Below are 123433 nucleotides of genomic sequence, written 5' to 3' on the forward strand. Positions count from 1 at the left end.
GGATGTTTGGGGGCAGTTCACACGTGTCAGCACACATTCTGTGCCACCAGAGCAATCTCATAATACTCACCCGTGCTGTGCACTCTACGTGCGCTTTCAATTATATGTTATTAACTTAATTTTGGTCAGATTTTGTTTTACGTGCTGTGTGTGGGTGCACTGTGGTCCAGAGGTTCATTGTTTCATTTGGTTGTATATATATACAGTCAAATGACAATCGTCATATGCGGACTTCAAGGACCAGACCATGACCACAATAGACTTGAATTTGAACAAAGCAGAACACAACAAGTAACAAAAGAACAACAGCAAAGCAAGCCCTATTCCTCCCTCCCACCCAGCCCTCTAACTCCAAGACAGGCCATGGTCAGCCCCCCTCCAGCATCCAGTGGATCCAGACTTGGACTCACATACATTGGGCCTTTCATTCCTCCAGCACACTTGCAGAGATTTGCAGGCTTGAGCTCTGGCCAATGACTTTCGGCGTTCCGATCTGATCCCGTAGACTCGATCCTCAGCGTCAACTCCAGGAGCTGATGATCACCAAACACTAGACCTCAATCTCTGGACTTGCCGATGATGGGCCCTTGAACATTAGACCTTGAAATCCGGTCACACAAATTCACAAACCCAGTGGATCATTGGGCCTTGTCCCTCTGCCTGCACAGAACTCTGTCTATGGAGCATGCTGACAACATACACAAGGGATGCACAATCAACATCACCAACACAGCCAAGATTAAGAGATTGAAAGTCAAGGTGAAGTCTATTGCTTCTTAAAGCAAAACTGCTGCCTTAACATTGGTGAATTGCCACGAACTTTCAATTATCAATCTCTTGAACCAGTGAGGATAACTTCACTCACACCATCACTGAACTGTTCCCACAACGCATGGACTCACTTTCAAGCACACTTCATCTCATGTTCTCAATATTTATCACTTATTTATTTATTTATTATTATTATTATTTCTTTTTTTCTCTTTTGTGTTTGTCTTTTGCACATTGGTTGTTTGTCTGACCTATTGTGTGCGGTTTTCCATTGATTCTATCATGTTTACTATATTTACAGTGAATGCCTGCAAGAAAATGAATCTCAGAGTTGTATATGGTGACACAAATGCACTTTGATAATAAAATTACTTTGAACTTTGAGCTTTGCACTTAACGGATTATATCATGTTGCTTCACTTGTAAGTTTCGTTTTACTGTGCTGAAGACCCACTGCCCAGAACAAACAGATGTGTCTGAACATAGAAACTACAGCTCAGTACAGTCCCTTCCTTTGATCCACTCTGCTCTGCCGACCCTTAGCTACTCCAAGATCCACATAACCCTTCGCTCTACATAGTCCTCCATTTTTATATCATTCATGTGCCTGTCTAAGAGTTTCTTAATTGTCACTAATGTATCTGCCTTTATCACCATCCCTGACAGGGCGTTCCATGCACACTCCACTCTCTATAAAAATCTTACCTTTGACATCCCACTATACTTTCCTCTAATCACCTTAAAATTATGCCTCTTCGTATTAGCCATTTCCACTCTCAGAAAAAAAACTGTCTATCCACTACATCAATGTTTCTTATTATCTGATACACCTCCATCGATTCACTCTTCATCATCCCTCACTTTAAAGAGAAAAACCCTGGCTTACTCATCCCATCCTCATAAGACATGCTCTCTCATCCAGGCAGCATTGTGGTAAATCTCCTCTGCACCCTCTCTACTCCAGGCAGCATCCTGGTAAATCTCCTCTGCACTCTCTCTCATCCAGGCAGCATCCCAGTAAATCTGCTCTGCACCCTCTCTAATCCAGACAGCATCCCAGTAAATCTCCTCTGCACCCTCTCTAATCCAGGCAGCATCCTGGTAACTCTCCTCTGCACCCTCTCTAATCCATGCAACATCCTGGTAAATCTCCTCTGCACCCTCTCTAATCCAGGCAGCATCCTGGTAAATCTCCTCTGCACCCTCTCTAATCCATGCAGCATCCTGGTAAATCTCCTCTGCACTCTTATAAAGCTTCCGCATCATTCCTATAATGAGGCATCCACAACTGAAAATAATACTCTCAGTGGGGTCTAACCAGGGTTTTATAGAGCTACAACATTCCCTCGGGGCTCTTGATCTCAATCCACCGGTTAATGAAGACCAACACACCATATGCCTTCTTAAACACCCTATCAACTTGCATGGGAACTTTGGGAGATTAATGGATGTGGACCCCAAGATCCCTCTGTTCCTCCACACGGCTATGAATCCTGCCATTAACCTGTATTCTGCCTTCAAATTCAACTCTCCAAAGTGAATCACTTCACACTTTTCTGGATTGAACTCCATCTGCCTCTGCCTGGCCCAGCTGTGCATCCTGTCAATGTCCCATTGTAACTTACAACAACGCTCTATGCTACACACAACTCCGACAGTCTTCGTATCATCTGCAAACTTACTAACCCACCTTCCGCTTCCTCATTCAAGTCATTTATAAAAATCACAGAGAGGGCCCCAGCACAGCCCTCCAGGCAGATTACACTCCATCTGCAACCACCCACATTTTTGATTAAAGAATAGTTTTATTTGTGACATGTACATCGAAACATACAATGCGCTGTTTGCGTCAAATCACAGTGAAGATTGCGCAGGGCAGCACGCTAGTGTTGCCAAACTTCCAGAGCCAACATAGCACGCCCACAACTTACTCACCCAACCTTATGTCTTTGTAATATGGGAGGAAACACCATAAGACCTTGAGACCAAAAGATATAGCAGCAGAATTTAGGCCATTCGGCCCATTGAGTCTGCTCTGCCATTCCATCATGGTCGATTTATTATCCCTCTCAACCCCATTCACCTGCCTTTGCCCCTTAACTTTTGATGCTCTGACTAATCAAGAACCTATCACCCAATGTCTTGGTCTCCATAGCCGGCTGTGGCAATGAATTCTACAGATTCACCGCCCTCTGGCTAAAGGAATACTCACTGTTATAAAGGGATGCCCTCTAAGGGATGTCTTGCAATGCTCTATAGTATGAGTACAGGTCAGGCTTGCCATCTGATATTTTTATGAATGTAGAACTTAGAACAGTACAGCACAGGAACAATGTTGTACCCAACCAATTAAATTAGTCATCACCAAATGAGCGACTAAACTAATCCCCTCTGCCTACACAATGTCCATATCCTTCCACTTCTTTCACATTCACGTGCCTATCTAAACGTATCTTGAATGTCTCTAATGTATCTGCCTCTACCACCACCCCAGACAGCATATTCCAGGCACCCACCACTCTCCGTGTAAAAACCTGACCCTCACATCTCTTCTGAAATTATTCTCCTCACCATAAATGCATGTCCTCTGGTATTAGACATTTCGACCCTGGGAAAAAGTCACTTCCTGTCTATTGTATCTATGCCTCTCAGAATTTATTTATTTTTATTTTTATTTAGAGATACACCACAGAACAGGACTTTCCAACCTAAAGAGCTGCATTGTCCAGCACACCACCAATTTAACCTTAGCCTAATCACAGGACAATTTACAATGACCATTTAACCTGTTAACTTGTACAACTTTGGACTGTGGGAGGAAACTCATGCACTCATGGTGAGAACGTACAAACTCCTTACAGACAGCGCTGGAACTGAACTCTGAGTTCAGGAAGCCCCAATCTGTAATATCATTACGTTAACCACGATGTTACCACGGTGCCCAAAAATCTTATAAACCTCTATCACACTCCCCAAAGCACTCTCGAAATATGGACATGTAAGAGTGTGGGAATAAAGCTGTATAAATATTTGCTCAACTAATTCAGCAATAAATTTATGTTGTTACATCTTCCTCAATACTCAACGCCCAAGATGAGCTTCAGTTCACTCATTAAAGTTCATGGGCTTTTAAAGTCGTGAATCCTGGTGCTGTTAGTGTCTGCAATTGTAATGGACAGATGAATTGCCCTGAAAGTTTTCCTTGTAGAATGTAGTGGATCAGAAGTCTCTTGTTTATTTTGGCAGAGTATAGACTTTTCCATAACCAGAAAAGTTTGGATTCTTGTTAAAAGAATAACTTCTGCAATAACATCAGGAACATCTGCGCGGGCTAATGCTGAGCAGGCGGGCTGTTTGGAGGCGATTGAAGTGTTGTCTGGCCATGTCAGTAGTCTAGTTATTTGATGTGATTTTTGGATACATGGTCTTCACTGCAAACTGGCTGTCATATCTGACTCTGGGTCAACAGAAAACTGTAGAGAGCAGAGGACACAGCTGTGCACACACAAACTGTCAGCGATTACAACAGCCTCTTCAGAAATCTAAGTAAAATTGCCGAATTCATTTTTAGTCCACCAAAAGAGAAATAAACACAAGAAAATCTGCAGAGTTGGAAATTCAGAGCATCACACACAAAATGCTGGAGGAAATCGGCAGGTCAGGCAGCTATGGAAGTGAATAAACAGTCGCCGTTCTGGACGAGAACCTCTTCAGGACTGAGAAGGAAGGGGAAAGAAGCCAGAATGAAAAAAGAGGGGGAGGGGAAGGAAGACAGATAGAAAATGATGGTAGGTGAAGCCAGGTGGGTAGGAAAAGTAAAGGGCTGGAGAGGAAGGAACCTGATAGGAGAGGAGAGTGGACCACAGAGGAAAAGGAAGGAGGATGGGGCCCAGGTGAGAACAGGTGAGAGGCTAGAGTGGGGAATAGAAGAAAAGTAGAGGGGTGAGAGAAAAATGTTTTTACCTGGAAGAGAAATTGATGTTCATGCCATTATGTTGGAAGCTACCCAGTTGGAATATAAGCTGCTGCTCCTCCATTCTAAGGGTGGCCTCATCATGGCACAAGAGGAGGCCATGGACCATCATGTTGGAAAGGGAATGGCACTCAGAATTAAAATGTTTGGCCACTGGGAAGTGCTTTATTTACAGTTCAACACATCACGGGAATCAGCCTCCCCTCTGTGGACTCTGTCTACACTTCTCACTGCCTCATTAAATAATACAGCCTCTGTTGGTCTGGGTCAACCATGGATGTTCTGTCCTAGCTGCTGTCTACCTTTTGATAGAAAGGGAAGTTCAAGGGGGATATTAAAGGAAGGTTTTTCACTCAGAGAGTGGTTGGTGTGTGGAATGCACTGCCTGAGTCAGTGGTGGAGGCAGATACACTAGTGAAGTTTAAGAGACTACTAGACAGGTATATGGAGGAATTTAAGGTGGGGGCTTATATGGGAGGCAGGGTTTGAGGGTCGGCACAACATTGAGGGCCAAAGGGCCTGTACTGGGCTGTACTGTTCTATGTTCTATATTCTATGATACGCAAGCCAGGGCAGTACGATATGGAGAGCAAACTGTTGCCCATGCAGCAGGCTCCTCCTCTCCACACAGCTGACAAACCCAAAGGAACGGCAGAGACCGATACAGTTTGGCAGGAGTTGCTAGTCAGTGTTGAACTCAACGTAGGATTGCCTTAGGGGACTCCAGATTTTTACTCCAGGATTTACTCCAGAAGCCTTCCCTATGAGTGCGTAGAGCTGCAAGGCAGCGGAGGTCTGAGATCAGAGTTTTCCTTCTCTTAGATAAGCTGCCAACTACCTCAGGAGCCCATCTGTCTCAGGAAAGCAGCCAGCATAATCAAAGACTCCACCCAACCCAGGCATTCTTGCTTCTCCCGTTTTCCATCAAGCAGAAGATACAAAAGCCTGAAAGCATGTATCACCAGACATAAGAGCAACTTCTTTCCTACTGTTGAATGGCTTGCCAGTATGATACGACGAACTGTTGATCTCATAATTGACCTCGTTAAGATCTGATAACTTACTCTATCCCAGCACTGCGCTTTCTCTGTATCCATTACACTTCCTTTTGCATTCTCTTATTGTTTTACATCTGTAAGATTGCTGATGATGCAACCATTCAAGGCAGAATCTCAGATGGTGACAAGAGAGCGAACAGGAGCGAGATATACCAGCTAGTTGAATGGTGTTGTAGCAACAACCTTACACTCAACGTTAGCAAGACCAAAGAGCTGATTGTGGTCTTCAGAAAGGGTGAGACAAGGGAACACAAACCAGTCCTCGTAGAGGGATCGGAAGTGGAAAGAGTGAGCAATTCCAAGTTCCTGGGTGTCAATATCTCTATGGACCCAACCTGGTCCCAACAGATCGATGCAGCTATAAAGAAGCAAGACCATTGCTATATTTCATCAGGAGTTTGAGGAGATTTGGTTTGTCATCTAAAACACTCAAAATCTTCTACAGATATACCGTGGAGAGCATTCTGACAAGCTGCATCACTGCCTGGTATGGGGGGGGACGTGAGGGTGGGCTACTACACAGCATTGAAGTGAGTTGCAGAAAGTTGTAAAATTACTTTGCTCCATCATGGATAGTAATCTCCATAGTATCCAAGACATCTTAAGAAGACAGCGTCCATCATTAAGGGCCCGCACTACCCAGGACATGCCCTTTTCTCATTGTTGTCATCAGGAAGGAAGTACAGGAGCCTGAAGGCACACACTCAGTGACTCAGGAACAGCTTCTTCTCCTCTGCCATCCGATTTCTAAATGGACATTGAACCCTTGAACACTACCTCAATAATTTTTTTATTTCTGTTTTTGCACTACTTATTTAACAATTTAATATACACATATATAATTACTGTAATTCAGTTTTTTAAATATTTATCATGTATTGCATTGTACTGCTGCCACAAAGTTAACAAATTTCACAACATATGCTGGTGATATTAAACCTGATTCTGATTCTAGTTCAGTGCATTGTGTAATGAACAGTATGCAAGACAAGCTTTTCACTACACCTCAGTGCATGTGACAATAATCCAATTCCAATTCACAATGCACCTTAAGTTTGCAACCAGCCAGGAATTTCTGACATGTGGACAAAGATCACAGTTGCATATCTTAACATAAAGTCTGTCATAATGATGGGGCTGCATAGTTTTCAATGTTTGTTGAGGGATAGGTATTGTTAAATCTCTGGCAAAGAACTTCCCTGCTCTCCAATGAAACAGTACTACGGGATTTTTAACCCCCTATGAGACATTTGGACAGGTACATGGATAAGTGTGGTTTTGAGCGATGTGGGCCAAATACAGACAAATGGAACCAGCACTATGGTTAGCTAGAATGAGTTGGGCCAAAGAATCTGTTACCATTCTATAACCTACCTCATTGACCATCGCCCAGGAACTCTTACTGTGATGAAGTGCTTTGCGAAATCAGTGATGAAGTATATCAACTCCTGCCTAAGAAGTGACTCAGATTCGTTCCAATCACAAACAAGAGAAAATCTATAGATGCTGGAAATCCAGAGCAACACACACACAGTGCTGGAGGAACTCAGCAGGCCAGGCTGCATCTATGGAAATGAGTAAACAGTCAACGTTTCGGGCCAAGACCTTTCATCAGAACTGGAGAAAAGAGATGAGAAGTGAGAGTAAGAGTCCGTTCCATTCTGCCTCAAGTAAAATAAAACTTTATTGTCATTGCTCAAGACAACAAGGTTGTGGTGCTACTCCAGTCTGTATAAAACAGATATTTACAATGCATGTGGTATGGCTTAATTTTTTAAAAATCTCATATCTATCTGCAACAAACCTTAATACTTAAAGGTTCTTGGCAAGCTGGGGTGTAGCATTGATCATCTGTACCACAGCCCTTGGGAGGAGGCTGTTTTTCAGTCTAACTCTCTTGGCTAAGATCTTTCTGTATCTTGATCAGATAGTGATTGGTCGTTAACAATGCTACGAGTGCACCATTGGCATGGAGAGCGGCACAAAGTAGATGCCATTTCATTGGCTCATTACCCAGCTCTGGAATCTTGAACATAGAGCAGAGAACAGTACCGCACAGTACAGGCCCTTCAGCCCATAATGTTGTGCTGACTTTTTAACTCCCACATAGCTCAGCAGGTCAGGCAGCATCTATGAAAATGAATAAACAGCTGACATTTTGGGCCAAGACCCTTCATCAGGACTTGGAAAGAAAGATGAAAGAACTCAGAATAAGAGACGGAGGGAAGGGGAAGGAGTACAAGCTGGCAGGTGATAGGTAAGACTAGGTGAGTGGGAAATCAGTTGGGGGAGGGTGAAGTAAAAAGATGGGAGGTGATAGTGGGAAAGGCTGAAGAAGTACGAATCTGACAGGAGAGGAGAATGGGACCTTGGAAGAAAGGGAAGGAGGAGGGGCAATGGAGAGAGGTGATGGGTAGGCGAGGAGAAGTAAAGGGGTAAGAGCGGAGCTAAAATGGGGAATGGAAAAAGAGAGAAGGAAGAGGGGGAGAAATTACTGGAAGTTAGAGAATTCAATGTCCATGCCATCAGAGTAGGACGCTACCCAAACAGAAAAGGTGAGAAAGGCAAATGTGACATTAACATTTATTTCAAGAGGACTAGAATATAAAGAATATAATGTTGAGACTTTATAAATCACTGGTGAGGTCTCATTTGGAGAAATGTGAGCAGTTTTGGGCCTTTTATCTAAGAAAGGATGTGCTGACATTGGAGAGAGTACAAAGGAGGTTCACAAAAATGATTCCAGGACTGAATGGCTTGTCATATGAAGAGTGTTTGATGGCTCTGGGCCTATATTCACTGGAATTCAGAAGAATGAGGCGTGACCTCATTGAAACATATCAAATGGTGAAAGGCCTTGATAGAGTGGATGTGGATGTCCATGTCCTTCCACTTTCCTCACATTCATGTGCCTATCTAAACATTTCTTAAAAATCTAATGTATCTGCCTCTACCACCATCCCAGGGAGCACATTCCAGGTACGAGCCACACTCTGTAAAAACTTGCCCCTCACATCTCCTTTGAAATTATCCCCCTCTCCATAAGTACATGCCCTCTAGCATCAGACATTTCAAACCAAGGGAAAAGATAATGTCTGTCTACTTTACCTATGCCTCTCATAATCATATAAACCTCTTTCAGATCTCCCCTCAGCCTCTGACGCGCCACACAGAATACAGTCTAACAGCTATAGAGAGAGTGCAGCGCAGGTCGACAGTAAAGTGCAAGATCGGAATGAGGTCAAGAGTCCAGCTTAATGTACTAGGGAGCCATTCAATAGTCATATAACACTGGAATAGAGGTTGTCGTTGAGCCCAGGCTATTGGACTTTCAGGCTATTGGACTTCTACCCTGTAGGAGGGGAAGAAGAGAGATTATCTGGAGTGGGTGGGGTCTTCAATTATGAGGCAGTGAGAAGTGTAGACAGAGTCCTTAGAGGGGAGCAACACACATCAAAGTTGCTGGTGAATGCAGCAGGCCAGGCAGCATCTCTAGGAAGAGATACAGTCGATGTTTCGGGCCGAGATCCTTCGACAGGACTAACTGAAAGAAGAGCTAGTAAGAGATTTGAAAGAGATTTCAAATTTCAAAGAGGTCGACTGTACCTCTTCCTAGAGATGCTGCTTGGCCTGTTGCGTTCAGCAGCAACTTTGATGTGTGTTGCTTGAAATTCCAGCATCTGCAGATTTCCTCATGTTTGCCCTAGAGGGAAGGCTGGTGTTTGTGATGTACTGAGCTGTGTCCACAAATCTTTGCAGTTTCCTGCAATCACATGCGGAGCAATTGTCATACCAAGCTGTGATGCACTCAGGCAGAATGCTTTCTATGGTGCATTGACAAAAATTGGTAAGGGCCAACAGAGACATGAATCATATTTTTAACTCCTGAGAAAGTGGAGACGCCGGTGAGCTTTCTTGCTTGTGGCTTCTACATGGTTAGACCAGGACAGGCTGTTATTGATGTTCGTAGCTAGGAATCTGAAGCCTTTCTTAACCACAACACCATTGACATAGACAGGAACATGTGTACTGCATCCTGTTGGAAGCCAATAACCAGCTCTCCTGTTGAAGCTGAGGGAAAGGTTGTTGTCTTGACGCCAGGCTCCCTGCCTCCTGCCCATACACCAAATCATTGTTATCTGAGATGCAGCCCACTATGGTGGTGTAACACTTGGCTCGATCAAATCACGTTCGTCCAGGGGAAGCTGTCATCTGCCCGCCAAACTGTGTCTCACATTTGCGTAGACGCTGTGTAATGCACCCCGGTACAAACCCACAATGTAAAACAGCATACAGTATGCAATATGCGATTAAATAATTACACTTTATAACTCTTATTTGGTGATGTGGTTAGTAGAGAAGCAAAATAGTAAAGAAGAAAGCGCCACTGTAGTTAACTTTAATCAGTCTGTGCACAAGTAAATTCATTGTAGCTCACGGAACTAGGTCTCCTTTCCACCAATCAATCTTCTCCGAACTCCATCGACTCTCGGCTGGGACCACACCCGGTGGTCTACCAGAGCGCTCCACACGCGTCCTTCCTCTTCTCTTCTCTCCTCGATGAAAAGCCCGCGCACTAACTCCAGTTCCCATAGATACAAGATAGAACAACATGACTTCCATTGGTTAGTTCCCCGTTATCTGTAGTTATAACCCAAACATTGCAGCTACAGAGAAACATTACCTCATCAGTTAACGTTACAGAGAAGCCATTTCATTATAACACTACAGAGAAGCCATGTTATTATCAGTTAACGTTACTGAGAACCCCCCCCCACCGAATTTAGTCATGCCCTCCTGACACTCAGATAATTTGCCAGCCCTTCCTGCAAACCACAGAGCCCAACCCAAGTGCAGAAAGCAGTGACATAGCTCCCCAAAACAGTAGAGATCACACCCTGTTCCCCAGGCGCTACATAAGCCAACCTATCTGGGGGGGTTCCTAATCTTCTGTACCTCCTCTTCTAACTCAGACATTACTGGAGACACTTTGGGGCTACCTGGCGAAACCTCCAGCAATCTGTCACTCAAACACCTCTGCAACTCGGAACCCCCTGTCCCCTATCTTGGGTTCAGACTCCACCTCCTCCCCTTCAGAGTCCTGCTGTACTCCAGGCTGCCCACCAATAGCCCCCTTCACCTCCCCTGATGCAGTGGGAGAAAGGTCAGGAGTCCCTTCCTCCATCATGGGGGAGTTAGCGAACGGCAGCACGTACCACTCATCCGAATCTTCATCCTCCAAGTCAGTATCCCTCACAGGGGCTGGGCCAGGCCCAGTCTCCTCCGGGTTGGGCTCTTCCATCACCCCATGTGTTCGCTGAGTCCTTGTACTAGGTGCAGATTCCAAGTCTGGCTCTAGGTCTACCTGCACCTCTTGTCCCAGGGGCAACAGGTGGTTCTGATGGAGAATCTTGACAGGCCTGTTCCCCTCCTCAGGCCTCACCCGGAAAACTGGTAGATTTGGCATTTGACTCTCCACCACATAGGGCGTGGCCACCCAGAGGTCAGCCAACTTGTGTTTTCCAGGTAGTCCCAAGTTCCTTATGAGGACTCGGTCTCCCTGCAGGAGTTGGGAGAACTTCACTTTCTGGTCATACCTCCTCTTATTTCCCTGATTCTGCTCGGCGGCTGCCACTCCAGCCAACTCGTAAGCCCTTTTCAGCTTTCTCCTCATATCAGACACATACTTCAGATAATGCTTCGGTGGTAGGTCACCCGCGTCAGTCCCAAAACAGAGGTTAATGGACAACCTTGCCTCGCGCCCGAACATCAGATAATAGAGTGAGTATCCAGTAGCATCATTGTGTGTACAGTTGTAACAGTGAACCAGATGCCCAATATGTTGACTCCACTTGCTCTTCTTACTGATCTCCAGAGTCCCAAGCATGTCTAGCAAGGTCCGATTAAACCTCTCAGGCTGGGGATTGCCTTGCGGATGATAGGGCGTGGTCCTCGATTTCTCAACTCCCAGCATGCCCAGCAACTCATGGATGGGCCTACTCTCAAAGTCCCGTCCCTGGTCACTATGTATCCACCAGGGAAGGCCATAATGCACAAAATACTTCTCCCATAACACTTTTGCCACTGTAGTCGCCCTCTAGTCCTTGGTAGGAAAAGCCTGAGCATATCTTGTGTTGTGGTCCGTGATAACTAAGACATTCACTGTGTTGCTGGTATCGGGTTCAATGGACAGAAAATCCATATCCACCAAGTCCATTATGGCCTTCCCCAGTGGATACATAGTGACCAGCCTCTTCAACCTCTCTCTAAACGGGATGTCCTCAGTCACCTGGATGGTGTGGTGAGTGCTCTTGGAACAACCCACATCAAACTCGCCAAGGGAAAAAAAATCTTCCAGCTTCCAATATCTTCTCCACCAGACTTCGTTTCCAGCCCAGCGGCACAGGAGAGTCCCCAAAGTTAAAGGCCTCAGCAGTCAGCTTTTCCCTGTTTTCCAATAGCTCTCCCCCCACCCCCCAGCAGGCTTCACAGGGGCGCTAGACATTACCGTCACCGGGAACAAATGTACCAGGGGCATCCCTCTCTTAAAGGTGATTTCTCTCTTCGTGGTGTTCCTCACAATCACCGCCATCCTGCTCGCCCGTACCACCAAGGGCCTCTGTACTTCGGACCTCACCAGCACCCCAGCCGGAAATCGCGACTCCCCCTCGAGGTCTTCCTGGGGCATCCACTAAAAGGGCCTTGCCATCAGGCACTCCAGGAAATCTGGGGGTTCCCATCACTCTCGCTACTTCCCCGGGCCTTACTACCTTAGGCTTCAACTGGGTGCACCACACAGTCCCTCGTTTAAATTCAGTATCCGGCCCAGTGCAGCCACACACTTCCTCAAAAGCAGCTTGAAACACTGGGTGCACAGCCAGGGTCCCCAAAAAGTTCTCACCCGCCCTTTCCTGGCAGGCCCCCATGAGCCTCCGCACCAAAGGGGTGTTAGCCCCCACCAGGATCGAAGCACCACCGTCTCAAACCGGACAAACCAGCACTAACGTCTCCAGAACTTCAGACACTCCCACCTCAGCTTCTGAAAACTCCAGTCTCACTGACAAATACCCATCATACGGATAATCACCAGCACTGATGCCCCAAACCCCTAGCGCACTGAATGGAGTCAAGGGCAAATGCTTTAAATACTGGTTCTGCGGTTAAATGTCACTGCATTCGAATTTCCACTCATCACATTTGAAGGGAGATGATTGCAAATTTCCTGGAACAGTTTCTACAGTGAGGTCAAGTGAAGATCACTGGCTGTCACTTACTGACATTAGAAAACCCATTCACCGCCCCAGCGAAGAAAAGAGCTGAAAAAGTTACTGTTTACTGCATCCACCCTAGCAGTCTCCTTTTCACCAAATTGCCATCAGGGGGATACTGCAAGTCCATCAACATCGGGACTAGATGTCACCTCCAAAACTTCTTCCCTGGAGCTATCCAGCTTCTCAACAACACTCACTCTGGTGTAGTACCCTAGCCGTCCCTTCACAATATTTGTTAATGATCTTTGCTGCTCTCCTTGTTTTTTTGATAATTACTGAGTCTGTTTATATGTTCTCATTTATTTAAGTTTGATTTTTAATATCTGTGCATGTCACCAATCTGCTAATTGTTGGTCGCTTAAACACGAGGAATTCTGCAGATGCTGGAAATTCAAGCAACACACATCAAAGTTGCTAGTGAACGCAGCAGGCCAGGCAGCATCTCTAGGAAGAGGTACAGTCGTTTACCTCCTCCCTCACCTCCATTCAGGGCCCCAAACAGTCCTTCTAGGTGAGGCAACACTTGGTGAGAAAATGTTCCCCTCCCCTTCCTCCCCCCTCTTCTTCTATTCCCTCTCCGGCCTCTTACCTGGTTATCACCTCTCCATGGGTCACCTCCTCCCTCCTTTTCTTCAATGGTCCACTCTCTTCTCCTGTCAGATTCCTTCCTCTCCAGCCCTTTATCTTTCCAACCCACCTGGCTGCTCCTATGACCTTCTAGGTTGTCCTCCTTCCCCTCCCTCACCCCGATCTTTTTATTCTGGCATCTTATCCCTTCCTTTCCTGTCCTGAAGAAGGGTCTCAGCCTGAAATGCTGACTGTTTATTCTTTTCCACAGATGCTGCCTCCAGCATTTTGTGTGCATTTCAGTATGAAAAACCTATTCATATTACATAGAAACCTACAGCACATTACAGGCCATTCAGCCCACAATGTTGTGCCGACCATGTAACCTTGTTGGTCAGAAGAAACTTCAGTCTGATCAAGGACAGGGGAAGCAGACCAGTCAGTTGTCTTTGTTTCCTCCCATTTTGTGGACTCTGAACTGATTCTAATCAGAGCAACTGAACATGGACACAGGAAGCTTCAGGTAATGATCTGTTAAACGTGAGACCATTCTCAAACAAGAAGCTATTTGTTATGTGAAAGAGCATAGACTCTGAACTGATCCTTGACTCTGGGACAATCTAATCAGAGCAATAAACCTGAGACCATTCTCAGAGGAGTAGCTACTTGTTATGTAAAATGCCAGACCTGCAGTCGGTAATCTCGTTAGACTCTGTCTGGGTTGCCTCATTTAACTGGCTTGGACCAGTCAGAGTGTAAAGACACAAATACCCAAGGCTGGGGTGGGCAGAGCCACGAAACGATGTTGGCTGTAGCCCTGTACAATGACCAGTAAGAAGGTGACCCAGGTAGGTCAGGTCACCTTGAGCCAATAGGATGAAGTATAAAACTCAGGAGCTCCAAATACACAGGGGCGATAACTCTCCAGCAGTCAGAGACCAACCATCGCGGATAAGGAGGACCCCACGGACATGTGGAGATCGGAACCATGAGAAATGCCTGGCCAGCATTGACTCCTTTCCCAGGTAATACCTTTTCTCTTCATTGACTGTTCATGGAGTGTCAGGGTTCTAGTAAGGAGCACACAGGAAAATAGAGTGTGAACCCACACGCTTTTTAGTTGAAATAACAAGTCACTTGTCATTAAATACAGATTCTCTGTGCCTCACTGATCATTATTACAAGGGGTGATTCTTGTAACAGAATTACTCTAGAAACCGCCTAGAGTTACTCTACCTCATAGCCCTCTTTTTTTCTAAAAAAATCAGAAGCCCATTGTACTAGTGTTGTACATTTCCTGAGTACATCTGTTCCCAATTTATGCTCTCAAATTCCTGCCTAATAGCATCATAATTCACCCTCTCCCAAATAAATACTTCCTCGTCCTGTCTGCTCCCATCCTTCTATGGGGCTATGGTAAAGGCAGGGGCCATGGTGACTGCCTCTGAAATGCTCTCCCATCGAGAGATCTGACACCTGACCAGGTTCACTGGTTAAGTAAAGCTTTGGGAGGGGGGGTGTGCAGGAATGATGTTGTATTTCTGAATTAGTACCAGAGTGAAAGGCTGGATTGACATTGTCTATACGCGTGAAGGCAGCCGCTGTTTTTAGTCCAAACACTTGTTAGTTACAATCATTTATTAAGTGTGTAAGAACGAAGAATGAAACAAAGAAATAGCAAAAGATAAAATCGTCTTGGTTGTCTTATACTAAAAACTAGCTCAGGTTAAAAGATAATAAGACCTCCATGATAACAAATAGCAGATCAAATAGCCAGAATCGTGGTGTGGTACCTGTCACGCATGTAGACCCTGAGTTCTCACTATCACACCTCTAAAAGACTCCCACTTGTCTGAGGTCTGCTTGTGCACAAGCAACCTGCTCCATTCAATCTTTGCAAGCTCCTGTCTCATACTGTTAAAGTTGCAACCTCCATCAGACATCTGTAGAGGTTTGTTAAAGCTTTAGATGTTATACCGAATCATCACGGATTCCTAACGAAGTACAGGCGCTGCAGTGCTTTCCTCGTAATTGCACTTGCGTGCTGGGCCCAGCACTGATCCCCTGAACTGAAAACTCTGAGGAATTTCAATTTGCTGACCCTCTCCACCTCTGATCCTCCAATGAGGACTGGCTCATGGACCTCTGGTTCCCTTCTCCTGAAGTCAATCATCATCTCCTTGGCCTTGCTGACATTGGTTATTGTTGTGGCACCACTCTGCCAGATTTTCAATCTCCCTCCTATATGCCAATTCATCACTTCCTTTGATTCACAGTCATGAGTGTAAAACGAGTAGAGCGGGAGCTAACCACACAGCCCTACTATGCTGAGGGAGATTGAGGAGGAGATGTTGTTAATCCGAACTGGCTGGGCTCTTCAAGTGAAGAAATCGAGGACCCAATTGCAGGCCAAGGCCCTGAAGCTTATTGATTAGTTTTGAATAGTACAAAACACAGAAAAACATCCAGTGAGTGGTCTCTCTCTGGCTATCCATCCCATAGGATGATGATGGTTCCTTTCAGTCAGTTAGTGGGGTTCGATATGTGCGTCCTGGAGTGGCTGTACAGGCCGATCCTTGACAGGCGCCGCTTGCCACATACTTGGCAGGTGCGCTGTCTTCGAAACATCTTAAATATCAACTGGGAAGATAGAAGAACCAACGTCAGCATGTTAAATGAAGCAAAAACAACAAGCATTGAAGCCTACGTCATCAAGAACCAACTAAGAGGGAGTGGTCATGTTGTTCAGATGAAAGACGAACGTCTGTGGAAACAAATCTTCTACTCCCAGCTTAAAGAAGACAAACATAAAAGAGGCAGACAACAGAAGAGATTCAAAGACGTCTTAAAAGCCAACATGAAGAAATGTAACATCAACATCAACAATTGGGAAACCAATGCCAAGGACTGGAAACTCTGGCAAGCCATCATCCGAGAAGGAACAGCAACTTTCGAAGCCAACAGATGTGCAGAATTAGAAGAAAAGAGAAGAAAATGGAAAGAGAGGCAGCAACAACCGAAGCTCGATCTGCCATCTGGAACTACCTATCCTGAATGTGGAAGAACTTTCAAAGCCAAGATTGGACTCATAATCCACTTGAGAGCCCATAAGTAGATCAACAGAACGAAGACCATCATCCTCAATCTTGAGGGATAGCCATGACGACAACTTGGCAGGTGAGGCCTGGAGGGGTAGCAGGGGCAGAAGCTCTGTTGTGGCGTTTCCTGTGTCTTTCCTCTGTTGCCTCATTGAGCTTGTTCTCAGCAGCGTCCACACCTTTTCTGATGGCGTCCCTCCACTGTGAGCGATCTTGAGCCAGATCCTCCCATGTTGATGGGGCAATGTCAGCTTTCCTGAGGCTCCTGTGCAGAACATCCTTGTACCGTAGTCGCTGGCCTCCTCGTTTTCGGGTACCACTGGACAGTTGGCCGTACAAGATGTCCTTGGGCAGTCTTCCGTCAGGCATTCTGACAACATGTCCTGCCCAGCGCAGTTGGGCTGACATCACCAAGGTTGAAACTGCTGGCATTCCGACTCGAGAGAGGACCTCAGTATTGGAGACTTTGTCTTGCCAGGTGATTTTCATCAGAGAACGTAGGTGACACTGCTGTAGTTGGTCAAATTGGCGTAAGTGTCTCTGATATAGGCACCGTGTCTCACATCCGTATAACAAAGTTGATATGACCACAGCCCTGTATACCTTGTACTTGGTGGCCAACCTGATGTGCTGTGACCAAACTCTATCTTTCAGCTGACCAAAGGCAAAGCAGGCTTTTCTGGTTCTTGACTCAATCTCTACATCCAGAGAAACTGAGGATGTTATTATGCTGCCCAGGTAGCAAAACCTGTTGACAGCTTTGAGACGAGTGTCATCAATGAGGACAGTTGGTTCTTCGTAGCTTGAGCCAGGAGCCGGTTGGTACAAAACTTCTGTCTTTTTCAGGCTGATTGTCAGTCCGAAGCTTTTGGCTGCACTGGCAAAGTGACTGGTGATCTCCTGTAAGTCCTCGAGAGAGTGGGCAACCAGTGCACAGTCATCAGCAAACTGTAGCTCATGCGCCACAATGTCCCTGACTTTTGTTTTTGCTCTCAATCTCGCGAGGTTGAGGAACCCGCCATCAGCCCTCGTTTGTAGGAAGACCCCTGACTCCAGGTCTGATGTGGCATCCTGAAGAACAGCAGCAAAGACTAGTCCAATCAGAGTAGCAGCCAGAACACAACCCTGTTTTATGCCGTTGCTGTTGGAAAATGGGTCTGACACTCACCACACACGTTGATGCGGCCTTCCATGCCTTCGTGGAACTGACAGATGATGTTGGTTAGGCGTGCGGGGGGGGGGGGGGGCAACCGAATTTTAGTTGGAGCTTCCACAGGCCATCTCTACCAATAGTGTCAAACACTCTTGGTTAGATCAACAAATGTGACATGGAGACTTCTCTGCTGCTCAACATATTTCTCTTGGAGCTGCCTCAGTGAAAAGATCATGTCCACTGTACTACACCCTGTTCGAAAACCACACTGGCTTTCTGGAAGGATGTTATCACTGAAGTTGGACACCAAGCGTCTAAGGATGATCTTTGCGAAGCATTTTGCCCCAACTGACAGAAGAGAGATGCCACGGTAGTTGTTGCAGTCTCTCTTGTCTCCCTTGTTCTTGTAGATGTCACAATTGATGCATCTTTGAAGTATTGTGGTAGTTCTGCAGCTCCCCACAACTTTGTGAACAGCTGGTGCAGGCATGATGTCAGTGTATGACCACCATACTGGTAGATCTCGGCTGCGATACCGTCAGGCCCTGGTGCTTTGTTGGGTTTTAGCCGTTTGATGGCTTTGATGACCTTGTGAAGAGTAGGGGGAGCATCTAGCTCGAACAGTATGGGTCGAGGGTGTACTCTGCCCAGTGCTTCATCGATGATGGTTCCTGGTCTGTTCAGCAGCTCGTGGAAGTGTTCTTGCTATCTTTTTATGTGCTCTGACTTCTCAATGAAGATGGATGTACTGTCCTTGCTCAGGAGTTGCGAGGTTCCTTGTTTTGATGGACCATACATGACCTTGATTGCTTCATAGAAGCTTCTTGAGTCACTACAGTCAGTGAAAGCTTGTAACTCCTTGGCCTTGTTCGTCCATCTCTGGTCCTTCATAGCTCTGAGCTGCCTCTGCAAGGTTGATTTTGCACTCAAAAAGGCACATTTTTTGGAACTTGAGTTTGAGTGTCGAAGAAGAGCCTGGTGTGCAGCTGCCTTAGCTCTTAGAAGGTCTTGCACAGATTGATTTCTCATCAAACCAGTCCTGATGCTCGCGCTTGACTTCTCCCAAGGTGTCCTGGGCAGCGCTGTTGACCGCTTCTTTGAAGACATTCCGGTGCTCAGTAATATCGTCTGGCGGATTCGCAACCAGTCTGCTTAGAGCAGTTTCCATAGAGGATTTCAGGGCATCAGCACACTCGCTATGTTTCAGTTTGGTGGTGTTCAGCTTTTTGGGTGGTTTGGCAGCATTCAGTCTGCGTGGAGGTTTGATCGATAGACATAGATCCGACCACACCATTTGATGATCAGTTGAGCACTCAGCTCCACACAGACTCTGGTGACACGAACGTCAGAGATGTCTCGTTGTCGGGTGATGACATAGTCAATGAGGTGCCAGCTTTTAGATCGTGGATGCATCCATGTGCGTTTGAGCTTGTCTGGCAATCCGAACAGTTAGTCATGCACAGTTTGAATTCTGTGCACATCGAGAGGAGCAGTAGACCATTACCGTTACTGTTGCCAATCCCTTGGTGTCCTATCACACCAGGCCACACAGTGGACTCCTTGCCAATCCGAGCATTAAAGTCTCCCAGCAACAGCAGCTTATTGGAAGTTGCCACGCTACTGATGGTGGTTTTCAGCTCACTGTAGAATGCCTCCTTGACTTCACTGGGATTAGTCAGAGTTGGGGCGTAAACGTTGACTGTGGCGAGGTGGTGTTTTCCTTGCAAAGATGTACGCAAGGTCTAGATTCAGTCATTTACAGCAACAGGCAGGGTTGGTAGCTTTGCTGCGAGGCAGTTCTTGATAGCCAAGCACACACCAGATTCTCTACATTCTTCTTCGGGCCTGCCAGACCAGAAGGAATGTGTAACCTCCTTACTCTTCACAAAGCGTGCCCTCTCCGGTGAGTCAGGACTCCTGGAGAGCCGCAATGTCCACCCTGTAGCCCTTGAGCACACGAGCAACAAGTGCAGTGCGTCTCTCCGGGCGATCTGGGTTAGCATTGTCCAACAGATTTCGTATGTTCCATGAGGCAACGATCAGATTCTGCTTGTGATTCTTACTGCTAGAGTTGGACGACCCGCCAGCCACAGCAGACTGGCCAGGTTGGTGCGAGTGGGCTTTGTTTGAGCCACCTTTTCTAGGCCCTTCCCTAATTATAGGGTGAGCAGTGCCTCCCTGAACAGGGCTGCTCAGACGCAGAGGGTGCTGCCTCACCGGATCTCTGCTGTGTAATCCATGTGCGACTACTTTCCCCTGCTGCCTGCATGCAGACCTGTGACTACGGCTTCCAGCTGGTCAGGCCTTCCGCTTCGCCACTTGTACAGGACTTGGGTGTGTTGAGGATACCCCACTCCTCAGAAAGGAACAGCGTGTGCGTGAGTGGACTTTATGTGAGTAGGAGGTTGCACAGGTCCAGACCCACCCTCTCGACATCCCCTCCTGGCTCCAGCGGCATGGTGGGGTCCAAGACGGCTGGGGGAAGTTCTGTTGCAGTGAATGGTCAGACCAAGCTTCGATGCAAGGGGTGCCCTTTTCGCACTTCACGGCACGTGTTTGCTAGATGGCAGTTGACCCTACGAGAGGGTTCATCCGCCCTTTGACAGGTCTTGTTTTCCATCTTGCAGGGTGTCTAGCCACCCTCCTAACCAGGCAATCCTGGTGGGGGACCGTGTGACGGGTAGTACTGGGTTACATCATACCAGTAGCACTCAGACGAGTGACCTGGTGAGTGGTAGTTCTGTGGGTAAAAACGCCTTGTTAATGAGAGAGGTCAGTGGAGAATGGACAGACTGGTTCAAGCTAACAGGAAGGCGGCAGTAACTCAAAAAACCACGTGTTACCATCATGCTGTGCAGAAGAGCATTTCTGAACGCACAACACATTGGAACTTGAAGTGGATGGGCTACAGAAGAGAATGACCATCAGGGTATAAGGTACAGGAGCAGAATTAGGCCATTTGGCCCATCGATTCTGCACTGCCATTTCATTATGGCTGATCCAAATTCCCTCTCTACTCCAATTTCCTACCTTCTCCCCATATCCCTTCATGCCCTGACCAATCAAGAATGTATCAACCTCTGCCTTAAATAGACATAAAGACTTGGCCTCCACAGCCGCCTGTGACAAAGAATTTCACAGATTCTTCACTCTCTGGCTGAAGAAATTTATCCTCATGTCTTTTGCACCTCAATTTTTTGTATTTTCTCCCCATTTAGAAAATAGTCAACTCCTTCATTTCTTTTACCAAAGAGCATGAGCATACTGTATTCCATCTGCCATTTCTTTGCTCACTTTCCTAATCTGTCTATGTTCTTCTGTAGCCTCTCTACTTCCTGAAAACTACCTGCCCCTCTAGCTGTCTTCATATCATTTACAAACTAGTCACCGGCAGCCATCTGGTCCAGGTGACTTACCTACCTTCAGACTTTTCAGTTTCCTAAGAACCTTCTCTCTAGTTATGGTAATTTCATATACTTCATGCTCCCGACACCTGGAACTTTCACCATACTGCTACACCATACATAGACCCTGAAGTTGGGTCATACATTAATGAAAACAGTTCAGCAAAGTAAGAGGATGTTAACTGATTCCAGAAGAGCCATTTTATAATGTAGAGTGGGTTCTGAGCAGTAATTATGGTATTTCATTTAAAAACAAAATCTCATGTTGGTTGATTCCCTCTGCGAATTTGATGAGGATAAAACAAAGAAGCATTGATTCAATTGAATTGAAGCTGAAGAGGGAAGTAACAAAGTCTTGCTGTGCAGGCCACGTCATTGGGTATTTTCCAGGTCGAGGGTGTTTCCTACAGTGGGGAGTGTAGGACCAGAGGGCTCAGCTACTGGACCTGGAGACAATCTAAATGCTTATGGTGCACTGGTAACCCATCCTATCCCAGACACTGTCTGTTCAATCTCCCACCTTTGGTAATAGGTACAGAAACATCTTAGCCAAGAGAGTTAGACTGAAAAACAGCTTCTTCCTGAGGGCTGTTGTGCAGCTGAACAATGCTACACCAATGGCTTTTCAATGACCTTTGAGTGTTATGGACTCTCAAAGTCACTTGTTGCAGGTAAATTTGGGATTTTTAAAATTAAGCCATATTGCATACATTGTAGATATCTATTTTGCATGGACTGGAGTAGCACCGCAATCTTTGTCTTGAACAATGACAATAAAGGTCTATTTTATTCTATTCTAGGGGAATGTCCATTTGGAAAGGCGATGAGGAGGAATTTCTTTTGCTAGAGGGTAGTGAATCTGTGGAATTTACTTCCGTAGATGGCTGTGGAGGCCAAGTCATTGGGTATATTTAAAGTGGAGATTAATAGGCTCTTGATTAGTAAGGGTGTCAATTGGTACAGGAAGTGGGCAGGAGAATGGCATTGAGAAGGATAATAATAGATAGATAGATATACTTTATTAATCCCGAGGGAAATTGGGTTTCGTTACAGCTGCACCAACCAAGAATAGAGTGTAAATATAGCAATACAAAAAACCCCAACAATCAAACACCAAAATGCGAACTATGCCAGATGGAAAATAAGTCCAGGAGCAGTCTATTGGCTCAAGGTGTCTGACCCTCCACGGGAGGACCTTCACGTTCGATGGCCACAGGCAGGAACGATCTCCCATGCCGCCAAGTGTTGTATCACGGTGGAATGGGGCCGAAATCCAACAGTAAAAAGTTCAATATCCAGTCTGCAAGCACGTTCCTCGATCGTAATATACCCTGGATTGCACCATCCGTTGTTAACCAGATCAGTAAGCACCCAATTCCTTTACACTTACCGCTCTCAGTGTACTTCCGGTCAGCCGGAATGGTATTACCCACTGAACTCCTCTTCTCCAAAAGTCTCTGTTGTCTCGACCCGGTCCTCTTTCCTCAGCTTTGTGATCCCCCTCTGTGAGTTTTCCTCCGGATTTCAGCCAGGGTGGCCGCCGCTCTGTTCGCTAAGCTGGCCGGTGTTTGCTGGTCCGTGAAATACACAATGCGACCTTGCTTCTGTCCCGTGTGTTGCGATGTAACCATTTCCAGCGCTAAAGAAAACCCAAATAAAACTCTCTCTACCAGCATGTTAGAGAGGGTGCTGCTTCGATGTGTTACCGTGAGAAAAAAAATACAAAAAATAATGTAAATTAAAAAGTAAGAAGAAGAAAGTAAGAATAGATCGGAACGGCTGTACCAGGCTGCATGCACAACCGGTGCACGCGCACTTCAGCCATGATGGAATGTTGGAGCAGGCTGGATGGGCTGAATGGCCTAATTCTGCTCCTATCTCTTATGGTCTTATTTCTCTCATTCTTTAGGATGTTTTTTGGAATAAAAAATATTTTTCCGCAGGGTCCCGCACCACCGGGTTCAGGAACAGTTCAAAATGTGGTTAGACCTTACTTGGAGTATTGTGTTCAGTTCTGAATGTCTCATTATAGGAAGAATGTGGAGGCTCTAGAGAGGGTGCAGAGGAGATTTAGAAGTAAGCTTATTCCTCAGTGATGGGTGAGCCCATCAACATGCAGCGCTGTTGCAGGAAAGCAGCATCCATCATCAAAGATTCCCACCACCCAGGACATGCTCACTTTCCACTGCTGCCATCAGAAAGGAGGTACAGGAGCCTCAGAACCCAGAGCAACAGGCTCAGGAACAGTCATTGTCCCTCAACCATCAGGCTCTTGAACTAGAGGGGATAAATTCAGTTGAGTGTATAAATATGTTGGGGCATTTAAGGTTAAAGATGAAGAAGCGTTGGGCCTCCTAATGACTATTAAGGTAGATAAATCCCCATGACCTGATAGGATTTATTCCGGGTTATTGAAAGAGGCAAGAGACAAGAATGCTGGGTCCTTAACCAGTATCTTCATGTCCTCTCTGGGTACAGGCAAGGTCTTGGAGGACTGGTGAGTGGCTAATGTTGTAGCCAAGGGAAGGGAACAAAGGAAAATCCTGGGAATTATAGATTGACGAAGGGAACAAAGGAAAATCCTGGGAATTATAGATTGACGAGTCTCACGTCAGTTATGGGGAATTTGCTGGAGAAAATTCTTAGGAAAACGATATCTGAGCATTTGGAAACCCTTAGCCTAATTAGGGAGAGCCAGCATGGCTTTGTGCGTGGCAGATCGTGCTTTGCCAACTTGATTGAGTTTTTTGACAAGGTGATGAGAGGGATTGATGAGGGTAGGGCAGTGGATATTGAGCACATGGATTTTGACAAGACATTTGACAAAGTCCCACATGAGAGGCTAATTCAGAAGACTAAGATGCATGGGGCCCATGGCAAATTGGCTGTTTGGATTCAGAACTGGTTTGCGCATAGAAGACAGAGAATAGTGGTTGAGGGGACCTATTCGAGCTGGATGTCTGTAATTTGTGGTGTTCCACAGGGATCTGTGCTGGGACCTCTGCTGTTTGTGGTGTATTTAAACGATCTGGATAAAAATGTAGATGGGTGGATTAGCAAGTTTGTGGATGATACTAAGATTGGTGGAATTGTGGATAGTCTAGGAGACTGGAAAAGCATACAGCACAATATAGATCAGTTACAGATATGGGCAGAGAAATGGCAGATAAAGCTTAACCCAAATAAATGTGAAGTGTTGTAACCTTGGTAGGGCAAATGCAAGTAGACAGTACACTGTTAAAGGCAAGATAGCAGTGTTGCTAAGCAGAGAGACCTTGCTCAATATAAAGTGGTACATAGAAAATTACAGCACAGTATGAGCCTACAATGTTGTGCCGACCTTTGAACCGACTCTAAGATCAATCTAACTCCTCCCTCCCACATTTTTCTATCATCCATGTGCCAATCTAAGAATCTCTTAAGTATTCCTAATATATCTGCCCTCTCCCACCACCTCTGGCAGGACATTTCTGTGCAAACAAATCTGACATCCCCCCTATACTTTCTTTGAAATCACCTTAAAATTATATCCCTCATATTAGCCATTTCTGTCCTGGGGAAAAAGGCATTGCTATCCACTCTATTTATGCAAATGCATATCAACTTGTGTATCATATATGCAATTGTCAAAAAACACCAGATGAATTAGAAATTGTCTTAAACCATAGAAACCATAGAAACTACAGTACAGAAACAGGCCCTTTGGCCCTTCTTGGCTGTGCTGAACCATTTTCTGCCTAGTCCCACTGACCTGCACACTGACCTCCATACACCTCCCATCCATGTATCTGTCCAATTTATTCTTAAATATTAAAAAAGAACCCGCATTTACCATCTCGTCTGGCAGCAAATTCCATACTCCCACCACTCTCTGTGTGAAGAAGCCCCCCCTAATGTTCCCTTTAAACTTTTCTCCCCTCACCCTTAACCCATGTCCTCTGGCTTTTTTCTCCCCTTGCCTCAGTGGAAAAAGCCTGCTTGCATTCACTCTATCTATACCCATCATAATTTTATATACCTCTATCAAATCTCCCCTCATTCTTCTACGCTCCAGGGAATAAAGTCCTAACCAATTCAACCTTTCTCTGTAACTCAGTTTCTCAAGTCCCGGCAACATCCTTGTAAACCTTCTCTGCACTCTTTCAACCTTATTAATATCCTTCCTGTAATTTGGTGACCAAAACTGAACACAATACTCCGGATTCGGCCTCACCAATGCCTTATACAACCTCATCATAACATTCCAGCTCTTATACTCAATACTTTGATTAATAAAGGCCAATATACCAAAAGCTCTCTTTACGACCCTACCTACCTGTTACGCCACTTTTAGGGAATTTTGTATCTGTATTCCCAGATCCCTCTGTTCCACTGCACTCCTCAGTGCCTTACCATTAACCCTGTATGTTCTACCTTGGTTTGTCCTTCCAACATGCAATACCTCACACTTGTCTGTATTAAACTCCATCTGCCATTTTTCAGCCCATTTTTCCAGCTGGTCCAAGTCCCTCTGCAGGCTCTGAGAACCTTCCTCACTGTCTACTACACCTCCAATCTTTGTATCATCAGCAAACTTGCTGATCCAGTTTACCACATTATCATCCAGATCATTGATATAGATGACAAATAACAATGGACCCTGCACTGATCCCTGTGGCACACCACTAGTCACAGGCCTCCACTCAGAGGAGCAATTCTCTAATACCACTCTTTGGCTTCTTCCATTGAGCCAATGTCTAATCCATTTTACCACCTTTCCATGTATACCTAGCGACTGAATTTTCCTAACTAACCTCCCATGCGGGACCTTGTCAAAGGCCTTACCGAAGTCCATGTAGACAATATCCACTGCCTTCCCTTCATCCACTTTCCTGGTAACCTCGTCGAAAAACTCCAATAGATTGGTCAAACATGACCTACCATGCACAAAGCCATGTTGACTCTCCCTAATAAGTCCCTGTCTATCCAAATGCTTGTAGATTCTGCCTCTTAGTACTCCCTCCAATAACTTAGCTACTACCGACGTTAAACTTACTGGCCTATAATTTCCCGGATTACTTTTCGATCCTTTTTTAAACAACGGAACAACATGAGCCACTCTCCAATCCTCTGGCACCTCACCTGTAGACAGCGACATTTTAAATATTTCTGCCAGGGCCCCTGCAATTTCAACACTAGTCTCCTTCAAGGTCTGAGGGAACACCCTGTCAGGTCCCGGGGATTTATCTACTTTAATTTTTCTCAAGACAGCAAGGACCTCCTCCTTTTCGATCTGTACAGTTTCCATGATCTCACTACTTCATTCCCTCAATTCCATAGACTTCATGCCAGTTTCCTTCGTAAATACAGACGCAAAAAACCTATTTAAGATCTCCACCATTTCCTTTGGTTCCGCACATAGCCAACCACTCTGATCTTCAAGAGGACCAATTTTATCCCTTACAATCCTTTTGCTCTTAATATACCTGTAAAAGCTCTTTGGATTAGCCTTCACTTTGACTGCAAGGCAACCTCATGTCTTCTTTTAGCCCTCCTGATTTCTTTCTTAAGTATTTTCTTGCACTTCTTATACTCCTCAAGCACCTTATTTACTCTCTGCTTCCTATACATGTCATACAACTCCCTCTTCTTTATCAGAGTTGCAATATCCCTTGAGAACCAGGGTTCCTTATTCCTATTCACTTTGCCTTTAATCCTGACAGGAACGTACAAACTCTGCACTCTCAAAATTTCTCCTTTGAAGGCTTCCCACCTTCTGATCACATCCTTGCCAGAGAACAACCTGTCCCAGTCCACGCTTTTTAGATCCTTTCTCATTTCTTCAAATTTGGCCTTCTTCCAGTTAAGAATCTCAACCCTAGGACCAGATCTATCCTTGTCCATGATCAAGTTGAAACTAATGGTGTTATGATCACGGGAACCAAAGTGCTCCCCTACACAGACTTCCGTCACTTGTCCTAACTCGTTTCCTAACAGGAGATCCAAAATTGCATCCCCTCTAGTTGGTCCCTCTATATATTGATTTAGAAAACTTTCCTGAACACATTTTACAAACTCTAAACCATCTAGACTCCTAACAGTATGGGAGACCCGATCAATATATGGAAAATTAAAATCCCCTACCACCACAACTTTATGTTTCCTGCAGTTACCTGCTATCTCTCTGCAGATTTGCTCTTCCAATTCTCGTTGACTGTTGGGTGGTCTGTAATACAATCCCACCAATGTGGCCATACCTTTCCTGTTTCTCAGCTCCACCCATAAGGACTCAGTAGACAAGCCCTCTAATCTGTCCTGCCTGAGCACTGCTGTAATATTTTCCCTAACAAGCAATGCTACTCCCCCACCTTTCATTCCTCTGCCTCGATCACATCTGAAACATCGGAACCCTGGAATATTAAGCTGCCAGTCCTGCCCCTCCTGTAGCCAAGTTTCACTAATTGCTATAACGTCATAATTCCACATGTCAATCCATGCCCTCAACCCATCCGCCTTCCCCGCAATACTCCTAGCATTGAAATATATACACCTCAGAAGATTTTTACCACCACTCACAACCTTTCTATTAGTGGATTTGCTTGAACTTTTAACATCATTTATTTTCACCCCAGCCACACTGTCAGCTCTGGCACTCTGGTTCCCATCCCCCTGCAAATCTAGTTTAAAGCCTCCCCAATAGCACTAACAAACCTCTCTGAAAGGATATTGGTCCCCCTGTGGTTCAAGTGTAACCTGTCTCTCTTGTACAGGTCCCACCTGCCCCAGAAGAGGTCCCAATGATCCTGAAATCTGAAACCTTGCTCCCAACACCAGTTCTTCAGCCACTTGTTCATCCTCCAGAGCATCCTATTCCTACCCTCACTGACATGTAGCACAGGTAGCAATCCTGAGATTACCACCCTCGAGGTCCTGCTTTTCAACTTCCTACCAAGCTCTCTATACTCACTCTCCAGGACCTCCTCACTCTTCCTAGCTATGTCATTGGTACCGATGTGCACCACGACATCTGGCTGATCACCCTCCCACTTCAGAATGTCATGCAATCGATCAGAGACATCCTTGACCCTGGCACCCGGGAGGCAACAAACCATCCTGGATTCTCTGTCACGACTATTTACTTTTTTTAATCACTTTTTTCCCCAATATTACAAATTTTCCAAGATTTAAGATTCAAGATTGTTTAATGTTATTCATTACCAGTAAAGGAGAATGAAGTAATTGTTACTCTGGATCTGATGCAGCCCAAAAAAAAGCACAATAAAAAAAAACTCAATATGAAAAATAACACAATAAATATAAATTCATAAGATAGCTTATATACGCAGATTAATTGTATGCCCATAAAGACCATAAGACATAGGAGTATAATTAGGTCTTTCAGCCCATTGAGTCTGCTCCCCCATTCCATCATGGCTGATCCCGGATCCCACTCAAACCCATGCACCAGCCTTCTTTCCATATCCTTTGATGCTCTGACCGATCAGGAAACTATCAACTTCTGCCTTAAATATATGCACAGACTTGGCCTCCACCACAGTCTGTGGCACAGCGTTCCACAGATTCACTACTCTCTACCTAAAAAAATTTCTCCTTACATCTGTTCTAAAGGGTGACCCCTCAGTTTTGAGGCTGTGCCTTCTAGTTCTGGATACCCCACCCGAGGAAACATCCTCTCCACATCCATCCTATTTAGTCCTTTCAATATTTGGTAGGCTTCAATGAGATCCCCCTGCATTCTTCTAAATTCCAGTGAGAACAGGCCCAAAGCTGCCAAACACTCCTCATATATTAACCCCTTCATTCCTGGAATCATCCTCATGAACCTCCTCTGGACTCTCTCCATTGACAACACATCCTTTCTGAGATATGGGGCCCAAAACTGTTGACAATACTCTAGGTGCCAGAGAAAGCAGGATCTCCCAGTGGCCACACATTTTAATTCTACATCCCATTCCCATTCTGACATGTCTATCCACGGCCTTCTCTACTGTCAAGATGAAGCCACACTCAGGTTGGAGGAACAATGCCTTATATTCCGTCTGGGTAGCCTCCAACCTGATGGCATGAACATTGACTTCTCTAACTTCCGTTAATGCCCCACCTCCCCTTCTTATCCCATCTCTTATTTATTTATTTATTTCCCCTTTTTCTCTCTCTCTCTTTTTTCTCCCTCTGTCCCTCTGACTATAACTCCTTGCCTGCTCTCCATCTTCCTTTGGGCTCCCCTCCTCCTTTCTTTCTCCCTAGGCCTCCCATCCCATGATCCTGTCCCTTATCCAGCCTTGTATCCCTTTTGCCAATTAACTTTCCAGTCTTGGCTCCACCCTCCCCCCTCTAGTCTTCTCCTATCATTTTGGATCTCACCCTCCCTCTCTCACTTCCAAATCTCTTACTATTTCTTCTTTCAGTTAGTCCTGATGAAGGGTCTCGGCCCAAAACGTCGACTGTACATCTTCTAATATATGTTGCCTGGCCCGCTGCGTTCCATCAGCATTTTGGGTGTGTTGCTTGAATTTCCAGCATCTGCAGATTTCCTTGTGTTATCACTTTCGTGAACCTGCTTTGAACCCTCTGTAGTGTCAGCACATCCTTTCTAAGATAAGGGGCCCAATACTGCTCACAATGTCAAGTGAGGCCTCATCAGTGCTTTATAAAGTCTTAACATTATAACTTTGCTTTTATATTCTAGTCCTCTTGAAATGAATGATAACTCTGCAAAATTGTATGTTTTCATGTACATGTGACAAATAAAGCTATCTTTAAATCTTTCTCTGAGACTCTGTGGAAATATTCTTGTTGCCAACTGCCCTCTGCTGGTGATCCCTGGTTAGGTAATAACAGTACACTGGACAATCTGTATACTCGAGCCTTCAAAGATTTCAGCATTGGATATTCCTTTCATAATGTTGGGATATTTTAAAGTCAGGCAGAGTAAATTATTTATTCCAATGTAATTACATGAAATAACCAAAAAAAAAAAGCCAATGTACATACAAGGATATCAGGAACTGGTTCAACTGCTTTCCTGGTATTGGTTGAGTGAGGTAGATTAGATTAGCTTTATCTATTGCATGTACATAATTTCAACGACCAACACAGTTCCGAGGGTGTGCTGGGGGCAGCCCACCAGTGACACTGTGCTTCCACACTTTTACCACCCTCTAGCTAAAGAAATTCCTCCCCCTCATCACAACAGAGACTAATGGAGAAGAGGAGTTTGGTGGGTAATACCATTCCGGCTGACCGGAAGTGCACTGAGAGCGGTAAGCGTAAAGGAGTTGGGTGCTTACTGATCTGGTTAACAACAGATGGTGCAATCCGGGGTATATTACGATCGAGGAACGTGTTTGTAGACCGGATATTGAACTTTTTACTGTTGGACTTCGGCCATATTCCACCTTGATACAACACTGGGCGGCACGGGAGGTGGTTCCTGCCTGTGGCCATCCAATGTGCAGCTCCTCCCGTGGAGGGTCAGACACCCTGAGCCAATAGACTGGTCCTGGACTTATTTTCCATCTGGCATAGTCTTCAGTTTGTTGTTTGATTGTTTGTGGTTTTTGTATTGCTATATTTATGCTCTATTCTTGGTTGGTGCGGCTGTAACTAAACCAAATTTCCCTCGGGATTAATAAAGTATATCTATCTATCTATCTACCTCTGCTCTAAAGGGACTTCCTTCCATTCTGGGGCTGTGCTCTCTGGTGCTAAGACTCTCCCACATCCACCCTACGGAGCAGAAAGCAGCTCATTGTAGGGAAGGAGGCGGCTGGGTTTGCTAGACAGATCATTGAAAAACTTACAATTTCTGCTTATGGTAAGATTGACGGGTGATCCACATGAAGCGTATAAAGAGCACAGAGGATTTCATTGGGTAGAGTCCATGAAACCTTCGTCGGATTTCAGGAGAAACCTGGATGTCACAGTAGTGCAGTGGATATTAATAAATCTTTCTCCAACTGGGCAGAAACTGAGGTCATACGTTCTCCCCATGATTGCAAGGGCTTCCTCCAGGTGCTCTGGTTTCCTCCCACATTCCAACACCAATGCCCTTGAATGGAAAATCCTGCAAAAAGTACAAGAAGTCCAACATGGGCAATGCCCTCCCCACCAAAGTTCAGAGTTCAAAGTAAAACTTATTATCAGAGCACATACATGACACCACATACAACCCTGAGAATTCTTTTCCTGCGGGCATACTTAGCCAATCTATTGAACAATAACTGTAAACAGGATCAATGGACAACAAACTGCAAATACAGCTATAAACAAATAGCAATAAATAACAAGCATGAAGTAACAAGATAAAGAGTTCTTAAAGTGAGACCATTGGTTGTGGGAACACCAGAAATAGAATGAGTGTAGTTAGACCATAAAACAAAGTAGGCCATTCGGCCCATCGAGTCTGCTCCACCATTTTATCATGAGCTGATCCATTCTCCTATTTAGTCCCACTATCCCACCTTCTCACCATAACCTTTGATGCCCTGGCTACTCAGATACCTATCAATCTCTGCCTTAAATACACCCAATGACTTGGCCTCCACTGCTGCCCGTGGCAACAAATTCCATAGATTCACCACCCTCTGGCTAAAAAAATTTCTTCGCATTTCTGTTCTGAAAGGGCACCCTTCAATCCTTAAGTCATGCCCTCTCGTACTAGACTCCCCCATCATGGGAGACAACTTTGCAACATCCACTCTGTCCATGCCTTTCAACATTAGTTATCCCCTTTTATTCAAGAGCTTGATGGTTGAGAGGTAGTAACTGTTCTTGAACCTGGTGAAGTGAGTCCTGAGGCACCTGCACCTTCTGCCTGATGGCAGCAGTGAGAAAAGTGCTGGCTGGTGAGGATCTCTGATGATGGTGGCTGATTTTCTATGGCAATGATTCACGTAGATGTGCTCAATGGTTGGGAGGGTTTTACCTGTGATGTACTGGGCCAAATCCACTACCTTTTGTAGAATTTTCCGCTCAAAGGCATTGGTGTTCCCATACCAGGCCATAATGCAGTCAGTCGGTACACCTTCCACCACACATCTATAAACGTTTGCCAAGGCTTTTGATGACGTGCCAATGCTCCGCAGACTCCTATTTATATGATGGGTCCAGGACAGGTCCTCTGAGATAATGATTCCCAGGAATTTGAAGTTACTGACCCTCTCCACCTCTGATCCTCTGATGGTCGCTGGCTCATGGACCTCAGGTTTCCCTCTCCTGAAGTCTGCAATCAGTACCTTGGTCACTATTCAGACAGGAGCTGATATGCTTCAACACCAACCTCTCAAACACTTCATCACTGTGAATGTAAATGCCAATGGGCAATAGTCATGGGACTTGGGCACTTGATATGATTGAAGCCAGTTTGAAGCATAAGACCATAAGACATAGGAGCAGAATTAGGCCATCTGGCTCATCGAGTCTGCTCTGCCATTCAATCATGGCTGATCCTTTTTTTTCCTCTTCTTCAACCCCATTTCCTGGCCTTCTCCCTGTAACCTTTGATGCCATGTCCAATCAAGAACCTATCAATCTCTGCCTTTAATACACCCAACAACCTGGCCTCCACAGCTGCATGTGGCAACAAATTCCACACATTCACCACCCTTTGGCTAAAGAAATTTCTCCACCTCTCTGTTTTGAAAGGGTGCCATTCTATTCTGAGGTTTTGCTATCTTGTCCTAGACTCTCCCACCAAGGGAAACATCCTTTCCACATCTACTCTGTCTAGGCCTTTCAACATTCGAAAGGTTTCAATGAGATCCCTCCTCATCCTTCTGAATTCCAGTGACTACAGACCCAGAGCCATCAAACATTCCTCATATGATAACCTTTTCATTCCTGGAATCATCCTTGTGAACCTCCTCTGGACCCTCTCCAATTCCAGCACATCTTTTCCAAAATGAGGGGCCCAAAACTGTTCACAATACTCAAGCTGAGGCCTCACCAGTGCCTTATAAAGCCTCAGCATCACATCCCTGCTCTTGTATTCTAGACCTCTTGAAATGAATGCTAACATGGCATTTGCCTTCCTCACCACCGACTCAACTTGCAAGTTAACATTTAGGGTGTTCTGCACAAAGACTCCCTCTGCATCTCAGATTCCTGGATTTTCTCCCCGTTAAGAAAATAGTCCACACATTTATTTCTACTACCAAAGTGCATGACCATGCATTTTCCAACATTGTATTTCATTTGTCACTTTCTTGCCCATTCTCCTAATCTGACTAAGCCCTACTGCATCCTACCCGTTTCCTCAACACTACCTCCCCCTCCACCAATCTTCATATCATCTGCAATCCTGGCAGCAAAGCCATCTATTCCATCATCTGAATCATTTATATACAGCATAAAAAGGAGTGGTCCCAAGACCAACCTCTGTGGAACACCGCTAGTCACTGGCAGCCGACCAGAAAAGGATCCTTTTATTCCCACTCGCTGCCTCCTACCAATCAGCCAATGCTCTAACCATGTTAGTAACTTTCTTGTAATACCATGGGCTCTTAACTTGGTAAGCAGCCTCACATGTGGCACCTTGTCAAAGGCCTTCTGAAAGTCCAAATATACAACATCCACAGCATCCCTTTTATCTATCCTACTTGTAATCTCCTCAAAGAATTGCAAAGGGTTCGGCAGGCAGGATTTTCCCTGACGGAAGCCATGCTGACTTTGTACTATCTTGTCCTGTGTCACCAAGCACTCCATCACCTCATCCTTAACAATTGACTCCAACATCTTCCCAACCACTGAGGTCAGGCTAATTGGTCTACAATTTCCTTTCTGCTGCCTTCCTCCTTTCTTAAAGAGTGGAGTGACATTAGCAATTTTCCAGTCCACTGGCACTATGCCAGAGTCCAATCATTTTTGAAAGATCATTTCTAACACTACCTCTTTCAGAACCCTAGGGTGCAGTTCTTCTGGTCTGGGTGACTTAATGTACCTTTAGGTCTTTCAGCTTTTTGAGCACCTTCTCTCTTGTAATAGTAACTGCACCCACTTCTCTTCCTTCACACAACATCAGGCATATTGCTAGTGTCTTCCACAGTGAAGATTGACACAAAATACTCATTTAGGTCATCAGCCATCTCCTTGTCCCCCATTATTATTTCTCCTGCCTCATTTTCTAGTGGTCCTATTTTCACTCTCATTTCTCTTTTATTTTTAACATACTTGAAAAAACTTTTACTATCCACTTTGATATTATTTGCTAGCTTGCTTTCATATTTCATCTTTTCCCTTCTAATGATTTTTTAGTTGCTCTCTGTAGGTTTTTAAAAACTTCTCAATCCTCTATCTTCACACTAATTTTTGCTTTGTTGTATGCCCTTTCTTTTGCTTTTACAATAGCTTTGACTTCCCTTGTCAGCCATGGTTGTACTATTTTAGCATTTGAGTATTTCTTCATTTTTGGAATACATATATCCTGCACCTTCCTCATTTTTCCCAGAAACGCAAGCCATTGCTGCTCTGCTGACATCCCTGGCAACAGCTCCTTCCAATTTATTTTGGCCAACTCCTCTCTCATACACTGTAATTTCCTTTATTCCACTGAAATACTGCTACATCAGACTTTACTTTCTCCCTATCAAATTTCAAGTTGAACTCACTCATATTCTGATCACTGTTCCAAAGGGTTCTTTTACTTTAAGCTCCCGAATTGCCTCCAGTTCATTACACAACACCCAATCCAGTATAGCTGATCTCCAATTAGACTCAATGACAAACTGCTCTAAAAAGATATCTCTTAGACATTCAACAAACTCACTCACTCACTCTCTTGAGATCCATTACCCACCTGAATTTTCCCAATCGACCTGCATGTTAAAATCTCACATGACTACCATAACATTGCCGTTTTGGCTTGCCTTTTCTATTTCCTGTTGTAATCTGTGGTCCACCTCCCAGTCAGTCTAGGGAGGCCTGTATAAAACTGCCATCAATGTCTTTTTAACCTTGCAGTTTCTTAACTTAACCCACAAGGATTTAATATCTTCCAATCCTATGTCACATCTTTCTACTGATTTGATGCCATTCTTTACCAGTTGGATACATGGCCAAGTGGTTAAGGTGTTCGTCTAGTGACCTGAAGGTTGCTAGTTTGAGCCTCAGCTGTGGCAGCGTGTTTGTGTCCTTGAGCAAGGCACTTAACCACACATTACTCTAGTGTCTGTGCAAGGAGTGGCGCCCCACACAGACTTCCAATCTGCCCTTGGTAAGGCTTGAAAATGCCCAATGCAGGCCTCTCATGGTCTGAGTCAACATTCCCCTCTTTACCATTACAGCCACACCATCCCCTCTGCCTACCTTTCTATCCCTCTGATATAATGTGTAACCTTGGACATTCAGCTCCCAACTACAACCATCCTTCAGCCACGATTCAGTGATGGCCACAACACCATACCTGGCAATCTGTAATAGTGCAATAAGATCATCCACCTTATTTCTTATAATACGCACATTTACATACAACACCTTGAGTACCGTATTTACTGTCCTTTCTGATTCTGCATCCCTAATGATTTGATACTCAGCCTGTTGGCTGCAACTAAGTGCAATCACCTGCCTGCCCTTCCTGACAGTCTGACTGCATGCTATCTTTACTTTCTTGCCATCTGTCCTTTCCTGAGTACCTTCACTTTGGTTTAAACCCTCCCCAACATCTCTAACAAACCTGCCCATGAGAATATTGATCTCCCTTGGGTTCAGGTACAACCCGTCACCTTTAAACAGGTCATACCTCCCCCAGAAGAGATCCTAATGATCCAAGAACCTGAAGCCCTGTCCCATGCACCAGCTTCTCAGCCACGCATTAATCTGCCAAATCATCATGTTTCTACCCTCACTGGCATGTGGCACAGGCAGCAATCCAGAAACTACTACTCAGGAGGCCCTGCTTCTCAGCTTTCTACCAGGGTCACTAAATTCGTTTTTCAGGACCTCATTGCTTTTCCATCGTATGTCACTGGTACCAATATGTACCAAGACATCTGGCTGCTCCCAATCCCACTCCAAAATGTTGTGGATGCGATCTGAGACATCCCTGACCCTGGCACCTGGGAGGAAGCATACCATCCAGGCGTTCCATTCACGTCTACAGAATCTCCTGTCTGGTCCCCTGACTATTCAGTCCCCTATCATTAGTGCTCCCTTCTTCTCCCTTTCCCTTCTGCACCACGGACGTGGGCACAGCTTTTCAGTACTCAGCCAGGTACTCCATCCGGACTGGATGCTTTCCTTGGATTCACTTTCTTGAAGGCAGCTCGCATGTCATCTTCAGATACTGAGACCAAAGGATCCATCAGGAGACATGGGGGCACACAATGGTTCCCCCCTGTTCTGGCGGTCAAAGAGAGTATAGAAGACATTGAGCTTATCTGGAAGTGAAGCTCCGCTGTCCCCTATGTCACAAGATTTAATTTTGTAGGAGGTTATGGCATTCAAACCCTGCCACAGCTGTCGAGCATTCCTTGATTCCAGTTTAGTCTGGAATCTCCACTTCACCGGTGAGATGGCTTTCTCGAGATCATACCTGCACCTTTTGTAGCATTCTTAATCCCCAGACTTGAATACTTCTGATCTGGCTCTCAACAGGTTCTGGATTTCATTGCTCATCCAGGGCTTCTGATTGGGACACACTCTATAATCTACACAGAGCACTGTCACAGAAAGCAGCATCAATATCAGGGACCCCGCCATCAATGCCATGCTCTTTTCTCACTGTTTCCATCAGAACTCACACCACCAGGTTCAGGAACAGTTATTGTCCCTCAACCGTCATGCTTTTGAAGCAGAAGGGATAACTTCATTCAACTCGATTTCACTGCTTAAGATAATTTTGGATAGGTTCTTGGTTGGAGGGCTATGGTCTGAGTGCAGATTGATGGTAGTAGGCAGTTTAAATGGTTTGGCATGCACTAGATGGACTAAAGGGCCTGTTTTCTGTGCTGTACTTGTCTATGACTTTTAACTTCATTCACCCCAACACGGCACTGTTCCCACAACCTATGGATTTACTTTCAATGACTCTTCACCTCATGTTCTCAATATTTATTGCTTATTTAATTATTATTACTTTTTCTTTTTATATTTGCAGTTTGTTGTCTTGTGCATATTGGTTCTCAGTTTTGCAAGCAGTCTTTCATTGATTCTATTGTGTTTCTTTGTACTTACTGTGAATACTTGCAAGAAAATTAATCTCAGAATCATATATGGTGACATATCTGTACAAGCCATGGTGTTGCCTGTTTGCAGCCATCGAGGAGAGTCAGTGTGGCACAGCGTCCAGGCTGGCATCGGTGCTGCCCTTCAGTGTTCCCTCGGCAGAAGAAAAGCTGTATAGTGTTTGACTGCACGTTTACTGCCATCTTTCATATGCCTTGTGTTATGTATGACTGTTGGTACTGTGTTTGGCACCTTGGTACTGGAGTAACGTTGTTTTGTTTGGCTGTATTCATGTATGGTTGAATGACCACTAAACTTGAACTTGAAATTTGATAATAAATTTACTTTGAACTTTGAAGATGTATAGGCTCATTGGGCTGGAAGGACCTGTCACTGTGCTGATGGAAGTCCTGGGAGACATTGGCCCTAGAAGGAGAGGCAGTCACACACACTGTAGCTGCTGATTCTAACTATACATCATCTCTTTGCTCTTCCTAGGGTACAAAAAATAGAGGGCAGGAGATGAAAAATATAATAAAACTAATTATAAAAAGCTGGAGATTCTGCAGACGCTGGAAATCCAAAGCAACATACACAAAATGCTGGAGGAACTCAGCAGGTCAGGCAGCTTCTATGGAAATGAATAAACAGTCACCATTTCAGTTGAGACCCTTCATCAGGGGTGATAATAATAATGAAAATAATTACATTTTATTGTAATGTGCATATTATAATAGAAGAGAAAATAAAAATAAAATCATTAGTAATTTATTTTGTTTCTGTTTAATGGATCAATTTACATAAGGTAAGTTCATTTATGCTTCTGAAATAAAAGTAATACTGATAAATTCTGATTGAAGTTTAGATCTTATATAATTATGTTATAAAAATCTCTGGTACAAGCAATATTCTGTGTTGCTAAATAATTGGCAAGGATATGGTAGATTTTTTTCACTTATACATTGGCTAATGTTACTTTTGAATGCATGTCCTTACTTTGTGTTGCTGAGGACATTACAACAGTCGTCACTACCATTCGGGGCCCCAAACAGCCCTTCCAGGTGAGCAGCACCTCACCTCTGAGTCTGTTGGGGTCATACACTGTGTCCGGTGCTCCTGGTGTGGCCACCTGTATATCGGTGAATCCCGACATAGATTGGGAGACCGCTTCGCTGAGCACCTACACTCCATCCATCAGAAAAAGGCATGGGGTGCGGCAGCATTATTTATTTATTTATTTAGTTTGGGCGGCCGGGTGGAGATAAGTTTCTATCAAAGGAGGTGTAAGGTGCTCCTTTGCTCCACTAGTCTGTAATTCACCCATGGACAAGGTGTAGCACCTGCTTGGTTCCCCCACAACCCCCCAGATCAGGGTCACATGAAGCCATGGGGGTAGGTGATGGATGGTGTGTATCACAAGTCCTGGTTATGTGACCTCTGAAGCCACGTAGACAAGCTCTGAAGAGTATTGATAATGGCTGGGGTCACCAGTCTTGTAAAGGAGAACCACCCAGAAGAAGACAATGGCAAACCACTTCTGTAGAAAAATTTGCCAAGAACAATCATGGAAAGACTATGATCAAATATGCCATATGATTGCCTATGGCACATAATGAACAAACACATTAGACAGGTATATGGAGGAATCTAAGGTAGAGGCTTATATGGGAGCCAGGGTTTGAGGGTTGGCACAACATTGTGGGCCGAAGGGCCTGTACTGTGCTGTACTATTCTATATTCTATGTTCTATTTAGCAACACAGTGTGGAACCTTCCAGCTCTTTGAGCAGTCCTGCCCCAGCATCCCTCAACAAACCCCAATTTAACTCTAACCTAATCATGGCACAATTTACAATGACCAATTAACCTATCTGGTATGTCTTTAGACTGTGGGAGCAGGAGGCCAGAGCACCCGGGGAAATGCATTCCATGGAGAGGATGTACAGAATCCTTACAGGTGACATTGGAACTGAACTCCAAACTTGGCTGTAATAGCATCGTGCTAATATATGGGAAATTCAACACTACTAGTTGTTATATTACAATTAACCACTACTTTTAGCTTAGAATTAAAAGTGTGAGAGCAGCTTACTGACCACTATTCTAATCCCAAACTCCCAAGCCCAGCTGTGAAAGGAGGAGGAGGGTTGGACATGGCTTTAGCAACACAAACCCATAAAAACCCAGAGCTACAGAAATGCCAATGGACTTCATCCCTGGGCAAGCAAGGATCTTCACCTGGAAGACCTGTAGATAGGCTACACCTGGACTTGAAAGACTGGCCCAGCTGGGGTGATGGGATTAAGGAGGAGACATGCATCTCCATTCACGAATAATGTAATATATGCTAGTGCTCTCTAGCAATCTGCTGTGATGACAAAAACAAAATTGAGATATAAACTTCTTAAATCTATTTTATGCTCAATTCCTGGGGACTTCCAAGACCAATTGGTTATAATCCAGATTTCTAATTCTTATTTGAAACGTGTGCTTTGAAAAAGTCTACTGCTCAACAAAGAACCAGGGCTGTCAAAGAAAAATTCAGGGCATTCCAAGAGAAAATTCCACCCTCAAAAATCAATGTTTAAAAATATATACATATACATGACATTCCTAAAATTAATTTCCACTTGGGAGTTTCTCACATTTTGGGAATAACCAAATTTTTGACTAAACTACCATCAGTGAATGTTGCCAGGAATTCTACCCTTTGAGTTTTCACATCAAGTAGATGCAACAAAGGTGCCTGCAACCCAAAAACCAAAACTGTTATGGTATCGGACCACGTCACCAGGTTCAGGAACAGTCCGGCTCTTCAACCAGAGGGGTACCTTCACTCACCCCATCACTGAACTGTTCCACAACCAATGCACTCACTTTCAAGGACCCTACAACTCATTCCCGATATTCATTGCTTATTTATTTTTTACCATCATCATCATTTTGTCTGGTATTTGCGCAGTCTGTTGTCCTTGCACACTGGTTGTTTGTCTATCTTTGTTATATGTGGCCTGTCATTGATTCTACTGTCTTTCTTTGTATCTACTGTGAATACCCACAAGAAAATGAATCTCAAGGTAACGTACATGTACATTGATAATAAATTTACTTTGACTTCATGCTTGGGTGCCTTGATTCCAGAAGGGAACTCACCGGCCAGGTTTCATGTTCTCAGTATTATTTATTTACTTTAATTTATTGATTATTGGAATAAATTGCATTTTTGGATATTTGCCAGCCCTAGGATTTGGAATGCAGTGGATAAAAGAGGTTTGATTCCACTCAGCTACTTAAACCCACTGAACTGTAAGTAATATAACAAGGACATGCCCTCTTCTCACTGTTACCATCAGGAAGGAGGTACAGAGCCTGAAGGCACACACTCAGCGATTCAGGAACAGCTTCTTCCCCTCTGCCATCAGATTTTCTGAATGGACATTGAACCCATGAACATTATCTCACGACTTCTAAAAAAATTCTGATTTTGCACTACTTATTTTAAAGTAACTATTAATACACATATACTTACTGCAGTAAAGCTTTATTTCTATATTTATCATGCATTGCATTGTAATGCTGCCGCAAAATTAACAAATTTGACGAATATACTGGTGATCTTAACCCGATTCTGATGCTGAGAGTTACAGTGGGAACAGGCCCTTATGGCCCAATGAACCATGCTGCCCAGCAACCCCCAATTAACCCTAGCCTAATCAAGGGACAATTTACAATCACCAATTAACCTGCTAATCAGCAAGTCTTTGAACTGTGGGAGGAAACTGGAGCACCCAGAAAAGATGGTGAGGACGTACAGACTCCTTACAGATGACATCAGAATTGCAGAATTATACTCAGTGGCCATTTTACTAGGTACCCCTGCTCAGTAATGCAAATATCTAATCAGCCAGTCATGTGGCAGCAACTCAATGCATAAAAGCATGCAGACATGGTCAAGAGGTTCAGTTGTTCAGACCAAACATCAGAATGAGGAACAAATGTGATCCAAGTGACTTTGACCATGGAACAATCAACATTGGCACACCTCAGGGCTATGTGCTTAACCCACTGCTCTACTCTCTATATACACATGACTGTGCGGCTAGGCATAGCTCAAGTCCCATCTATAAATTTGCTGACAATACAACCGTTGTTGGTAGAATCTCAGGTGGTGACAAGAGGGCGTACAGGAGTGAGATATGAGTACTGCTGCAGCAACAACCTGGCACTCAACGTCAGTAAGATGAAAGAGCTGATTGTGGACTTCAGGAAGGGTAAGACAAAGGAACACATACCTTCAGAGGGATCAGAAGTGGAGAGAGTGAGCAGCTTCAAGTTCCTGGGTGTCAAGATCTCTGAGGATCTAACCTGGTCACAACATATCGATGTAGTTATAAAGAAGGCAAGACTATATTTTATTAGGAGTTTGAAGAGATTTGGCATATCAAAAAATACACTCAAAAACTTCTATAGATGTACCATGGAGAGCATTCTGACAGGCTGCATCACTGTCTGGTATGGAGGGGCTACTGCACAGGACTGAAAGAAGCTGCAGAAGATTGTAAATCTAGTCAGCTCCATCTTGGGCACCAGCCTACAAAGTACCCAGGACATCTTTAGGGAGTGGTGTCTCAGCAAGGCAGCATCCATTATTAAGGACCTCCAGCACCCAGGGCATGCCCTTTTCTCACTGTTACCATCAGCAATTCAGGAACAGCTTCTTCCCCTCTGCCATCTGATTCCTAAATGGACATTGCATCTTTGGACACTACCTCACTTTTTTTTAAAAAAGTATACAGTATTTCAATTTCTACACTTTTTAAAAATCTATTCAATATACATAATTGATTTACTTGTTTATTTATCATTATTTTATTTATAATTTTTTTCCCTGCTAGATTATGTGCTCCACTGCAACATAACAAATTTCATGACATACATCAGGGATATTAAACCTGATTCTGAAGTTGGTCCTTGGTCCTTGAAGATTTCAGGTCACCTATACATTACAGGTTTGAGCCAAAAGAAAAAGCTCTGAATTTCATGACATTTTATTCATTTTTGAGCTTAAGTCTCAATTATTTGAATACCTGGGCAAAATTAAGAATTTCTCCCAATAATCTTAAAACTATGGCTTATGTTGTCCAACATTCTGTTGTCTGGAGAAGATATTTTCCAAGAACAAAGGATTAAGGAAATTTTTCATTTAGTCATTTGAAAAAAAAATATTTTTAGCCAAAATGATAAGTATTAGCATTTATTTGGCATATTTTAACAATTATATACTTTTCACAAAATTGCCATTTATTTTTTTCTTGCATAGCTGTAAGTAAAATATCAGTTCATATTCCCTGCACTGGTATTTTCCACTTCTAAATTATTGCTAATTTTTGTCCCCCAAAGAAAAGAATTCCAAATAGAATGGTTGCATAATCTTTAAAAGGAGAAGAAGTTGGATTTGAGAAGGAACGGTTGTGTCAGAAGCAGAGGCTGCGACAAGCACCTGATAAAGTGGCTTTGATCCTGGAACTGAATATTTATTGCGTCATTTTACTTCATGTTCTCAATTAGGACAGCGATCCCTTGGCCACCTCCAATGCATGCGGAACCCACTGCATATTTACCTCCCCGGCGCCTGAAACAACAAAAAAAATGTAAGGGACACATCCAGTATTAATATTCATCAACAGTTTTTTGATATTTGGGATGATTGGGCCATTTTGCCCCCCACCCACCCATCCAATTACATAGAACATAGAACAGTAAAGCACAGGAACAGGCCATTTGGCCCATAACGTTGTGCCGAACTAAAATTAAATTTGTAATCAAATAGTCAACTAATCTCTTCTGCTTACACAATGTACATTTCCCTCCATTTTCCTCACATTCATGTGCCTATCTAGATGTCTCTTAAAAGTCTCTAATGTGTCTGCCTCTACCAGCACCTCAGGCAGTGCATTCCAGGCACTGACCACTCTCTGTAAAAAAAAACTTGCTTCTCACATTTTTGAAATTAACACATCTCACCTTAAGTGCATGAAATATTAGGTATTTCAACCCTGGGAAAAGGATATTTTCTGTCTACTTTATCTACGCTTCTCATAATCCTAAAAACCTCTATCAAATCTTTCCTCAGCCTCCGCCACTCCAGAGAAACCACCCCAAGTTTGTCCAACTTCTTGTTATAGCACATGTCCTCTAATCAGGCAGCATCCTGACAACAAATCCACACACAAAAAAAAAAATCAGCAGATAATGGAAATCCAAGGCAAAACACACAAAATGCTGGAGGAACTCAGCAGGCCAGGCAACATCTATGGAAAAGAGTAAACAGTTTACATTTTGGGCTCATGAAGGGTCTCAGCCGCAAACCTGCACTGTTAACTCTTGTCCATAGATGTCGCCTGGCCTGCTGAGCATCCTGATAAACCTCTTCTGCACCCTCTCCAAAAACCTCAATCATAGCTTATTTAAAATTACTATTTGCCACCATTGGCCTTGACAGCCATTCCTAATAAAACTCTTAAAAAGATTTATTTATCACATGTACATGGAAACAGACAGCGAAATGCATCAAGTCAAATCATATAACCATTTAACCATAACCATAAGTTAAATCAACGTGGATCAATTGCAGGTAGGCTGGTTGGGCAATTCTGACTACCCATTGTAGAGCCTTCCTGTCTGCCAGTGTAATTTCTGTACCGTGCAGTGGTGCAGCTTGTTAGGATGCTCTTTAGTGCATATCCGCAGAAGGACGCGAGTATATAGACATGCATAGTTCAGCTCTCTTTAGCTTCTTCAGAAAGTAGAGACGTTGGTGAGCTTTCCTGATTGTGTAGAATGTGTTCTGGGACCATGAGAGATTGTTGGAGATGTGCACTCCTAGGAGTTTGAAACAGATCTCAATAAAGATAGGTGTACAGTGACGCATTTTGGAAAGTTAAACCAGTGAAGGATTTGTATTATGAATGGCCCGGCACTGTAGTGTTAAGGAACAGAGGAATTTAAGACCACAAGTCATAGTTCATTGGAAGTGGCATCACAGGTCGACAGGTTGGTGAAAAAGACATTTAGCATGCTGGCCTTCATCAGTCAGGGCAATGAGTATTGGAGTCGGGACATTATGTTGCACCTGCACAACTCAAGAATGAGGCTGTATTTGGAGAGCCGTGTACAGTTTTAGCCACCATGTTATAGGAAGGCTCCTTAAGGTTGTCATAGCCGGGGAAGGTAGTGGGAATGAGCTCCCTTTACCTATTAAATGCTCCCAATGGCATGCATCTCTGCAACAATGGCATATAGTCTCTGACAACCAAGTCCAGCACCTGGCATTCATACATGGCTTAGCTACTAAGCCCGAGGGAACCTTTTATACTGATAGAAGAAGGGTCAAAGATGGGTTACTGGTGTCTTAAAACCATTTGCTCTGGGCATATGCGGCTTGTCGGCCAGGGTTGGCATCTCATGTAGGAGAAGGGAAGCTCTGAACTCAAATCTCTGCTGCCTCACAGCTATACCCACTCATGGGAAAGGCTTCAAGAATAAACCCCGAGGAAAAATCCGGAGCTGAAGTCCCTAAGGCAGTTATATGTTGAGTTCGATGCTGACTGGCAACTCCAGCGATGCCCCAGTGCCAAATCGTATCAACGTCTACCATTCCTTTGGGCTCGCCAGCTGCATGGAGAGGAGTCTGCTGCACTGGCAACATATCTTACTGCGCCAGCTTGTATGTCACGTAGGAAACAACATCCATGGTCAACCTGACCAACAGAGGGCCTCAAAATAAGATTAGCTTTGTCACATATACATCATAAAACATAGAACATTACAGCACAGGTACAGGCATGTCACCCCATGATGTTCTGCCAGCCTTTTGACCTACACTAAGATCAATCTAACCCTTCCCTCCCAGATAGCCCACCATTTTTCTTTCATCCATGTGCCTTTCTAGAAGTCTCTTAAACACCCCTAATGTATCTGCCTCTACTACCACCACCCCTGGCACCCACCACTCTCAGTGTAAAAAAAAAAGCTTCTCTAATATTCTACCCCTATACTTTCCTCCAATCACCTTAAAATTATGCCTCCCTGGAATTAGCCATTTCCACCCTGGGAAAAAGCCTGGCTATCCATTTGATCTATGCCTCTCATCACCTCCACACTAAATCTCTGCTATCTAGTTTTGGTCTCCCTTACCCTGTGATTAGTGGGCAAAATTAGGGCACGTGGTACTGACATGGATTGAAAATTGGCTGGCTGACAGAAAGCAAAGAGTAGCGATTTACGGGTCCCTTTCGGAATGGCAGACGGCGACCAGTGGGGTACCGCAGGGTTCAGTGCTGGGACCGCAGCTGTTTACAATATATATTAATGATTTAGATGAAGGGATTAAAAGTAACATTAGCAAATTTGCCGATGACACAAAGCTGGGTGGCAGTGTGAAATGTGAGGAGGATGTTATGAGAACGCAGGGCGACTTGGACAGGCTGGCTGAGTGGGCGGATGCATGGCAGATGCAGTTTAATGTGGATAAATGTGAGGTTATCCACTTTGGTGGTAAGAATGGGAAGGCAGATTATTATCTAAATGGAGTCAAGTTAGGAAAAGGGGAAGTACAACGAGATCTAGGTGTTCTTGTACATCAGTCACTGAAAGCAAGCATGCAAGTACAGCAGGCAGTGAAGAAAGCTAATGGCATGCTGGCCTTCATAACAAGGGAAATTGAGTATAAGAGCAGAGAGGTCCTTCTGCAGCTGTACAGGACCCTGGTGAGACCACACCTGGAGTACTGTGTGCGGTTTTGGTCTCCAAATTTGAGGAAGGACATTCTTGCTATTGAGGGAGTGCAGCGTAGGCTCACGAGGTTAATTCCTGGGATGGCGGGACTGTCATATGTTGAAAGATTGGAGAGACTGGGCTTGTATACTCTGGAATTTAGAAGGCTGAGAGGGGATCTTATTGAAACATATAAGATTATTAAGGGATTGGACATGCTGCAGGCAGGAAGCATGTTCCCGCTGATGGGCGAGTCCAGAAACAGAGGCCACAGTTTAAGAATAATGGGTACGCCAGTTAGAACGGAGTTGAGGAAAAACTTTTTCACCCAGAGAGTGGTGGATATATGGAATGCTCTGCCCCGGAAGGCTGTGGAGGCCAAGTCTCTGGAAGCTTTCAAGAAAGAGATGGATAGAGCTCTTAAAGATAGCGGAATCAAAGGTTATGGGGATAAGGCAGGAACTGGATACTGATTGTGGATGATTAACCATGATCACAGTGAATGGCGGTGCTGGCTGGAAGGGCCAAATGGCCTACTCCTGCACCTATTGTCTAATGGCTATTGAAAGAGTAACCTCTTCCATAGATGCTGCCTGGCCTGCTGAGTTCCTCCAGCATTTTTGTGTTGTGTTGTTTTGTGTTAACAACCAACACAATCCAAGAATTGTGGGAAGCCTGCAAGTGTCACCACAATTCCGGCAGTAAAATAGAATGCTCACAACTTATTAACCCTAACTCGTACGTCTTTGGAATGTGGGAGGAAACTGGAGCACCTGGAGGAGACATACGTAGTTGCTGGGAGAACGTACAAAATTCCCACAGACAGCCATGGGAATCGAACCCTGATTGGTGATTGCTGGGCTGTAAAGGGATTGCACTAACTTATGCCACCATGCCACCCAGACACGAGGAAACTGAAAAGAGTGCAGAAGAGATGTACAAGGGTGGTTCCAAGACTAGAGGGCCTGAGTTATAAAGAGGGGGAGGGGAGGGAACGTCGACTCAGACCATGAGAGGCCTGCGTCGGGCATTTTCATGCCTTACAAGGCGCAGATTGGAAGTCTGTATTGGACGCCACTCCTCGCACAGACACTAGAGCAATGTGTGGTTAAGTGCCTTGCTCAAGTACACAAACACGCTGCCACAGCTGAAGCTCCAACTAGCAACCTTCAGATCACTAGACAAATGCCTTAACCACTTGGCCACGTGCCAAGGAGATGTTGGCCAAATTAGGCCTTTATTGCTCAGAATGTAACAGAAACATTGGAACATTTTAGAAACACATTCTATCCCCTCTGTGAGATTTATGAATGGACCATGAATACTACCTCACTATTTTTGCACCACTTAATCTTTTAATATATCTGTATATAAAATAGCAGAATTGGAGTGCCAAGGTAAAGAGTTTGTATGTCCTGCCCTTAGAATGCATGGGCTTCCTCCTGGTGCTCCTGTCTCCTTCCACGGTCCAAAGACGTACTGGTTGGGAGGTTAATTGGTCATTGTAAATCGTCTTTAATTAGGCTAGGGTTAAATGGGAGGTTGCTGCGCTGCGTGGCTTGAAGGGCTGAAAAGGCTTATTCTGTGCTGTATCTCAATAAATGAAATTATTTTTATAAAATGCAGTGAATTCCAGATAATTGGAACACACCAGTACATTTTGGCCCAATTAAGTGGCTGCTCTAATTAGCTGAAGTTTCATAGAAATAATTAAAAGGCATAACAAAGACAAACTACTGTTAAACTGAATAACAAATTAGGTATTTAGTTGAAATACAGAACAAATTAGAGCACTACCAATATTATTACAGTATGCATTTTTCTTAATAGTTATTGACAAAAGAATTCATCGGACTGACTGTATATAAAACAACATCAGCACATATACATAGTGCAGATAATGGACTGCCTTTATTGCCTTCCTGTATAAAGTCAAAATATAAAATAAAATTATCAAAAATCACTGCTTAACATAACATAACACAAGCACATGCAACTGACACTATTTAAAAACTGTTTGCTCAGTAATGTCTAACAACCGTTTCTAGCATCTCCAAGCTTGAAACCGCTGTAAGCAAAACTGTTATGAATTGTTTTACTGCTTATTTCTTGTCACCCATCAGTGACAAAAATCACTACTTACTGAACACAAACACATGCAAAAGACGTTACTTAAAAATTGCTCACTCTGAACACGGTAGTGTCTAATGGTCACACGAGTGCACGTCTGATGCTAGTTAGAAACCATACGTGAACATTCTGCTGTCCCAATTAAGTGGCGTAGTGTCCCAAATATACAAAGGGAATCTCAGCTATTTTCTCAATTAGTTTTTGTTCTTTAAGAGTTCTCCCAAATAAGTGGTTGCCCTGATTAGCAGATGGCTCAAATAACTGGAATCCACTGTATTTCTTATTGTAATTTATGTTTTTTTTGTGTATTGTACTGTACCACCACCACAAAACAAATTTCACAACATATGTCTGTGATATTAAAGCCAATTCTGAATGAGGGGTGACCACATTTGTTCGATGGTTATGTGCCGTGTCATATGATGTAGGCGATCATAGTCTTTCCATGATCATGATTGTTCTTCACAAATTTCACTGCAGCAGTGGTTTGACATTGGCAATGTATTTTCAAGAAGGGTGACCCCAGCCATTATCAATACTTTTCAGAGGTAGTCTGCTTGGGGTCAATAGTCGCATAACCTGGACTTGTGATAGGTATCAGCTGTTCCATGGCTTCACATGACCCAGATAAGGGGGAAGGAGTGGCTAAATAGGTGCTACAACTTGCCCAAGGGTGACCTGCAGGCTAGCAGGGGGATGGAGCACCTATGCTCCTTTGGTAGAGATGCCTCTCCAGCCCACCACACTTGACCCTAAAGAAATGGTTAAAATTATGATAGGCATGTTTGTCATACCTGAGCTCATGAACCAGATGTACTGTTATCCTGGTTCCTGATGCCCCCAGAGGGTGTCCTAATGCAATAGCGCCTCCATTTACATTGGTGTTTTCAGGATCCAAGTTCAGAGCCTTCTGCACGGACAAGAACTGAGGGGCAAATGCTTCATTGACCTTTTTGGTAAAAGACACATAACAATCAGTGACAGCATACGTTGAAGGACTTTGAACAAAATAAAATGTTCACCTTGGTTATCCATTTACTAACTCAGTGAATTGCTGTACCTCAGCTTAGAATTCTCAACCCAGCTCCCACCATTCATACAAAGTTAATTTTCAACATAGAACACTACAGCACAGTACAAGTCCAACAGCCCATAACGTTGTGTCGAGCTTTTAACCTACCCCGTTCAATTTAATCCTGTCCTCTTACATAGACCTCCATTTTTCCATCATCCATGCGCCTATCTAAGAGTCTCTTAAATGTCCCTAATGTATCTGCCTCTACGACCACCCCGGCAGCATGTTCCATACCCCCACTACTGTGTAAATAGAAACACTGACATCCTCCTTATAATTTTCTCCAACTAACTTAAAATTATGCCTAATTGTATTAGCAATTTCCACCATGGGAAGTCGTCTCTGGCTATCCACACTATCTATGTCTTATCATCAAGTTCACCTCTATCATCCACACTATCTATGCCTTATCATCAGTTCACCTCTCATCATCCTTTGCTCCAAAGAGAAACTCCCTAGCTCACCCAACCTTTTCTCATAACATATGCTTTGCAATCCAGGCAGTATCTGGTAAATCTCCTCTGCACCCAGTCTAAGATGTCCATATCCTTCCAATAATTGGGCAACCAGAACGAACACAGCATTCCAAGTGTGGTCTAACCAGAACTGTTTCACAAATAGTATGAAGACAGGTAAAGAAGCTGGAAACATTTGTCCTCCTAACCCTTATTCATGCGTTGTTGGAATCTGGTAAGGCATTTTAATTACTTAACACTCCACATAGAATTGTGTTATCTCTTAAAATGCCTACCATTTTACCATATGCCCCTTGGAGGACATATGGTAGCTCATGATAAAATGGCGGAGCAGACTCCACGGGCCGAATGGCTGACTTCTGCTCCTTTTTCTTATGGTCTTATGGACATTCAACTTACTCTTGGTAATTCTTCTCTGCACCCTTTCTAAACTATTAACTTAACTATAATTTGCTCCAGCGGAAAGTGAATAAAAATCCAACTCTGCTTAGAAAGTTGGCTTTGTAAATGTTGCAGGACATAGAAACTTAGAAAACCTACAGCACAACACAGGCCCTTCGGCCCACAATGCTGTGCCGAACATGTCCCTGCTTTAGAAAATACTAGGCTTACCCATAGCCGTCTATTTTTCTAAGCTCCATGTACCTATCCAAAAGTCTCTTGAAAGACCCTACCATATCCGCCTCCACCACTGTTGCCAGCAGCCCATTCTACGCACTCACCACTGTCTGCATAAAAAACTTACCCCTGACATCTCCTCTGTACCTACTCCCCAGCACCTTAAACCTGTGTCCTCTTGCGGCAACCATTTCAGCCCTGGGAAAAAGCCTCCGATTATCCACATGATCAATGCCTCTCATCATCTTATACACCTCTATCAGGTCACCTCTCATCCTCCGTCACTCCAAGGAGAAAAGGCCGGGTTCACTCAACCTGTTTTCATAAGGCATGCTCTCCAATCCAGGCAACATCCTTGTAAATCTCCTCTGCAGCCTTTCTATGGCTTCCACATCCTTCCTATAGTGAGGCAACCAGAACTCAGCACAGTACTCCAAGTGGGGTCTGACCAGAGTCCTATATGACTGCAACATTACCTCTTGGCTCCTAAATTCAATTCCACGTTTGATGAAGGCCAATACACCGTATGCCTTCTTAACCACACAGTCAACCTGCACAGCTGCTTTGAGCATCCTATGGACTCAGACCTCAAGATCCCTCTGCTCCTCCATACCGCTAACAGTTTTACCATTAATACTATATTTTGCCATCATATTTGACCTACCAAAATGAACCACTTCACACTTATCTAGGTTGAACTCCATCTGCCACTTCTCAGCCCAGTTTTACATCCTATTAATGTCCCGCTGTAACCTCTGACAGCCCTCCACACTATCCACAACACCTCCAACCTTTGTGTCATCAGCAAACTTACTAACCCATCCTTCCACTTCCTCATCCAGGTCATGTATAAAAATCACGAAGAGTAAAGGTCCCAGAACAGATCCCTGAGGCACACCACTGGTCACTGACCTCCATGCAAAACATGACCCATCTACAACCACTCTTTGCCTTCTGTGGGCAAGCCAGTTCTGGAGCCACAAAGCAATGTCCCCTTGGATCCCATGCCTCCTTACTTTCTCAATAAGCCTTGCATTGGGTACCTTATCAAATGCCTTGCTGAACTCTATACACACTGCATCTATTGTTTTCCTTCAACAATGTGTTTAGTCACATCCTCAAGAAATTCAATCAGGCTCATAAGGCAGGACCTGCTCTTGACAAAGCCATGCCTACTATTCCTAATCATATTATGCCTCTCCAAATGTTCATAAATCCGGCCTCTCAGGATCTTCTCCATCAACTTACCAACCACTGAAGTAAGACTCACTGGTCTATAATTTCCTGGACTATCTCTACTCCCTTTCTTGAATAAAGGAACATCATCCACAACCCTCCAATCCTCTGGAAACTCCAATCCTCAGGACCCATTACCGACCATTCTGTTAAAATCTTGGATAAAGCAAATCCAGATTCACCAGCACCACCAGATTCAGGAACGGTTATTACCCCTCAACCATCAGGCTCTTGAACCAAAGGGGACAAATTCACTCGCCCCATCACTGGACTGTTTCCACAACCTATAGACTCACTTACAAGGACTCTTCATTTCATGGTCTCAATATTTATTGCTTATTTATTGTTATTATTGTTATTTTGTTTTTTTCCCCCTCTTTTGTATTTGTAGAGCTTGTTGTATTTTGCACATTGGTTGTTCGTCTCTTTCTTTTGTGTGTTTTTTCATCGATTCTAATGTGTTTCTTTGCAATTATTGTGAATGCCCACAAGAAAATGAATCTCAGGGTTGTATATGGCGACGTATATGGACTTTGATAATAATTTTACTTAGAACTTTGGTGTTAACATGAAGTATTGTGATGCAGGAAATTTACCACAGAGAAACTGAAGTTGTACGTTGTGGGGGATCAGAAAACATGAGTCAGGCACCTTACATTGTTCAAAATATGAATCTCAGGGTTGTATATAGTGACATGTATGTACTTCGATAATAAATTTACTTTGAAATCTGAGAAGGAAATTGCCGCAAACAGGATAACGAGGATTCACGAATAAGGATCAGAAAAAAAGGAAGAGGTTCTCATGGCCCAACGAGCCCACTCCACCCAGTTACACCCTTACGACCAATGAACCTACTAACCTGTACACCTTTGGAATGTGGGAGGAAGCTGGAGCACTCAGACAAAACCCACGCTGTCACGGGGAGAATGGACAGTCCTCACAGACAGTAGGGGGAATTGAAACCTGATCATTGAGCATCTTCGCTCCTTCTGCAACAGGGAGGATTTCCCAGTGCCCAACCATTTTAATTCCACTTCCCATTCCCATGCTGACAAGTCCATCCATGCCCTCCTCTACTACCACAATGGAGGAGCAACACTTTATATTCTGTCTGGGTGGCCTCCAACCTTACAGACGGCAATGGAATTGAGCTCGGTTTGCCAGCGCTGTATTAGAATTACGCTAACACATTAACCTCTATGTTAATGTGCCGCCCCAAATACAAATACAGACCTCTACTAAATCCATGTCTTTCAAGGATAATCCTGCTTTCTTCAGAACCCCATTGATTGCAGGCACGGGACCTGTCAGAGATAGATAAAAAGAGTTCATTAATAAGGGAGCAGTTTTGAAGTTAGGCCATAAGACATATCAGCAGAATTCAACACATTCAGTCTGCTCTGCCATTCAATCATGGCTAACCTATTATTGCTTTCAACTCCATTCTCCCAACTTCTTCCTGTAATCTTTAACATCCTGTCTACACAAAAACTTATTAACCTCTGCTTTAAATATACCCAATGACTTGGCATTCACAGCTTTCACAGATTCACTACCCTCAGGCTAAAGGAATTCCTCATCTCTACCCTAAATGGACATCCCTCTACTTTGAGGCTATGGCCTCTGGTCCCGGATTTCCCTTCTACTGGAAACATCCTCTCCACATCCACTCTATCTAGGCCTTTCAATATTCAACAGGTTTCAATGAGATTCCTCCCCCACCCCCACCCCCCACCCCAGTGTAATCTAGCGAGTATAGGCCGGGCGCCATCAAATGTTCTTTATACTGGATGCTAACCTTTAAGTCCAGGAATCAAAGATTTTATGCCTTCTCTCTAAATTGCCCATCATATTTTGAATAAGCAACATAAAGCCAGAGGTTAGAATACAGGACTGGCATCCTGTCCTGCAACAGGCAGAGTTTCACATCCACAGGTGTACATGCTAAGTTTGCAGTTTTAGCCATTCTGCTCACAGGAAGGGATCCTTATAGCCTGGGGTGGCAGTGGGGATAAGCTCTCACTACCTATTAAATGTTCCCAACGTCACGAGTCTCAAATGGCCTCTGACAACCACACTCCAGCTCCTGGTGTTTGTATCTGGCTTAGCTTTAAGCCCAGCAGGACCATTTCTACTGACAGGAGAAGGGGCAAAGGCAGGTTACTGGCACCTTAAAACCAGTCGCTTCGGGCAGATGGAGCTCGTCAGCAGTAGAGAAGGGAAACTCTGCTGCCTTGTGGCTGTACCCACTGATGGGGAAGGCTTCGGAAGTAAACCCAGAGGTAAAATCCAGAGCTGGAGGCCCCAAGGAAGTTCCTGCGACATCCCTGGTCCTTGCTGTTCCTTTAGACCCATCAGCTGTGTAGAGAGGGGGAGCCTGTTGCATGGGCAGCAGCTTGCTCTCCATGTCATATCTGCCCTGGCTTGTGTATCACGTAGACAGCTGGGACGTAACAATGGAGGGCCTCAATCACAGGAAGACATGGTCAGAAAGTGGATAATCTCCATGGGAGAGAGTAGAGGAAAGGTCAAGTTTAATTATCATTCAGCCATACAGACAAATATATCCAAACGTAACAGCTTTCCTCCAGGGCCAGGGTGCAAAACATATAACCAACAGCACACAGCACACAGCACACGTAGTTACAATTGCAGAAAAACATACAAATGGAACAGGGCAAAGGCATTCCATTCATCAGTCCTGACAAAGGATCATGGCCTGAAACATTGGCTCTTTATCCCTCTCCATAGATGCTGCCCGACCTGCTGAGTTCCTACAGCATTTTGTGCATGTTACTCAAGATTTCTAGCATCTGCAGAATCGCTTGTGTTTAAAGCATTCAATTTGTGGCTTTTGCTTGTCAGCTGGTTCAAGAAACAGTCAAATTTGGAGTACTGTGTGCAGTTCTGGTTATCTACCTACAGGTAATTAGATTGAAAGCGTGCAGAGAAAATTTACGAGGATGTTGCCAGGAATTGAGGATCCAAGTTATAGGGAATGGGTGAATAGGTTAGGACCTTATTCTTACAGCACAGCAGAATGAGGGGAGATTTGATAGAGGTATACAAAATTATGAGGGGTATGGGTAAGGTAAATACAAGCGGGCTTTTTCCACAGAGGTTGGGTGAGAGTACAACTAGAGGTCATGGGTTAAGGGTGAAAAGTGAAATGTTTAAAAGGAACCCGAGGGGGAACAGCATCACTCACAGGGTGGTGAGAGTGTGGAATGAGCTGCCAGTGAATGCAGGTTCAATCTGAACATTTAAGTGAAAGATAGGTGTATGGAGGGTTATGATCCAGGTGCAGGTCAATGCGACTAGGCAGTTTAACTGTTCAGCATGTACCAGATGGGCCTATTTCTATGCCGCAGTGCTCTATGACTAAATGCCAGATTAAATGGTTTCAGCAGGACACAGCTTGTGGTTTCACGGGGAAATAGCTGATTCACTAAATCTCAAGTATAAATATTTCAGTTTCTGCAGTGAAATGTAACCCAGCATGAATCAGTAATAAATGCATATGTCAGCATTCTGTAGTCTGGTAAAAATAAAATTAGATCTAACTTCCAATTTAAATTACGTTTACACTACAAACATGAAAATTGTATAAGAGAATTAAGCAAAGATATTACAGCAATGAAGTTACATTGTTATAAACCAATAGTGACAAGGAGGCATACAGCAGTGAGACACACACTCAGCGTCAGTAAGACCAAGGAACTGATTGCGGACTTCAGGAAGGGGAAGTCAGGAACCCACTGAGGGATCAGAAGCGGAAAGGGTGAGAGGTTTCAAGTTCCTGGATGTCAACAGCTCTGAGGATCTATCCTGGGCCCAACATTTTGAAGCAATTACAAAGAAGACACGACAGTGGCTATATTTCATTAGGAGTTTGAGGAAACTTGGTATGTCACTAAAGACTCTCCCAAGTTTCTACAGATGTACCATGAGGAGCATTATAACTGATTGCATCACCGGCTGGCACTGATATGCCACTGCACAGGATCAGAAAAAGCTGCAGAAAGCTGTAAAGTCAGTCAGCTCCATCGTAGGGCACCAGCATCACGGGCACCTTCAAAAGGAGATGCCTCAAAAAGGTGGCATCCATCATGAAGGACCCCCATCACCCAGGACATGCCTTCTTCTCACTGATACCATCAAGGAGGTGGTACAGGAGCCTGAAGACACACTGAACATTTCAGGAACAGCCTTTTCCCCTCTGCCAGCAGATTTCTGAACGGACAACAGATCCATGAACACCACCTCAGTGTATTTTGTGCTCCTGTTTCGCACTATCTATTTAATTTTTATACTTATTGTAATTTAGTTTTTTTTCATTATGTATTGCGATATACTGCAGCCGCAAAGCAACAAATTTCACAACATATGTCAGTGAGATTAAAACCGATTCTCAGTCGGATTCTTTAACAAATAAAATCCAATAAGTTGCACTGCTTTTAAAAAAAACACCAAGTCAGCTTCAGCGGACCTGGTGGATGAGATCAACAGTGAGATCTAATGGGCAGGAAGGCAGCTCTGTAACACTTTGTGATGAGCGAAAGGGATGACAAGCCATAGAAGTCACGATCATCCATTGCAACCAAGGAAGATCCCAGTTGTGACAACTACTCGTACCACTGAACCCAAACTTCTGAGGTCGAGAGAGTGGAACTTCCCCAGTGCAATGGGCTTCTTTGTGCAGTTCACATCACAGCTGCTCAAATCTAATTGTCGTCATCAGATACGATGGACAACTAAACACAGTAACTGTATTTACTCAGCAATATGTATTTGTAAGATCAAATTGCAACCTCCTCCTGCACAAAGCAGGAAGGATGTGCAAGCCTCAGAGAGTGCAGAGGAGATTTACCAGGATGCTGAAAAGGTCACTGGCTGCAATCTACTATCATTGCAGGGCTTGTACGTGTCCAGGACAAAGAAGCGGGCAGAAAATCATTGATGTCAGTACCAAACCCCAACCCCCCGCCCCCCACTGCAAAGTGCCTTTCCCAAAAGTTCTCTTATGGAAAGCACAATGGGGATATTAAAACAAAAACTTCACACCATATTAAAAGTCTCTTCCCCCAGACAAGTAATCTGATCAAGCCTCCACTCCCCCCCCCAATACCCAGTCACTGTAAACACTTTAAACACTTTAAACCACATTTTATACTGCTGTAAATACATGAACATTTTATTCCATATCCGTACTTTAACCCTAACTACTTGTTGCTTATAATTGTTGAATGTTGTCGTTTTTTGTTGCATGTTGCACCCTGACCAGCACATCACAGCAAATGACTAATACATTCAAGATTTATGATTGTTTAAAGACATTTCCTGTACACCAGTGTAAAGGAGAACAAGATAATTGTTGCTCCAGATCCAATGCAGCACAAAAAAAAGGAACACAATAATAATAAAAATACAAACAACATAAATACATAAGACAGCTTCTATACATAGATATTGTATATTCATAAAGTGATGATAAGCACAGGAGTGTCTGTACTCTGACATTAAGTGATAAAGTCATGATGGTTGGAGGTGTGGAGGGGTGGGTTAGTGGTTGGAGGTGTTAATCAGCCTTACTGCTTGGGGAAAGTAACTGTTTTGAATCTGGTGGTCCCAGCATAAATATTCTTGTAAATATCTATGCTGAATAAAGTTGACTCTTGATCCTTAACACTAATGAACGTTAGTGCCAACACAGAGGCTTCCTGGACATGATTCCTGAGGTGTCACTTTATAGCACAATTAATGATCCAGTGACACAAGTTCAAATCCCACCACTGACGATGAAGAATTACACAAATTGAATCTGGGAATACAGGTCCATAATTCCTTGAAAATGGTATTACAGATAGATAAGGTCCCAAGGAAAACATTTGGCACACTGGACTTCATAAATGAAAGCACTGAGTATAGGAAATAGGATGCTAGGTTGAGGTTGTGTAAGACATTGGATAGGAATGTCATAAGACATTGCTTAAGAGAAGTTTGGATAGGTACATGGAGCAAGGAGGGCTATGGTCCAGGTACCGTTTGATGGGAGTAGGGAAATTAATAGGTCTGCATGGACTAGATGGACTGAAGAGCTTGCTTCTGTACTGTAGTGTTCTATACCTCTAAATAAGATCATGCACTCCTAAATAAGTGGAGCAAATGATGTCAGTATTCAGTCTTTAAGTGTATTATTTAATTACCTGTGTAATAGTTCATCACAAATTGTACAGTAACAAGACAGAATCTGCAGATGCTGGAAATCAAAGCAACACACACAAAATGCTGAGACCCTTCAGCCCAAAACATCGACTGTAATTTTTCCCCATAGATGCTGCCTGGCCTGCTGAGTTCCTCCAGCACCTTGTGTGCATTGCACAAATTGTACACTAATCGTTTACTAGCCTGGCATACACTAGTTCAAAATTAGTGGGCGCTGCGGTAGCACAGTGGTTAGTGTGACGCTACTACAGCTTGGGGCATAGAGAGTTAGCAGGTCAATTCCATTGTCATCTGTAAGGAGTTTGTACGTTCTCCCTGTGGAATGCATGGGTTTTCTCCAGGTGCTCCAGCTTCCTCCCACAGTCCAAAGTTGTACCAGTTGGGTTAATTAGTCATTGTAAATTATCCTGCAATTAAGAGTAGGGTTAAATCTGGGGTTGCTGGGTAGTATGGCTCAAAGGGCCAGAAGGGTCTATACTGTGCAAATCTCAACAAATGAACGAGCAAACAAACAGTTACACAGCAGTAGGACTCACCAATTCCCATAATGTTTGGATCACACCCACTTGCATGGTAAGCCACTATTCTGGCCAATGGCGTCAAACCATGTTTGTGAACTGCCTCTTCACTTGATAATATCACTGCAGCAGCTCCATCACACACTCCCTATTGGAAATACATCAAAAATATCATTAGAGGAAAAGCAGGGTTTGGTCAAAACCCATTACAGCCCAGCATCTGTGTTTCCATGTCCAGTGGAGGCTGGAGACCGAAGACAAAAGTGTATCCTGGGGTGGGAGAACTGTGTACGTGTGTGGGGTGGGTAGGAGGGAGGAACAGGGGCGTGTTTTGCTACTGTTGTTTTGTTGCTTGTCTGTTTTGTTGTGTTCCGAGTTGTTCTCCCGAGCATTTGAGGGCACGTTACATAGAACATAGAATAGTACAGCGCAGTACAGGCCCTTCGGCCCACAATGTTGTGCCGACCCTCAAACCCTGCCTCCCATATAAGTCCCCACCTTAGATTCCTCCATATACCTGTCTAGTAGTCTCTTAAACTTCACTAGTGTATCTGCCTCCACCACTGACTCAGGCAATGCATTCCACGCACCAGCCACTCTCTGAGTAAAAAACCTTCCTCTAATATCCCTCTTGAACTTCCCACCCCTTACCTTAAAGCCATGTCCTCTTGTATTGAGCAGTGGTGCCCTGGGCAAGAGGCGCTGGCTATCCACTCTATCTATTCCTCTTATTATCTTGTACACCTCTATCATGTCTCCTCTCATCCTCCTTCTCTCCAAAGAGTAAAGCCCTAGCTCCCTTAATCTCTGATCATAATGCATACTTTCTGAACCAGGCAGCCAGAATGCAGACTGCCCCCAGCGTATACTCAGGTGTGTTGGTTCTTTACATAAACGTATTTTACATGTTTCGATGACACATGATAAATAATCTTGAACTTACTTAATTCTTCTTGTTAACTACTCCCAGCCTGATTTAGTTAGGAATTGGATTCCTAACTTTTGATGAGATAATTAGACCATTAGCCATGCTGTAGGAGCAGAATTGGGCCATTCAGCCTATCAAGTCTCTCCACCATTCCATCATGGCTGATTTACTTTCCCTCTCAACCACAGTCTCCTGCTCTCTCCCCTCAATCTTTGATATCCGTACTAATCAAGAACCTACCAATCTCTGCTTTAGATATACTTAGTTACCTGGCCTCCATAGCCGTCGGTGGCAATGGATTCCACAGAGTCACCACCACCTGGCTAAAGAAATTCCTCCTCATCTCCATTCTAAAAGGACATGTGTCAGCATTCTGACTTGTACAAGAGTCTGGACAGAACATGGCTCTGGTACAGCTTCACCTTGGTGTGGAGACTGTACTTGGTTGATTCCCATACATATGTTGGTCATTGATCTGAAGATGTTTCTAGCTTTGCTGAGTCTCCATTGGATGCCATATGCCTTGACGGGAGGAGGAGACTCTACATTGAGAGTCACGGTCTCAGTCTTTCTCTTCATAGTTATTAACTTTTTGAAGTATCGAAATAGATCCATTTTCATTCCAGGCCATTTCTGGCACCGCCAAGCCTCACAGCTTGAAACTGCAGTGAACAAAGCAGTTCTGAATTGTCTTACTGCATAATTCTCGCAAATGATCAGTGTCAAAAAAACACTGCTTTTTGAACACAAGCACACACAACTGGTGCTATTTAAAACACGTTCAATCCAAGCACAGTGTAATGTCTAACGCCCTGATGCTTGTTAGAGACTGTCTCCTGGCCCAGTTAAGTACCATTGATCTGAAGATGTCTCAAATAAATGAAGGGGAACCCGGCCATTTTCTCGATTTGTTTTTATTCTTCAAGAGTTGTCACAAATAAACGGCTGCCTCATTAACTGATGGCCCAATTAACTGGAATCCACTGTACTTTGTCAAGCTCAATTCAAGGGCTCAGAGGATGAGTGACCTGTGAACTTTTACAGTGAGGGTTAAGTAGCAGATAAGCTGAAATAGAAGAGATGTAACAGACATGTAACAGGTTAAAGTGGATGTGCAGGGAAGAGCTCACTTCAGGATCAAATCAAAAGTCTAGATAGTACACAGATAAGGTCATCTGGGTACAGAATGCACTGTTTGTCTTATTTGAAGTAGCAGAGATGTTCCCAAGAGCAACACGTGATATGACAACATTTGACAGCCATGCAAGGTCATATTTTGACAGCTGGGTGAAACGTTGGTCAAAGAAATAGATTTTCTTTAGATGACATGATAGTATAGTGGGTAGCAGGTAGTGGGCAGCATAATGCTATTACAGCGTCAGTGACTGGGTTCGATTCCCACAACTACCCGCAAGGAGTTTGTACATTCTCCCCATGGGTTTCCTTCCACATTCTAAAGTCGCACGGGTTAGTAGGTTAATCGGCCACATGGTGTAATTTGGTGGCCCGAGCTTGTTGGGCCGGAAGGCTGCGTTACCACACTCTATCTTTAAATAAATAAATTAAAATTTTGATAAGGATTTCTAAGCTGACACTTTCCCATGACACGATGCCATTCAGCCCATCTAGCCAATACCAGTTTGCAGAGCTATCCCATTCCTCCATGTATCTCATTATAATCTATTCTCTCACACATACCAATTACACCCTGTTGTTTCTCTTATCACCTATTTTCAAGTCAAGTTTATTGTGATTTAACTACATACATGTATACTGTCAAATGAGACAGTGTTTCTCTGAACCAGGGTGGGTGTACATAAATAATAAAGTAACGATGAAATCTACAAATGAATTACACATAACTAAACTGCATAAATTAAATATTGTAAGAAACAGAACAGACTAACCAGCGACACTGGCATGTGATGTGGCTGGAAGTTCAGAAGCCTAATGGCCTGGGGGAAGAAGCTATTTCCCATCTTGACCGTTCTTGTTTTTAATGCATCTGAGTCTCCTGCCTGATGGCAGAAAGTCAAAGAGGATGCTCGATGGATGGGTGGGAACCTTAATAATACTAACGGCACTGCATACGTAGTGCTCCTGATAAGTGTCCCCGATGGATGGTAGGGAGAACCCTATGATCTTCTCAGCTGTACTCACAGTCCTTTGTAGGGACTTCAGATCCGATGCTCTGCTCCCAGACGTGATAGAGATACAACTTGTCAGGACACTCTCAATGATGCTCCTATAAAATGCAACTAAGATGGCGGGGGGGGGGGGGGGGAGCCTTGCTTTCCACAATCTCCTTAGGAAGTGGAGACGCTGCTGGGCCTTGTTGTTCAGGAAGCTAATACTGAGACACCAGGTGAGGTTGTCCATGATGTGAACTCCCAAGAACTTGGTGCACTTAACTTTCTGTACCAAAGAGCCATGTATGCGCAGAGGGGGGTGGTTCATCTGCACCTTCCTGAAGTCCACAGTGATTTCCTTTGTCTTCTCCATGTTCAGACTTGGGTTGTTCTTCTCAGACCAGTCCACCAGACACTCCACTTCCTCTCTGTACTCTGTCTTGTCATCGTTCTTGATAAGACCAACCACTGTTGTCATCCACAAACTTGACGACACGGTTTGAGCTGAATCCTGCGACACAGCCATGTGTCAGCAGTGTGAACAGCAGCGGGCCGAGCACACAGCCCTAGGGAGCAGAGTGCTCAGTGGAATGGGACTAGAGATGCTGCTGCCCACACAGACTGACTGTGGCCTTTCTGTTAAGAAGTCCAGGATTCAGTCACAGAGGGAGGTGTTGCGACCCAGCAAGAACAGTTTCCCCACCAGTCTCTGGGGTATGATAGTGATAAACAACAATCTGAAGTCTATAATCGGCAGCCTTGCATATGAGATTCCTTTTTCCAGGTGAAATAGGGCAGAGTGGAGGGTGAGGCTATTACATCATCAGTGGATCGATGTGAGTGATAAGCAAACTGGAAAGGGTCCAATATAGCGGCTTTAATGAGCTCCATGACCAGCTGCTCAAAGTACTTCATGATGGTTGATGTTAATGCCTCCGGACAACAGTTATTCAGGCAGGTTACTGTCACCTTCTTTGAAACTGGATTGGTGGTTACCACCTTGAAAACTGAAGGGACAGTGAACTGTTCCAGAGAGACGTTGAATATATCTGTCAGCACCTCAGTTAGCTGGGCTGCACAGTCTTTCAGAACCCAAACTGGTATATTATCGGATGCTGCAGCTTTGCATGGATTGACTCTGGCCAGGGATTTCCTCACCAGCACTTTGTTCTCCGCATCAAGCTGGGCATAAAAGACATTCAGCCTGTCGGGGAGTGAGGCATTCTGGTCACTAGCATGCAGGATAGACTTGTAGTGTGTAACTCTCTGAATTCCCTGTCACATGTGGCTTTTATCCCTGGTATTACAGAAGTGGCTGTCTATTCTTGAGAATACTCCTATTTTGCTTTCCAGATGGAGCAGGAAAGCACAGTTCTTGTTTCCAAGAGCTGTCACACCCCCCAGTCTAAAGGGAGCATCACGATGTTTGCAGTAAGCCATGGCTTCTGATGTGCTCTCACGTGGATGTGCTTCATGATGGTAACATTCTCAGTCCACTTCTCTATGTAGCTGATCACAGAATCCACATACTCCTCAATGTTAACGCGGTTGCCATAAGTAGCAGCCTCTCTGAACGTTCTCCAGTTCATGTTTTCAACGAAGACCTGCAGTGCTGACCTTGCTCCTTCGGGCCAGGTTTTCACCCCCTATAGAACTGGTTTGACATATCTGATCGGTATGATAGAATTAGCATTACAGGTAAGTGATTTGAGAGCCCAATGTGGGGGCCAAAGGACCTGGTATGTCCGTATAAACCAGGTCCAGTGTACTTCCACCTCTGGTAGCAAAACCAAATTGCTGGTGGAATTTAGGAAGGACTGTTTTTAGGTTCACATGGTTAAAAATCACCTGTGATAATGAAGATATCTTTGGGGTGTTTGATTTGAAAGTTACCAATGATGCTACAGACCTCACACAGTGGGGGAAATATATACAGCTACCAACACAACTGTTGTGAATTCCCTCAGTATAAAAAACTGTTTGCACTTCACAAAAAATGACCTCAATCATTAGTGAACAGTGGGACACCACTGCTAAAGGGTCCGTACACCAGTTCCTATTTATGTAAATACAGATAGCGCTACTGTGGTCTTGCCTGAGATTGCTGGGTTCCTGTCAGCTTGAAACGCGCTGAAACCCTTCAGGTGGATAGCTATATCTGGTATGGAGTCATGAGAACAAGCAAGCAGATGTTCCTCGTCTCTCGCTGGTTCAGTCTCAAGCACAGGTAGTCCAGTTGACTATTATTACTATTTACTATTATTAGGGGATTTAACCAAGTATGTCCTTCGCAAACATGTTCTTGTGTATTTATATTTATTAGGATTTTTATTATTCTGTCCTTTTGCGCTGTATCGGATCTGGAGTAACAACTGTTTCACTCTTCTTTACATTTGTGTACTGGAAATGGCTTAACAATCTTGAATAGGAGAGAAAACTAGAGAACCATCTGAATGGCACTTAGATGTCCTCCTTGTGACTGCAAGATGGCAGCCACTGGATCAAACTGTTTAATCGTTATTTTCTTTGCAGTTTAACAATTAATTATCTGCATGTATTTTATATAATTACTTATACACAAGGAACTTCCTAGTATGCTCCCTGGTGGTCACAGTATGTATATGCAGCTGTTCAGTGTTCCCCTAGTGGTTACACTGGTACGATTTGAGAAGCTTCTCTGTTCTGCATTATTTGAATAAGCTTTCTCATTGATTGATTCTTTCTACAAAGAATCGATCAACATCTGCCTTAAACACAAGAAAATGGTGCGATCGTAATGTACACACATGTTTGTGTTTCTAGGACGGAGATTAGCTTTATTTGTCACATGTGCAGTGAAACATACAGTGAAAATGCACCATTTGTGTCAACACCCAACACAGTTTGAGGATTGTGCCCACTTCCAGCACTAACACAGCATGCCTATAACTTACAAACCCTAGCCCGTACATCTTTGGAGGAAACCGGAGCACCCAGAGGAAACCCACGCAGTCACAGAGAGAGGTACAAGCTCCTTACAGCCTAATCTAAGCTGGAGAAACAGAAGTATTTGACAGCAGACTGTGTCAATGTACACATACTTAATTCACGAGGGAAGTGGGATGCCACAGCAGCATAGCGGTTAGCACACCGCTATTAAAGGTCGTGACGCTGGAGTTCGGAGTTCAATTCCACCGTCACCCATAAGGAGTTTGCTTGCCCTCCACATGAACACGATGCTTCCTCTCACAGTCTAAAGACATATAGGCTAGTTGGTTAATTGGTCATTGTAAGCTGTCCTGTGATTAGGCCAGGGTTAAATAGGTGGATTGCTGGGCAGTTGGGCCGAAAGAGCCCGTTCCACACTATATCCCTAAATAAGTAATCTAAGCAAGAGAAATAAGAACACAAAGAGATCCTGCAGATGCTGGAAATCTAGAGCAACACACACAAAGTGCTGGATGATCTCAGCAGGTCAGGCAGCATCTATGGAAATGAATAAACAGTCGATGTTTCGGGCTGAGACCCTTCATCAGGCCTGGAAAGGAAGGGGGAAGACACCAGAATAAAAAGGTGTGGGGAGGGGATGGAGTATGCGCTAGAAGGTGATAGGTGAACCCAGCTGGGCAGAAGCAGGGGGATGAAGTAAGAAGCTGGGAGGTGATAATTAGGAAAGGTAAGGGACCGGAGAAGGAGGAACCTGACAGGAGAGGAGAGTGGACCATGGGAGAAGGGGAAGGAGGGGAACCAGGGGGAGGTGATAGGCAGGTGAAGAGAAGTAGTAAGAGGCCAGGGTGGGGAATAGAAGAAGGGGGAGGGGAAAAGAATTACCAGAAAAATAAATCGTTGTTCATGCTGTCAGGTTGGAGGCTACCCAGATGGAATATGAGGTGTTGTTCCTCCACCCCAAGAGTGGTCGCACTGTGGCAAAAAGATAAGGACATGTCGGAACAGGAACAGGGACAGGAACTAAAATGGTTGGCTACTGGGAAGTCGTGCTTTCAGTGAATGGAACAGAAGTGCTCGACAAAGCAGTCCCCCAATTTACGTTGGGTCTCACCAATGCAGAGGAGTATATAAAACTACTTGACAGTAAACCTTGTCAATGCAGCTATTTGACGAGGAAAGTGCACTGGAACTTACTGAGGCATTTGCTGCTGTGACAGTGCCATTTTCCTTGAACACAGTTGGTAGCTTGGCCATCTGCTCCGCCGTGGTCTGAGGTCTGGGGTGCTCGTCCTGTGCTAAAACTTCCTTTCCTTTCTTGGTTTTCACATCTATGGGAGCCATCTCTTCATTGAAGTAACCAGCATCATGAGCTGCATCACATCAACAGCAACACAATAATGTACAGTTTATCACAGTAAATGCATATATACATCCTCCAAGCCACTGCTACACTTTTAACCAAAACCAGGATGAGGGACCAGATCACACCCATCCTAGCTACTCTGCATCGGCTTCCTGTATCCTTAAGAACTGATTTTAAAGCCCTCTTGCTTGTTTTTAATGCTCTCGGTGGTCTGGGACCAGAGTACATCACAGAATTGCTTTTGTTTTATAATCCTGCTCGAGCTCTCAGGTCCTTGTCCACTGGTTTCTTAAAATTTAAACTATCTCCCTCAAAAGACGATTAACAGGACAGCTTTTTTTGAACGATGCTCTTAAAATGTGGAATCTAATCCCTAAAACTAGAAGGGATGCAGACGCAGCTGACACTTGTAAACACCAGCTCAAAACCTTCGCTTCCTTCTGTGTTCACTTTGACCAGCAGAACAGGGAACCACTGTGTGGCCCATGTCTTCAGATGATCCTTCGGTCTCAGTATCTGAAGATGACATGCAGGAGAGTCATCTTCAAGAGAGTCAATCCAAGGAAAACATCCAGTCCAGACAGAGTACCTGGCCGGGTATTGAAAACCTGTGCTAACCAACTGGCTGGTGCACTCACGGATAGCTTCAACCTCTCGCACCTGCAGTGTGTGGTACCCACCTGCTTCAAGCCGGCTTTAGTCATACCAGTACCCAACAAGAGCATGATAACCTGTCTAAATGACTATTGCCCAGTGGCATTTACATCCACAGTGATGAAGTGTTTTGAGAGGCTAGTGTTGAAGCATATCAGTTTCTGTCTGAATGATGACTTGGATCTGCTCCAATTTGCCTAACAAAGCAACAGGTCTACAGCAGGTGCAATCTCATTGGCTGTTTACACAACCCTGAAACATCTAGACAGCAAAGATGCATACATCAGGATGCTCTTTATCGATTACAGCTTGGCATTTAACACCATCATCCCCTCAAAACTAATCAGTAAACTCCATGACCTGGGCCTCAATACTCCCTTATGAAATTGGATCCTGGATTTCCTCGCTTGTAGACCCCAGTCAGTTCAGATTAGCAATATCTCCTCTACAATCTCCATCAGCATAGGAGTACCGTGGGGATGTGTACTTAGCCCCTGCTATACTTGATTTACACCTACGACTGCAAGGCTAAGTACAGCTCCAACGTCATAACAAGTTTGCTGATGACACCACTGTTGTGGGCTGTTTCAAAGGGGGTGATGAATCAGCGTACAGGAGGGAGATTGAAATCTTGGCTGAATGGTGTAACAACCTCTCACTCAATGTCAACAAGACCAAGAAATTGATTATAGACTTCAAGGGAGGGAAACCAGAAGTCCATGAGCCAGTAATCATCGGAGGATCGGAGGTGGAGAGGGTCAGTAATTTTAAATTCCTGGGTGTCACTATCTCAGAGGACCTGTCCTGGACCCATCATATAAATATAATTGCGAAGAAAGCACGACAGTGCCTCTACTTCCTCAGGAGTCTGCGGAGATTCAGCACGTCATCAAAAACATTGTCAAACGTCTCTATATGTGTGTTGGAAAGTGTACTGACCGGCTGCATTATGGCCTGGTATGGGAACACCAATGGCTTTGAGTGGAAAATCCTACAAAAGGAAGTGGATTCAGTCCAGTACATCACGGGTAAAACACTCCCATCCATTGAGCACATCTACATGAGACATTGCTGTAGAAAAGCAGCATCCATCATAGGTCCTCACCACCCAGCCCAAGCTCTTTCCTCGCTGCTGTCATCAGGTAGAACAGGGGTCCCCAACCTTTTTTGTACCGTGGACCAGTCTAATATTGACAATATTCTTGCGGACCGGACGACCTGGGGGTGTTCAAGTAGGGTTAAACTCACCTCAACATGTCTTTTACAGTTAGTGTCGCCAACTTTCTCACTCCCAAATAAGGGACAAAAGTAGCAGTCAAATCCCGGGACACTTTACCCCTGAAAGACTAGAATGACCATGAAGCCTTGCGCGGGCACCTGTGTGCGCATGCGTGACGTGCACATGTGATGTGCGCATGCGTGACGTGCGCATATGATGTGCGCATGCGCATACATGATTTTTTCCCACAAACCAGTTTTGCCTCCATCTTCCCGACTATACTGTACATACATTATTTCTACTTTATATAGGCTGTGTATTTATCATATCATTCCTGCTTTTACTATATGTTAATGTTATTTATTTCCGGTTTTATGTCTTATTTGGTATGATTAGTTAGGTTATTTTTTGGGTCTGGGAACGCTCAAAAAATTTTCCCATATAAATTAATAGTAATTGCTTCTTCGCTTCACGCCATTTCGGCACGAAAGGTTTCATAGGAACGCTCTACATTAGTGGGGGAAATATGGGACAAGGGCGGTCCCGTATGGGACAAACCAATTTAGCTCAATATACGGATGTCCCAGCAAATACGGGACAGTTGGCAACCCTATGTTCAAGTTCAACAGTGCATGACAGGGAATGAGGGAAGGTGCAGCTGACTCATATCGTTTCCTCACGGCCCAGTACCACATGCTTTGAGGCCCGGTACCGGTCTGCAGCCTGGTGGTTGGGGACCGCTGAGGTAGAGGTACAGGTGCCTCAGGACTCACACCACCAGGTCCAAGAACAGTTACTACCCTTCAACCATCAGGCTCTTGAACATTTTGTGTGTGTGTGTGTGTGTGTGTGTGTGTGTGTGTGTGTGTATGTATGTATATATATAAAATGAAAATTATGTAAGCAGTGCAGAAAGACAGGGAGGAAAATAGTGAGGTAGTGCCCATGGGTTTACTGTCCAATCAGAAATTAGATGGTAGAGAGGAAGAAGCTGTTCCTGAAATGTTGGGTGTGTCTTCAGGCTCATGTACCTCTTCCTTGACAGTAGCCATGAGAAGAGGGCATGTGCTGGGTGATGGGGATCCTTAACGATGGATGCCTCTTTTTGAGGAATCACCTTTTGAACGTATCCACGATGGTGGGGAGTCAAATGCCCATGATGAGTTTCATTGCTAAAAAAATGATTCCTCATTCAGGCTTTTAATATTTAAAGGTCCCATTTCCAATTTAGTTACAATTAGTATGCCAAATACGAGGGGTGATTGATAAATTCGTGGCCTAAGGTAGAAGGAGATGAGTTATTAACTTCAAACTTTCTGCATTATCACTCAAAGAGTCGAACTGCACGTGCATGTAACGAGAGCATCTTGGACCTTCAGGTGGTCCACAGCAGGGGTGATTGATAAATTCGTGGCCTAAGGTAGAAGGAGAAGGAAATACAGCTCTCGTTACATGCACGTGCAGTTCTACTCTTTGAGTGAAAATGTAGAAAATTTGAAGTTAATAACTCACCTTCTTCTACATTAGGCCATGGACTTATCAATCACCCCCGTTGTGGACCACTTCTGGAGGTCCAAGGCGCCAACTTCTACAAAGAAGGGATCTGTATGCTCCACGACCTCTGGACTAAGTGTGTAAATGTAGGAAAAATAAATGTGTTAGGTTTTCTAAAATTGACTCCTTCTACTTTAGGCCATGAACTTATCAATCAGCCCTCATATGTTAAACTGGTTTAAGTCCTATTGTGTTCGACCGCAGACTGCTGCAATATTCATGGACTCAAGGTCTTGGACTAAATTTTTTTGTGTGACTGTTACTTTACTGATATCTTATATGTGCAACATGTGCCTTGTGCTGTTTGTGACTGCTGATATTGTGTTTTGCACCTTGGCCTGGAGTAATACTGTTTTGTTTGGCCGTATTAATATATGATCAAATGCCAATGAAACTTGAACTGGTCTCCTTGTGATCTTCAGCTGGTTTGAGATCTCTGCTTGTAACAAATGCACTCATGAGACTGAGTAGTTGAGATTCTACTTACTAAATTCCAATCAGAAAACATGCAGAAAGATCTGTTTAGAATGTCTTATAGATTCTAAAGTAACTTAATTAAAGCTCTATAATATTTGCAGTGAACTTCCATCTTAGTTTCAAATATTTACCTTCCATTATTTACGTTTTTCTTTGATGGTCTCTGAAGTATATTCCAAAGTACATACTCTGTATGCTTACCTGCTTTCCATCTCTGCTGTGATTTCAATGCAAAAGCATCACATTCACTCCTACTTATTTCATACTGATCAGCAAGATTTTCGGCTGTAAGACCCATCGGAGTTTTAATGTAGAGGTCAGTCAGTCCTGTCCATAAGGTGTCCTCCATCTGTAATGAAATGAGTTTAAATCTATTTCGTGAAATAGAACATTAAACATGATAAGACCCTAAGACATAGGAGTAAAATGAGGCCATTCGGCCCATTGAGTCCATTCTGCCATTCCATCATGGCTAATTTATTACCCTTCTGCATCCTAATCTCTTGTCTTCTCCCTGTAACCTTTAAAACCCTAATATATCAAGAACCTATCAACCTCCGCTTTAAATATATCCAATAACTTCACAGCTGTTTGTGTCAATGAATTCCACGACTCACCACCTCCTGGCTGAAGAAATTCCTCCCCATCTGTTCTAAAGAGACATCTTTCTATTCAGAGGTTGTGCCCTCCGGTCCTAGACACCCCATTATAAGATAATCCTCTCTATGTCCACTCTATCTAGGCCTTCCAAAATTTATTGGAGAATGGGGAGGGGGATATATTAAAACCTATGCTCCAGAAAGTACTGGCCCAGAACCATCAAATACTCTTCATACCTTAATCCTTTCACTCCAATTTGATGGCAATACTTCATTTTCCACCAGGTACAAGCTTAAGTGGCACGGTAGCACCACAGTTAGCTTTGCAGCGCTAGCGCTCTGGGTGCAATTCCTGCCGCAGATTGTACATTTATTTAGAGATGCACACAGAACAGGCCTGTCTGGCATAATGAACCACATCACCCAGTAACCCAGCTCTTCAGCACTATCCTAATCACAGGGCAATTTACAACGGCCAAATAACCTACTAAACCCGAAAGTCTTTGGAGGCTGGGGGAAACCACAGCGCCCAGAGGAAACTCACATAGTTCACAGGGAGGAAATACAAAACCCATTACAGACGGCGCTGGAATTGAACTCTGGAATGCCAGCAGCTGTAATAGTATTGCTCTGTAGGTACTGGCAGTTAACACGGTGCTATTACAGCTCCTGGTGTTCCGGAGTTCAGAATTCATTCCTGGTGCTGCTCTGTAAAGACTCTCTGCTCGTCCTCCCTGTGGAATGCGTGGGTTTTCCCAGGTGCTCTGGTTTCCTCCCACACTTCATGGGTGTACACATAGGTTAATTCATCATTGTGAACTGGGTTAGGGTTAATCAGGCTTGTTGGGGGTTGCTGAGACGGCATGGCTTGAAAGGGCAGAAGGGCCTACTCTGTGCTGTAGTGCTAGACAAATAAAAAATAAAAATAAGTAAAATAAACGCTGCCTATCTTGTTATCCACTTTGAAGCTCAATCTTTAGCACATCCTTGCACTATGATGGTTGTTAATGCAAACATCACGTCTCACTATAATTTTTTCAATGTACATGTTACATATAAAGCTAAGCTTCAATCTTTAATCCGGTGAAAAATGAAGTAAATGCCATTAAGTTGGAATATTTTTCACTCAGCTCGACACCGATCAAATCACTGGAGGAACTGTGGATATGAAAGCCTTCATCACCATGAAAAACAGAACACAGCTATTCTAAAATCTTCTGATGACAGACAGCCAAACCCCCAATCATTGATAAAGCTAAGTGATAGTATCAATTTGGTCTGCAAGCTTCCTTGAACTTGTTTACAATGGTGCAAATCACATTTTTTTATAGATTTTTTTAGATTATCAGGACACTCAGTCCTTGTTTATTGTCATTTAGTAATGCATGCATTAAAAAAATGATACAATGTTCCTCTGCTATGATATCACAGAAACACAAGACAACACAAGACTAAAACTGACAAAAACCACATAATTATAATACAGTTACAACAGTGCAAAGCAATACCATAATTTGATAACAGCAGACCATAGGCACGGTAAAAAAAAGTCTCAAAGTCCCGATAGCCCCAACATCTCACGCAGATGGTAGAAGGAAGAAACTCTCCCTGCCATGAGCTTCCAGCGCCGCAAACTTGCCGATGCAGCATCCTGGAAGCACCCGGCCACAGTCCGACTCTGAGTCCATTCAAAAACTTCGAGCCTCCGACCAGCCCTCCGACACTGAGCACCATCTCTGCCGAGCGTTTAAACTCATAGTTGCTTGGATTCATGCAGGCCAATTAACACGACCCCATTGTCTTAACCTTCAGCTGATGCTTTTGCGAATGTCTCATGGTCACTATTTTGCAAATTGTATCTCCTAGTCTGTGCCCCACAGAAGGTATTGTTTATTTGCAATAGTGTGCTTTTAACTTCAATTTATAATTTATGCTAAGAACTGAAAATTGGTTCTTGTTTGAATTAATATTTGCTTTATTCACAAAACTCTAGAATACTTCCTAGAAGACATCTACTGGAACAGAACATCCCTTTTGATACAAAACCTACAAAGACCAGTTATTCATCTCTTTCACATGCTGGCCACAGAATGCAGCATACAAGTCTGTTTACTTTATCACTGGGTTCATTCAAAATTTAAACCACCAAAGACAATAAGAACAAGATCTTTGGGACAACATCAGTTTAGAGTTTCCCTACAGGATGTACTGGAATGCACCATTGTTTCTTCTTGGTTAGTGGTCAACATCTTGAAGTTCCTATTGCACAATAAGCCAGAAGCACCAAAAGTAAGTACTTATTTAGTTTGAAGGGAAGATCTAATACCTTCTCCTTCAAAACAAAGATGGATTTGTTAGGATAAACATCCTTAAAAACAAACGAGAAAAGGCTAAATGCACTGACACTATAATATGCATTGGATTATAAAATAGTCATTTGCCAATAACACTCAATAATTGAGTTCCGACTGTATATTGAGAGTTGTTAACACATCAAGTTCCATTTAGGGCACTTTAATTTTAAGCATCACACACAAAATGCTAGAAGAACTCAGCATGTCAGGCAGGATCTACAGAAATACATAAACATCCGATGTTTCGGGCCAAGTCCTGAAGAAGTATCTTGGCCTGAAGCATCGACTGTTTATTCATTTCTATTGATGTTGCCTGACTTGCTGAGTTCCTCCAGCGTTTTATGTGTGATGCTTTCGATTCCAGCATCTGCAGACTTTCTCATGTTTAACATTACTTCTATTTAACACTTAAGTGACAAATCTTACTCCATTGAATTGCACTCTGATGCAGGAACCCAGTACCCTGGGTTAGAATTTTTTATGATACTTGTAACTATACAACTATGTTTCTACATGGGATGATGGACATCTGGAGTCCAGGCCTCCATTCTGCACTTGAAGGCCTCCGGCGTGAATGGGCGATGAAGGACATCTCTGGCTGCTGGGCTATCGAGCGTCAATGGGTCCTGGGGTAGGATATCTGTACCAGGAGGAGGCATGACGGCTGGTGAGGCGATCATCAGCTAATCTAGGGGTTGATAGTGAAGTTCGAAGCCTGATCGGGAGTCTGGAAATCATAGCCCAATGGCCGAAGCCTGCAGGCTGGAGTTTGAAGGCCCGGAAGCCTGTCCTAGAGTTGGAGAACTGTCCATGTTTTGCAATTACTGTTTTTTGACGCTTGTTGTATTCTGCTTTGTGTTGCTCTGCCAAGCATTGTGGGCATGCTATGATGCTATGTTGGCACTGGAATCTATGGCAATACTTGCAGGCTGTTCCCAGCACACCTTTAGGTTGAGTTGGTTGTTAATGCAAACGACACATTTCACTGTGTGTTTCAATGCACGTGATAAATTAATGGATCTGAATGTGAATCTGATACTTTTACCCAGAAAAATGAAGGATAGTTAATCATTGGTCCAATCACTACTAATGATAGCTGAGGCTCATTTTACCTTGATATCAATCCCGAGCTTTGTGCCAAATCGGATATTTCGAACAGCGTAAGGAGCCTGACTCATGTTTTCTGATCCTCCGCAAAGTACAACTTCAGCTTCTCTGAGGCAAATTTCCTGCAACACAGTGTTTCATGTTAAACACCATTCAGAATTTGAACTAATTCATCTAAAATTGACTGACTTGGCATCAAAATAACACAAATTTATTAACAATTCCATTGTGTATTTATTCCAGTTAAACCACAGAGAGATAAAGGCTCCACGGTGCACAACTGTGGAAAAATGTTGAGCTTTTCCACCCGCTACCTTCTTAAAACTCTCACCAGACAAGAAAGAAATGGCAGAGCAGATGGGCTGAATGACCTAATTCTGTTCTCATGTCTTACAGTTGATAGGTTCTTGATTAGTCAGGGCATCAAAGGTTACAGGGAGAAGGCAGGAGAATGGGGTTGAGAGGGACAATAAACCGGTCATGATGGAATGGTAGAGCAGACTTGATGGGCTGGGTAGCCTAATTTGCTCCAATGTCTTATGGAGCCTAATTCTAATCACAATGCAAAACCAGTTCATGATCTGATTCTACAAAAACAATAATCTCATTGATCTGTACTTTAAGGATTTTGAAGGCATTTAGTGAAGAGGGCTATTTCCATTGTGGGCAAGATTAGATCCAGGGATGTAAATACAAAACACAATAAATAAATGAAATTGGAAGCTCAGTTTATTTTATCTTAATTAAGGATACAGTGCAGAACTGGCCCTTGCACCCCAGGTATGCCACCAATTTAACCCTAGCCTAACCATAGGACAATTTACAATGAGCTTAAAATTGTGTCCCTTTGTATTAACCATCCCAGCCTGGGAAAAAAGTCTCTGGCTGTCCATTCAGTCTACGGAGAATCTGAGGAATGTTGCTGACTTGAGGGCCAGCACAGAATTGGTGGGCTAAATGGCCTGTTACTGTGCTATATGACTCTATCATGGGTTCCCAACCTTGTTTATGCCATGGACCCCTACAATTATCTGAGGAGTCCATGGACCCCAAATTGGGAACCCCTATTCTAAGTCCCAAAAGAGGTTTTGCAATCTTCTGACAAAATGCTTTTATTTTTACTAATTTTATTTTTTATTTAGAGATCTAGCCTGGAACAGGTTTTTCCGGCCCAACGAGCCACACCACCTATTTAACTCTAGCCTAATCACAGGACAATTTACCTACTAACCGGTATGTCTTTGGAACGTTGGAGGAAACTGGAACATCCAGAGGAAACCCACATGCTCACAGGGAGAAAGTACAAACTCCTTACAGACGGCACTAGTATTGAACTCCGATGCCCCGAGCTGTAACGGTGTCACGTTAATCGCTTCGTTACGCTACCATGATCAGAGAGATGGCAATTGATTTAGGAGGAAGAGGACTGTGACGAGTCCTGTATACATTCTGGGAGAGTTGCGGTGGTGGAGGAGTACAAATACTTTGGTGTTCACCTTGACAACAGTCTTGACTGGAAAGCCAAAACCAAGAAGGGGATGAGCAGACTCTATTTTCTAAGGAAGCTGAGACCCTTCGATGTGTGTAACAGGATGTTGGAGATCTTTTACCAGTCTGTTATAGTGAGTTCAGTCCTCTTTGCAGCTTTATGCTGGGGGAGCAGCAACGATGGTGGTAATCCAAAAATACTAAATAAGCTCATCAAAAAGACTGGATCGTCCTTGGCTACAACCCCAACTCTTTTGAGTCAGTGGAGGAGAGAAGGTCACTAAACAAACTGTTATCCATCATGGACAATCAGGCACATCCTCTCCATGACCAATTGAATAAGCAGCAGCACATTTTTTTTTTTGAACAGATTCATTTAACTCCGCGGTCACAAGGATCGTTACAGAAAATCTTTCCTACCAAATGCAATAAGTATATACAACAGTTCATCTCTGTGCTACAGGAGAACACACATCATAGTACAATAGTCTGTTTTATTATTTCGTAAATTATTATTGCACATTGGTAAATTGTGTATATTATGATTCTATATTTTATCATTAGTTAATATTATTACATTTATTACTATTTATGTAACACCCTAGTAAAGGTTTTACTGCTGATGTTGCAGGGTGTTTCATGTGATGGCCTTTCTGTGTAAGCAGTGTTTGGGTTACTGTCAGAGATAAAGGATGCTTAGGAATGTGCGCCATCCAATCAGGAGAATGGAATGGGGAGAAGGTTCTAGAGAAGGCTGGTGGGGGGGAGGGGAGCAGCTTTGTGACTGACATGGTGTGGGTCTTTGTCTTCTGTTCGGCGGGAGATGAACAGGGAAGATGCTGAAGAGAATGGGTCATAGGATTTGATCCAGTGGGGAAGATGCGATTCAATGGAGCCAAGGCACAGAAGCCTACCAATGTTCGGTGAATGTGACTTTTGGAAGATTTGAGCTTTAATTATAATGGGCCTTTGTTTTTTCATTTTCTTTTCTTTACTCTTTGGTTGAGGTAACGTTCATGAATATACATTTTTTAAAACTGTACGCAGTGAGATCTGTTATTTCTTGCCGATGGGCTATTGCGGGCAGTAAATCACACAGCATTCACATGAACCAGGGTTCGGGTGGGCATGACATCCCAACCCCACAGATTTGGTGGGACTAAAGTCATATACTCCCTAGACGTACAAAGCCTGAGAAAGGTGGGTTTCTTGCCATGGAATCCAGTGGCTGTAAGCAAGGGGCTAATGTGCTGCATTTCCAGAGAGCCCAGTAAAAAAAAAGGGTTTCATTGTGGGGGTATTGTCCTGGATCAAATTCATCGAAAGCTGTGTGATTGCCCCAAGAATTGATTAAGTGGGTTTGTGCTTAAACCCGTGTTATAAACTATTGCCTGGGAAAGTGATTAAGATATGTGGTTAAGGATGCTGCAGGGGTTAAGCATTGGTGTGATTCAAAGAGATTACCTGTAGCTAGTGCCTGCTGTGAGTGGGGTGGATATCCACAGCCCAGGTGAATTGTTGATAAGGGTCTTAAGCACTGTTAAAATATTAGGGAAAGTTATGGTCATGGAGCGGCAGTTTGACCAAGCGGATGGGAAAGATGTAGTGTTAGTTCAGACTAGCGCTGACATCGGGGAGTGGATCTGCCTGGTACCATTGGGGTCCCGGGAGAGGCAGAGCAATGGGCCGTCCACACTTTCCAAAGGAAGGGGGAATGTAGGCGGGTGTTGAATTGGAAGCAGAGTTTCCCGTAGCGGAGGGCAGAAACTTAAAAGACAAGCTGCTCTCATTTCTGCAGAGTGAAGGGGAAGGACTGGTCTGATGTGGAAAGTCTAACGAGTCTTCCAGCAAGAGGTGAAGATTCTGAGTTGGTATCAGCCTTTATATCCCTGACAGATAAATGGCAAAGTGCACCAGCAGAGAGTCAAAGTTAGCATAGGCTGAGGATATCCTCGGGAGTGAAGCCCACCTCCAAGGGGGAGGAGGAATATAAGACTTGGACAGAGCAGACTTCAGATGCTGGATGAGTGGCAGTACTCTGACCACATAAAAAGACTGCAACTGGTAGAGTCTAAAATGTCCAGCTGCTGAAGCTGAGGTCCTCAAAGGCAGAGGACTCCTTAGCTACTTCCGCCTGTTACCTGCAAGCACTAGTTTTTGGCATGACAGGAAGCCCAGCGGAGCTTATGACGGAGTTTCAGAGCATGTTTCAGGAGAAGGGGGAGAAACTTTCTGCTTACGTTTTTCAGCTAGAGAGGTAGCTGCATTGCTTGTGGCATAGACGGGTCACCCAAATGGCTGAGGTGAATCAATTAAGGATGGACCAAGTGGCGAAGGGTGCACAGTCCCAGGATACGGTCGATTGCAGCCTTTGAATGTCTCGTAAGACATGCCCCCGCTCCCACTTTTGTTGAGCTGACCAGAGAAGTAAAAGAGGAGGAAAATGTGATGGAGGAGAGAGAGGCCTCCATCAGCAGGGTCCAGGGTCCGCTGCATCTGCTCCAAGGATGAGGTTTTCCGTTCCAGGACATTCCAAATGTCCTCTTTAAGGATCGTGGTTTCCCTTCTGCTGTCATCAATGATGCCCTCACCTGCATCTCCTCCATTTCCCGCACTTTGACCCTCATCCCATCCTCCCGCCACCACAACAGGGACAGAGTTCCCCTTGTCCTCACCTACCACCCCACCAGCCTCCGGATCCAACACATTATCCTCCACAACTTCCGCCACCTTCAACAGGACCCCACCACTAAGCACATCTTTCCCTCTCCACCCCTCTCCGCCTTCCGCAGGGATCGGTCCCTCCACGACTCCCTGGTCCACATGTCCCTCCCCACGAATCTCCCACCCGGCACTTATCCCTGTAAGTGCAAGTGCTACACCTGTCCCTACACCTCCTCTCTTGCCACCATTCAGGGCCCCAAACAGTACTTCCAAGTGAGGCAACACTTCAGCTGAGTCTGTTGGGGTCATCTATTGCATCCGGTACTCCCGGTGCGGCCTCCTCTACATCGGTGAAACCCGACACAGATCGGGGGACCGTTTCGTCGAGCACCTCCGCTCTGTCCGCCAAAACAGACAGGATCTCCCAGTAGCCACCCACTTCAACTCTGCTTCCCACTCCCATTCAGATATGTCCATACGTGGCCTCCTCTACTGCCATGATGAGGCTAAACTCAGGTTGGAGGAGCAACACCTCATATACCGTCTAGGTAGTCTCCAGCCCCTTGGTATGAACATAGAATTCTCCAACTTCCGGTAATTCCCTCCCCCTCCCTCCCCCTATCCCTATGTCATTCTGCCCCCTCTCCCAGCTGCCTATCACCTCCCTCATGGTTCCGCCTCCTTCTACTACCCATTGTGTTTTCCCCTATTCTTTCTTCACCTTTCTTGCCTATCACCTTCCTGCCTCCCTTCCCCCACCTCTTTATCTTTCCCCTTGCTGGTTTTTCACCTGGAACCTACCAGCCTTCTCCTTCCCACCCTCCCACCACCTTCTTTGTAGGGCCTCTGCCCCCTCCCTCTACAGTCCTGACGAAGGGTTCTGGCCCGAAACATCGACTGATCTTTTCTACGGATGCTGCCCAACCTGCTGAGTTCCTCCAGCGTGTTGTGAGTGTTGCTTTGACCCCAGCATCTGCAGATTATTTTGTGTTTCCAGTCCTCGGTAGTAGCCTCTGTTACTGAAGTGACCCCTGATGTCCTACAAATGGGGCTGTTACACAAGTTTGTGGCAGATTTTAGAGCTGAGGTATCCCGGTTGTTATCGGTGGGTGCTGCCACCAAGCATAACTAAGCTGATAAGGAGCCGCAGCCACTGAAGGGATGTACTAAGCAGAGGGCTGCTGTTTTTCAAGAGTCTCTTGAAAAGTGGAGTGACCAGTATTGTCTGTTACACCTATGGTGAATAGGAACACTTCAGGCGGGAATGTGTTGAATGGGAAAACCTTTAGAAGTGAGCCCACAGTTACTTAAGCATAAAGGGAAGTCGGGAAACTTCAAAGAGACCCAGTGAGGGAATGGCCTGGTGTCTTGGGGGAAACTCGTTCCAATCAATGTATCAAGGAAGACTTGAAAGAGAAAAACCTTATTCTTGACGGCTTAGTGGGGCCAAGCTCCAGTGTATCCCTATGGATCGAGGGTATTTTTGCTAGAGCCATACTATACACAGGCTGTCAGATTACTCTGCTGTACCATTCACTTTACAACTGGTATTTGACAGACACATTTACCATTGCCACCACTCAGTGTCCTAGAGCTCTGGGGGCTTAGTACTGATGACTACCCGTACGATGGTTACTTGTCATTGAATCTGGAGTTTTTGGAAACAGATGTGGGAGTAGCTGAGGTCCTTGATATGTTAGTGTTGGTTTGTCGAGAAGGGTGAAGCTCGTATTCTGAGGAGTCTAGTGGGAGTCTGCAAGAAGAAATTGATGGGGTTAGAAGAAGAGATTGATTGAGAAGATGTTGAAGTTCGAAGATGTCTTTTCTACTGATGAGTTTGATGTGGGTTGTTCCAAGAATACTTGCCACACCATTCAAGTGATGGAGGACACCCCTTTCAGAGAAAGGTCTCGGCGACTGGCACCCCCTGAGGTGGAGGATGTTTGGCAGCATCTGCGGAAGCTGAAGGAATCCGGGATTATCACCGATTCCAGGAGTCCCTATGTGTCTCCCCCCCATAGTGGTGGTGAGGAAAAAGAATGGGAAGGTATGATTGTTTGTGGACTATCGGACTTTGAACTGACACATAGTCCTCAGCCAGTGTATTGTTCTGATGATTGAGGACGCACTGGCCTGCCTGAGTGGAGCAAAGTGGTTCAGTGTGCTGGACCTAAGGAGTGGGTATTATCAGATACCCACGAGTGAAGCTGACAAGGAGAAGATGGCATTCCTGTCAACTTGGATTCTTTCAGTTTGAAAGGATACCCCAGGGCATATCAGGAGCACCAGCTCCTCTCCAGAGTGTCACGGAGAAAATTGTTCGGGATATGAACTTGCTTGAGATGCAGGTGTAGCTGGATGATGTCAAAGTGTTCGGGTCCGCCCTGGAAAAGCATGAGGCGACGCTACTGAAGGCGTTAGGCTGCCTGAAAGCTGAAGGGATAAAATGTCAATGGGGAAGAGCCAACTCTGCAAGACATCTGTCAACTACGTTGGGCACATAGTCTCACGGAACAGAGTAGCTACGAATCCTCAAAGAGCCAGTGAACACACGGCCAAGGTTCATGAATGTGAGTGCCCTACTCTTGTTCCTTGGATTCTGTGGGTATTACCGGAGGTTTGTGAAATACTCTAAAGTGAGTCACCCTTGGAATCAGCTTCTGTACGGCTACCCTCCCTTAGGGAAGAATGGGAGCAGGACAAAAGGAAAAGATGGTAAAGATGATCTTAGCCCTTCAAAGCCTTTTGGAGCAAGACCAGATGCAAAATGTCAAGAGCCCTTTCAATTGTCGAAGGAGCTGCTGACGAAAGCGCCTTTGTTGGTTTTTGAAAACCCCCATTGCTGCATGTATTGCATACAAATGCCAGCCATGAGGGTTAGAGGGCATTCTGTATCAGGATCAGGGCACAGGGTTGAGATCTGTCGCTGGAGTCTGTCACCCTCCCAGCGAAACTACCCCAAGCACACATTGGCGTTTCTGGCATTGAAATGGGCTGTGGTGGATAAGTTAAGTGATTCTCTATATGGTGCCAAGTTCAAGGTAAGGACGGATAACAATCCGTTGACTTATACCTGACATTGGCGAAATTGGATGCTACAAGCCCTCGTTGGTTGGCGGCGTTGTCTGCCTATGATTTCAGCCTGAAGTACCACCTGGGTAGCCGGAACATTGATGTTGATGCGTTTTCCCGATGTGCATATGAAGGTCTGGAAATGGACAGAGAGCGGAAGAGTGTTCCTGCCCCTGGAGTTAAAGTAGTGTGCCAGTTTCCCATCACAGGGAAGTCAGAGGCGAGGCTAGGGCAAGGTCGAGCAGTGGAATATTTGGGAGCTTCTGGTTGTACCATTCCACAACCTGTCTGCTCTGAATACAAAGCAGTTGCCTGAGTTGAGTCCAGGGGAAGTGGCTGCCGCTCAGCGAGATGACCCACGTACAGGTACCGTTTGGTCAGCTGATGTGGAAGGAGATATGACCCAAGCTGAAAAGATGAAACACCCTCCTGTATCTCTACTGCTGAGAGAATGAAACAAACTTGGGTTGAGGAACCAGGTTCTATTCCTGGTCATGTCTCCTCCAGACAGGCCTCACCGTTCCCATTTGGTTCTGCCTGAGAAATATCGAAGGATTGTGTTGAAGTTACTTCACGATGATTCAGGTCATTTGGAGTCTGACAAGACCTATGGATTGGTCAGAGATTGGTTCTACTGGCCCCGAATGAAGCCTGAGGTCGAAGAGTATTGCAAGTTGTACGTTCAATGTATTTGGAGGAAGGCACTGCCTACAAGGGCTGCTCCTTTATCCCACTTACAGAGTGCGGGGCCACTTGATCTGGTATGTATGGATTTCCTCTCCATAGAGCCTGATCCCAGCAACACAGTGAATGTCTTGGTTATTACTGATCACTACACCAGATATGCTCAAGCTTTCCCTGCAAAGGATCAGAGAGTGCCCACCGTGGCCAAAGTGTTATGGGAAAAGTATTTCATTCATTATGGCTTTCCCAGGCTAATACATAATGATCGGGGATGGTATTTTGAGAGTAGGCTCATACATGAGTTACTGAGCATGCTTGGTGTCGAGAAGTCGAAGACCACACCTTAAAACCCTCAAGGTGAACCCAAGCCCGAGGGGTTCAATCGGACATTGCTAGACTGCTCGGAACCCTGGATATCAGCAAGAAGAACAAATGGAGTCAGCGTATTTGGCATCTGGTCCATTGCAGCAACTGTACACAGAATGAAGCCACTGGATACTCACCACATTATTTAATGTTTGGGTGCGAAGCAAGGTTGCCTGTTGACCTCTGTTTTGGGACTGGTGGCAAGATTTCCCATAGGACACCTATCTGAAGTATGTGTCTGACATGAGCATGTAATTGCAAAAGGCTTATGAACTAGTAGATGTCTCTGCTACAAAGCAGAATCAAGGAAATAAGGAGATATAATCAAAAGATTAGGTTCACTCAACTGATGCCTGGAGACAGAGTTCTCATGAAGAACTTGGGCTACCACAGAAGCATAAGATTGCTGACTGCTGGGTGGCTACGCCTTACGTAGTGGAGAGTCAGATGCCAAATGTACCAGTTTGGTGAAACCAGAGGATGGGAATGGACCTGTCAAGATTCTCCATCAGACCACCTTCAACCTCTGTTGACCCAGAGCCTGACCAGGACCCTACACCTAGTAAGAGGTCTCTGCGGCAACGTGGGAGAACAGAGGACTCACGGTGGAAAGGCCTGGAAGGGATGTAACCACTGACTTTGTTACAGACTCAGAGGATGAGGAAGTGGGGGTATGGTATATGCTACCCTATGCAAGCTCCCCAATAACTGACGAAGAGATTCCCAGACCTCCCCATGTGTACGCGGATGAAACGGAGGGGACTAGCCGTTGACAGGCACGTGGCTGCACAATGAAGGAAGACTGGGCTCTAAAGTAACTGGCAATGAAGTTGAGCTCAACCAAGTGACAAGGGGACCTGAGTTGCCAGAAGGCACAAGTAATAAACCTCTCCACATAGATGGGAAAGATCCCAGGGAGTGTCTGAACATGAAGTAAAAGATGATGGGATAAGGAGGTATCAAAGAATCAGGAAACCCCCAGACAGGTGGCCTATGTCACACTGGGGGAAGAGAGTGTCGCACCTATTCCACCAATGAAATCCATACAAATGGATCGGAGGTTCAGACATCACAAAGTTCCTTTGAAATGAGCGTCATAGGAAGTCATTCCTGCCTGTGGCCATCAAACTTTACAACTCCTCCCTTGGAAGGACAGACACCCTGAGCCGATAGGCTGGTCCTGGACTTATTTCCTGGCATAATTTACATATTACTATTGTGACAAAAGAGGGTTACAAAAAGTACACATAGACTGTCCTGTGCTAGCACCAGTGGGATCAGCAGTTGATCTGCCACCTGTCTTCAGGAGAAAGAGAGATAAGGAAGACAATGGAGCAGCATTTGGAAATGTTAATTAAGAGACGAGAGAGTTTAACGGAAGGAGACACCGGTCTAAGAACTGTCAAGATCGGCTCCTTTTTGAACCCTGAACTGTTTGAAGTGTGATGGACAGGTGATACCCCAGCAGGGGGATAAAAAGGGACAGGTTCGCTAAGGCAGGACACACACGACACCACGAGGTAACGAGACCCTGGAAGCGGTGCGCCTCCCACAAGTCGGTGGGAGTTTTTGGAGGGCTGGTCACGGGACCAAGCCATAGACGCACAGGGTGGAAAAATACGATCGGCGGGAACCTGGTGTGTGTCCGCCCTTGCCTGGGTGCCAGGTTCACTGCAGAGGAACAATCGTATCTGAAACGGAGGGGTCACAGTTGGTGACCTCAGAAGACATTACAAAGGGCTCGCCCGAAAGCTGACTGTGAGGAATATCGAAGGTCTGTTTGGAATCCGATTTTCTTTTTTTTTTTTTTTTTCTTCTCTCTCTCTCTCTCTCTCTCTCTCTCTCTCTCTCTCTCTCTCTCTCTCTCTCTCTCCCTCCCTCTCCCTCCCTCTCCCTCCCTCTCCCTCCCTCTCTCTCTCTCTCCCTCCCTCTCTCCCCCTCTCTCCCCCCCCCCCACTCCCACCCCACCCCCCACCGGCACGGCAGTGATTACTGTGAACTGAGCTGAACTCAATTGAACTGAACTTTGCGTCACTTTGAAACTGGTCATTTACCCCTAGGTGACGATAGAGCTTGATTGATCCTATTATCCTAGTTCTGTGTACATGTGTGTTTATCATTGCTGAACTGTTGTATTTATTATCCTTTTGATTAGAGTACTGTATTGCTTATTTCTTTAATAAAACTTTCTTAGTTCCAGTAATCCAGACTCCAACTGAGTGGTCCATTTCTGCTGGTTTGGCAACCCAGTTACGGGATACGTAACACTATTTAACTATTTATTGTTTTATTACTATTTAATTATTTATGGTGCAACTGTAACGAAAACCAATTTCCCTTGGGATCAATAAAGTATGACTATGACTACGAAAACTGTCTCATTAATGGAGGTTGATGAATTTCAAAGTCATGAGGACATGATTTTTGGTGAGGGGGAAAGAGTGTAACACAGTGCAAAGGTTTTACTGATAATGTTGTAGGGTGTTTCATTTAATGGTCTTTCTGTAGAAGAAGTATTTGAGTTACTGTTAAAGATAAGGGGTGCTTAGGAATGTAGGCCGTCCAATCAGGAGAGTGGAATGGGGAGAAGGTTCTAGAAAAGGCTGAGGGGGGAAGCAGCTTTGTGACTGACATGGTGTGGGTCTTTGTCTTTTGTTCGGCAGGAGATGAAGAGGGAAGACACTGGAGAGAAGAGATTGTAGGATTCGATTGGTAGGAAAACGCAAGTTGATGGAGCCAAGGCATGGCAGTCTACAAAGGATCGATGAATGTAGCTTCTGGAAAATTTGAGCTCCAACCGGTGCACATTTGACTATTTAATTATAATGAGTCCTTTTTGTTTTTTTTCTTTACTAACTTTTTAGGTAAGACAACGCTACCAAATATACTTTATTGTACTGTAGTGCCATTTGCATGTTAGTGCTGAAAAAGCAGCAATTTTTATCACCGACAGTTGGAGAGAAGTAAGCAGTGAGACAATTCAGGACCATTTTGCTCATTACGGTTTCAAGCATTCACACTTAGAGATACCAGCAAAAGCTGGGAGTGAAAATGAAACAATTTCACTACTTCAACAAGTTAGGAATTATGAAGAAATTAAAGGCATCGACAATTATCTTCAATGTTACAATGAAAATGAAGATTTAGAGGATGGATGCAAATGTCAAGTATTGTACTAAGGCAGTCCATTATGATTACTAGGTGTCTGCGCTGATTTTGTCCATTTACCGTGAATCAAAAGAACACAACAGCATACACTGGAAAAATTCCTCCATCGATAATTATTAGGAACTAACGCACAGTTTTATAGTACTGTAGTAGTATTGACAGTGTTATAATTTGTTCTGCATTTTGTTTAAATGCATAATTTGTTACTTAGTTAAACAGTAGTTTGTCTTTTTTGAGGCAGATACACTTGTGAGGTTTAAGAGACTACTAGACAGGCATATGGAGGAATTTAAAGTGGGGGGTTATATGGGAGGCAGGGCTTGAGGGTCGGCACAACAGCTGTTGTTCTATGTACATCTTTTTAACTATTCCCAGGAAACTTCAGCTAACTGGGGCAGCTGGCTAATTGGGCCAAAATGAGTCCCAATTAAATGGAATGAACTATATTGACTAGGTGTAAAATGCCAAGATCAATTCACTAATGTACAGGAGAGTACCTGTGCTCCAGTGGCGATTGACTGGAAACCAGATCCACAGAGTCTGTTTACTGTTAAGGCCGGCACGGAAATCGGAATTCCAACTTGTAGTCCAACATGTCTTGCAATGTAAGCAGCATCTGCAGAACTCTTTCAAAACAAGGAAACAAAGGAAGTTCACATTCAAATTTATTGTCACGTGTATGCTGCCAAACAAAACAAAGTTCCACCAGACCAAGGTGCACAATACAGTACATACAAATCACACACAAAACACATACAGTGTTACTGCAAATCAATAATAAGGTGCATATATGACACAAATTGTTTGGGCATGTGGCCAAGTGGTTAAGGCATTGGACTAGCTACCTAAAGGTCATGAGTTCGAGCCCCAGCCGAGGGAACGTGTTGTGTCCTCGAGCAAGGCACTTAATCACACATTGCTCTGCGACAACACTGGTGCCAAGCTGTATGGGTCCTAATGCCCTTCCCTTGGACAACATTGGTGTCATGGAGAGGGGAGACTTGCAGCATGGGCAACTGCTGGTCTTCCATACAACCTTGCCCGGGCCTGCGCCCTGGAGAGTGAAGACTTTCCAGGCGCAGCTCCATGGTCTCGCAAGACTAACGGATGCCTTTATTTATTTATGACACAAATTAAAAAGTAAACAGTATAATGCTACTGGTGCTTCATATGCAATGAGACCTGGATGGTGGAAGGGAGTTCAGTAGTCTTACAGCCTGGGGGATGAAGCTGTTTCCCATTCTAACAAGTTCTTGTCCTAATGCTATGGTACCTCCTATCTGATGGTTGGGTATCAAAGAGATTGTTGGATGAATGGGAGGGATAACTGAGAATACTAAGGACCATGCGTACACAGCAGTCCTGATTAATATTGGTTTTAATCAGGATTGACTCCCACTGATTATAGAAACATAGAAAATAGGTGCAGGAGTAGGCCATTCGGCCCTTCGAGCCTGCACCGCCATTTATTATGACCATGGCTGATCATCCAACTCAGAACCCTGCACCAGCCTTCCCTCCATACCCCCTGATCCCCATAGCCACAAGGGCCATATCTAACTCCCTCTTAAACATAGCCAATGAACTGGCCTCAACCGTTTCCTGTGGCAGAGAATTCCACAGATTCACCACTCTCTGTGTGAAGAAGTTTTTCCTAATCTCAGTCCTAAAAGGCTTCCCCCTTCTCCTCAAACTGTGACCCCTCATTCTGGACTTCCCCAACATCGGGAACAATCTTCCTGCATCTAGCCTGTCCAATCCCTTTAGGATTTTATATGTTTCAATCAGATCCCCCCTCAATCTTCTAAATTCCAACGAGTTCAAGCCTAGTTCATCCAGTCTTTCTTCATATGAAAGCCCTGCCATCCCAGGAATCAATCTGGTGAACCTTCTTTGTACTCCCTCTATGGCAAGGATGTCTTTCCTCAGATTAGGGGACCAAAACTGCACACAATACTCCAGGTGTGGTCTCACCAAGGCCTTGTACAACTGCAGTAGTACCTCCCTGCTCCTGTACTCGAATCCTCTCGCTATAAATGCCAGCATACCATTCGCCTTTTTCACCGCCTGCTGTACCTGCATGCCCACTTTCAATGACTGGTGTATAATGACACCCAGGTCTCATTGCACTTCCCCTTTTCCTAATCGGCCACCATTCAGATAATAATCTGTTTTCCTATTTTTGCCACCAAAGTGGATAACTTCACATTTATCCACATTAAATTGCATCTGCCATGAATTTGCCCACTCACCCAACCTATCCAAGTCACCCTGCATTCTCTTAGCATCCTCCTCACAGCTAACACTGCTGCCCAGCTTCGTGCCATCCGCAAACGTGGAGATGCTGCATTTAATTCCCTCATCCAAGTCATTAATATATATTGTAAACAACTGGTTATAGTTATAGTTAACCCCGAAGGCAGAGTCTGCAAACCTGGACCAGGGACTGGAGGCTGGAGGCCTGACATCTACAATTCTGAGAATCCAGGGACAAGGACAAGGAGTGGAAGCCCTTAGGTGGCTTGTCCTGGGATTGAAAGCCAGTCTCTGTGTGTGTAATGGAATTAGTGCACAGGAGGGTGGGAAAGGGGCTTGCTGCTGCAGGAGAAAGGAGGTACACAGGACCCACACAGTCAGGTTCGGGAACAGTTATTACCCTCAACCATCAGGCTCTTGAACCAATGGGGATAACTTCCCTCACCCCACCCCATCACTGACCTGCTCCCACAACCCATAGACTCACTTTCAAGGACAATGTTGTGCCGAACCAAATAAATTAGTAATTAAATGGTTAACTAATCCTTTATGAGTACACAATGTCCATTTTCCTCACATTCATGTGCCTATCCAAACGTCTCTTAGAAGTCCCTCACGTATCTGCCTCTACCACCACCCCAGGCAGCACATTCCATCCACCTACCACTCTCTGGGTAAAAACTTGCCCCTCACATCTACTTTGAAATGATCCTCCTCTCACCTTAAATGCATGTTCTCTAGTATTAGACGTTTCTATCCTGGGAAAAAGATGCTGTCTGTCTATTTTATCTATACCTCTCAATCTTACAAACTTCTATCAGACCTCCCGTCAACGTCCATTGCTCGACAGAAAACAACACGTTTGTCCAGCCTCTCATAGACATTGATAAAGAATGGTTTGAAACTTTGTCTTAGAAGACAAAACCAATTGCGAGGTTCATGGATTCTACCATATACTAACCTGTATTACATTGCCAACAACAACACTGTCCACCAGTTCAGGGCTGACCTGCCCAGCAGCCAATGCAGCCCTTGCAGCATGGGCAGCTAAATATATGGCACTGTAATCCTTCAGCTTTCCTCCGTAGGTGCCAAAGGGAGTCCGTTTGGCAGCAATAATAAATACACCTGTAAAATGAAAATGAAAGAAACTTGCTCCAGTTTACTATGGACTGGACATTTATCCAAATTCTTGCAACAGTAATGTCACAACTTTGAAAATAATTCATAAAATTCAGATTCTGATGTTTTTAAATCCTAGGTTCTTTCAGAAGTCAGGAAAGAAGCACAAAACTTGTTGCTTCATTATCATTTTATTAAGTGCTAATTGAACAAAGAATTACACATAGACAGTGATGTGAAGGAAGAGAGAAGCAGAAAATTGGCACCACTGCACTTTGATAATACATAGATGAAAAAATCCCATTAAATTTGCATGCAAGAGTCATCCAATCAGAACTCCCTCCCCCTCACTTGAATAATAAGACCATAAGATATAGGAGCATAGTCCTCCGGCGGGAGGAGAAGATGGTAGCGCGCCTGCGTGTACGCAGCCCTCCGGTGAAAAATGATATCGTATCTGTTAAATAGGGGCCGTGGACAATTCTGATTTGATGGAGAATGGACGTGAAAGCACAGAGGAACATCTGGAAAAATTTCTGAAACGCCCGTCCGCTGCTGTCGTTACTGTGTGGTCAGGAATCTTTCAGAGGGTAGGCCTCAAAATCCCCAGCCTTGCCTGCTTTTGGCGACCGAGAAGGAGGTCGAATCGTTCGGACAGAGATGGCGCTCAGTACTCAGTGTCGGAGAGCTGATCCGAGCTCGAACCTTTCCGATGACTCAGAGTCGGATTGTGGTCGGCATGGCAGGAAGAGTTTTTCTTCCTTCTCCCGTCTGCGTGAGATGTGGGACATTTGAGAAGCTTTGAACTTTACTGTGCTCATGGACTTCTTCATCAAGTTATGGTATTGTTGCACTGTTGTAACTATATGCTATAATTATGTGGTTTTGTCAGTTTTTCCAGTCTTGGTCTGTCCTGTGTTTTGTGATATCACACCGGAGGAAATAATGTATCATTTCGTAACGCATGTATTACTAAATGACAATAAAAAGAGGACGTGTCTTCATAATCATTAAATCATAATTAGGCCATTAAGCCCACCATGTCTGCTTCACCATTTCACCATGGCTGATCCATTTCCCTCTCAGGCCCAATCTCCTGCCTTCTCCCTATATCCCTTCATGCCCTGACCAATCAAGAATCTATCAACCTTTTCCTTAAATATACATAAAAACTTGGTCTCTACAGCTGTCTGTGGTAACAAACTCCATAGATTCACCACTCTCTCACATAAGAGGACACACTTGCACATACATCACAAATACAAAAAAATCTGCAGATGCTGGAAATCAAAGTAACACACACACACACAAAATGCTGGAGGAACTCAGCAGGTCAGGCAGCATCTATGGAAAAAAGTACAGTTGATGTTTCGGGCTGAGACCCTTCATCAGGACTGTACGTGACCACTAGGGGACACACTGAACAGCTGCATATACATACTGTGACCATTAGGGGGCACTGAACAGCTGCATATACATACTGTGACCACTAGGGCTTACTCTGAACAGCTGCATATACATACTGTGCAGCAGGTAATTAATTGTTAGACTGCAAAGAAAATATCAATTAAACAAATTCAACATAAATGATTATATTTTCATAAATAATGAACTCAAAATTAATTAGAATGCATCACATCTCAGATAAATAGCTTACAATAGGCCTGCAAATGCAAATACGCATGTTCACAGGAACGCTCCAAAATGGGTAGTCAAATCTGCATGCACAATACATTATTGGCACAGCCTACCCATCATCAATGACATATATACAGAAAGGTGCCAGAAGATGGCCAGTAACATCATGAAGGATCCCACCCATCCTGCATATGGACTGTTTGCCCCACACACGTTAGGGAGGAGGCTATGTAGCATCCACTCCAGGACCACCAGACAGAAAAACAGTTACTTTCCCCAAGCAGAAAGGCTGATCAACACCTCCACCCACTAACCCACCCCTCTACATCCCCAACCACCACTACTTTATCATTTCCAGTCAGAGTCACCTTATGTACAGACACTCCTGTGCCTAGCGTCACTTTATGGACACACAATCTATGTATATAAGCTATCGGAGAAGATGGCAGCACGACGCAGCTTGCGCGGCCACTCCGGTGAATGATATCTGTAATCTGTCAAGTAGGGTGCCGTGCACAATCCTGATTTGATGGAGACAGACGTGACAGAACGGAGGAACATCTGGAGAAACTTCTGAAATGCCTTTTTCGCTGCCGCTGTTACTGTGTGATCCAGAATCTCCGGAGGAGAAGGCCCCGAGTCCTCGGCTTTGCTTGTTGTTTGGTGGCCGGGACAGGGTCGAAGTGCTCGGCCGAGATGGTGCTCGGTGTCGAAAGGCTGGTTGGAGGCTCAAAGTTTTCAGCCGGACTCAGAGTCGGCTGGGGTTGGGTGCTTCCAATGCATCGACAGCTGTCGGTGCCTGGAGGTTTATGGCAGAGAGAGTTTTTCCTTTCTGCCACCTGCTATCGGGGACTATTGGGGGTCGATCGGAACTTTGAGACTTTTTTTTACCGTGCGCATGGTCTGTTCTTTATCAAATTATGGTATTGCTTTGCACTGCTGTAACTAAATGTTATAATTATGTGGTCTTGTCAGTGTTAGTCTTTGGTTTGTCCTGTTTTTTGTGTGATAACACTCTGGAGGGACATTGTATCAATTCTTAATGCATATATGCATTTCTAAATGACAATAAACGAGGACTGTGTCCTCATAATCTAATATTTTGTGTTTTTATTATTATTGTGTTCTTTATCTTAATTTTTTTGTGTTGCATCCGATCTGGAGTAACAATTATTTTGTTCTCCTCTACACCTGTGTACAAGAAATTACATTAAATAATCCTGCTTGAATCTTTATTCATTTACAGAACATGCTCCACTGCCAACAATCTAGTAATTTCATTCCATGGCCATCATTGCTGATGCAAGCATATTATTATAGATTGATTAACAGTATTAACATATCAGAAGTTTTAGAAACATATAAATTTGCTGGAGCATTTATGGAAATGAATACACAGTCCATGTTTCGGGCCAACATGTTTCATCAGGGCCATGATGAAGATCGGTTCTGATGAAAGGTCTAGGCCCGAAGCGTTGACTGGTTATTTCTCTCCATAGATGCTGCTTGACCTGCCGAGTTTCTCCAGCGTTTTGTGTGTGTGACTCTGGATCTTCAGCATCTGCACAACCTCGTGTTGATGAGAGGCTGTAGGAGTTCATTTGTTTCTGCATGCCTGCTCCACCATTCAGCGTTTAGCATTAACCTTATAGCCTTCGATTTCTCACTAAATTCCAAAACCCAGATGCTGCCTTAGGCCACAAGAACAAAGGAGGAGAATCACACACACAAAATGCCGAAGGTCAAGGAGCATCCATGGAAATGAACAAGCAGTCGATGTTTCCGGCCAAAACCCGAGCTGGAAAGGAAGGAGGTAGATGCCAAAATACAAAGATGGGGGGAGGGGAAGTATGATAGCTAAAAGGTGATAGGTGAAGCCAGGTGGGTGGGAAAGATAAAGGGCTGGAGAAAGAGGAATCTGATAAAAGAGTAGAGTGGACCATGGGAGAAAGGAAAGGAGATGGGGATCCATAGGGAGCTGATAAACAGGAAAGAAAAGACAAGAGGCCAGAGAGAAGGATAGAAGAAGGGAGGAGGAAGGGAATTTTATTAAACCAGAAGGAGAAATCGATATTTATGCCATCAAGTTGGGGGTTACCCAGATGGAATACAAGGTTCTGCTTCTCCACTCTGAGTGTGGCTTTATCTTGGCACAAGAGGAGGCAATGGACTGACCTGTCAGAACAGGAATGGGAATCGGAATTAAATTGTTTGGCCCCTGGAAGCTCTGCTTTTGGCAGATGGAGTGGAGGTGCTCAATGAAGCAGTCCCCCAATTTACAACGCGTCTCACCAATGCAGAGGAGGCCGTGTCAGGCGCACCAGACACAATAGACAATCCCAACGGATTCGCAAGTGAAGTGTTGCCTTACCTGGAAAGGGCCCTTATGAAAGTGAGGCAACAGGTATATGGGCAGGTATGGCACTGAGCTCACTTGCAAGGTTTGGTGCCAGGAGGGAGATTAGTGGGGTGGGATGAATAGACGAGGGAATCACAGAGGGAGTGATCCCTATGGAAAGCGGGAAGCTGGGGGGGGGGGGAGGGGGAGAGGAAGAGGTAAAGACTTGTTTGGAGGTAGGATCCCTTTGGAAGTTGCGAAGGATGAAACGGATGTGGAGGCTTATGGACAAGAGCAACTCTATCACTGTTAAGGCGGTGGGAAGATGGCGTGAGTGCAGATGTTCGGGAAATGGGAGAGATGTGGTGAGGGCAGCATCAATAGTGGAGGAAGGGAAACCCCATTCTTTGAAGAAGGAGGACATCTCCGATGTCATGGAAAGAAAGCCTCATCCTGGGAACAGATGCGGCAGAGACGAAGGAACTAAGAAAAGGGAATAGCATTTTTACAGGAGACAGGGTGGGAAGAGGTATAGTCAAGATAACTGTGGGAATCGGTAGATTTATATAAGAAGGCAGTCAACAGTACAGAGATGAGACAGAGAGATCAAGGAAAGGGGAGGGAGGTGTCAGAAATGGACCAGTGCATATAAGGGTACGGTGGAATTTATAGGCAGAATTGAAGAAATTGATGAGCTCGTTATGGATGCGTGAAGTAGCACCAATCAGTCATCAATATAATGGAAAAAGAGTTGATGAGCATTACCAGGGAAGGCTTGGAACATAGACTTCCACATAGCCAATGAAAAGGCAAGCAGAGCTGGGGCGATGGGGGGGGGGGCACAGCTACCTCTCGAGTCTGCAGAAAGTGGGGAGGAGCCAAAGGAAAAATTGTTCATGTGAAGACCAGTTCTGCCAGACTGAGGAAGGTGGTGGTGGAGAGGAACTGGTTAGTTCTCCCATTGAGAAAGAAATGGAGAGCTTCAAGGCCTTCTTGATGGGGGATAGAAATGTACAGCAGAAGTAAGCCATTTGGCCCATTGAGTCTGCTCCACTTATTCCATCATGGCTGAATCATTATCCCTCTCAGCCCCATTCTCCTACCTTCTCCCCATAACCTTTGACATCCTCACTAAACATGAACCTATCAGTCCCCACTTTAAATATACCCAATGAATTGGCCTCCACAGCCGTCTGTGGCAATGAATTCCACAGATTCACCACCCTCTGGCTAAAGAAATCCCTCCTGATCTTTGATCTAACTGAATGCCCCTCTGTTCTGAGGCTGTGCCCTCTAGTGGAAACATCCTGTCCACATCCACTCTAGCCAAACCTTTCAATATTCAATAGGTTTCAATGAGATCCACCCCCCCCCCCCCCCCAATTCTTCTAAACTCTAGTGAGTACAGGCCCAGACCCTCAAACACTCCTCATATGTTAACATTTTCATTCCTGGAATCATCCTCATGAACCTTCCCTGGATCCTTTCCAACGGAAGTACATCCTTTCTTAGATAAGAGACCCAAAATTGCTCACGATACTCCAACTGCAGTCTGACCATTACCTTATAAAGCCTCAGCATTCTATACTTGTTCTTATATTCTAGTCCCCTTGAAGTGAATGCTAATTTTCCTTCCTTACCACCGACTCAGGGCACTCCTGCACATTGACTCAGATGTTAATGAGCAACACTCACAAAATGCTGGAGGAACCAGCAGGTCAGGCAACCTCTATGGAGGGAAATGAACAATCAGCATTGGGTCTGAAGCATCAACTCGTTATTCCCATCAGTAGATTCCTTGCCTACTGAGTTCCTCCAACTTTGTGTGTGTGTGTGTGTGTGTGTGTGTGTGTGTGTGCGCTGCTCAAGATTTCCATCATCTGCAGAATCTTTTGTGTCTAAGACTCTGCCTTGTGAGCGAGACTCCACTGACCTCCTAGGAAGAGAACACTAAAGATTCATTATCCTCAAGTGAAGAAATTCCTTCCCATTTTATTGTTGAATGGCCAGTCTCTTTGAAACTGTGACCCCTGGTTCTAACCTACCTTGTTAGTTCCATAGAATTTTGCATATCTGTACAAGATCTCTTTTTTTAAGCAGAGTTCAAGAGCTGAGAAGTAACGTTACAGATCTATAAAACCTTGGCTAGTCCACACTTGGAATGCAAACAACAGGAATTCTGCAGATGCTGGAAATTCAAGCAACACACATCAAAGTTGCTGGTGACCAGCAACTTTGATGTGTGTTGTCCACACTTGGAATATTGTGTTCAGTTCTGGTTCCCTCATTATAGGGAGGATATGAAAGCTTTAGGTTGCAGAGGAGATTTACCAGGATGCTGCCTGGATTAGGGAGCAAATCTAGTGAGGTAAGGTTAAGTGAGCTGGAGTGAAGCAGGATGAGAGGGAGAGGTGACTTGATAGTGTGTAGGATAAGAGGAACAGAATGGACAGCCAGTGCCATTTTCCCAGGGTGACAATGGCTAATACGAGGGGGCATTATTTTAAGGTAATTGGAGGAAAGTGTAGGGGCGAAGTTAGTGATAGTTGTTTGTTTGTTTTTTTTTTAAAACACAGAGTGGTAAGTGCATGGAACACACTGCAAGGGTTGGTGGTACAGCCAGGTATGTTAAGGACATTTAAGAGGTTCTTTGGTAGGCATGTAGATTATAGAAAAATGGAGGGCTGTGTAGGAGGGAAGAGTTAGATTGATCTTGGAGTAGATTAAAAGGTCAGTACTTGTGGGCCAAAAGGCCTGTACTGTGCCGTAATGCTCAATGTTCTATTACTAGCTAAAATCCAGCCCGTCATTCCACTCCCTTTCTGTGTAACTGATGTACATGCCATATGTCACCTGTTGCACAACACTCAAGCCTTTGTTGTTTCAACAGTTGCCAGCAGTGTTTAGTAGCTATAAAGTTACTACCTAGTTGCATAGACTATGCACTTTGGTCATTCCTCTAACTTGCACTTATTCAGTACTTCAATATGGTAAAAAGTTTCAAGATGCTTCATGTGCAATTCTCAAACAAATCTGACACTGCACAGTGTGAAATTTTAAGACAGCAAACTAACAGCGTTGTCAAAGAAGCAAGAGGCAGGAAGCAGAGGAGTGTAGCGATTTGGAGAGTTTTAGTAAAAAAGAGAGAAAGATTAGCTTGATTTGTCAGGTGTGTATCGAAATGTACAGTGAAATGCATTGTTTGCATCAAATCAATTCTCCGAGGGTCACTGTGGGCAGCCCGCAAGTGTTGTCACGCTTCCAATGCTAACCTAGCATGACCACAATTTACCCTAACCCCACCCGTATGTTGGAGGAAACCAGGGCACCCAGAGAAAACCCATGCAATCACGGAGAAAGTGTACAAATTCTTTGCAGGCAGCAGCAGGAATCAGTGTTCACTGGCGCTAACCACTACACTACCCAGAAGACAAGGTCATGGAGAGATTTGAAAGATGAGCACCAAAGTTCATCTGCCAGAGCAGAGTGGATCAACAAACAGTTGATGGTGTTGAGAATTAATCATAAATAGACTAACAACTGATGGAACTCATGTTCTCATGTGCAGATGAGAAACTCAACACAGGAATATGTGCTGTTATAAATAATAACAACATTTATAGAGCACAGGCAGTGTAGTTCAGGGTGCTTTACAAAAGGATAAAGTACAAACATGAAGATAAACTTGTAAAATAAACAGTTTTTGAGCTGGCGTTTAAACTATCAACTAAGTCTGTATCCCTTATAGTTTTACGTATTGAATTCTGGGTACATAGAGCTCGTCAGCCTGGGAAGGCAGTCCACCTAAGAGAGGGAAAACTCTGATCTCAAACCTCCGCTGCCTTGCGGCCATACCCACTCACGGGAAAGGCTTCGGGAGTAAACCCGGAGGACAAATCCGGAGCTGGAGTCCCTAAGACAGTCCGACGTTGCCTTCAACCTCGTTCTGGCAACTCCTGCAACGACACTGGTGCCAAGCTGAATCAGCCCTTGCCCTTCCCTTGGACAACATTTGTGTCGTGGAGAGGGGAGACTTGCTGCATGGGCAACTGCCGGTCTTCCATACAACCTTGCCCAGGCCTGCACCCTGGAGAGGACACTAGACTTTCCAGGCACAGATCCGTGGTCTCGTGAGATTAACGGATGCCACCACCACCATTATTGAATTCCACAGTTTAGGAGCATAGTTCAAAAAAGCTGACCTGACAATTATCTTTTGAGGGAGATTGTTTAAATTGAAGAGACCAACATAAGACCAATGAGCTCGAGCAGGGTTATAAAACAGAAGTGATTCTGAGATGTACATCAGTGTCAGCCCATTAAGAGCTTTAAAAACAAGTAAGAGAATGTTAAAATCAATTCTGTAAGAAATAAGGAGCCAATGCAGAGTAGCTAGTACGGGAGTGATAAGCTCCCTTATCCACATTGAGTGTGGTAGTTCTGTGGCTTGGTTACTGGATTAGCAATATTGAGATACTATCTTAACAGTTTCAGATCCATCAAGGACAGCTAGGGAATTTAATTTCATTATAGAAAGGATGTTGAGGCTTTGGAGAGGGTGCAGGAGAGTTTACCTGGACATTACCTGGATTAGAGAGAATGTGCTATAACGAGAGGTTGGACAAACTTGGGTTGTTTTCTCTGGAGTGATGAAGGCTGAAGGGAGATCTGATAGAGGTCTGTAGATAGATACCTGTATTGATCCCAAAGGTAATCACAGTGTCACAGTAGCATTACAAGTGCACAGATATAAATATTAGAAGAGAAATAAGGAAGAATTAAAAAAAGTTGCCTCAAACAGTCTAGCAGGAGGAGCTCATCACTTCCCCAGCTATAGGTTAACTCATTATAGAGCCTAATAGCCAAGGGTAAGAATGCCCTCATATAGCACTCTTTGGGGTTACGCAGTTGTCTTAGACTATTACTGAAGGTACTCCTCTCTTCAGCCAAGGTGACATGCAGAGGGTGAGAAACATTGTCCAGAATTGCCAGGATTTTCTGTAGGGTCCATTGTTCTACCACAGTCCAGTTTGACTCCTAAAACAGAGCCAGCCTTTCTAATCAGTTTATTGAGACTGTAGGTATTACCCATGTTGATGCCATTGCCTTAGCACACCAACCACCGCATAGAGCATTGTACTGGTAACAGACTGGTAGAACACGTGAAGGAGAGGCCTGCATACTCCAAGGGCCCTCAGTCTCCTCCAGAAGTAGAGGCGACACTGCCTCTGTGTTGGTGCTGCACTCAACTCTGTTATCCACGTGCACTGTCAGGTACTTGTAGGTCCTCACCACATCCATGTCCTCACCATCAATAGTAACAGGGAGCAATCCAGACTTAAAGGGTCTTAACCTGAAATGTCGACTACTTTTTCCATAGAAGCTGCCTGGCCTGCTGAGTTCCTCCAGTACTTTTGTGTGTTGCTTACTCTTCCTAAAGTCCATTACCATCTCTTTTGTCTTACTGATGTTGAGCTGCAGATGATTCAGCTTGAACCATTTGACAAGGTCCTCCGCCAGAGCCCTGCTTTCATCCTCCTGTCCTCCCTTAATAAACTCAACCATTGCTGAGTCATCAGAGAATTTCTGCAGATGACATGACTCATGGTTGTATCAAATGTCCAAGATATACAGGGTAAACAGAAAGGAAGCCAATACAGTCCCCTGTGGGGCTCCAGTGCTGCTAAAAGCCATGTCTGACACACAGCTCTGAAGCCACAAACTGTGGTCTTTCAGTCAGATAGTCTTTTGTCCAGGGTACAATGGAAGTGCCAACCTGCATTGAGCGATTATTTATATTATCTTGTATTATCATTATACGACTATGAGAGGCATAGATAGACAGGCAATATTTTTCCAAGGGTTGGAATGTCTAATATCAGAGGGCATGCATTTAAGGTGAGGGGGTAAGTCCAGAGGAGATGTGAGGGGCAAGTTTTTTCACACAGTGGTGGGTTCCTAGAATGCTCTGCCTGGGCTGGTGGTAGAGGCAGAAACATGAGAGACTTTTCAGAGATGATTATGACATGATAGACATGAATGTGTGGGAAATGAAAGGATATGTACATTGTGTAGGTAGAAGAGATTAGCTGACTTTTTTTTCACTAATTTCATTGGTTCGGCACAACATTGTGGGTCAAAGAGACCGTTTCTGTGCTGTACTCTGCTATGTTCTGTGTTCACTTTAGTTAGAGGTACAGCAGCGTAACAGGTCCTTACGGCTCAATGTGCCGGTGCCAAGTATACCACGTGACCAATTCGTCTACCAGCCAAGTATACCACGTGACCAATTCGTCTACCAGCCAAGTATACCACGTGACCAATTCGTCTACTAGCCAGTGCGTCTTTGGACTCTGGGAGGAACCAGGAGCATCCGGAGGAAACCCATGCGGTCATGGGGAGAACATGACAGATAGCAGAGGGAATTGAACCAACCCGTAACTGGCGCTGTAATAACGTTACGCTAACCGCTGTGCTGTCCCTTATTAGGAAACAGAAAGGTAACAAAAGGTAGCTACAGAAAGGTAACAGAAAGGTAGCTACAGAAAGGTAACACCCCCTTCTGGCCCAAAGAGCCCGTACGGCCCAATTAATTGATTGTTGGAATGAGGATGATGAGTATGAATGCATGGGGGGGGGGGGTGCGAGAGAAGTGTTGTTGATCTTTGAGAATAAGCCATTGAATAAGCCTGAGTCAGCGGTGGAGGCAGATACACTAGTGAAGTTTAAGAGACTACTAGACAGGTATATGGAGGAATTTAAGGTGAGGGGTTATATGGGAGGCAGGGTTTGAGGGTCGGCACAACATTGTGGGCCGAAGGGCCTGTACTGTGCTGTACTATTCTATGTTCTATGACCCTACATTCTCTTGAATTCCAGAATCAGAATCACTTTTTTGCCAGTATGTGAAACATACCAGAATTGATTGTAGTTCGGTGCCAAGCATAAAACACAGAATAATACCATAACAGACAACACAATAGCAACCAACAATTTACAAGACAACAGTGCAAATAGCTATGAGCAATCAAACATCAATAATTAAACTTAAATATGAACAGACTCGATAATTATCAACAGAGCAAGGAGAGCAGAAAAGACCATTTAACGGATGTTGTGCAGGGGCAGTTAGAGTTCAAGTTCAAGAATATTATCACCTAACTGTACATAAATCTCCTATGCAACCTAAAGCTTTCACATCCTCCTTATAATGTGAGGGGACCAGAAATGAACACAATATTCCAAGTGTGGCCTAGCCAAGGTTTTATAGATCTGCAATGTTACCTCTCAGCTCTTGAACTGATTCCACCGACTAATGAAGACCACCAACACACCATGTCTTCTCAACCACCATAACAAGTTGCATGGTCAGCAAAGACATGGACCGCATGATCACTCTGTTCATGCACACTGCTAAGAATCCTGCCATTAACTCTGTATTCTGCCTTCAAGTTTGATCTTCCAAACTTTATCATTTCACACATCTCCATTTGCCACTTCTCAGTTCAGCTTCCTATTAATGTCCTATTGTAACCAACACTATCAAAACACCAACAACCTTTGTATCATCTGCAAACTTACTAACCCACCTTCCACTTCCTCATCCAAGTCACCTATAAAAATCACAAAGAGTAGGGGGCCCTGTGGAACACCACTGGTCACCGACCTCCAGGCAGAATACTCTCCATCTACAACCACACTGTGCCATCTGTTGGCAACAAGCCAAATTCGAATCCATGCAGCCTCATTTCCCTGAATCCCATTCCTCCTGACTTTCTGAACAAGCCAACTACGGGGCACCTTGTCGAATACCTTACTAGAATCCATTATCACCACACCCACTACACCACCTTCACCAAAGTGCTTTGTCACATCCTCAAAAAATTCAATCAGGCTTGTGAAATACGACTTGCTGACTATCCTTAATCGGACTAAGTCATAAATCCTGTCTCCAAGAACCTTCTCCAACAGTTTTCCTGAACGATGATTTGAGACTCACTGGTCTATAATTCCCAATTATATCATTGCAATCCAGGGAGCGGGAAGCGCAGAATCAAATATCGCTATGATGATTGTACGTTCTAGTATCAGTTGTTTGGTGACAATGAAGAATAAATAAAGTATATTTAATATTCCAAACCTGAAAAAAATCCAAAACATCAACACTTCTAGCCTCAAGCATTTCAGATAAGAGATACTGAACCTTGCTAAGAAATGAGTTACACATTCTGTTGTGTGCTTTCCTGAGAACATATAGTGAGAACACAGTGTATGTTTATGATAGGCATCCTTAAAAACAATAACAACACTTTCAAAATTTCTTTCTGAAATTAAGTTGACGATTAAATTGAAGAAATGCTATATTAAAAAACGTGTCCTGAAGACTGAAGGGGCTGTGGCAATATAAATTAGAAAAGACAAATTTAAAAGTTGCACAAGAAATATTAAGAACAAGGATATATGTATATATATACACACACATATATATATGTCCTTGTTCTTAATATTTCTTATGCAACTTTTATATTATATATATATATATATATATATATATAGCTCATTGTAAGTAGTAAGGAAAAGAGTTTCTTAAACTGCTGAGAACTTATAAATAGAAACATAGGACAGAATATTGTGTAATCTGTTCTGGCCCAAGAGATATGATGTCTTTGTAGAGAGTACAGAGGAGATTTAACTAGAAACTTCAGTGAAGTGGTAGTTCAGTCATGGCAAAAGACTAGGGAATCTGGACATGTTCTCCTGAGAGTGTCGGTTGCATGGGTAACTGACAGAGCTTAAAATCATGAAGGTATAAACAGATTAGATTTCAGGATCATTCCCATCGGAAAAGGAGTTTAAGTTCTAAGTAAATTTATTATCAAAGTACAAATATGTCACCACATACAAGCCTGAAATTTGTTTCTTGTGGACATACTCAATAAATCCAAGAACCACAACAGAATCAATGAAAGACCGTATCCAACAGGACAGACAAACAGCCAATGTGTAAAAGACAACAAATGTAAATGAAAAAAGTAATAAGTAAGCAATAAATATCGAGAACATGAGATGAAGAGTCCTTGAAAGTGAGGCCATTGTGGGAACATTTCAGTTGAAATAAAGTGAGGTGATGGTTGAAGTGTCCCAGGTGGGGAGGGGTCTGAGACTCCTACGCCTCCAGTGGGGAAAAAAAGTGTTGCAAGAAATTATTTATTTATATTTAACGATACAGCGCGGGGCATGGCCTTCACGCCACACCACTCAGCAACCCGTGACAAACCCTAACCTAATCACAGGACAATTAGCAATGACCAATTAGCCTACCCCATACATCTTTGGTCTATGAAAGGAAACTGGAGTACCTCAGGAAAACCCACAGGGAGGACATAGAGAGACTCCTCGCAGAATAGCGCCGAAACTGAACTCTGAAACTGTAATAGCATTACAGTAACAACTAGGCTACCGAGACACCCAATGTGTAAACAAATCAAAAGAATTGGTAAATGAACCGGGAAACACACAAAACGCTGGAGGAACTTAGCAGGCCAGACAGCAGCTATAGAAAAAAAAAGTACTCTTTTCCATAGATGCTGCCTGGCCTGCTGAGTTCCTCCAGCATTCCGTGTGTATTGCTTGGATTTCCAGCATCTGCAGATTCTCTCAGGTTTGTAAATGAACTGGAAATGATGTGTGGATTTCCGTGTTTTGTTTTTGTACTGCAGCTGGTTCAGGACAGGGCGGTAGTGAAACTGATTGAAGAAATATCCTGTAGGACTATGTGTGAAAGAAAGGGGAATTAATTTGCTCTTCTGTACATAAAACAGAAACATTATTTTCCCCTGTCCACAAATACTGCTTCACATGGTAATTTTCAGAACTTCCTGATTTAAAATCAAAAAACCAGAGTTTGGAAAAGTGAGATTGTAAACAGAAGTTTCTAGGAGCATTGAATTCTTCCAGAAATATTTATGGAGCATAGACCAAGCAGAAACAGAGGAACAAATTAAATTGCTTTTCTTTCTCTCCCCAGACACACATTACTACAGATGTACCGTGGAGAACATTCTAACTGGCTGCAACCTTTCTGGAATGGAAGGGCAACTGCACAGGATTGGAAAAAGCAATCACAGCCAGCTCCATCATGGGCACTAGCCTCCCCCACATCAAGGACACCTTCAAGGCAATGCCTCAAAAAAAAAAAAAAAAGCAGCACCATTATTAAGGGCCCCCATCACCCAAGACATGCCCTGGTCACATCGCTACCACCAGGAAGGAGGTACAGGAGCCTGAAGACACACACTCAACATTTCAGGAACAGTTTCTTCCCCTCTGCCATCAGATTTCTGAATAGACAATAAATCCATGTACACTACCTCACATTTTTTTCTTTGTTTTGCTCTGTTTTTGCAATACTTAATTTAAAAATTTAAAATACATTTCCTATTGTTACTTATAACTTCTTAGCTGTCGATTGTAATGTACTGTTGCCACAAGACATATGCCAGTGACATTAAGCCCGATTCTGAATCACCAACTGTTCTATTCAGTATATACAGATTTTTGATTTTTATATTTCAGATTCCCAATTAATCTGATAAATAACTTGACAGGCAGATTGTTCTCTTTCCAACATAGTTGTTTTACGAAGTCCTATTTACTTTGCAAAGCCCCTCTTGCATGCGTCCTTGCCGACTACCCTTGCTTTGCTTAATACCTTCTCTCCTGACTATGCAGTACAATCGTCCGCCTTTCAGTGAGTCACTCTGTCCAACCACAGCATCTTCAAACGTTTCAGACATGACTCCTAATACCCAACCATGGGCAAACTGTCAAAAGCATCCCAATCTCTGCAGACTTTAAATCCCCATTATTTCTTTTATAAAAGTTCAAAGTAACTTTATTATCAAAGTACATATATGTCACCAAATACAACCCTGAGATTCGTTTTCTTGCAGATATACTGAATAAATCCAATAACCATAATAGAATCAATAAAAAAAAATTGCACTCAACAGAGTGGACAATCAATGTGCAAAAGACAACAAACCGGGCAATATAAAAGAAAATAAATGATTAGCAGGAAATATAGAGAAATGAGGATAAATTGTGGTGTTCTTTTTTCACTATTTATTTATTTTACAATTTGTAGAAATTTTATGATTTTGCGAAGAGCTGCCGCCACACATAAAAAAAATGAAATTTCTCGTAAGAATACACACGGATAATAAATAACTTTGCAACTGCGTCATATTTCCGAGCGGTCCATGAGCCGATTTTGCCTTATTCCTTAGGTTTTGGAACTGAAAGTAAATGTTATGTTTGCACTGAATTGCTGTCGCTAAACAACAAATTGGTTAGATTTAAATTCCAATGTGTTCACCCTGCGCACCTAAGTTTGTATGGAGAACAGGGCATTTCAAAGTTCAAGGCTTACACCCAGTGCTAACTCAGCCCTGTCAAATGTTGTCCAGGCTACTATCTTATACATCAAAGAGTGGATTATTTTGCTTATTCAACACTGAACAAGTAGTTAGAGGTTTAGAGAAGATATTTAGAGAGACTAACACACCTCTCAGCAGAGACATCTTACTGCGACTTCCAGCTCAGTCTTCACAGCAAGTCTTTCACTCCAGGCACCACATTCAATTTGCTTGTGTTTCACGACCGTAAATAAATCATTACAGTACAAAAACAGATTTAGAAAATGCAATGCATATATTTGAAGACAATTAATGATTAACTCAGTTGATTTTTACGTAAACGTTTTTTGACGAAAGTTCCAACTTGTTGAAATGACTACCCGCCAACGGAGAACGATAGCCCTACGTACTTATTGCTTGACACCCACACCAACCAATAGATAAGGCGTTTACTCACCTGCGCAGCTGTTTTGATAGACAATTGGGTGGAGGTGTTGATTGACATAGAAAATAACCAATAGAAAGCGGCCAAAAGGGGTGGGTGCTTACTGTCGCCTTTTCTGCGCATGCTCACTGTCAGCGGGTGGAGGTTTTGGTCGCGGGCGGAGGATAGGTAGGTCAAGGTCTGGGGAGGAACTTTCTAAATGTGGTTCGTTACCTGAGAGAAGCCGAGTCAATGCTTCTCGATGAAGAAATGGATTCATACTGAAATGGGGAAGTGTTTGAGGTTAGAATCCATGCCCAAGTGAACGTGGTCATTTTCCTTATATGATCGGGCCGTGTGGAGCCCGAGGTGATTTAAGTCAGTTCTGGCGATGGGACAAGTGTGTTCACTTTCTTCAGTTAACTAGATCACACTCAGGCTTACTATCAGTAACTCGGCGTGACTTTTGTTTTTTTCAGGAGCGGTGCAGTTAAAAATTACAAAATAAATCAATAGTGCTAAAACATAAGGATCAGTTTATGGGCTGTTCAGAAATCCGAAGCGGGAAGGGAAGAACTGATATCCTTTATTGTTAGCTAGCTCTCACATTTTAAATACAAACTTTAGGAGAGGGGAAGGCAACCTGGGCTATGTGTCAAGTATCAGCTGTTCTTTTAGTTAAAGTTGTCTATGCCTTGACGGGGCATTGATTAGTAGGGAAAGGGAACTTTAAAGAGGGTAGGTGTGCCGATCTCTGCAAATGGTCAGTGATGACTAGCCCACTGCGCAATCTGAGTTCAAAATGAACTTTACTGATGGAATCAGTGCTGGAAAACAAGTCTGAGGCCATGCAATGAAACATGAGGCTAAAAATGAAAAGCATAAATGTGCAAACATTGTAAATCTGCCAGGGTGCCATGGTAGCATGGCAGCTAGTGTGATGGTATTACAGCTTGGGCCTTTGGAGTTCGGAGTTCAATTCTGATGCTGTCTATAGGAAGTTTGTACGCTCTCCCTGTGACTGGGTGGGTTTCCTCCAGGTGCTCACAGTCCAAAGACATACTGGTTAGTCTGTTAATTGGTCATTGTGAATTGTCCCATGATTAGGCTGAGATTAAATCGGAAGATTGCTGGGTGCTGTGGCTTGTTGGGCCAGAAAAGCCTTTTCTGCACTGTCACTAAATAAAATAAATAAACTTGATCTATGCCTCTTGCACACATCGAACAGGTCATGCAAGACTGTATGTAGCATGTGACAATAATAACCCAATTCCAGGGAGCAAATAAACTTTCTCTTGAATGTTGAGATAGGTGAACAAAATCGGCTGATGAAGAGCCACATGTCCTTCATCTCCATAGTTCTCAGTTATTTGCAGAGATTTCCATTCTTTGCCAACTAATAAAATGTATGTACACTGTTGAAAATTGCAGTGTCTGACCTCTCACCTAATTACTGTGTTAATCCACATGACAGTCTGGGGAAGTCAGCTTTATTAGTTTGACCTTTGTAGTTTGAATGCAAACGTGTTCATAAACAAGTACAAGGTGTATTTATTTAACCTCTGACTTAGTTTTTCCCAGTCAGTTTCAAAAATTACAACTTGTAAACATGGGTTTTAATGAAATTGATATGCCACAGAATATCAATCAGATTTATCCTGCTAAATCTTTTTACACAAGTACCTACTTCCATCAGCACGAGCAAATGCATTAGGAGAAGGGGTGGCCACTTAAACTCCAGCTTACTCTGTCATTAGACAAAGATCATTGCTGGCTGTAACCACTACTCCACATTTCCAGCTGACAGAAGAACTTTTCACCCAGTTGCTTATCAACAATACCTCTCTTCCTCTCTCCATCGTTCTCTCCTTTGTCTCTTTACCTCTGAAGCAGATTATTTGAATATTTTCACCACTAGATACTTGCGTGCCACTAAAAAAAATCTCTGCTCTCCCTTATTTTTAAGCAGTGATCCTTTCTTCATTTTCTCACACAAGGTAACAAGTTCAATTTTATTGTCATGGGTATACACACCCAGGGTACAAATGGCATGAAATGTACTGTAGTTTTATGCAGGAGCAGCAAAATACACTTCAAGCATAAAACAAATTATACATAGTGGTTTTCCGTCATGTCCTGCGATGACAGAAAATCTGTGTGGGAGAGTTTAAAGTGGAAAAGCCATTGCACTGGGCCAGATCCACTCTCTCATCCTCAGAAGTCCAGGTCCAGTGGTACGAACAAGTACGAACAAACTGGGGTCCTCCTTGATTTCAAAAGATGCCCATGAAATCTTCTGTGTCTTATCTTTCCCTTTGCTTTACACAGAGCATTACAGAACTGCCTTCCTGGTCGTTAGATTTCACTGTAGATCTCATCCGCCCAGTATGTTGGAACCAACTTCACGTGCTGGGACAGGAATGTCCCTATCTCACTGGGGTATGAGGCTGCCGGTTACCCTCATGTGCTTTAGCCTGCCTGATGAAGCAGTATACAGGGCTGTGGCTGCTGTCACATGTAAACTGCTACTTGGAGCCACAGGTGAGGGCTGAATGTCTGGTGGGGACCCAAAGGTGAATGAGCTACCTCAGAATGGACATGACAAGCCCCTTCACCAGAGGTGCTAACCCTCCCTGGACATCCCATGCACCTCAAATTATGCATAACTCACCACAAAATAAACAACAGTAGTGCAAATTGGAGACATGAGATTCTGCAGATGCTAGAAATCCTGAGCAACACACAAAATGCTGGAGGAACTCAGCAGGTCGGACAGTGTATCATGGCTCAGTAGCGCAGTGGTTAGCATAACGTTATAGAGAGGCAGCTGTAAGATGGGGGTCAATTCCTGCCACCGTTTGTAAGGAGTTTGTATGTTTTCCCCGTGACCATGTGAGTTTGCTCCCACATTCCAAGGACGCTACGGGTAAGTTATGGGCATGCAACGTCAGAGCCGGAAGACTGGCAACATTTATGGATTGCCCTCGGCACATCGTCAGACTTTATTGATCATTGACACAAACGGCACATTTCCCTAATGTTTCAATATTTCATTGTACATGTGACAAATAAAGCTAATCACTATTCTTAATCTCTCCTTTCCCTGTTATTTGCACAGACTGGGTGAATCGTGGCCTGGTATGGAAACAGCAATGCCTCTGAATGTGAAATCCTACAAAGGGGAGATTGGGCCCAGTACACCACGGCTAAAGCCCTCCCAGCCATTGAGCGCATCTGCATGAAACTTGTATGAAAGCAGCATCCATCATTAGAGATCCCCACCACCTAGGCCATGCTCTTTTCTCACTGCTGTCACCAGGAAGGAGGTACAGGAGCCTCAGAACTCGCACCACCAGGTTCAAAAACAATTATTACCCCTCAACCGTCAGGCTCTTGAACAAAAGGGGATAATGTGAGGGGCAGGTTTTTTATGCAGAGTGTGGTGAGTGCGTGGATTGGGCTGCCGGTGGAGGCAGATACGATAGGGTCTTTTAAGAGACTCCTGGATAAGTACATGGAGTTGAGGGCTATGGGTAATCCTAGGTAATTTCTGAAATAAGTGGATGTTCGGCACAGCATTGTGGGCCGAAGGGCCTGTACTGTGTTGTAGGTTTTCTATGTTTCTAACTACACTCATGCCCCATCATTGAGATGTTTCCAACAACCAATGGTCTCACTTTACGGATTCGATCTCATGTTCTTGTTATTTATTGCTATTTATTTATATTTTTATTTGCACAGTTTGTTGTCTCCTGTACTCTGGTTGATCTTGTTACAGTTGCTGTTATATAGATTTGCTGAGATTTCCCACAGGAAAATGAATATCATGGTTGTATATGGTATCATATATGTACTTTGATAATAAATTTACATTGAGCTCTATGGAATGCTCCAGTTCAGTGGCCTTGGTGATTTAGACTTGAGTTAATTTAAAATAAAAAGATTCTCAACATTAGGGAAATCAAAGGATATGGGGATAGTGCAGAAAAATGGAGGAGAGGTAGATCAGTAGAACCAGCCTTAAAGGGCTGGATGCATTACACTCTCAGTCTTCATTTGATTTCTCCATTATAGAGACTGCATTTTCTGCACCAAATCTAAGCTATTAAATCCAAGCAAGAACAGCATTTCTTCTTCTTATCTATATTTCAGACCAGATGTTGCTCTTACCTCGGTCAATCTTGATTTTCTCCTTAGTAAACAACAAGGAAAAATTTTCATTAAAAATTCCACCGCTCCTCTGTGGCTCAAGATATAGGTGGTCCTGCTGATCTTCAAAGGAACCTACTCTGTCCCTATCCATCCTTTTATTTTTAATAGAACTCTAGGACCACTTGGTTCCTTATGGTTGTTATGGACACGCATGGTACTGGGGATGAACTCTCACTACTAATTAAATGCTCCCAACAGTGTGTGTCTCAAGTAGCCTCCGACAATCAAAATCCAGCTCCTGGCGTTCACGTGTGGCTTAGTTACTAATCCTGGTGGAACCATTTCTACTGACAGGAAAAAGGTTACTGGTGCCTTGAAACCAATCACTTCGGGCAGATGGGGCTCGTCAGCCATTGTTGGCTGCTCACCTGGGAGAAGGAAAACTGTGACCTCAAACTTACACTGCCTTGAGGCTACACCTACTTATGGGGAAGTCTTTGGGAATGAACCTGGAGAAAAAATCTGGAGCTGGAGTCCTAAGGCAGCTGAGTTCAATGCAGATTGGCAATTCCTGCGACGCTGTAGGTGTCAAACTGTATTGGTCTCCTCTTTGCTTTGGATTCATCAGCTGCGTGTGTGGAGCGGAGGACATCGAAGCACAGCTGTTGGAACGGCTTAACGAGTCACCATGGTATGCTATCCAGGTCGACGAGTCTACTGATGTCGACAACAAGGCGATACTGCTGGTTTATGTGCCATATATATTTCAAGACGATGTGCACGAGGATATATTGTGTGCACTAACACAACTAGGGCAGAACTATCCAAGTCTTTGAATGACTACATGTCAGGCAAACTGGACTGGTCATTCTGTTTTGGAATATACACAGACAGGGCTGCAGCAATGACTGGATGGCTGTCTGATTTCACTACCCGAGTCAAAGAGGTTGCTCCTGAATGCCAGTCTACCCACTTTCAAATCTCTTACTAGCTTTTCTTTCAGTTAATCCTGAGGAAGGGTCTCGGCCCGAAATGTTGACTGTACCTCTTCCTAGAGATGCTGCCTGGCCTGCTGCATTCACCAGCAACTTTAATGTGCGCTGCTTAAAATGTTATGATGCTATTGACTTATAAGTGACTTATAATTGACTTATCACTATATTCATGGGGGGAAAATATGTGCTGTGTGTTTAATATTAAATTTATTAGATAAACCCTTTTAGAAACGAAGTTGAGTGTATTAGCCACTTATAAGTGATTTATAGTTGACTTATCACCTATATTCTGGTCGTGATTAACACCGCCCCCCCCCCGCCCCGTCAGCCGGTCCGCAAGAATATTGTCAATATTAAGCCGGTCCGCGGTGCAAAAGAGGTCAGTGACCCCTGACGTAGACAGCTGGGACCAACATCCGTGGTTGACCCTGATCAATGGAGGACTTCCAGAACCACTTGGGATTTTCCTCAACTTTACCTGCCAGAATCATCTCCGAGGTATCATCTTCTTTCAGTCATGATTCAGTGATGCTTCCAACATCATACATGCCAATCTGTAACTGCTACAAGTTCATCTACCTTTTTCTGTATACTGTGCACATTCAAATATAACACCTTCAGTCCCGTATTCACCCTTTTTGATTTTGTCTGCCTTTTACATTGGATCTCATCCTGTTGACTGCAATTTTGCCCTATCATCAGCTTCTCCTTGCTATGTGTCTCACTACACATTGCCTCTTTTGTAAAACAACTATCTTATCTTCAGCACTGTCACCCCAGTTCTCATCCATTGCCAAATTAGCTTAAACCCACCCGAACAACTCTAGCCAACCTGCCCGCAATGATATTGGACCCCCTTGGATTCCAGTGTAGCCTGTTGCTTTTATACAGGTACCTTCCCCAGAAGAGATCTGAATGATCCATAGATCTGAACCCCTGCCCCTCTGCACCAGTTCCTCAGCCACACATTCACCTGCCAAATCATCCTTTTCTTACCCTCACTGGCACGTGGCACAGTTACTCTACTGGGGGTATTCTATAGGTCCCCTGGTAGCAGCAGAGATACAGAGGAGCAGATTGGGAGGCAGATTTTGGAAAGGTGCAAAAATAACAGGGTTGTTATCATGGGTGACTTTAACTTCCCTAATATTGATTGGCACCTGATTCGTTCCAAGGGTTTAGATGGGGCAGAATTTGTTAAGTGTGTCCAGGATGGATTCCTGTCACAGTATGTGGACAGGCCAACCAGGGGGAATGCCATACTAGATCAAGTACTAGGTAATGAACCGGGTCAGGTCACAGATCTCTCAGTGGGTGAGCATCTGGGGGACAGTGACCACCGCTCTTTATAATTATCATGGAAAAGGATGGAATCAAAGAGGACAGGAAAATTTTTAATTGGGGAAGGGCAAATTATGAGGCTATAAGGCTAGAACTTGCAGGTGTGAATTGGGATGATGTTTTTGCAGGGAAATGTACTATGGACACGTGGTCGATGTTTAGAGATCTCTTGCGGGATGTAAGGGATAAATTTGTCCCGGTGAGGAAGATAAAGAATGGTAGGGTGAAGGAACCATGGGTGACAAGTGAGGTGGAAAATCTAGTCAGGAGGAAGAAGGCAGCATACATGAGGTTTAGGAAGCAAGGATCAGATGGGTCTATTGAGGAATATAGGCAAGCAAGAAAGGAGCTTAAGAAGGGGCTGAGAAGAGCAAGAAGGGGGCATGAGAAGGCCTTGACGAGTAGGGTAAAGGAAAACCCCAAGGCATTCTTCAATTATGTGAAGAAAAAAAGGATGACAGGAGTGAAGGTAGGACCGATTAGAGATAAAGGTGGGAAGATGTGCCTGGAGGCTGTGGAAGTGAGCGAGGTCCTCAATGAATACTTCTCTTCGGTATTCACCAATGAGAGGGAACTTGATGGTGAGGACAATATGAGTGAGGTTGATGTTCTGGAGCATGTTGATATTAAGGGAGAGGAGGTGTTGGAGTTGTTAAAGTACATTAGGACAGATAAGTCCCCGGGGCCTGACGGAATATTCCCCAGGTTGCTCCACGAGGCGAGAGAAGAGATTGCTGAGCCTCTGGCTAGGATCTTTATGTCCTCGGGAATGGTACCGGAGGATTGGAGGGAGGCGAATGTTGTTCCCTTGTTCAAAAAAGGTAGTAGGGATAGTCCGGGTAATTATAGACCAGTAAGCCTTACCACTGTGGTGGGAAAGCTGTTGGAAAAGATTCTTAGAGATAGGATCTATAGGCATTTAGAGAATCATGGTCTGTTCAGGGACAGTCAGCATGGCTTTGTGAAGGGCAGATCGTGTCTAACAAGCCTGATAGAGTTCTTTGAGGAGGTGACCAGGCATATAGATGAGGGTAGTGCAGTGGATGTGATCTAAATATGGATTTTAGTCAGGCATTTGACAAGGTTCCACATGGTAGGCTTATTCAGAAAATTAGAAGGCATGGGATCCAGGGAAGTTTGGCCAGGTGGATTCAGAATTGGCTTGCCTGCAGAAGGCAGAGGGTGGTGGTGGAGGGAGTACATTCAGATTGGAGGATTGTGACTAGTGGTGTCCCACAAGGATCTGTTCTGGGACCTCTACTTTTCGTGATTTTTATTGACGACCAGGATGTTGGGGTAGAAGGGTGGGTTGGCAAGTTTGCAGACGACACAAAGGTTGGTGGTGTTGTAGATAGTGTAGAGGATTGTCAAAGTTTGCAAAGAGACATTGATAGGATGCAGAAGTGGGCTGAGAAGTAGCAGATGGAGTTCAACCCGGAGAAGTGTGAGGTGGTACACTTTGGAAGGACAAACTCCAAGCAGAGTACAAAGTAAAAGGCAGGATTCTTGGTAGTGTGGAGGAGCAGAGGGATCTTGGGGTACATGTCCGCAGATCCCTGAAAGTTGCCTCACAGGTGGATAGGGTAGTAAAGAAAGCTTATGGGGTGTTAGCTTTCATAAAGTTGAGGGATAGAGTTTAAGAGTCGCGATGTAATGATGCAGCTCTATAAAACTCTGGTTAGGCCACACTTGGAGTACTGTGTCTAGTTCTGGTCACCTCACTATAGGAAGGATGTGGAAGCATTGGAAAGGGTACAGAGGAGATTTACCAGGATGCTGCCTGGTTTAGAAAGTATGCATTATGATCAGAGATTAAGGGAGCTAGGGCTTTACTCTTTGGAGAGAAGGAGAATGAGAGGAGACATAATAGAGGTGTACAAGAAAATGAGAGGAATAGATAGAGGGGATAGCCAGCGCCTCTTCCCCAGGGCACCACTGCTCAATACAAGAGGACATGGCTTTAAGGTAAGGGGTGGGAAGTTCAAGGGGGATATTAGAGGAAGGTTTTTTACTCAGAGAGTGGTTGGTGCGTGGAATGCACTGCCTGAGTCCGTGGTGGAGGCAGATACACTAGTGAAGTTTAAGAGACTACTTGACAGGTAGGAGGAATCTAAGGTGGGGGCTTATATGGGAGGCAGGGTTTGAGGGTCGGCACAACATTGTGGGCCGAAGGGCCTGTACTCTGCTGTACTATTCTATGTTCTACATGCAGCAATCCAGAGATTATGCGCTGGAGGTCCTGTTTCTCAGCTTTCTACCCAGCTCCCCAAAATCTCTCTTCAGGACCTCCTCACCCTGTCTACCTGTGCCATTGGTGCCAGTATGTACTAAGACTTCTGGCTGCTCATCCTTGCCCTTGAGAATGCCATGGACACAATCTGAGACATCCCTGATCCTGGCACCAGGGAGTCAACATATCGTCCGGATGTCTCTAGTGTCCACAGAACCTCGTCTCTATTCCTCTGACTAAGGAATCTCCTATCAACGTTGTCGTCCTCTTCACCTCTCTTCTCTTCTGAGCCATAGCACCGAACTCGGTCACTGTGGCTCCCCATGGTAGGTCATACCCCTCAATTGTATCTAAAGTTGACTTCCGGGTTGAGCATGGAGTGAGTGGGTGCGTATGAGTGTGGCTCCCGATTTTTATTGAAAATCTACCTGTTTATCTTTGCCGTATGTTCGAGATAACTGAATATTTAACATTGTGAACAACCCGGGACGTTGCTGGACTCTGAAATGGCAAATACAATGTACCTTCGAAGTAAAACTGGGGAAAAAGATAGCGAAGCCTCGAGCAAGAAGGCTGATGTTACAGTAATGGCGCCGTTTCACGCTGCTGGACCTGGACCTGAAGAGGCTTCGTTTAGTGCTTCTTACTGACATGACGCAAGCGGTGCATTCTGCTCTAAAAAGAGAACTTGAAGGTGCTTTATCACCAGTGAATGCTACCATGGAACAAATTATGTCTTGTTATGAGTTGCACGACGAATGCATTCATGAGGTTGAAGACGGCCCGAATGATTACAGTGACCGACTGGTGAGCGCCGACGCCGCATTTCTGAAGGGAAAGCTAAATGACCTCGAAAATCGGTCGCGGAGATCCAATTTAAGAGTGGTCGGCATTCCTGAAAATTTGGAAGGTTTGGACCCTGTTAGATTTATGACCGAGTTTTTTTACATAGTGCTGGGGACAAATTTCTTCCTAAGGCCTCTCGTGCTCACCGAGTTGGGCTTAAACCATCCGGTGTCTCTGGAGCCAAGCAAACGAGACCAAGAACGTTCCTGGTTCTCTTTCACTACTTTCAAGATAAGCAACGCGTTATCAGTAGACGGAAGCAGGAGCTGTATTTCCGCGGACACCGCGTGTTTTTTCATGAAGATTTTAGTGCGGAGCTGAGGAGAAAACGAGCAGCGTTCAAGAAGGTGAAATCCCTGCTTTACGGGAAAGGGGTCAGATTCGGCCTCTGGTATCCTGCCCGGCTCCGGGTCATGCATGAAGGTAAAAAGCATTATTTCGACACACCAGAGTCGGCCAAATTGTTTTTCCATTTGCGCTGGGGAGAATAAGAACGGGAAGAGCAGTTACTTTCTTTTAGGTTATTCATGCAGCATTGAAGGGGCCTCCTGCTGAGGCAAACTATTAGTTTTCGCAATCCACTTCTTCGTTCATTTTTTCCGGTTTAATTTGTGGAACGCGATCGGGTCAAACTGCTATGCTGCAGAATCTGATTAATGAAAACTTTCAACCAGCAAAATGTAAGTATTTGGGATTTGTATCTCTGGCGTTTAGTTTCCTAGTTTTTTAATGCTTTGGTTAACCTGTGTTATCTTTTATATATATATATGAAAGGTAGAATAAGTGATGGTATAAATTTTAAGCAAGGGAGCCACCCTAGATTAAATTGAAAGTTTGGTTGTATGGGGAACACTTTGGAAGTTTTTTGTTTGGTAATGCCTGCAATCATCCTCAGTTGGGGAGGCAGGTCTAGGTTTCCGGGGTTAATTGGGTTTTTTTGCTGTTTGTGTAAAGGGATGGGGGGAGTGTTTTGGGGGATTACCATGGCAGTTTATTCTTTTGTGTGTTACGGATTGGCCAGACTTTCTTTTCATTGTGCGTTATTGTGTGCAGCTTGTGCCCTCACACTGTTTTGGATTGTAGGCCCTGTGTGTCTTGATATGGCTAACATGGGCGATGCTGATGGAGGCCATCCTGTGAGGTTTATTTCTTGGAACGTAAAGGGGCTGAATGGTCCTGTTAAAAGAGCTAAAGTTTTCTCTCGTCTGAAACAATTAAAAGCAGATATAGTATTCCTACAAGAGACAAGTTTAAGAGCGGAAGACCATAATAGACTTCGTAAAGCATAGATTAGTCAGGTTTTTCATTCCAGATTTATTAGTAGGTTCAGGGGGGTGGCAATATTAATCACCGAAAGAATGCAGTTCACACCATCTGATGTATCAGTGACCCTAATAGTCACTTTATTATAGTCTCTGGATCTCTCTTTCAGATACCTGTCATTTTGGTAAATGTTTATGCCCCTAATTGGGATGACGTCCACTTTGCAATTAAGGTTTTGTCATTTATACCTAACCTGAATACACACCAGCTAATCTTTTCAGGAGATTTGAACTGTGCTATTGACCCACTGCTTGATAGGTCTAGCCCTAGGGGAACATTTTCTGGTATGGCAAAGGCCTTCTTGATGTTTATGCAACAAAATGGTTATATGGATCCTTGGAGATTTTTGAATCCATTAGTTAAGCAATTCTCTTCCTTTTCTCATGTTCACCACTCCTATTCCAGGCTAGACTATTTCTTTATAGATAGCTCCTTGATACCAATGATTAGACAAATTGAATACACTGCTATAGTTATATCTGATCACTCGCCTGTGAAACTGGACCTATGTTTTCCTTTAAACATTAGAGAACAGCCTCTGTGGAGAATTAACCCCCTTTTGCTTTCCAATGAGAAATTTTACAGTTATATATCGGCTATCATTGACACATTCTTCGAGACTAACAAAACTGAGTCGGTATTGTATTCTCTACTTTGGGAAACTTTAAAAGCTTAGTTGAGGGGTCAAGTAATATCTTATACTTCACATGCCAATAAAGAACGTAGGAAGGAAATGCAAGTGTTGCTGCAATCTATTTTGGACCTGGACAGGCAATACTCTGAGGCACCCACTGCGGAATTATATAAAAGCTGGGCTGATTTGCAAGCGAAGGTTTGTAGAGAGAAGATTAAACTATCAGAACAATTAATTCTTAAGACACGTGGCCTCTATTATGAATATAGTGACAAGGCGAGCCAGCTTATGGCTCATCAGTTGAAACGTCAAGCTGCATCATCACTTATTCCCCAGATAAGAGACACGCACCAAAACTTGACAAGCAATCCAAAGGAGATTAATAACATCTTTGCAACTTTGTATTCCTCTCTGTACACCTCAGAGTTTCCCTCAGATATAACAGATATGGAACGTTTTTTAGATAATTTGGAAATACCAACTCTTGAACCAGAGGAGGTAGAGAATTTAGATCAGGCTCTTGGGCAGGAAGAGATTAATAATGCCATTATGGCTTTGCAGAGTAGTAAGTCCCCAGGCCCTAATGGTTGTCCAATAGACTTTTATAAGAAATTTAAAGATACGCTCATACCAGTCCTTCTAGAAGTGCTTCAGGAATCTTTGGAGAACAGTTCCTTACCCCCTACTCTTTCACAGGCAGCTATTTCATTACTTAAAAAGGACAAGGACCCGACTCAATGTGGATCATATCACCCCATCTCACTTTTGAATGTGGATATGAAAATTTTGGCTAAAGTGCTTACGTGCCGTTTAGAACGCCCCCTTCCCAAGATAATTTCAGGTGATCAAACAGGTTTTATTAAAAATCGCCATTCTTTTTTTAATATCCGTTGACTGGCTGATGTGGTTTATTCACCCAGTGATTCTCGGAGTCCGGAGGTTGTTATCTCCTTGGACGCGGAGAAGGCATTTGATAGAGTGGAGTGGGTATACTTGTTTAGTGTTTTAGAGAAATTTGGATTTGGCAGAATATTTGTAGCCTGGGTTAAGCTATTATATCACTTGCCTGTAGCATGTATACAGACAAATTATTTACAATCTGACTGTTTCCCAATAACACGTGGCACTCGCCAAGGCTGCCCATTGTCCCCTCTTCTTTTTGCAATTGCAATTGAGTCTCTTTTTATTACACTTAAGTCAACTACATTATTTCAAGGTGTTAGGAGAGAGGACATGGAACACCGTGTATCCCTATATGCTGATGTCCTCTTACTTTATGTTAGCAACCCTGCAGGTAGCAGTCCTGCTATTGTGTCATTGTTAGGTCAGCTTGGAACCTTCTCTGGAACTTTCAAAAAAGCAAATTGTATCTAAAGTTGTATACTTAGCCACAGGTGTACTCTGCACTGGCTGTACGCTTCCCCTTCTGACGGTCACCCAGTTACCTGTCTCCTGCAGCCGAGAGCCTGGAGCTCCTGTCTTATCCCCTCCTCATTCTCCGGTATGAGTCAAAAGGCATCGAGTTTATAAGGTATTGTAAGGAACTGGTCAGAACACACTGAATGTTGTGAGAAGTTTTGACCCACTGAACTAAGAAAGGATGTGCTGGCATTGGAGAGGGTTCAGAGATTCATGAGAATGATCCAGGGAATGAAAGGGTTAACATATGAGGAGCATTTGATAGCTCTGGGCTAGTACTCACTGGAGTTTAGAAGAATGAGCAGGGTTGGGGGGTGGATATTGAATGGCCTAGATAAGAGTTTCCTATAGTTGGTGGGGGGGAGGAAGGAGTTCTAGGATGTGGGCAAAGCCTCAGAATAGAGCGATGATCCTTTAGAAATTCAGGGTAAATGTTTTATCGAAGTACATGTATGTCACTGTATACAACCTTGAGATTCATTTTCTTGTGGGCATACTCAATAAATCCATGATAGACATAATGAAAGACCGCACCAATTTGGATGCTCAGCAATTGTGCAAAAGGCAACAAACTGGGGAAATACATAATGAGGAATAATAAATAAATAAATAAATAAGCAACAAATATCAAGAATATGAGATGAAGAGACCTTGAAAATGAGGACATTTCAATGATGGGCAAGTGAAGTTGAGTGAAGTTATCCACTTTGGTTCAAGAGCCTGATGGTTGGGGGCTAATAACTGTTTCTGAACCTGATGGTGTGAGTCCTGAGGCTCCTGTACCTTTTTTCCTGATGGCAGCAGCAAGAAGAGAGCATGGCCTGGATGTTAGAAGTCCTTGATGATGGATGCTGCTTTTCTACAACAACGATCCGAGTAGATGTGCTGAATTGTGGGAGAACTTTACCTGTGATGGACTAGGCTGTATCCACTATTTTTGTAGGATTTTCCATTCAAAAGCTTTGGTGTTTCCATACCAGACTGTGATGCAGCCAGTCAATAGGAGTCACTCTCCACAACACATCTATAGAAGTTTGTCAAATTTTTAGATGTCATTCAAAATCTTCACAAACTCCTAAGGATGTAGAGACGCTGCATGCTTTCTTCGTAATTGCACTTATGTGCTGGGCCCAGGGGAGGTCCTCTAACATGACAACACCAAGGAATTTAAAGTTGCTGACCCCCTCCGACTCTGATCCTCTGAAGAGGATAGGCTCATGGACCTCCGGTTTCCTGCTCCTGAACTAATGATCAGCTCCTTGGTCTTGCTGACATTGAGTAAGGAGTTGTTGTTGTGACACCACTCAGCCAGATTTTTAATTTCCCTCCTACATGCTGATTTGTCACCATAAGACGGTAAGATATAGAAGCAGAATTAGACCATTTGGCCCATTGAGTCTGCTCCACCATTTTATCATGGCTGAGCCATTTTTCCTCTCTGCCACTATCTCCTGCCTACCCTGCCCCCAATGTATTGCTTCATGCCCTGACTAATTAATAATCTATCAACCTCTGCATTAAATATACATAGAGATTTGGCCTCCACATCTCCCTGTGACAAAGGATTCATTAGATTCACCACTTTCTGGCTAAAGTAATTCCTCATCTTCGTTCTAAAAGGACTCCTGTCTATTCTGAGGCTGTGTCCTCTGGTCTTAGACTCTCCCACCATAGGAAACATCCTCTCCACATCCACTCTATTGAGGCCTTTCACCATTTGATAGGTTTCTATGAGGTCACCCCTCATTCTTCTGAATTCCAGTAAATACACTCCCAGAGACATCAAATGCTCTTCATATGACAAGTCATTTAATCCAGGTATCATTTTCAAAGGTCACCACCTTTGATTCGGCCTACAGCAGTGGTATCATTAGCAAACTTAAAGATGGCAGACACAAAATACTCTGCAGATGCTGGGGTCAAAGCAACACGTACAACACACTGGAGGAACTCAGCAGGTCGGGCAGCATCCGTGGAAATGAACAGTCAACGTTTTGGGCCGAGACCCTTCGTCAGGACAGTAGAGGGAAGGGGCAGAGGCCCTATAAAGAAGGTGGGGGGAGGGTGGGAAGGAGAAGGCTGGTAGGTTCCAGGTGAAAAACCAGTAAGGGGAAAGATAAAGGGGTGGGGGAGGGGAGGCAGGGAGGTGATAGGCAGGAAAGGTGAAGAAGGAATACGGGAAAGCACAATGGGTAGTAGAAGGAGGCAGAACCATAAGGGAGGTGATAGGCAACTGGAGGAGGGGGCAGAGTGAAACTAGGATGGGGGAGGGAATTACCAGAAGTTGGAGAATTCAATGTTCATGCTAAGGGTCCGGAGACTACCCAGACGGTATATGAGGTGTTGCTCCTCCAACCTGAGTTTAGCCTCATCATGGCAGTAGGGGAGGCCATATATGGACATATCCGAATGGGAATGTGAAGCAGAGTTGAAGTGGGTGGCAACCGGGAGATCCTGTCCGTTGTGGCGGACGGAGCGGAGGTGCTCGACGAAGTGGTCCTCCAATCTGCATTGGGTCTCACCAATATAGAGGAGGCTGCACCGGGAGCACCGGATGCAATAGATGACCCCAACAGACTCACAAGTGAAGTGTTGCCTCACCTGCTTTCCCTGCCCCACCCCTTGATCTTTCCCCTTACTGCTTTTTCACCTGGCACGTACCAGCCTTCTCCTTCCCACCCTCCCCCCACCTTCTTTATAGGGCCCCTGCCCCCTCCCTTTTCAGTCCTGACAGAGGGTCTCGGCCCGAAACGTTGACTGTTCGTTTCCACAGATGCTGCCCGACCCGCTGAGTTCCTCCAGTGCATTGTGAGTGTTGCTTAAAGATGGCAGAGCTGTGCTCAGCTGCACAGTCATAAGTGTAAAGTGAGTAGAGCGGGGCTCTAAACATAGTTTAGAGGTGACAAGGTGACAACAGAGATGAGGAGGAATTTCTTTAGCTAGAGTGTGCTAAATCTGTAGAATTCATTGCCACAGATGGCTGTGGAGACCAAGTCATTGGGTATATTTAAACCAGAGGTTGATAGGTTCTTGATTAGTCAGGACATCAAAGGTTATGAGTAGAAGGCAGGAAAATGAGGTTGAGGGGGATAATAAAACAGCTATGATTGAATGGCAGAGCAGACATTGATGGGCCAAATGGCATAATTCTGCTCTGGTATTTTATGGTCTAATCTTCAGAGAAATGTATGGTGTTGCCTCTTCATAAGTTTGTCAAACATCCACCAAAGTTATATTTTGAAGAATTTGCGGCAGAAATCCCACACCAGTGGTGCTGCTGCAATTCCCTATCCAAACAGGGGTGTCACTGTAGGACAGATGTTGAAGATGCAGAATTTTTACAGTGACGTGAATATGTCTGAATTTGAGTAAGCAAACAGCGTAAGGAAGGAAGAAAAACAACATGAGGTATGACTGCACGATCTAATTCTCTAGCAGAGGAAGCCATTTCAGTGAGGGAGGTGGATAGCAAGTCATGTCAGGATGGCCGAGTGGTCTAAGGCGCCAGACTCAAGGAATAAAGTCCTTCTGTAATAAAGTGGGTGTTCTGGTCTCCAAATGGAGGCGTGGGTTCAAATCCCACTTCTGACATGAAATTTTGGGCAGTGCAGTGGAGTTTGAACATCCTCCCTGTGTCCATCAGTGGTAGAATAAAAATGGCATTATAATGGAGGAGTTATTATTTCCAATATGGTCAATGCAAGATCGATGGCCCACTTCCATGTTTGGTACCACCACAGCGTAGCGGTTAGTGCGACACTTCTACAGTTTGGAGCAATGCAGAGTTCAATCCCGCTGCCATCTGTATGAAGTTTTTATGTTCTCCCTGTGACCATGTGGGTTTCTTCACACAGTCCAAAGACGTACTGGTTAACAGGTAAATTGGTCACTGTGAATTGTCTTGTGATTAGGCTAGTGTTAATAGATGGGTTGCTGGGTAATATGGCTCGTTGGGCCAGAAGGGCTTCTCCACACTTTGTCTTTAAATAGTAAAGAAATGAAAAATAATTTCGCCACATATGGCATGTTTACTACAGTCCAGAGGGATGGGGTTGAAAGCGATAATAAATCAGTCATGATGGAATGGAGGAGCAGACTCGATGGACCAAATGGCCTAATTCTGCTCGTATGTCATATGATCTTTACTCATAGTGATGAAAGAGTATTATTTTCCCTCCATTTTTCTTTTATCCATGTGCCCAAGTGTTTCTTAAATGTTCCTACGGTATCTGCCTCTATCACCACCCTTGGCAGCATGTTCTATGCACCCACCGGTCTCCATGTAAAAAAAACTTACCTCTGATAACTCCCCCTATACTTACCTCCAATCACCTTAAGATTATGTCCCTTCATATTAGCCATTTCCACCCGGGAAAAAGTCTGTTGCTCTCCACTCAATCATTGCCTTTTATCATCTAGTACATCTCTATCAAATCACCTCTCATCCTCTTTCGCTCCAAAGAGAAAACAACTTGCTCAATCTATCCTCATAAGACAGGCTCTGTAATTCAGCAGGGTCCTGGCAAATTTCCCCTGCATCCTCTCTCAAGCTTCCACATGCTTCCTATAATAAATTGGTCAGAACTGAACACAATATTCTGAGTGTGATCTAAACAGGGCTTTATAGAGCTGCAACATTACCTCATGGCTCTTGAACTCATGAACTGATGAAGGCCAACACGCCCTATGTCTTCTGAACAACCTATTACATAACCTACACGTTTGTTCTTCTTAATGTTTATGTATGCTTTAGGAATAGGAGGCTTTCTGCACGATCTTTGAGAATTATTTTCTCTTCAGTTGAGATAACTTATTATCTTCTTTGTAAAGCTTGACAGATATACAATTAGATTGCAGTTTATGCAATGAAAACATATTTAACATTCCTGAAAGTGGACTTTGCTCTCTCTTTGCTTCAGCTTCCTTATAATTAGGGTGTTCAGTAAATAACAAGATTATTCTATCACTGCATGATTGTATAATTATAAATAAGCATTTAATATCTCCTGGTTTGCAACTTTGAATGGAAAGGCTGTGGGCTGTAATGAAACCTAAGAATTATTCTCCTAGATGCCCCCATCTGTTTTGATTTTATTTTGAAATACAGCGCACAGTAACACGCTCTTCCAGAACAGTGAGCCCATGCCATCCAATTACAATACTGTGCAAAAGTCTTCACACCTTAGATATTTTATATGCCTTCAGATGGTACGGCCTCCACAGAGTCCTGATCTCAACATCATCAAAGCTGTCTGGGATTACTTGGACAGACAGGAGAAAGTGAGACAGCCAAAGTCGCAGAACTCCTAGATGCTTGGAACAAGCTACCAGCTGATTTTTTTAATATAAAACTGTATGACAGTGTATTTAAGAGAAACGATGCAATTTTAAAGGCAAAGGATGGTCACGCCAAATATTGATTTGATTTAGTTTATTTTACTGTTTACAGCTCTTTATAGCAATTTTTTTGATATTTAGACACTTTGCATTTCATTATTTTTGAAAGCATCTTCACTTTTATGACGTGCCTAAGACTTTTGCTCAGTACTGTATACCTATGCTCTGATTCAGATTCATTTATTATCAATCATATCTTGAGGCTCCCTGCTGGTCAAGGTCATCCACAGATGTTGCGTCCCAACTATCTGTGATACATAAGCTAGTACACAAGCCAGGGCAGGACGATATGGAGAGCAAGCTGTTGCCCATGCAGCAGGCTCCCCCTCTCCATGCAGCTGATGAACCCAAAGGAGCAGCAGAGGCCAATACAGTTTAGCACCAGTAGGTTTTTGGGGTTTACTCCCAAAGCCTTCACCATGAGTGTGAACGTTTGAAATCAGAGTTTTCCTTCTCCCAGATGAGCTGCCAGCCCTGGCTGTTGAACCCATCTGACTGAAGCGGCTGTCAGTAGAAACATTTCCACCGGGCTTCATAGCTAAGCCAGATTTGGTTGTCCTTCTACCTGCATACAGGTTACAGAGACTAGGGCAACAAAGAGGGAGACGCTGGAGGCCGAGGGGCAGCTACAGGATT

At 44.1% G+C, this 123433-nt stretch overlaps 1 protein-coding gene and 2 non-coding genes across 3 annotated transcripts; 2 read left to right on the top strand and 1 right to left on the bottom strand.

Moving 5' to 3' along the window:
* Positions 1-42693: 42693 nt before the first annotated feature.
* Positions 42694-104405, bottom strand: acaa2 (acetyl-CoA acyltransferase 2). The gene is made up of 10 exons (XM_072252189.1): positions 104186-104405; positions 88483-88649; positions 85763-85891; positions 73829-73945; positions 69965-70112; positions 65691-65866; positions 58530-58659; positions 53002-53072; positions 49155-49309; positions 42694-43087 (listed from the first exon to the last, which is right to left on the bottom strand). Exons 1-10 carry the CDS (start codon positions 104199-104201, stop codon positions 43003-43005), a joined length of 1194 nt encoding a protein of 397 aa, XP_072108290.1. The 5' UTR covers positions 104202-104405; the 3' UTR covers positions 42694-43002.
* Positions 104406-105221: 816 nt separating this feature from the next.
* LOC140195756 (small Cajal body-specific RNA 18) lies at positions 105222-105309 on the top strand. The gene has a single exon (XR_011885543.1).
* A 15568-nt stretch (positions 105310-120877) lies between these two features.
* On the top strand, positions 120878-120991 carry trnal-caa (transfer RNA leucine (anticodon CAA)). Its single transcript has 2 exons — positions 120878-120915; positions 120946-120991. It is a non-coding gene; the product is annotated as a tRNA-Leu (tRNA).
* The last annotated feature ends 2442 nt before the right edge of the window (positions 120992-123433 follow it).

This window comes from Mobula birostris, chromosome 3 (genome assembly GCF_030028105.1).
Source record: "Mobula birostris isolate sMobBir1 chromosome 3, sMobBir1.hap1, whole genome shotgun sequence".
NCBI classification, from domain to species: Eukaryota; Metazoa; Chordata; class Chondrichthyes; order Myliobatiformes; family Myliobatidae; genus Mobula; species Mobula birostris.

Excerpts from the sequence above, each read along its gene's own strand:
- acaa2 (XM_072252189.1), bottom strand. Across the intron at positions 70,113-73,828 it reads AGCTCGGGATTGATATCAAG|ATGGAGGACACCTTATGGAC; the intron begins GTAAAATGAGCC and ends ATTTCATTACAG. Across the intron at positions 43,088-49,154 it reads CATCTGGTTCATGAGCTCAG|GCGCCGGGGAGGTAAATATG; the intron begins GTATGACAAACA and ends TTGTTGTTTCAG.